The sequence below is a fragment of the Scleropages formosus genome, chromosome 1 (genome assembly GCF_900964775.1).
Source record: "Scleropages formosus chromosome 1, fSclFor1.1, whole genome shotgun sequence".
Lineage (NCBI taxonomy): Eukaryota > Metazoa > Chordata > Actinopteri > Osteoglossiformes > Osteoglossidae > Scleropages > Scleropages formosus.
This window is the reverse complement of record NC_041806.1, coordinates 17,996,400-18,140,578: the sequence shown is the minus strand read 5'-3', so window position 1 is coordinate 18,140,578 and position 144,179 is coordinate 17,996,400. Positions and strand designations below refer to the sequence as shown.

The 144,179-nt window shown below is 41.5% G+C and overlaps 4 protein-coding genes across 5 annotated transcripts; all 4 read left to right on the top strand.

The window, feature by feature from the left end:
• The first annotated feature begins 50,092 nt into the window (after positions 1 to 50,092).
• snw1 (SNW domain containing 1) lies at positions 50,093 to 60,044 on the top strand. Its single transcript, XM_018732290.2, has 14 exons — positions 50,093 to 50,164; positions 51,290 to 51,443; positions 52,247 to 52,408; positions 52,658 to 52,753; positions 54,585 to 54,691; positions 54,963 to 55,067; positions 55,382 to 55,451; positions 55,845 to 55,910; positions 56,024 to 56,140; positions 56,751 to 56,892; positions 58,316 to 58,418; positions 58,856 to 58,973; positions 59,056 to 59,219; positions 59,481 to 60,044. Exons 1-14 carry the CDS (start codon positions 50,151 to 50,153, stop codon positions 59,671 to 59,673), a joined length of 1,611 nt encoding a protein of 536 aa, XP_018587806.1. The 5' UTR covers positions 50,093 to 50,150; the 3' UTR covers positions 59,674 to 60,044.
• Positions 60,045 to 62,572: 2,528 nt separating this feature from the next.
• alkbh1 (alkB homolog 1, histone H2A dioxygenase) lies at positions 62,573 to 75,767 on the top strand. The gene is made up of 6 exons (XM_018732326.2): positions 62,573 to 62,710; positions 70,332 to 70,440; positions 70,695 to 70,857; positions 73,100 to 73,190; positions 73,799 to 73,992; positions 75,285 to 75,767. The coding sequence occupies exons 1-6, from the start codon at positions 62,573 to 62,575 to the stop codon at positions 75,742 to 75,744; spliced, it is 1,155 nt and encodes a 384-aa protein (XP_018587842.1). The 3' UTR covers positions 75,745 to 75,767.
• A 6,878-nt stretch (positions 75,768 to 82,645) lies between these two features.
• On the top strand, positions 82,646 to 109,971 carry sptlc2b (serine palmitoyltransferase, long chain base subunit 2b). The gene is made up of 12 exons (XM_018732408.2): positions 82,646 to 82,959; positions 85,755 to 85,952; positions 86,494 to 86,648; positions 91,864 to 92,012; positions 92,232 to 92,356; positions 93,184 to 93,277; positions 93,771 to 93,876; positions 94,522 to 94,741; positions 97,002 to 97,128; positions 103,385 to 103,520; positions 104,744 to 104,873; positions 108,056 to 109,971. Exons 1-12 carry the CDS (start codon positions 82,813 to 82,815, stop codon positions 108,194 to 108,196), a joined length of 1,728 nt encoding a protein of 575 aa, XP_018587924.1. The 5' UTR covers positions 82,646 to 82,812; the 3' UTR covers positions 108,197 to 109,971.
• Positions 109,972 to 122,605: 12,634 nt separating this feature from the next.
• LOC108922263 (isthmin-2-like) lies at positions 122,606 to 140,771 on the top strand. 2 transcript variants are annotated; one of them, XM_029249864.1, is made up of 6 exons: positions 122,606 to 123,235; positions 126,952 to 127,194; positions 129,783 to 130,050; positions 132,224 to 132,364; positions 132,585 to 132,653; positions 138,828 to 140,771. In XM_029249864.1, exons 1-6 carry the CDS (start codon positions 123,104 to 123,106, stop codon positions 139,343 to 139,345), a joined length of 1,371 nt encoding a protein of 456 aa, XP_029105697.1. In that variant the 5' UTR covers positions 122,606 to 123,103; the 3' UTR covers positions 139,346 to 140,771. The 2 variants fall into 2 exon arrangements, with proteins under 2 accessions (XP_029105697.1, XP_018587822.1); XM_018732306.2 differs by having other exon boundaries at positions 129,753 to 130,050.
• The last annotated feature ends 3,408 nt before the right edge of the window (positions 140,772 to 144,179 follow it).

Below are 144,179 nucleotides of genomic sequence, written 5' to 3'. Positions count from 1 at the left end.
CCATCTTGCCTAGACTCCTGTGGCCTCTTAATATACGCAGTCTCCATAACAGCTAAGCCCCTGAAAGGAAGATCAGCAGCTACCTCTGCAGATGGCTTTGCATGTCTCAGAGTCTCAGTAGCATGGCCCTGTACAAGAGAAGTTACATCCTGCAACTCCCATTCTGAGACCTTCAAGAAGAGTTCCTGGTCCCACGCACAAGAAAAGCGCTCCAGTACAGAGACTCTACGGACCCCAAGGTAGGTGGCTGCAGCTGACATTGAGGTATGAACAAGCCATAGATGGAGGGCAGAGAAAGAGCTGGAGGAAGCAGAGTCGCGTCTGAGGTGGAAGACACTGGTGGGCAACAGGGAGAGCAGACATAGGCCTCTTCCCAAAGACCCAGGTGCGCAAGAACCATGGCAAAGATGCACCAGATGATTCAAGAGGAAGTACAAGCAGGCATGAAGGAAATAAGAGCCAGTAGGATGGTGGGGCTCAAGCAAAGAATAAGTAACTTTGGTGAGGTGTGTCAGCCGATAACACTACATTGAGTTTATTGGAAATCACTGTGGAGAAAAGAATTTGCAAAACAAATGTAAATGTTATGTGAAAGCAAGGACAAAGCGGGAGAGTGCATTACAATGAAAAGTTACCTGGTCAAAAGTCTGGCAGGCTGACACCCACTGAATTAGTTTCCTAGTCCAAGCTGTAAATGACAGCTTATCGAGTGCAGCTAGCCTCCATGTCTAGGGGAAAAGTGAATCACTCTCCTGCCCTCTTTGCACTGGGAGAGGATCCATGGAATGCTTTCTGAGCAGTTGCCCCAAAGCTGTTGGAGAAGGTTGCTACTGGTGGCATTACAACCAGGTGCTAAAGGCATTTGCAGACCGTGTTGCCACAGCCACCAATAAGTGGGGTTGTCATAAACGTACTTTTCACACAGTAGGTCCATAAGTTGGATTGCTGAAGCATGCTTGAAAAAACATTTTAGTCTTACAGGTTGCAGAGCATATAACAAGATAACCTTAACTTCATGCAACTTGACATTTGCTGGTTAACATTCTAGAACAGACATTTAGTGTTATTCATTCAGCTCCTAAACTTGAATTCTTCCAGTAAAATATCAGGTTACATAAATGGAGACAAAAAATGACTATGGGTGAGAAGTGTCATCCAAGCAATAAAGGAATAATGCATTTCTGAAAATTGTAAGCTGTGCCTTTAGACCTATACATTGCCTTAAATTCAGATAAAAGTGGTGTATCTTTGCATGTTCTTGTCAAATTTGTCTTGCAGTCTTCAATCTGTCTCTGCCCTCCATCTATTCCCAGTAGAATGGGAGTTATTTTGAAGGCCCTCTCTCCACATGGTCCTCACCTGAGGCAGAAACAAGCAATCATTATTGAAGAGGACAATTTTTTAAATTGATCTTGAATGGGAAAAGAGCTATCTTGGTGGTTGTCAGGGGTGTTTTCATGGTACTGAACCATGGTGGTGTGTAGTGCTTGTAGGAGTTTAGGGGGATGAAGGTGGGGGGTTAATGACAGTAATCAGTCTTTTCTCCAGGCACCATGTGAGAGAACATGGAAGAGTGCTGTCTGTGGGTACCCAGTAGAAATAGGTGAGGAATTTAAAATCTTAGGGAGAAGAAGGTCTCCCCACACAGTCATCTGCAGTCCTCTGCCAGAAAGTGGCTTATAACAAGCTGTCTCTTTGCTTATAAAAAAAACACAAACTAGAACATTTGCATTCATTCAAGATACACAGGACATGATGTTACACCCCCATGTGTATATTACAATGGCTCTACACAAGGGCCCAGTCCAGCCAACATCACCATGAAGCCAGAGAACATTCAGCCTTGCCAACAAATAAATCTCCATAACTAGAGAACAAGAAGCTTTACTTCCTTCCCTACCCAAGATAACCACAGGGAACCCACATGGGTATTTCACTGAGATTGTCAAGTGGGCACCGTCCTTCATTGGTGTTACGTTGAATTGGGCCCATAACACCTCCAGAAGGCTCAACAGTGTAGTCTGGTGTCCCAGACCCAGACCCAGACCCAGACCCACCCCCCTCCACACGTTAGATGCCCTTCACTCTCAAGTCAAGAGAGGCTTTGTCATGTCAGCCATATACAACAGTACACAGTGAAATGAAACAATGTTCCTCCAGGACCATAAAACAGTTAAAACAAACTACATAAAGTGCGCATGTGCAAGACTTGTGCAAACAGTGCTAGACATTACAACAATTACTAAGACAAGACAATAATTACTAAAACAGGACAATAGTTCCAGCGGTGGGGGGCACGGTGGCACAGTGGGCTTGGCCTCTGCCTGCTCTCTGGCAGGTCTGGGGTTTAAGCCCCGCTTGGGGTGCCTTGCGACAGACCGGCGCCCCGCCCGGGGTGTGTCCCCTCCCCCTCCAGCCCCACATCCTGTGTTGCCGGGTTAGGCTCCAGCTCGTCATGACCCCACCTGGGACAAGAGGTTTCAGTCAATGTGTGTGTGGTTCCAGCGTCAGTCCAGTCCCTGAGTGTTGAGGAGTCTGATGGGTTGGGGGAATAAACTGTTACACACTCTCAACAAATACAGGAGCTCCACAAATTCAATTACCCCAGCTAAACCACAGCTCCATAGATACCTTTAAACACACCACATTCACATGCTCAAACCATCATGGATTATCTCTATATATCTGCCAGCAAAAACTTCAAATGCACCACTCCACAAACTAAAACTAACCTAATTAACAAGGTTACACTTTAATTACCACCAGCTGCCTCCCATTACTAGCCGCCTACCACTAATTTTCCACTACTACTCACCTCACTGTAACCCCAGCTACCCTGCTCTCTTCTCAACCTTAACCACTGGTCTCTAATATCGAACTCCCCAAAACAATGACGTAGATGATTTAGCCACAGACCCCCTAACACCTACCTCTACTGGTCTCACATGAGCCCGCCATCCATGGACTCTTGCCTCTACCACCAGATCTGCATACTTTAACAGTTTCTGCTCATATACCTCCCCAATAGTATCCTCAAATGGCACTGTTAACTCTGAAGTATACGATCCGCTCACATTCCAAATATAACACCGTGTCTGGATGCAATGAAGTAACTGCAATGACCTGTGGTACTTGGAACTGTTTGCCCACATCAGCCAGCAGCTTCCAGTCCCATGTGTTACTCCACCTACCAGGGCACGTCCGCTCTGCAGCAGATTAATATGCCACAAATTTCCATATACCATAGATGTTAAAGGTAATGACAAGATGTCCTGTCAAATTCATTGACTGAAATAAAATGTAAAGAAATTACAATATTACTGATATTTGTGCAGTACTGGTGGTAACTGAATGAGACACGAAACCCTAATGCTAACTATTCTCCTCCATCTCAGATTAAAAAAATTCCAGTGATCCAGTACTGCCAGGGGAATGACAAATGAGGTTCCACTGAATTACAATCTGTCGTTCTTCTATCACCATGGCAGCCCAAAGCATAACGTGACAAGCCAGATTCCCAGTGAGCATGAATCCAATTACATCCTCTGTATCTATGTTAGGCAGGAGACATTATATAAAAAATGGACAACTCTTTGTAGAGACACTAAATAATAATAAAATATATCTTTTAATGAAAATATTGACAAATTGAGTTACTCTACATTAGCGTTTAGACAACAAAATCATTTCATTGACTTAAACAGAAATGTCTTTTAATCAGCCTCTGCAGAAATTTTTATGCTGTGCCAACCCTTGTGTTGCATATATCTTGTCTCTCTCAAATAAGATGATATTAGCTTCTATGCCTCAGATGTCAGTGTACCAAGAGTAATGAATCTAGATGGCTGATGTTTACTGTTTCTTAAGTCTCAACTGAGGTCATGATTGCATTGAGAAGTTCAAGCTCTGAAAAGAGGTACTGTATTTCCCAACTTAGATTTGGCACCCATGGCTGGGAAATTAGTATCTTCAGGATACACTATTTCAAGATGTACAAGATGTGTAATTTATGTGTGAAGTGCACAATTTAGTTATTAACCAGGTACAAGTTCATCTTAAAAAGTCTTATCTATTTAAGCTGCTTTCATGGAAGAAAATGGAATGTCATAAAACATCCATACCAGAGTAGTTTTTGCTGGAAAAACTAAATAATGTTAAAGGAACTTAATCTCCTAAAACCATAATTTGCACCCTTCAGAACAAGTGTTTGTGTCTCAGGTGTGTTGCTTGTTGTTACTGGTGGTCATGTTTTGTTGTCAAATTGGAGGTGGCGATCCAGATGGGTAACAAAGAAAAATACTGTCATTGCATCAACCATTATAATCAGCAAAACACTGAAATTAGCAATCTTGTAATGCAGCTTAGTCCAGTTTTTGATAAAATTGTACATTTTAAGTTTAATTTTGCAGGAGTTTGGGGCTAGAAAACCAAAGTATGTGGCAACTGTCTTCCTACTTCTCACAGGAGCTTCAGAGAGCTTTGAAGGGCTTTAAAGAGCTTCAGATAGTTTCATGAAGCACCCTTAGTGCTGCCATTGAAGTCCTTATGATCTCTAGGACCTCACATGAGCTCAAATCCAACCAACTAACATAGACTAAGATGAAAACAGCAATGTTCCATTATATTAAAACTCATTATCATGTGTGTCCAGTCCTTGCATTTCCACAGAGATGGGATTAACAAGTCTCCCTGGCCAGTGGATCTGCAGGAAGGCTCAGTCCGATTAAGACGATGAAGAGGGAGTCAAAAGGCAATCCAGAAGCAGGCATGAGACAGCTTGAGCCCCTGGCCTGAATTTAATTGCTTGCATTAGGCAACCAAGACACAGTCATCACAAGTTACATTTGCTGGAGCATGAGCATGTGAATAATTCACAAATACAGGACAAGGCATTATTTGACTGCCACGTGAAGTTTTTAAAATATTAAAAAAAACTCACCTACATGCCACAGTATTTTAAATATGACACAAGACTAAATACTAATTATTTGTTCATGCACTGAGAAGTCCTACATGGAGACTTTTGCATTCTTCTTAAAAATATATTCAATAGTCATTCAAAATACTGGCATGAGACGGTCAATGCCAACTACTGCTGATTTGGTGGAACAACAGATTGTACTAAAATGTATCGGTTGAGGACTCTGGTATAGATACCCTGTCCAAGTATCATTCAGCTCTTCTAAATAGCACAGATCTGACACTTCATGTAAGAAATACATACCGAAAAAACCAATCTAAAAAACTAGTGCTGCTGAGAGCAAGACAGAACAGAGGTTGTGAAAAGATAAACCTTTTGTTTTGTAAATTTCAACATACGCTAAGTTCATAAAAGAGCTCTGTGCCAAAAAAATATAAACAATCTGGCTTTGGGCCCAATGGCTTACAGTAGTTTGTAAATGCAAACAATGCATTTTGACACTTTCCCCAGGCAGTATAAAATATATGAAAACTCATGCTTTCTATAATTTTTATCCCCTATATTCATTGTTGCTGAATGGAAATGTATTATAGATGAAAAGGAAGCTTATCAAAAAAACATTGTTTGCACAATGCCAGTTGAGGAAATAATTGCTACTGAAAGACTGTTTAAGTTTTATGTTTATTTTCATCATTTCACTGGTGCTGCACAGGCAGTATTATATTTTTTAGAGTCTGAGAAGTATGTACAGCTTTCCATAATGTTATGCAGAGGAATATATTGACCAAGGCAGTGACCACAAGACTCATTTTGACACATTCACAAGAAAATAAAGCAAAAAAAAATCAATAGATGCTGAGTCCAAACTTTAGCATTAGCTGCATTTTGCTTCTCTTTGCCGTTCTCCTTCAAAAGAAATCAATTACAGTTGTTGTTTTTGCAATGTGAAGTAGGGATTACTGAAGCACATCTGCTTAACGTAAACTATCAACTGTCCAGGAAAAGTTAATTTTTATACTACTAGACTAAAAAATATAAATAAAATACCAATGTTTTCACCAAGAGGGGGGTGCGGTGGCGCAGTGGGTTGAACCACCGTCCTACTCTCCGGTGGGTCTGGGGTTCGAGTCCCGCTTGGGGTGCCTTGCGACGGACTGGCATCCCGTCCTGGGTGTGTCCCCTCCCCCTTCGGCCTTACGCCTTGTGTTGCCGGGTAGGCTCCGGTTCCCCGTGACCCCGTATGGGACAAGCGGTTCTGAAAATGTGTGTGTGTGTTTTCACCAAGTCAGACTCATTGAGCTAAAGTGAAACATTTAATATAGTGTAAAGGTATACAGACCTGATGCATTCCTGAAACCAGTCTGTACACCGAGAGCCTCTAAACAAGAAGTTCCTTTAGCCACTGTTTTAAATGGGGAAAAAAACAGTTATTTAAGATACACAGAACAAGATGTTATACCCCCTGTGTATATTACAAAGGCTGTACACAAAGACCCAGTCCAACTAACAACGACATGAAGCCACAGAGAACAACATACAGTATTACTAACATAGCTACATGACTCGAGACCAAGAAGCTTAACTACCTTACCCAACCAACCACCCAACACAACTACAGGGTACTAACATGAGTGTTTCATTGAAGTTGTCAAGTGGGCACCTCCCTTCATCAGCGTTTCATTGAATTAGGCCCACGACACCTCTGGAAGGCTCAACAGTGCAGTCTAGCATCCCAGAACCCTCCCCAGTCTCTTGCCTCTGCCACCAGATTTGTATACTTTAACAGTTTCCACTTGTATGCCTCCCCAATAGCATCTTCGAACAACACTGTTAACTTGACAAAGTACACAATCTGCTCACACTCCGAATATAACACCAGGTCTGGACGCAATGAAGTAATCGCAATGACCTGCAGAACCTGGAGCTGTTTGCCCACATCAGCCAACAGCTTCCAGTCCCTTGTGTTACCCCACGTACCAGGGTGTACCTGCCCTTGCATAGTGCTACTCTCTCTTGCCTGCACAAAACCAGTTGTTTTAGCTATATTGCAAACAGCCAAAGAATTTACCACTTGCCGCTTGCTTTCAAAAATGCTTGTTAAATATCTAAGAACTTGATTATGGCGCCAAGTATAGTGCCCCTGCCCCAAACTAACCTTACACCCTGACAAAATGTGCTAAGAATCATGACCACCTGCCTGTTGCTTAACATTCTGTGGTGTTGGCAGCACGTCATAAGTTCCTCCAACAATGGTCTTAAGGCGACTCACCCCCACAGCCCACACATCCTGCCAGTGCAACTTCCCCCTCTCCATGCCTTCCCAGTTCACCCACTGACCCTGCTTAACTAATGCGGCCGCCTTTGTACACCTCGCCTCCTCTTCTTGCTCCCGAACCTGCTCAACAACCATATGCATTCCCAGACTTTATGGACATCCCCAGATATTTCCAAAATCACTCTCCAAACACTTAAAAACAGTCTCAGGAAATATTAATGTAAACATTAGGATGATTATGTAAGAAAGAAATTTACAGACTAACTTAGGGCAGACATTTTGTTTTATACTAAACTACCGTACAGTAAGTACACATAAAAATATGAAATACACATGCATATATTTACATTTACATTTATTCATTTAGCAGATGCTTTCCTCTAAAGTGAAGTACATCTCAAAGAGCAAAACAAAAGAGCATTACACCAACAGAAGGAGAAATTTGGATGCAGACATGTGATTTCTGTGTACAGTAAATGTCACATACCACAGCATAAACCAGTGTACTTTACACAAGTAGCTGTATATAAGTTTTTCCATTATTGAAGAAATTGTTACTAAAGATATTAAAAATAACAAACATAAACATGTTTATGAAACACAAGATCAAGGAAGAAGTGAGTAAGAAAGAGATAAGTTTTGAGACCATACTTATATGTAGAGAGGTAAATGAACAAAAGGAATTCAAAAAATACATGGAAAACATTTCACAAAACTGAAAATAAAACAACTTGGAAAAGCAATTTAGAATTAACAAGAGGTTATCACACATTGTTGATAATTCAGTGCTTGATTGGCTCATGACTTCTTTATCATCAAGGGAAAGTATGCACCTCATTGGCTCATGACTTTTATATTATCGGGGGAAAAGTCTCCCCCAAACACCAGAGGAAGGTACACAATACCCTGACCAGTCCATATGCCAAACTCTTGTAGGGCAGTCATACTGAAAGTCTGTAAAGAGGAAGTCCGTAAACCGGGGCATACATGTACACACACACTGTCTGAAACCGCTTGTCCCGAGTAGGGTTGCGGCAAACCAGAGCCTAACCCGGCAGCACAGGGCTGGAGGGGAAGGGGACACACACAAGATGGGACGCCAGTCTGTCGCAAGGCACCGCAACCAGGACTTGAGCCCCAGACCTGCAAGAGTCTGGACCTGGTTAAATCTGCTTCACCACTGTTCCCTCTAGTATACAAGTATCTGTTTAAAATTAAAGAAAGAGTGGATGTTAGGCTCCGGTTCACCGTGACCCCGCTTGAGACAAGTGGTTTCAGACAGTGTGTTTGTGTGTGTGTGTGTGTGTGTGTGTGTGTGACTGAAGGCAAAGAATCTGGATATGTCTGGATCACAGGCAACAAATGAAAGGGATCAAATGCCTGGGATCCATTAACTATTATAGACAAAATCAGAATTAGCATGCAGATTACATACAAGTGAGGAAAACTCTCAGAAACTAGCAATTTACTGAACCAGACATGGCACTATTCAGTTAAAGTAGTCGCTGCCTCCATTTTCTTGTTCACATTCTCTTCCACATTTTAGATCTTGGTTTTGTTTTGACAGCCACCAAAAACATATGCTACTCAGTCAGAAGACCCTCCAGGAAGGTTGATGAGACTGCCATTTTCTCCATCCATTCTCTCCTGCCATCCTAAAATGGTAAGAAAGGTTGTGAACCTGAAGGATTGTGGAATATTCCAGAACCACTGGCACTGTTTTCAGTGGAAAAGGTAGGGTTTCCCTGGGGCTCCCTGGAAGAGCAGTTGTGTAGCTAATGCCTTGAATGACTTTGTCTCAACTTTGGGAAGCCACGGCTGCAGTCGTGCACGATAAGACTAGTGATGATCTTTCACCATAATTCAAACCCACTTTCCCAATTCAATCCAGGAGCCCGATTGAGGCCTCCACAAACACTCCCCTTTGCTCTGCTGCTGGTTTTCTGTGCTGTGGAGCTTTTTATTCTTTTAGATGTAAATGCAAATTGTTCCCTGCAGTCTCTTTGCCCTCAATGGGACCATATGAGAGTCCAAGTAAAAGAGGATGAAAGCGCTTGAAACAGGCCTCATGTGTTTGGTGCTTATGACAACATGCATACAGATACACATAGACTGAACAAAATCCGTTTACCAGACAAAACTAGATTCCACTGTAGTATTCAGTTCTTTTTTATTTTTAGTTAATAAATACAAAAAATATACATGCTCATAAATATTTAACATATGCGTATATTTAGATTTAGAATATTTGTATGTATAAACCTGCACATTTCGAAAGGTGGGAATTTTCTATTTAATTTCAAATAAGAGGGAATTTTAAATTCTAAGAAAAATGTGGGCTCTTGGATTCATTTATTTTGGGGGAAGTTGGAAGTATAGTGGTTAGAGCTGCTGCCTTTGAGCCTACAAGGCTACATGTTTCAATCCCATCTCCAGCTGTAGTCCCATTGAGCAAGGAACTTACCCTAAATTGCTCCTGTAAAATTGCCCAGATGTGTAAAGGGTAAATAATTGTATGTAACAACATTGTAAGTTGCATAGGAGAAAAGCATCAGCTGAGTCAATAAATGTAAATTTCTTCAAGTGAATTTAAAATTTAATCAAAGTATCTTTGACAGCAAAGATCTACACACTTCACACATCACTCACACACCCGCTTGTCCCATACGGGGTTGCAGGGAACCGGAGCCAACCCAGTAGCGCAGGGCGTAAGGCCGGAGGGGGAGGGGACACACCCAGGACGGGACACCAGTCCGTCGCAAGGCACACCAAGCGGGACTCGAACCCCAGACCTACTGGAGAGCAGGGCTGTGGTCCAACCCACTGCGCCACTGCCCCTCCCCCCTTCCCCTTCGCATATCAGTTCAGTAGAATTTTTACACTGCTTACACATTTCTGAAAGCATCATGTATGAAAAACAACTTTTGGGTCTTTCCATAGATTATCCGCAGAGTTCACCTCCATCATGACCGGACCTCTCAAGGACACAATTAAACGCACAATTCCAAAAAATGAATATGAAAATAATGAAAATGAAGCTCCAATGATGTTTAGTCACCAAAAACAAACTTAACTTGATAATAATTACAAATAATACAATTGTAGAAATTTTAGGCATTTTCTTTGTGATGATAGCTTTCATGAAGACTGCAAAGTAGTTGTTTTTCCTTAAGGCCATTTTTGGGTCTTTTGAGACTCAGAGTGAGACAAGTATTTTTCAGTCTCGTGAAGTTTTAAAAGAAGAAAGCAGAAAGGGCCTTCATTTTATTTTAGCCTCATAGTAAGTACAGTACATTGACTTCTGTTGCCTGTCATCCTCTGTCAGCTGTGTTAGTCTAGAAAAATGGTGTAAATCTCTTGTGTGGACATACAACAAGGTTTTTGCCAGAGCATGAAAAATCGTGATGAACAACAGTCAGCTTCTGAGTTGCCCATTTGTGGATTCCACCAAGATTCTGTCAGGAATAGAACATTGGTGTTTAAAGTGGAGCAATGTGTGCATGCAAAGCTGGCTCCCATTTCAGCACACACCACAAAACATAAATTTTTTACTCATTCCATATCATGAGTTCTTGAAAATATCCAGGAAGACCATGTATATCCTGAATAGAGATGCAAGAGCAAGGCCACACCAGGGTGTCATTCCTACAAAAAGCCTTCGTAGCTGGAGCCAGATATGGAGATACAGGAATGCCAAAGCAACTAATTGATTTATTGATTTTTTTTTTTTTTTGTTTTTGCTTTTAAAACACCTGGAGCCCTGTGCCACCCTGCACCAGCTTAATCACATCACAATACATCGCTGCAAAGCAAAGTCATCAAGCCTTTAAAATAAAATTAAATTGAATAATCTTGTTTACTTACTGTGCAATTTGGCACAGAAGATAAATTACATCTCATGTATTGTAGAATCAGCCAAAAAGTTTTTAATGTTTCAAGAGCTTAGGAAACTGATTGTTTATAGACCAACATGTTTAGGTTTCTGAGAGCTTCTGAAAAAGTATTTTTACTTTGGGACCTCAACTGAAATCGATGTTTCTGTCATGTCTGGTTCCGTTTCTTTCCGGAACCAGACTATTTACCTTCGAGGTGCAAACGTCGTTACAGGGAGAATCCAAAAGACAAGGTCGGTACACAGGCAAGAGGTCGATGATCATAAAGAGGTACAGGATCGTGGGAACAAGGGACAGGATCAGGGAAGGCGTTAGGGAACAGGAAGTAGAAGAGCTAGGAGCTAGGGGGTCGCAAACAACAAGGCTGAACAAGGTTCCGCATCAGCTGCTGGTCTGACGCAGCCTTTTATGCCCCAGTCTGTGCCGTGTCCCAGGTGTTCCGTGTCGGCTCGAGGGTTTGCACGTGGCAGTTTCCCTGACTATTTTATGAAGAGGACTCCTCTTTAACTGGACAGAGGTGCCAGTGGCTTGAGTTTCAGTTACAAATAAATTTCTGAAATAACTAAAAAGGGTTTTTTTAATGTTCTTAAATGTTGCCTCGTTGTCTGTGAAACAACCAGTAATTACTATTAATTCATAGTTAACTCATTCCTTTTTTCCAAGCTGAGTTACAGTGTTATATATGCCACAGTAAGCCAAATAAACCATGATCAGACGGAATAAAAACAATTTATAGCCACCTATTTACCTGAAACACGTCTTTGGACCGTGAGAGTCAACCAAAGCATGTGAAGAAAGCCCCTATGAACACAAAGACGACACACAAACTCCAGACAGATTACACCATGTTTAAACATACATCCGAACGTAGAACACATGAGCTGTGAGGCACCGGAGCAACTTGTTGCATTACTGAGCTACTTAATGAATGCAACAGGAAATAACAGCCCTGGGGCAAAAACAAGATTAGGCAAATTTTCAATAGCAATGTGACCTTGTAGCGAAAACTCATTTCAGGTATTCAGGTAATTTATTTCAGGTTGTTTTGCTCTGCTGGTAATGGACAATTCTGGCCCAATTTAGTATCACTTGTGCAACCTTAAGGTTGTCAAAATGGACATAAGTTTATATACAAATGCACAGACACATATATGCAAGATGTATGGTGGTGCAAGACAACATGGGTTCAGTCTGCGCTCAGTCTGTGTGGAGTTTGGATGTTCTCCCTGTGTCTGTATAGGCTTTCCTCCTACAGTCCAGAGACATGCAATTCAGGTGGATTGGTGGATTCACAATAAATTCCCCTTAGTGTGTAAATAAGTGAGTAAGTGTGAGTGGCTAGCCCATCCAGGATCTACTCCCCTCAGACATGCACCCAAAGCTTCCGGGATAGGCTTCGGATTACGGGGTTCTGTACAGGACAAGAAGTCGTTGAGATTGGATGGATATGTATAAATATACATAAAATCACTATATATAGTTACGTGTACTGTCCCGAATCTCAGGTTCCCGCCAGTAATTCATACATATGATTCAGGTGGCATATGTGACTACCCTGCAATGGACTGTAAAGGGTATACCCTGATAAGCCTAGTGCCCTGTGCTGGACTAGGTTACAGTCACTGTGACCCTGACTTAGACAAATGGTTACTTATAGTACTGTGTGAGTACTGTGTACTGTTCTGCTTGTTATTTGCCATTTGCCCTTTTCCCTTTCACTGGGAAAACATATAGATGCTCAAATTCATCTTATAACTTTAATATGAGGAGAGGAAAAGTTTGGAACAAATCTACTGAGATGTCTCCTAATTACTGTAGCTATTAGGACTGTGTGTAGTATTGAACCAGCTGTATTTGTTACAGGTACTTTAATTAAAAATTAAGGTCACAGCACACAATGATAAGAATTCTTCAGTTCTGTTCTCTTACTACATTTTCCTTTGACAAGTTTTAGTTTTTAATAGCATAGAGCATTGTCAGGGATAAAAACACAAGACATATGTTGTTTCTGCAAGGCAGCCTACTGAGTTTTCCCTTAACACATTAAATAATATACTGTTGCTTTGCAGTCCCTGTTGCTCAATGCCAAGAGGTAATACACACACACACACACACACACATTTTCAGAACCGCTCGTCCCATACGGGGTCACGGGGAACCGGAGCCTACCCGGCAACACAGGGCGTAAGGCTGGAGAGAGGGAGGAGACACACCCAGGACGGGACGCCAGTCCGTCGCAAGGCACCCCAAGCGGGACATGAACCCCAGACCCACCGGAGAGCAGGACTGTGGTTCAACCCACTGCGCCACCACACCCCTCCTGCCAAGAGGTAATATCCACTTTTATACACACACACTGACTGAAGCTGCTTGTTCCGAGCAGGGTCGCGGCAAGCCAGAGCCTTACCCAGCAATGCAAGGCTGGAGGGGGAGGGGACACACCCTGGACGGGACACCAGTCTTTTGTAAGGCACCCCAAGAGGGACTCAAACCCCAGGCCCCCCAGAGAGCAGGCACAGGCCAAATCTGCTGCGCCACCCTACCCCACGTTCTGCTTTTATGTACAATAGATATCTAACACTGTAGTGGAAAAATGGTAGCACTCCTGCTTGGGTTCCTCTAAAAGCAAGCTACAGTGAAGTGATTGTAAAAATGGCAGAAATATTTTGTTAAAGGCATTTCAATTAGCCATCTAACCATCCCTTAATGATTGTATGGCAGGTGGCAAAGCAATTTCCTGCTGATTATGAAATGAATAATTTTCCCTAGACAAAGTGCAACTCATTATGTTGGCTCAGTCTTTTTTTGAAGAGTGAGCAGTATTGTACACAGTTTGTATAAATACTGCCAGGAGATGAGTAGCCAAGAGAATATAATCACACATTTGCACGTCTCTCCATGTCTAGTTGCTAGTGTTCCATGAAATATACAGGCCACTGGATAGTAAAATCCCCAAAGTAAACCAAGCAAATTTCATTGTAGACACAGTATATTATTAGGTCTGACCGCTCATATTTTTAAATTATTCTGGAGGATTTGTGCATACCACGTGTCACTGGGATTGGCTTAAGTTAACAGCGCACATTTGTCAGATATCCCACCCCAGCATCCATGTGCAACACAGCAGGGCATATTGAAACTGACCCATAGTGCCACCTGCTGAAAGAGATATCAACTGCAGAAAAACCTTTCTCCACTTACCCACCAGGGACATGGTGGCATAGTGAGTGAAGTCTGACCCTCACAGCTGCTGATTGGGTTAGGGGGCATCAGGTTCAACTCAGGGTGTGTGGACTTTGCATGGTTTGCCCTGTGTTTGCACCCTTCAGACATGCATGAAGGAAGGCTATGGCAAACCAAAAAAATTTCTGTTAAACTTGAGTCCATCCCAGAAATATAGTGCTTGAGAAACAGTACATTCTCAATGAGGATGCAGATGGTTGCAAGACTTAATAAAAGACTGTAATCTTTATTTTATCTGTTATCTTAAAGCAGTGAGCACAGCATGGGTCAGCATCAGGCCACTATGATTTATTAGCTATATAATCTGTTCTAGTGGGTAAATTCTGTGACAGTATTGGATACACACACACACACACACACACACACACACACACACACACACACATTTTCAGAAGTATTGAATATAGCTATAAAAAATTAAAAGTTAAATTAAAAGACATTTTAACATTAATTTCAACATTAAAATCTCTGTTAAAACTACTTTAAGATTGCTGAAAAAAGCACAACTCCACAAAATCCCTGTTAATTGCTGACTGATTTATTTCATTAATGTGAAACATTTGCCATCTTCTTCCTGATTAACCCTAGCGAACACCAAGTACAAACTGTAAATAATTGGACTAGTTGAATTAATACTGTTCTTTCTGGGTGCATTTTGCTGCCAACAAAAAGGATATGGTAATGCAGGTGATGTCTCCTTCGCAATAAAGAAGTTCTTGAAAACAGTTAAATGGAGAAAAATCTAAAACAGATTTTTATATGTAGAAATTTTTGTATTTACATTTACATTTATTCATTTAGCAGATGCTTTTCTCCAAAGTGACGTACATCTCATAGAAAATACAATTTGTGTATTACATTAGGAGAAAGAGAGACATCCTTGCAGATGTGTGATTCTTAAGTACAGTTACTTTCTTTCCACCATATGGACCAATGTTCATTACACAAGCAGCTGCATAAAACTCAGAATATCAACAATTCCTGGTCACCTTCCTACTTTTTTTTGAGATACACAAACATTCACATACATTGCAGGATTAGCTGTGTAAAGGCTTATCCAGACATGATCATCAAGTTATGGTGCATGAACATTTACACCTTACATGAGCTTAAGAGATCATGGGCGAGTCTGGAAGAGGTGAGTTTTCAGACTCTTTTTAAATGTGAACGGAGTGTCAGCAGTTCTGAGGGATGGGGGGGAGGTCATTTCACCACAACGGAGCCAGAACCGAGAACCTCCATGTTTTACCTTTCGTGCATGAGACCACTTAGAGGGCAGATGTGGACAAGTATAGTAGTCTGGTATGGGAGTAGCAGTTGATCAAGTCTTGTGGATAGCTAGGAGTAGCATTTGTAAGCTATAACCAGTGTCTTAAATTTGATGGAAGCCAAAATGTAATGGTAATTTTATCCACTTCAGTTAAGAGCCTAGGAGTAAACGTATTGTATAAAATTATAACACTGCAATTCCTGGCATTCCCTTTCACTCTTTCATTATTGATACCTGCTTACCCCAAGGCAGGGTTGCAGTAGTCTATCCTTTTTGTCTGTCCTGTGTCTTATGCACCTACTTGAACGATGAACCTCGGTGCAGCAAGTGGTAGGGAATAAACTAGGTTTGCTTGAGACTTTCATGTCTGTAGCTATGTCTCCTTCTCTCAATGTAATGCATAAATTGTACTTTTGCTGAGATGTATGTCGCTTTGGACAAAAGCGTCTGCTAAATGAATAAATGTAAATGTAAATGTAATGTCTGGAGTCTATCTCAGAAGCCCAGGGAACTTGCCTGGGCAAGGTGTACCCTGGACAGGATTCATATAGCTAAAACCAATTTCCATCGAAAGAACTGATCAAAGTTGACCAGCTAAAGAGCCAAATTTAAAAACAATAATCACTAACCAGAGAAGGGCATCTGCTACTGTAACATTAATAGGTTTACATAATTTACTTAACTAATGATCTCCAAATTGACAGAAAATTTAGAGAAAACAAAATGAGTTTTGTTGAAGGACTGCTATTCTGTCCAAATACCATTGTTTTTTTGCAAGCAAATGTTACAGGAGTAGCTGCCTACAGAACTGAGTCTGATGGGACAAATAAAGGTGATTGCAACACATGGTGAGATACAAATTTATTGAACTGTTAGGAGATGAGGACAGAAGTGGATGAAAAGAGATATAGTTTTAGACCCTTTTTGAAAGATGAAAAGTATTCAGCAGATTTGAAGCTGAATGGGATCTCATACCATTACACCACAGGCAAAACCTACATTTTCCAATTTGTTGTCCCCCAAGCAGGCAGAAATGGAGGAGCACAGTATTCTAGTAGGAGTATAGCAAGTAATGTCACAGGTTTTGGGGTACAGATTCTTCCATTGTCTTGTAGACAGTAACCATTCTGTTAAACTTGGTGGAGGCAGCCAAAATAAGCCATTGGAGAGAGACAAGGTGTGGAGAAATACATTACAACCCACTGGAAAGTCAAAAATTAACAGTAGTTTTCTGGATCAGCTGGAAAGACTTGATGGGAGAAGCCAAAAAACCAGACAGGAGGGAGCTGCAGTAGTCCAAATGGGACCAGGTGGCGCCGTCCCATACAGAAAAGATTTGTTTTACTTAATCAAATCCACCTTCAATCCCATTATTTTAGGAAATTATAGTTAGTTACCTATGATCCTGTCTTTTCTTGGAGTACCAGTGAGTTTCTTTCTTGGGGAAAGCAGTGTTCAGAAAACGGTCTGAATATAACGTGTAGAGACAGTTCAGTTGAAAGCCCTAAAGCAAATATGCAATTGTAGATTGCAGTGGAAAATTTAGAAGTAGAAGATGTATTTAACAAACACCTGGCTGCTAAACTCCCCCACCCTCCCATAGACCCTGGGATTGTACAATTAACCTTTTGTTGGTTATGATTTCCATTAGGGAAAGGGTTTATCCCTTCTCCCAACCAAATCAGGTGACAGAGGTTTATATATCCAAGGCGCTAGAAGCAGGGATAATTTGCCCATCTACTTTCCCAGCATCCCCTAGCTTTTTGTTTGTAGAGAAGAAAGATGGGGGGCTTGTGGCCTTCTATTGACTATCATGGAATAAATGCCATTACTGTTAAATATCCTAACCCCGCATTACTTCTGCCCTTGAACAGGTCATGGGAGCTAAAATTTTTACTAAGCTTGACCTCAGGATCAAGTACAATTTAGTCCATATTAGAGAAGGGGATAAGTGGAATAAGGCTTTTAGTACCATCCTGCGGCATTATGAGTATAAGGTAATGCCTTCTGGCCCGGTAAATGCATGCTCTGTATTCCAGGTTTTTGTTAACAAGGTACTCTGAGAGATGAATAATTGATCTATGTTGGTATATTTGGACAATATCCTGATTTTTTCTTGGAGTTATGAGGTAAATGCAGCGCAGATGAGGGAGGTTTTATGGACCCTGGCACCACATAAGCTTTATGTGAAGGGGGGAAAGTGCCAATTTCATAAAGATTCTGTGGAGTTTTTGGGATTCATCCTTAGGCCCAGTGGGAAAACCATGGAAGTTTTCCACAGTCATATCCAGGCTGCGTCCAAAGACAGTAAAAGACCTGTAAAGGCTTCTAGGGTTTGCTAATTTCTACATAATGCACTTTAGTTTTATTGCAGCCTCATTGCCGATGTTGTTATAAGGAATACCCAAGCAACTGACCTGGACTCCCAATATCATTCAGGCCTTTGAGGACCTGAAGAAGTATTTTACCACTGCCCCAGTTCTGAAACACCCTGATCCAAAATTGCCGTTTTTGGTTCAGCTCGATTTCTTACCGATTGCAGTTAATTCCCCATAATCAAATGTGCCCCACATTTTATGTCATCCAGCTCAAGCCCTACTGGACTTCCACCCTGCAAAGCCCATCTGTCTCACCTTCACCACCTCTGGATGATGTGTGCTCCCCTACGACCCTCTATATGAAGACCCTCCAGGACCCCAAACAATGCAGAAGCATGATTACTCTCTGGTTGACTTGGAGAGCTATGGCATTTTGTGAGATTTTATTCCCGACCCACATTGTGGACTGTCACAGGGCTCATCTGGACCAACCAGCTTCATGACATAGGGGCTGGCTAACTGCCCCTCCGCTCATGGAGGGGAGGTTGCTGTCATGATTCACAGGGACAATACTCCTGGTGACCAGAGGAGGTGCCACTGAGTGCCACTAGTCCAGATCCTTGCCACAGTTCTGTAATAAAGACACGGACATGTATTTCTGTAACTCCTGGACATGGACATAAATTATGGTGATGTCACATGCAGAGCGTATTTACTGTGGAGACTGCACTGTACAAATTGGGATATGATGAACATGGAACTGAGAGACGCATAGGATATTCGTACAAAAGCAGCAAATGAAAAGGCACGCAACTCGGAGTTGAAGACAGAGGTATGATGAAATATTAGTCTGGAACACAGGACCTGGATAGAAGCACAAAAGAGTAGCGCAGACAAGACAGGAACTCGGGACTGGAACATAAACAACTATGGAATGGGACCAGGGAAACTGTTGAGTAAATAAGAGCTACTAGAAAATCAAAACAAAAGCAGTAGAGAGCTGATCAAAAATTGACACTCTTGCCTCTGTTGTTTGTTGTTTTTATAGCTGATTTATTGTCACATTATGAACAGGTATGTGGGTTTGAGGTATTGAAGCTGGAGTGGCATGTATGGTCACTGGGGGCTCCTATGGGTGACGAGTTCAACTTAAGTTGAATTTCTTCTGTTGGCTGCATGAAGCATGAACAGCATTTAAATACTGTTAAGACAAAAGTTGGGAGATAAAATTCTGCAAAATTTTGGGAGCAATAAAATATATACACTAAACAGGAGGCAGCTCACTAAAGTATAGAGAACCATCACATAAAGGCAAAACATCAGCAAACTAACGCCAAACATTGCAGTGGTGCTAGAAAGTTTGTGAACCATTTTGGATTTTCTCAATTTCTGCAGAAATATGACCTAAAACTAGATAAGCAGAACAAAATTAAGTAAGACACACCATCTGAAGCCGCACATCCCAAGTGGGGTGACAGCAGACCGGAGCCTATCCTGGCAGAACAGGGGGGACACACCCAGGATGGGATGCCAGTCTGTTGCAAGGCACCCCAAGCAGGACTCGAACCCCAGACCCACCAGAGAATGGGACCTGGCTAAGCCCACTGCGCCACTGCGCCACCGCGCCCCCCTTACAACTAAAGAAATTAGACAAAAACATTATAAAAGTGGTCCATGATTTACGATGGTTCATCTTATGATTTGTTCAACTTTATGATGGTGAGCTGGTGATAGACAAGTAGAAACCATACTTTGAATTTCAAATTTAGATTTTTTTTCCCAGGCAAGCGATATGTGGTGCAATATGGTCTCGCAATGCCGGACAGCCGGAGCGATCCGCATCTCCCATTTTGTCACGCAGCGGTATGTATTAGGTGCATTAAATGCATTTTCGACTAAAGATATTTTCAGCTTGCAATGGGTTTTGTGAAACGTAACTCTATTGTAAATCAAGGACCACCAGTACTTATTTATTGAGGAAAATTATCCAGTGTTACATAGCTGTGTGTGGCAAAATATGTGAAACTTTGCTTCCCATAACTAGTGTGACCCTGTTGTACAGCTATAACTGCAACTAAACATTTCTGGTAACTGCTGATCAGTCCTGCACATCAACTTGGAGGAATTTCAGTCCATCCCTTCTCATAGAACAGCTGTGTAAATGTTTTTTGTTCTCTAATTGTCATGCAGAACAGAGGACATGGGAGAGGCTGGACCCAAAGTGCAGGATCGTTTATTCAGTATTAAGGGATCAGACTAGTTTTCATGGTTGAGGATGGGCGAATGGTCGATCAGTGAACAGAACAGAAGTGAGGAGCTGAAGACACGGTCAGAGGAAGGAGGCGAACGGTCGTTTACCAGAGAGACATGGAGCAGGACGTGGGATACGTAATGTGAGGTAAGTTTGAGAGCACAAAGAGGACAGTTGTCTCAAATGAGATGTTACAGTTTGGAAGTGGTTGAGAGGTGGTTTTTATAGCCAAGTGCTCCAACTGAAGTAAGGTGTTTAATTAGAGCCAGGTGCTGCTGGCTGAGGTGTGGGTGTGGTCGTGACACTAATGTTCTCTAGACAACAACCGTTTTGGAAAAAATGTATTATTTCTGCTTATGTACCATGTACTGCCTTATTGTCATTGGGCAGTTAAAGACAGATTTCTGCATTTCAGTTCTGTTTTGTACAGAATGAGTCTTTCATTATTACAGATTTTCATAGCACCAATGAGCTCATACAACTCAACAACTGTCAATAACACCAAGCACCTTTAATGGTTTACCAGAGAAATGGCTAAGTAGTTCATTAGAATGTACATTCTTTTGTCAATCTGCAAACTCTGCTGTAACATTAACAAAATATTCAAAAGTAAAAGGCTCTTTTCACATTTGTTGGAAAAGCCACAGGAGACATTGCTAGTGTACAGACATCAGGGCTGAGGTGTTTGTGTTAACTACCCAAGTAACCGAAGCTGGCTGTTTCGTGTGCTGCCTCTCTCCACTAACAGCTGGGGTTTTCAAAAAGTCATCTCCAGACAGTTTTCCCATGTTCTAAGGACTCTGTACCAGAAGCTGTTTGAAATATCCCCAGTAGATGACTTTCTGTGATGCAAAGCAAAGTTTGCCCTGGTGTTTTATACTTTGTTGACGCATTCCCTCTAATCTAATTCTTAGCTTAGGATGTTTTACATGAACAACATATGGAGTTCAGAAAGAAAGGATTAATGAACACTTGATATCTTTAGGCACCTTTAATATGGTATTTTCTATTTGTAGAATAAACAGCTCATTTAAAAAAATAAGCCAGTCCATAGACAGATGTTTTACAATGATATTTCACAATCAAATGTGAATACACACATTGACTGAAACCGCTCGTCCCGAGCGGGGTCGCGGCGAGCCAGAGCCTAACCCGGCAACACAGGGAGCAAGGCTGGAGGGGGAGGGGACACACCCAGGATGGGACGCCAGTCCATCGCAAGGCACTCCAAGCACACGAAACCCAGACCCACCAGAAAGTGGGACCCAGCCAAGCCCACTGCACCACCGCGCCCCCTACAATGTGAATACAGGAAATTACTTATGTATCTTCCAATTTTTGTTGAAAGAAACAAAAACTGAAATTTTTTTCTGTTTCAAAAATACGAAAGTAACCAATGTTTACTGAAAACAGAACAATACGAAAGTGCAGAACATGAAAACCTTATGACCCCAGGTTATTATTAGTATTACATTCATGTAAAACTGTATATTTCCTGTCCTTGTAATTTCATTTCTCACTAATGTCATTTGTGAGTACATATTGTGCCTGTCAAAAAGCACCGTTAAAATACAGCGTGTGTGTTTTGAAGTCTGTCATGTATCCTGCCTTGAGAAGCATGTCTGTCATTTATACTACTCTCTCCAATGAGCAAGCATTTTAACTGTCCATACCATGTCCTGCTGGGGGGTGACGTTCATAAACCATTCAAAGTGAGTACATTCCCATTATTCTCTAAGCAATAGATGTCAGTTGCATGTAGGTACCAACATTTAATTATTACAGTTGTCCAAAGAGATGGATGAAATTGTTCTTTCCCTTATAAATCAGCAGCAGGCTCCACATTAATTAGAAATGCACAATACAAACAAAGACAGAACAGCACATCTAGTTGTTCACACAATGTTCTCAAAACAACTAATTTGCACATTTAAAAAGCTCTCAGTTAAACTTGTCAGGTGGAAATACCCATCTGGTTGTATAAGAGGTAAAAGAAGTCACTATTTGTCTATCTATCATCAATATCCATTTGTCCAGTGCAGGGTAATCGTGGTCCATGGCCTATATCAGCAGCATAGGGCACAAGACAGTGTAGACCATGGGTGGGATGCAAGTCTATCACAGAGTAATCACACACACACACACACACACACACACACACACACACACACACACACACACACACACACACACACTATAAGCACTACAGGCCTTAGGACTATAAGAGGAACACCTGGTGGTAATCCAGAAAAATACAAGAGCAAACTCTACAGAGACTTTATTTAAGCCCATAGCCTAAGCAGCTTCAAAGCACCAGCACTGTCTGATGGGTCACCTTGCTGTCCATGAAACTATGTGAAAAAGATACAGTATATATGTTAATATGTATATGTTAATATGACATCTACATGTTAAATGTATCGTGCTGAATATAGCAGCACATCTAAAGTCACTGAAAGGATCTGTTTGCTTGAGGATGTTAATCAACATCATGGACTTGACATTAAAAAAATGGTATGGACTGACAGCAGTGTGGTTCAGTAGGAAATCTTAACCATAAACAACTCATGAAATTGCAATACACTGTCCTTATTCAAACCTCCAGAACTGACTTGCTTTGGCCTCATTTTTGATTTCTCCACTGAGTACCTTAGACATACCCTGCCAGCTGTTTCCAAAAGATGACAAATTATCATAATACTCAACAGCCATTTCCAGAGGAACCTCAAAAGAATCTTAAACTGCACTACACAGGGATGTAGCATTTACTAGAAGTGGGGCATAAGATGTTATAACCTCCCACTTTCTCTTTGAAAAAGTTTAATTATTTGTAAGGTTTTTAAGGTACACAAATGAATTCTGTATGAAGAACTTTTGATATGAGATATGAGAGACCTGATGTACTGTATATCCAACATGTGAAACAAAAAACACTTTTGAGAGCTTCCTGTCATGGGGAACACAGGGAACCAGGTGGACGGACTCGAATGCAGATGCTTTATTCATATCACAAAAGAGTCGCAGTCACACGCTGAACAGAGGGTCTTGGAAAGTAGGTGAGGAGAACGTCTCTCAGGTTGAGGTTCCGTAGCCAGATGTTTCAGGGTGGGTGCTTTCGTGCTGCATCTCCAGGGTCATCGGGGGGGGGGGGGGGGGGGGGGGGGGGGGGGGGGGTCACAGTGGTCGTCCAGCATACAGTTGTTAGACGCGCGGTCATCAGGCACATGGTTGTCAGGCACTCCAGTGACACTTCCAGTGCCTTCACTGTGATGACACAAAATTCAAGATCTTGCACAAAATGTGAATACTCTGATAAATCCATCATATGAATAAAACACTCATTTTTTGATGCAAACATGCATGCTCTATTTATGATATTGTGAAAAATTTACATTACATTTTTTCATTTAGCTGATGCTTTTCTCAAAAGCAACTTACATTCATTTACATGTGTATTTCTAGGGGAGCAATTTTAGGGTAATTACCATGCTCAAAGGTACTATAGCCAGAGGTAAGAATCAAACCTGAAATCTTTGGGTCCAAATACAGTAGCGCTAACCACTATGTTACCTGCTGTCCCTAAAAAATCATTTTACCAACAAACAGCACAATCTCTCTCTATACATTTGATTATTTAGCTGACACTTTTCTCCAAACTGTCTTGCACTGTTAATCTACCTACAATTACTTATCCATTTGCACAGCAGACTAATTTTTACTGGAGCAACTTAGGGTAAGTACCTTTCACAAGGATATTACAAGCAGAGATGAAATTCAAACCTGCTACTTTTGGAAGCAAAGGCAGCAACTCTAAGAACTACACTACCAGCTGTCCTACTTTTTTTTTTCTTGCAATGGTTAAATAATTCTGTAGCGCAATATTGCTACTGGTGTCGAATGTTTTGAGGCAAAATACAAACTTGGTGTTTCAAACCCAAAAGTTTTATTGCCTCAAGTGGTAGCAGTTTGGCTCTTTTCTGGCTAAATTTAATATATTAACTTCTAAATTACCCTAAATATAATAAATGTTATCATAAATAAAGTCATAGTTTACTGATGAAATGAAGATAATCTAACATTTGTTTAAAGTGCTACAGAGCACCTCTCATTGCATAGTGCCTTTGTGCTTAGTAGAGCGCAAGACATAAGTAGTGACCTTGTGAAATTAATTTCTTTATATCAATGTGACCCTTCCCTCTTTCTTCACAAAGGTTTAGGCCTATAGCATGTCTTTGGACTGTGGGAGGAAACTGGAGCAAACCCACACAGAACATCCAGGCTCCACACAGACTGAGCAGCACTCAAACCCATGTTCTCCGGCACCATCCAGGGGCTGTGAGACAGCACGGCTACTTGCTGCGTTGCCGTGCCACCGTTTACTGCCCAGTAACTCACCCACTTGAAAAAGCTGAGTAAAATATTCATCACTTCATGAGACACAATATTAGATTACTACTGGAGCACAGCACACTTGTGTGGGATAGGGAATTAATTCACCTCCACGTTGAAAGACATCAGTTCATCAGTTACACTGACCTTGGTGTATTAGAAAGTTACGGAAAATATTACTGAAAACTGAAGTTATTGAAAATAAATTGCTTAGAGTCAGCATATTGTACTGAAAGACTTTATAAATGTATATCTTTGGTGTTCAGAAAACTTGAACTCTAGTGTATATCCTCTAGATATTGATTTTGATCAAATTACATTATAGGGTATACTAATAATTTTTGTCATTCTATCCTCCTTTTGACACTAAATATTCTTTTTAAACATATACACATTTATTTAAATAACATGGTTGTTTTTAAACCCAGTGCTAAGAGCTAGAAACTTTTTTGCTTTAAAAGTGTGCCCTTGCTAAAAATGGAGATAAGAACAAATGACAGAAAATACCCCCTGACCTTCATATTCTCCCCAGCAACTTTAGTCATTAATCAAAATGAGAAATAGTAACAATTCACCACTGCTCTCCTCTTCCAGAGGCGTTCCCTAACTACTTCAAGATCTGAGGGGGAAAAGAGTAATTAATTATGCTCTGTCTGTGATCTACCGCATGACAGAATGGGAAAGGATGGAAAGGAAGTCCTTACATAGTTTTTGTTCAGGGATGAACTAGGTACAGTAAAAAGAGGAAAAGATTGACCAAAATTCAGGTGTTGTTGAAACTGAATAGTCTCCCCCTGCCTTCCCAAGGGAATACATTTAAGTACTTTCCATACTTTTTATGTTTTTTTACATAAATAGAAAATTGGTTTTAAATGATGTTCTTCAAAAATGTGAATTTTCATGAGTTGAATGTTCATACGGGGGGTGCGGTGGCGCAGTGGGTTGGACCACAGTCCTGCTCTCCGGTGGGTCTGGGGTTCGAGTCCCGCTTGGGGTGCCTTGCGACGGACTGGCGTCCCATCCTAGGTGTGTCCCCTCCCCCTCTGGCCTTATGCCCTGTGTTACCGGGTAGGCTCTGGTAGTGTGGGTGTGTTTTTTCATATTTTGGGGACAGCTGTAGATAACATGGAACTGAATGACTGTGGTGTCCCTGCTGTACACACCAAGACCAGTGCCTTTGGTGTGTAACTTTTTACGTGTTTCATCTTTATTCCTGAAACCGGAATCTTGACCTTCTATAGGCTGGATTTGTTAAATTCCCTCACAGGTGTGTTTTCACATATTTTTGTTCATCCGGCTTGGACAATTTATTTAGTAGGCAATTATGTACAGTGGATCCCCAGCTTACAAACTTTGAAGTAATGCACTTTCCCCTGTAAAAACTTTTTTGAGAAATATTTTGGCTGAAGAGAGCCAAAGTTCACCCTCACAGCTTCACTACCTTCTGCAGAGGGACGATAGAGAGCGCTTTGACCAGCTGTCTCACCGTGTGGTACGGGAACTGCACAGCCTCCAACCGCAAGACCCTACAGCGAATTGTGAGAACAGCTGAAAAGATCATTAGAGTCTCTCTACCCACCACCGACACCTCGTACAACAACCGCTGCATCCTCAAAGCCACCAGTATTCCAGACGACCCCCTCGCCCCTCTCACAGACTCTTCACCCTCTTGCAATCTGGCAGAAGGCACAGGAGCATCTGTGCCATCACCAGCAGACTCAGCAACAGATTGCTCAACACCCTGCTGCCTCCCAGTCCTCACCTGGCACAAACAGCTAACCCAGTATGACTCAGTAAACTACAAACTGTTTACAGCCCATGTCATGTGTATTTATTTTCCTGTACTCATCTCACGCTGTTGTGTATTTGCAGTTTATGTTGGCCTGTGTACTGTTCTGTGTTTCACCATGGTCCCTGGAGAAATAAAATTTCATTTCACTGTATGCAAGCTGGGGGTGCAGTGGGTTTGGCCAGGGTCTGCTCTCTGGTGGGTCTGGGGTTCGAGTCCTGCTTGAGGTGCCTTGCAATGGACTGGCGTCCCATCTGGGGTGTGTCCCCTCCCCCTCCAGCCTTGCGCCCTGTGTTGCTGAGTTAGGCTCCAGTTCACCACAGCCCCACTCAGGACAAGAGGTTTCAGACAATGTATGTGTGTGTGCATGCGTACACAAGCTATATAGAGGAATGACAATAAAAACCACTTGAACTTTATTAAGTTCCACAAGGCTGAGAATGCTTCTTTCTAGCTTTAAGTAATTGGAAACATACTTTTGCTGTAACAGAGGAAAAGTTGTAAGTCGGTCAGTCAATCTTTACTTTACTTTCCTTGTGTTTAAATTTCTGAACAGCTGTTGGATTTTTTATTACCTGTTGTAGGGTTATCAAACCCAGCAAGTCACAGCCTCCAAGGTTCAACATTGCTATATAATATATACTATAAACTACATCAGCTATATAATTTCTTTTCTCTCGGTAGGGTTGTTACATGACGCATGCTCTGTACTTTATATAGCACAAATTACTATTTTTTTAGTTTATGGGTAGGCAATAGGCATGATACTAGAGTGGTACCTTTGTTACCTCAGCTCTTGAGGTGCAGGGCCTTATATAGCTTGATGTATGTAACCGCAAGGGGGTGTGGTGGCACAGTGGGTTGGACCGGGTCCTGCTCTCTGGTGGGTCTGGGGTTCGAGTCCCGCTTGGGGTGCCTTGCGGCGGACTGGCGTCCCGTCCTGGGTGTGTCCCCTCCCCCTCTGGCCTTACGCCCTGAGTTGCTGGGTAGGCTCCGGTTCCCCGCGACCCCGTATGGGACAAGCGGTTCAGAAAATGTGTGTGTGTGTGTGTGTGTAACTGCACTTTGGAAAAGACGGGCCTATGTTTTTTGACATTTTTTGTGTTGTAAAGTACATTCAAGGTTTCACCTATTTAAAAGCTTTATGTGCAGTAAAGTGGATACTTTCATCCCTTATATAAAGAGTTCCCAAACAATGAAAAATTTCTTCAATGGCTAATGAATATACACTGTAGACCTGATATAACGATATAAATTTTTATGCCGCGTTATCAGTCACTCCGTTTTGTGACGAGTTTCCGGTTTTGACGAAGGCTGAAGAAAGTTTAACATCAGCTTGCTGCTGAGAGAAGATTAACGTAGATAAAAGCAAGTAAAAGTTTTGTAGCAAGATAGCAATGCTAAATCAAAAGATCGAGGGAAACAAAAGAGTATTTTGCAACTTTGTTGACTTGGCGGTTTTTTGCAAATTAGTATCCCAGCATCTAAGTAATTTAGAGCTGTACTGCTTTGGAGCAAGAGAGCAAAGTTACACCAAAAGATCGTGGAAACATGAGTGACAAAATCAATATAGTTCAACTAGGCATCATTCCAAAGGTTTTTCACAAAATGTCAACATTTTTTACTTTTCACTGTAGGTCTGTGTTGTAGGTAATGCTATATTGCACAACTTTCGGAAATGTATTTGGGGACCACCCTTATTTGAAACACGTAGAAAGGGAATGTTCAAAAACAATTTGGGGTCCAAGTTCTGACCACGTTATATGAAATCCACTTTATATTGGGTCTACAGTGTGCGCTTACACAACTTATGGGTGAACCTGAACAGCATGCTGCCAATAGTGAGAGTGTAAACCAAGTGCCAGAATTCTCCACTGAGCCCCCAATGTGTTTTAAAGTAGATCAAATACAGGAAAAGCATAATCCTTTAAAATAAACTGTCGCCAAAGGGGAGCTATTTAATTACATGGTTATTTATTCAAAGCACATCAGCAGGGTAGAAAGTAAAGGCTCACTTTTGCAGAATAATGTAGCAGGAATAGGGGCCCTGTATACAATTTTGTAGCCTTGTGACTGCTGTTTCATTCCAGCATGTGATTTTTAAAAGATTAATTTATTTCATATACCTATTTTCCAATAATTATATGTGGGTACATATATTCAGGGTGCAATACCAGGCTTCCTTCCAGGATCTGAATTAACAATCTGTCATACACATGTACATTTCCTTTTAGTTTTGCAATGCCCCAAATTCTAAAGGTGAGGATGTAATTTCTGGATGTCAGGTCATTTACTGTCATTGTATTCTAGGAAGGGGAAAAGGCCTACAAATGTGAGTAGTTTTAATACTTGCTTTGCAGTTTTGCTTTGCATTGATACTTTCTTATCCAAGGGTATGGTACCTATTTGATGTTTCCAGAAAAATCAGGAAAAAAAAAATGCTGCTGCTTTACATTTTAACTCTCTTTTTATATTTCATCTTCAACACTAAAGATGGTCACATAGTGTTTGGCCAAATCTCCTGCTGATGAGAAAGAGTTGACCCAGTTCAGAGGTTTGGTTCCTCTGAGCAGTAACCTGGCAAAATAAATCATTTAGACAAGGTAAAGCAGAGCACTGGAAGAATAAGAAGACAGTGTAGGAAGATAAGTTCTCTTAGAACTGCAGTGGTTCAGTTATTTGCTATTTATGCTTTTGCTAAAATAGTAGAATCCAGACAATAATATAATGATATTCAGTTTATTTGTGTAGTGATGGGGAATATACACAGAGACAGACAAAAGTTAATAAAAGTCCAAATTCAAAAATGAATATCATATAATTACTCAGGTATTGGTCCAAATAAATAAAATAATACATAAGATAAATATAAATGTAAGTATAACTTTTGTGTGGCTTTAAAACCTAAAAATACATCAAAGAACATGAAAAATTTCAAGAAAAAGCATGGGTTCCAAAATGATGTACACATGCTAATATACATCATGTGAAACAGTCTATAATACAACAAAAACATCTACACTACACTATTGGTGTGTCTTCAATTCAAAACATTTCAACCCTCTGCCTGTGTAATGACTGAAAATTAGAGTAACATTTCATTGTCACAAAAACTCACTGGATCCTAAGCACACCTTATAAAAACACCTTACTAATCTTTTGTCTAGAAGAATCAAGGGAAATATGAAACTGCCTGCATATAAAACTTTGTGGATGATTTCAGAGTTATGATTGACACAAGGTTGTAGGTTATTCACTGCACAGATATTAAAGTAAATGAGTGTAGGATCTGTGTGTATTGTTATTTTATGGCTTAGTCAAGTATTTTGTCCAAAATTTTAACAATTTGTGACACACACAAGCAGGACACAGGAGGTAAGATCCAAACGTGGGATCTTTTATTAGAATAATGAAGGGGCGAAGAAAGTCTCATGCTAGGGGGAGGCATGGGTCCAGAATCAAGGCGCAAACATTGTACCAAAGGATGATCTGTGGTAGTGGTCAAAGACGCAAGGCGAAGGTCGAAGCATTGGTACACAGGACTCAGTGACAAGGGCTGGGCTGAGTAACAAGTAAGAGACACAAAGAGAAGGTCAGGAAAGGCGAAGAGGATTGTTGAGGATTCAAGGGGGATGATTGTCTTAAACGGATTCCGCAACCAGGGAGCAGTAAAATGGCACGCTTTTTACCATGTCCTGTTGATCACGATCAGGTGCTAGTGTATGGGCTGTGGTCAAACCCCTCTCCTCACATGTGGGTCTAGCTTTTCTGCGACCCCTGGAAGGGGGATGACCTCTGGCCGGTCTGGATGGTCCCGTCCTCATGAAAGTCAGAAATCTATGATGGGTCAAGGATATTGCGTGCCAGAACCCAGCTGCGCTCTTCCGGCCCATACCCTTCCCAGTCCTCTAGGTAGTACAGGCACCTGTGCTGGCGCTTGGAGTCCAGGAGGGAGAAACGGTGTGAGTTGGGGCTCTATTGACCTCCAGCAGAGGGAGTGGTGTTGCCCCTTGAGGAGCATGGAGAAGGGCTTGAGCAAAGACACGTGGAAAGTAGGGACTTATTTGAAAATGTGGGGGCAGTTGCAACCTATACACGACCGGGTTGATTTGCCTGATGATCTTGAAGAGCCCTCTGCACCCGGGAATTCAGGTTTTTGGAAAGCAGTCTTAACCTAATGTCCCGAGTGGACAACCATACCCTCTGCCCACACTGGAAAAACAGGGTGCGACGGTGCTTATCAGCCTGTCATGTGTACTGAAAGGTGCTCTGCCATAGGTGCTCTTGCACTGCCCTCCAGACCTCTTAGCTGTTCTGGAACTAGGTGTTGACAACAGGCACATTACTGGGGCCAGGGTGCCATGGAAACCATGGACCACTGACGCACCCCCATGCCGACTGAAGATGATGACCAACTGCCATGATGGACGAGACATATCATGCTGAGCTGGGAATTCAAGCTACCATACAGCAACAATATCATTATTATTTGTAAACTGGCTTAGAAATGTTACTTAATCTAGAATGTCCAGGAGGGGTGGGCAGCCACTGGCCCTTTGATCCCCAGAGGTTTTTTTCTCCCTTGATTTTCGGTTAGGAGTTTTTGTGGCTGTTCACAGAAGTGACAAACAGGAAACGGCACATTGGGACCCCAAGATACAAGTTCCCCAGTGTTCCAGAAGAAAACTGGGCCATGTTTGGCCAGCCAGGTGTACCCCAGAATGATGGGGTTGTCTGGTGATTTGATTGAGAAGAAAGTGATGTCTTTCTTGTGGCAAGCCCCTACCTGGAGCCTAAGCTGCTTAGTTCAGGATTCCACCGCTCCTGTTCCTATCGGTTGCCCATATCATGTGCACTTACCCATAATGTCACAATCACAGGTATGGATTCCCTGGGCTTCGGCAAAGGCAACATTTATAAAGCTACTAGCTGTCGCAGAATCCACGAACGCCTGTGCTGAAACCTATTTTATTCCCTACGACAAGGTAATAGGAACCATAAGATGCAAGGCTGGCCAGAGGAACTCAGTCACTTTTAATTCAGGTCAGCTGACTCCAGGAGAGGGGGGTGCGGTGGCGCAGTGGGTTGGACCACAGTCCTGCTCTCCGGTGGGTCTGGGGTTCGAGTCCCGCTTGGGGTGCCTTGCGACGGACTGGCGTCCCATCCTGGGTGTGTCCCCTCCCCCTCCGGCCTTGTGCCCTGTGTTACCGGGTAGGCTCCGGTTCCCTGTGACCCCGTATGGGACAAGCAGTTCAGAAAATGTGTGTGTGTGTGTGTGTGTGACTCCAGGAGACGGTTGTTTGGAACAGGTGGTGCAAAAGTGGTCGGGACTGCCGTAGTACAGGCAGAACGCTTCACTGACTTGTTGTCTTTTTTCGGAGGTCAGTTGCCTTCTGCCTTGTTGCATGGGCTCTGGGAGCTCAAAAAACGGTCCAGAGTACAGAGCTTGCCAAAAACGTAGAGTATGCTCCCAACACCAGACTGTCGATCAGAATGGCTTTCTCCGCAACCTGGTGAAACGTGCAGTTTTCGCCTCTGTAGGCAAGCTCTGCTGAATGCGATGATTCAGACTGTTAAAAAAGCTGGCCAGGAGGGTGGCAGGGTTCCACTGGCTTTCTGCCGCCAGCGTGCAGAACTGCAAGGCACAGGCAGCCACTGACCGGTTACCCTGCTGGATGGTCATCAAGAAGTCACCTGCTCTCTTTCCGATGTTTGGGTGGTCAAACACAGCCTGAAATTTCTTTTTGAACTAGGCATAGGTGGTGGTGTGCTTTCTCCAGATCACAGTTGCCCAGTCCAGCACAGGTCCAATCAGCAATGACACCGGGTAAGTCAACTGGCTTTCATCCATATGATAGATATAGAGCAAACTGGAGAACACCAATTTGCACTGGAAAAGAAACCCTTAACGTTTCTCTGGGGAGCCATCATACCTCATGGACCTGGCTAACTATCTATCTATCTAACTATCTGTCGATCGCTGGAAAAGCTGTGGTGGCAACTGGTGATAACGGAGGGGACTGTGTGGCGGCTTCAGCTGCTCCTTCGGGTTCCGGGGTCCTTCCCTGTTATAGAACCTGTAGGATCTCTTGGATGGAGTCGAACATCAGCTGCAGTGTCTGCTTGTGGGAGTCGAGCAGAATTCCCTGTGCCAAGACAGCAGTCTGAAGCCTCTCAACCTCTGCTGGGTCCATGTTAATAGGTGAAAACTTCTGTGACATATGCGGGCAGGACACAGGAGGTAAGACCCAAGAGGCAAGGTGAAGGTTGAAGCTGTGGGACACAGGACTCAGGGATGAGGAGTTCAGCAAGGTAACAAGGAAGGGAGATGCAAGGAGAAGGTCAGGCAAGGCAAACTGGATTGTTGTAAACGTAAGGGGGACGATTGTCTCAAAAAGATTCTGCAACCAGAGAACGGTGGAGTGAGACCCTTTATACCCTGCCCTGCTGATCATTGTCAGGTGCTTGCATCTGGGGTGTGGTTGTGGGCAAGACACCATTTATAATGCTGAAGAATTTTAAAGTACTTTGCTCAAGGAACCTCTGGAGTCAAAAAGTTGGAGTACACAAATACAGCTGAAATAAATTAAAAAAAATGTAAAACTATGTCTCAAAATAAAATCCCATGATTATATAACTAAAACACAGAGCTAAAACAATAAGTATATTCACCAAAACTGAAAATCGGGTATTATCCTACATGAGTTGTATTACAAACTTACTTCACAGCTGGCAGTCAGTCTAAGTACCTTGCTCAAGAGAATTATAACCTGTCTTCTCAAATGCTGCACATCTAAAAAAAGGCATAATAAAGCAGTGAGACATGCTGATGGATCAGAATTCTGTACACATTTAAGCTCAAAAGCTGTTACAGGAGGGGTTTAAATTGTCCTTTGAGAGGCATCTTATTACAAATACAGTAACAGTGAATATAAATCTTTTATGCCATATGTGTTCAGTCATGCTGACAGATGTCCATTCTGTCCTAGGATGCCTTTAAATAAAATCAAATCAATAAAACTGGCTTTCTCTTCTCATCATAATATTGAACAGTAGGAAACTTGACAAACTATCACAACTATATTATATTTAAAAGATATAATGGGAGTGCACCAGTACCTGGACTGCACTGGCTGTATGGAGTTTGTATGTTTTCTCTGTGTTCTCATCGGTTTTTTCTGGTTCCGCTGGTTTCCTTCCACAGTCCAAAAACATGCATTTTAGCTTGTAATATGTATGTATAGTGCATTCAGAAAGTATTCCGATCCCACTTTTTTCACATTTTTATTTTTCAGCCTTAAGCTAAAATCGTTTAAATTATTTTTTTCCCTCATCAATCTACATGCCCCATCAAAACCCCACAGCTAAAGCTAAAACAAGATTTTAGAAATGTTGGCATATTTATTCAAAAAAAAACTAAAATATCACATTGATATTAAGTATTCCGTCCCTCTGCTATGATACATGAAATTTTGCTCACGTGCATCCTTAACCCATTGATCATCTTTAAAATGTTTCTACATCTTGTTTTGAGTCTACCTGTGACAAATTCAATTGATTGGACATGATTTGGAAAGACACACACCAGACTGAACAACTAGGGGGGGAAGGCTCTTGGTAAGAGACGTGAGAAAAAAACTGATGGTTACTCTGGCTGTATAATGACTGAAACTGAATAACTCCTGTAGCTGTTAACCTGGGTCTAACATTGTTGTAAAGGAATTTTAGCCCATTCTGCCATGTACAGATATTTTATCTCTCGGTTATATTTGCAGGTTGTCAAGAATCAACATTTTATGTCTTGCCACAGCATCTTAATGAAATTCAGGTCAAGACTCTTACTAGACCATTCCAAAACTTTTTTTTTCAGTCATTCGTGTGTTAACTTGCTTGTATGTTTGAGATCGTTATCTTGCTGCATGAGCCAGCCATGCTTCACGTTCAGCTCATGGGATGATGGACTGAAATTCTCCTTTAGAATTTTCAGACACAAAGAATTCAAAGGTCCTACAACTACAGTGAGGTACCATGGTCCTTTAGCTGTAAAACAACACCAAACTATCACAAAGTCACATCCAAGCTTGACTTCAGAAATGAAGTTTTAATGTTTAAACATCAAGTGTCAATAACTTTAAGCCAATAAAGGCAATAGTGTTGCTAGCAGCTGATATTTCAGTCTAGTAGCGGTTAAACCAATCTTTGTTTCTGGAGAAAAGGGAAGCTGGGTGTGAGCACAGTGTGTGAGCAGTCCTGCAGAGGTTGTCTAATGTTCATGTTTCCCTCAAAATCCCCAGTACAGTGAATGACATTATCCGCAGTGACGCCTCCTCCAAGTCAGCTTGAGTCATTGTCTTCCACCAGAGAAAAGTGCCAGTGGCGCATAGAGAGGCCACCCACAACATGGCAAGGTTGGCAAGAAAGCAGCCCAGGGAGGTATTCTTCACCATTTGTATCATGATATATTATTAATACAAAATGTATGATTACATATATTGTGTAGTATTCAATTAGTATTACATTATATGACACACACGTTTCCCATGGAAAGGGTGGTCTGAAATAATTGAGTGCATTAAAAATTGCCTCCTTTTCTGACCGTGCTAATGTGACAGATTGCATCAGACGTGTCCTTTTATGCTCTGTCACATAAATGACACAGTACCTTCAGAGAGTGTGACTGTTTGCCAAGGCATTTAAGGTTAGTCAACTCATTCTGTTCAGATACAATTCTTGTAATTTCCATCCATGCTGATACACTGCACACAGATGTGGTCAGGCTTAACAGTGGAATCATAATTTTAGAAATAAAAGTGCTCCATTACTCAGGCAACAGAGATTCGCAACTGACATTCCATTATCCTGGAATTATCTAGATTCATTAATGTATGTTAATTAGTTGAAATCCTTGTAATTTAAGGATAAAAATGTTTTGAAAAGCACAGATAGGGAGCAAACAAGTAGTACAGTTCATATGGTAAACATTGTAATTACACAAGTACACTGAATTTGAAATTGAATATGCAAGGACACCTCTGTGTTGGAATGATGAAGGAAAAGGAAGATGAAGACAGCCCTCAGTCAGATGGATGGACTCAATCAGAGCAACAGTGGATGACCCCCTTTCTACACTAAGGGTAGCCTACAAGTAGAGGACAGAAGTTTCTGGAGGCACTCTGTTTATATGGGTGCCAAAAAGTGACACTGACTGGCAGTTAATTACAATATGCAATGACACTGTGGTCAAAACAATGTAAAAAGTGTTTAAATGCATTCTTTGCCAAGAGGATTCAACAATTGCAAAGAAAATAGTCCACTAACAGCACCTGTGAATCAGCATTTTTGCAGTGGCAACCTCATTAGACTATCTGGTCAGCTTTTTTCAAGTGAATCAAAGTCCTTTTCTATGTCAGCAGCAGTACAATGGTCAAAGAACTGAAATATCCAGGACAGAGTGCCTTTCCTGTTCTATTTGAGAATAAGTGACATAATCCGAACAACGACATGTGCTTTTTTCTACACATGGATGTTTTAAAAAGACTTGCTAGTTCTCACATTCAGCCTCTCTACCACATACGCAATGATACACTACACGCACAAATCACACACACACACATTTTCTGAACTGCTTGTCCCATACGGGATGGCGGGGAACCGGTGCCTACCCAGCAACACAGGGCGTAAGGCAGGAGGGGGAGGGGACACACCCAGGACAGGACACCAGTCCGTCACAGGGCACCCTAAGTGGGACTCGAACCCCAGACCACCACGCCACCACGCCCCCTTCACACACAAATCATTTGAAGGCAAAATTCATTGCACTGGCACATTTTAGGGGCATGAGGAACAGTCCATTCCAAACTGGTACAGCCTAAGTTGAATCCTGAATGGTCAAGTTATGGTTACATGATGATGTTAAGATATGACATTTTCATTTTTGAGGACATGTTTCCAAGTTGGTGGTTAAATTAAAGACTGAGGGAGATCAGCCATGTAGGACACATCACTTGAATCTGTTTTAAACTGTTTATATTAAAGTGTTCATTTCTGTGATGCAAACACAGTAAAATATGTAGCTAAAAGAATCATTTAAACATATATCATCTGAAAAAAATTGAGGACAACAGCAGTATGCATAAAACAGAAAGACGTGATGAAACACCAAGATTAAAAAAAGAACTGAATGAAAATGTGCCAAAGTGCTCCAAAACAACCACACACACACACATTTTCAGAACCGCTCGTCCCATACGGGGTCACGGGGAACCGGAGCCTAACCCGGTAACACAGGGCGTAAGGCCGGAGAGGGAGGGGACACACCCAGGACGGGATGCCAGTCCGTCGCAAGGCACCCCAAGCGGGACTCGAACCCCAGACCCACCGGAGAGCAGGACTGTGGCCCAACCCACTGCGCCACTGCACCCCCCCCCAAAACAACCAATATACATATATATACACACACACTTTCTGAACCGCTTGTCCCATACGGGATCGCGGAGAACCGGAGCCTAACCCAGCAACACAGGGCGTAAGGCCGGAGGGGGAGGGGACACACCCAGGACAGGACGCCAGTCCGTTGAGCAGAACCTGGTCCAACCCACTGCGCCACCGCACCCCCCATTTTCACAACCAATATACACACACACACACACACACACACACACACACACACACACACACACACACACACACACACACACATTTTCAGAACCGCTCGTCCCATACGGGGTCACGGGGAACCGGAGCCTACCCGGTAACACAGGGCGTAAGGCCAGAGGGGGAGGGGACACACCCGGGACAGGACGCCAGTCCGCCGCAAGGCACCCCAAGCGGGACTCGAACCCCAGACCCACCAGAAAGCAGGACTGTGGTCCAACCCACTGCGCCACCGCACCCCCCACAACCAATATATTCAGAGTTAAAAACACATCACTGTAAAATATTATGGCAACTTGGACTCATTGCAGTGAATTGATATGGCTATAGTTGCCCATATAAAATACTTCTATGAATGTTGTAGGCTGGTGGTCATCTGAATAATATGCTAGTTTATTTATTTACACATTTATTTATTTTTGTGGAAAAACAATCCATTTGCAGGGGGGTGCAGCGGCACAGTATGTTTGACCGGGTCCTGCTCTCCAGTGGGTTTGGGGTTCGAGTCCTGCTTAGGGTGTCTTGCAACGCACTGGTGTCCTGTCCTGGGTGTGTCCCCTCCCCCTCCAGCCTTGTGCCCTGTGTTGTTGGGTTAGGCTCCGGCTCCCCGCGACCCCACATGGGACAAGCGGTTTCAGACGGTGTGTGTGAGTGTGAGACAATCCATTTGCAGATTAATAAATTGTGACACGGCAGGTAAATCTTGCGTCTCCTGCAACTCCTTAGTCATTTGCTTGGGTGTAGGTCTGGATCCAGCTCAGAGGTGACAGATATGGAATATTCTCACCAAGCTGGCATGCCAAAGTGGAAGACGATGATGGTAAAACACTTCCATAGCCTCCTTTAGCCAGAAAACTGTGCAGACTCCCTATTATTTCTTTATGCAGCTACCATGGAATGCGCACCATCAAAAATTGTGATACTGGACTAAGTGACTATACTTGGAGAATTGCATATTTGTAACTGCATGTCTGTTTTTCTGTTGGTGAAATGCTTTCTGTGATTCTGAGTTGTATGTTGCTTTGGAGAAAACCATCTGCTATGCCTCGCTATGTGTTGAATTCTACTCCACGGCATTTATTTCAATCCTAAAAGAACCCTTGAAGTCCAATTTTAAAGACAACCATTTCTTAAGATATCATCCTGCACAATAAATGTATACAACAAAGCATAGAATTTCTTGGTACACTGGAGTCACAAAGTCGTGGAACAGTGCACCAATCTCTGTGATGTGATTAGTCAAGGAGTTGATGTGCTTGGAGGAGTTATCAGGGATATGTGCACAGCAGTCAGAGACAATAACAGCACATGTCCCACCATGGGTGGCCAGCAGATGATCCAGGGTGAGGCAATTCGGTATGATTACGGTGCAAAGGGCAACCATCTCCAGATGAACAGCATAAAGGATATCAAAGGTGTCATTGGCAAGCTATTCCAATGCATGGACAAGGTACAGGATGTGCTGACCAGCTTTATCTGCACCATACATAGGGAAAACGATCATGCCGAATAGCTGGCCAACATCAATACTGATGTCCGGTTTGAGCTTGGGGTTTGCTGTCTAGTGCAGCCTAGTGTGAGAGGTCAGTTGAGAACTTGGGTGTCATGGATCAGAGAAAAATTGCTTAATTTGGGGAACCACATAAGACATGTAACAGGAACCTGACCAAACAGGAACCTGGCCTTTAATTTCGATGTATTGCACAGCAGTACAATGACAATAAAGTCTTCAATTCAGTTACAAGAAAGTCATGGATATGCCATTTTGCTACATACACAATACAGTGTATCCTATTAGGGCTTTGTTCTACGTAAGTGTGGGTATAACACCAAGGAAGTTGTGCTTGTTCTTGATAGTGGGCGAATGACACATAGTGATGTCTACCCACTAACAAATTTAAAACTCCATCTGTCATGGCACAGGGAAAAGCGGTAACCTTGAGCCTATGGAGTGTGGAATGTGTGAATATATCCAGCAACTTGAGCTATAAGTAGATGCGGCACATCCTTTAATTAGCGCTAAAAACATATTAATGCTACGTAAGGCTGCTTAGTGTAAATCATCATGTTTCCCCCTAATCAGCGGGTTCAGCAGGACTGACAACAGAGTGTGATTTATGGTATCAATGTAGGTGCCTGTGTCATTGGAAATATGCGAGCTTGTACATTCAAGAATTATCAAGAGTGGAATATGCATAAGCGGTGCAGAATCAGGATCAACATTAATACAGCTATGATCAATTCCTATTTCCACCAGTAAGTTCTGGCAGGGATCCAGGGGTTCCATGGGAATTTTTTTCAAGAGGCTGATGTGGATCTAAGTGTTCCTGCCCAATCATTTCACGGTGGTTTTGGTCACCAGGAAGACTTGGGACGGACTATCTCTCCCCCGTGCTGTCATGGCCTCAGGGAGTGATTCCACCACAGGAGCACAGCAGAAGGTCATCAGAGCTAAATCCATATACATGACAAACATCTGCACCTTTTTAAAAACACCCTATAAAGGAAGACCACCTACTCGCAGTTGTTATGGAATCTCATTGAGAAACCTCGCCTTTCCTGATGCTTAGCATTGTTCCTTATTCCTTGTCAATCATCCTTCAGATAACGACTGTCGCTGTTCGGACCACAACCACAACTCCTCAGACAACGATCCTCGCCTGCAAACCCTAACTCTTCGGATAACGACCTTCGCTCTTCAGACCACAACAACAACACTTCAGACAACGAACTCCGCGCTTGTGTTCAGACCTATATCTCGCTAGAATCACAACACATGCAGAGCTACCGTAACATGGAACAGAGGATGCAGGGAAGGCTGGACCCAAGTGCAGGATCATTTATTTGGAACTGAGAGATCAGGCGAGTTCTTGTTGTCAGGGACAGGCAAAGAATCGGTCGATCGGTGGTCAGAATAGGAACGAAAATCAGTAGACAAAGTCAGGGGGCAAGCCCAATGGTCAGAAGCCAGGGAACGAAGAACAGGAACCAGGGACAAAGGAAAACAGGACATAGGTGCGAAGGAGAACAGTTGTCTCAATGAGATTCCGCAAGTGAGAACAGGCTGGGAAGTGTATTTTGAAGGTGAGCGCTCCGATTGCCACCAGGTGCTTTAATCGGCATCAGGTGCTGCTGTTTGACATGCGGGTGTGGATGTGACAGTACCCCCTTCCTCACGGGCAGCTCTAGCCCGCAAGGAGGGCATCCCAGGGAGGAGGTGCCGGCCTATCCAGATGGTCCTTATGGAAGCTGGCAATAAAGGAAGGGTCAAGGATGTCGCATGCCGGCACCCAGCTGTGTTCTTCTGTGCCATACCCCTCCCAGTTCACGAGGTAGACCAGGCCTCCACGTCATCACTTAGAGTCCAGGAGGTTGAGGATAGCATAGGCCAGTGTCCCATCCACCTCCATGTGAGGGGGCAATGGGTCTCCTCAGGATGCCTGGAGGAGTGAGGTACTGTAGGGCCTGAGAAGAGAGACATGAAAAGTGGAGCAGATGCATAAATGAGGAGGCAACAGTAATCAGTGGGTGACTGGAGTGATACACCAGAGGATCTTGAAGGGCCCAATGTAACAGTGGCTGAGCTTGTTTGAGGGTAGCTTAAGACGGATGTCCTGGGTGGACAGCCACACCCACTGTCTGGGTTGGAAGAGTACGGTGCATCGGTGTCAGTCGGTCTGCTGCTTATAGCAGTAAACATTCTGACACAGATGTTCCCGGACCCCACAGTAAGCTGCCTCACTGTTCTGGAACCAGGTATCTACTGCCTGGACATCAGAGGAAGCAGGATGCCATGGAAACAGGGGAGGTTGATGCCCGAGGATGCAATGGAATGGGGAGAGACCTGTTGAGGAGTGCGAAAGAGAGTTACAGGCGTATTTGGCCCATGGCAGGAATCGTGCCCACTGGTCCTGGTCCCAGCTGCAGTCGCTTCGGAGGAAGCAATCCAGGTCTTGATTCAGCCGTTCCCTCTGTCCATTGACCTGAGGGTAAAACCTGGAGGTGAGGCTGATGGAGACACCAAGTTTCAGAACGTCCTCCACAGTCTGGACACGAACTGCGGTCCTCAGCCGGTCACAGTATCTTCCAGTAACCTGAACAACAAGCAGTTGTTGACATTGACATTAGTCTAACACTATGTTAAGCTCCTGTGACCTTTTTGCATAGCACTTTAAGTCATCCATATATAGGAGGTGGTTAATGAGATGATTTTGACCTTTGATCTTCTATCCATCATTATTATATGAAGCCAGGATTGTAAATAGTGGATTCATTGCAAGGCAAGAAAAGGAGAGGAGACAGGAAGTCTCCTTGAAAAATCACATCTATTGTTATTGACCATATGACCAAATGACCTAATGTTGTTTCAGGCGCTCATTAGAACCTGCCAGTTTTTCATAGCCATCTTCAGGAACTTAATCGTTGTTGGCAAGAATACACACAACTCCAGGGCCATGATTATCCATCTGTGTGGAACTTAGTGGAATGTTTTCTGATAATCAATCCAAGCCATGCTTAGATTTCTATGACCCTTGTAGGCATCGTTTAATATAGCTTTGTCAAGTAAAAGATGGTTTATGCATCCCCAAGAGTCTCTGAGACATCCTCTCTGGGACTGTGACATTTTGTGGTCAGAACAATGATAGTAAAGTTCTTCAGCCTTAATGGAGGTTAGCATCTTGTATGTTGTGAGCAGGCAAGAAATTGGACAACAGTTCTTTTGAGTTGTGACTTTTTCAAGTTAGGGGCTTCTTTCAGTGTCTTTTGCCTACCTTCATCTCTTTGGCCTACACAAGCTTTTGCAGAAAAAAAAAAAAAATCAATGCTATTAGTCTCCTCTGATGGTCTCATTTTTTGGGGGGATAGCGGGTGCTACTGGTTGCGTATCAGATATAATCTCATGGTTATCAATCAAGTGGGCTACTATTTCTTCCAGAGCAGCATCATTTTTACTGGATAGCATTGTTGGGAGGCATCAAATGATTTGAACAGGACCTGAATAGGACTGTGTGACATGGGAGGTCATGTGCAGAAAGTGGGTTGAGAAAGCACCACAGAAACGCAACAGTAAAGTGGGAGAGTAACTCATACCTATGGAAATCAGAAGAAAGTCTTGAGTCCTGGCCTTCAAGTCATAAGTAAGTCAGGTCAATGCACTTGATCAAGCAAATAGAGTCATCATTAGAAATCCATAAGTAGAACTATCATTCCATATTGCCTGTGATTAAACAATGGTACTGTTGTTTTGTTTGATGGTTTGGACTTGCATAAGACAAATTATTCTATACATTTAACTGTGAACAGAATGCAAAGGAGACCATAAAGCTACACACAAGCTACAATTTAAGTTTTATTGTGAAATTACAATTTGCATATATATAATTTCCATATCAAAACAAAGCTAGTTTGGAAAAGGGTAAATTAGACTTTGTAAGTGTTCGTGTACTCTGAATACCCTGTGTATTGTGAGAGCTTGCATTTTGTACAATAGTGCATTATATCTACTATACTGTATTGCATTTACAAAAAATTGGTCATGGTCGGGTCTGAGGGAAGCGGCGGACTCAAGTGCAGAGCGGTAATCGTGGTGGTGTCTTCGGGGAAATCCAAGAGAGGGGGTCAGAGGACGGGCAAAGGGTCTTCGAGGTGCGAACATCGTAACAGGGAGGATCCAAAAGGCGAGGTCAGTACACAGGCAAGAGGTCGATGATCAGAAAGAGGCAGTAGATCGGGGGAACAAGGGACGGGTTCGGGGAAGGCGTTCGGGAACAGGAAATGGCTGGAGAAGGTCACTAACGAGGAGGCAGATCAAGGTTCCGCATCAGCTGGTGGTCTGACGCAGCCTTTTATGCTGTAGTCTGCGTTGCGTCCCAGGTGTTCCGTGTTGGCCCGGAGGTGTGGGCGTGGCAAAATAAAGTCTGATAACATTTTGCCACTTACGTAGTTGAGTGCAGTGCAACTGCATAACCATGTGAAACAGATCTGAACACAAGCTCAACAGGTGCACTGAATGCAGGTGCAGCCAACACACTCACTGGCACATTGAACAAACAATTTCAAAAGGGTCTGCTCATCCAGGCCCAAAAAAGAAAACTGCAGACCGGTTTACTGTTGACCTTCTGCTTTCAAAATCATGGGGATTCTTGGAAGCACACGTCTAGCGGTTCCAACAAAGATTCCTATGCGTTCATTCCTTACCTCTGATCGGATGGTAAGCAGCACCAATGTCAACAAACCAGTTGATAGAGTTCAGTCCAGAGAACCAGGCTTCCAGGAATTCCCTACTTAGTCTGATCTGGACTATTACCAACTATCCATCCATCCATCTTCCTCTGCTTTTATCCGGGGCCGGGTCGCGGGGGCAGCAGTCCGAGCAGAGTCCTCCAGACCTCCCTCTCCCCGCACACCTCCTCCAGTTCCTCTGGGGGAACCCCAAGGCGTTCCCAGGCCAGCCGGGAGACATAGTCTCTCCAACGTGTCCTGGGTCTGCCCCGAGGCCTCCTCCCAGTGGGACAAGCCCGGAACACCTCCCCAGGGAGGCGTCCAGGAGGCATCCGGAACAGATGCCCGAGCCACCTCAACTGGCTCCTCTCGATGCGGAGGAGCAGCGGCTCTACTCCGAGCTCCTCCCGGGTGACTGAGCTCCTCACCCTATCCCTAAGGGTGCTCCCAGCCACTCTGCGGAGGAAACTCATTTCTGCCGCTTGTATCCGCGATCTCATTCTTTCGGTCATGATCCAGAGTTCATGACCATAGGTGAGGGTAGGAACGTAGATCGACCGGTAAATTGAGAGCTTCGCCTTACGACTCAGCTCCCTCTTCACCACAACAGACCGGTACAATGACCGCATTACTGCGGACGCCGCACCGATCCGTCTGTCGACCTGCCGCTCCATTTTTCCCTCACTCGTGAACAAGACCCCGAGATACTTAAACTCCTCCACTTGAGGGAGCAACTCCCCCCTAACCCGGAGGGGGCAATCCACCTTTTTCCGACTGAGAACCATGGCCTCGGATTTGGAGGTGCTGATTCTCATCCCCGCCGCTTCGCACTCGGCTGTAAACCTCCCCAGTGCACGCTGCAAGTCTTGACTTCATGAAGCCAACAGGACCACATTGTCCGCAAAAAGCAGAGACGAGATCTCGTGGCCACCAAAACAGACACCCTCCGTTCCCTGACTGCGCCTAGAAATTCTGTCCATAAAGATAATGAACAGAATCGGTGACAAAGGGCAGCCCTGGCGGAGTCCAACATGAACCGGGAACAGGTCTGACTTACTGCCGGCAATGCAAACCAAGCTCCTACTCCGGTCATACAGGGAACGAACAGCCCGTAGCAACGAGCCCCGAACCCCATAATCCCGAAGTACCCCCCACAGGATGCCACGGGGGACACGGTCGAATGCCTTCTCCAGGTCCACAAAACACATATGGACTGGTTGGGCAAACTCCCATGAACCCTCCAGCACCCTAGTGAGGGTATAGAGCTGGTCCAGTGTTCCACGGCCAGGGCGAAAACCGCATTGCTCCTCCTGAATCCGAGGTTCGACTATCGGTCGGATTCTCCTTTCCAGTACCCTGGCATAGACTTTCCCAGGGAGGCTAAGGAGTGTGATCCCCCTGTAGTTGGAACACAATCTCCGGTCCCCCTTCTTAAAAAGAGGGACCACCACCCCGGTCTGCCAGTCCAGAGGCACCGTTCCCGAACTCCACGCGATGCTGCAGAGGCGTGTCAGCCAAGACAGCCCCACAACATCCAGAGACTTGAGAAACTCGGGGCGGATCTCATCCACCCCCGGAGCCTTGCCACCGAGGAGTTTTTTGACTACTTCAGCAACTTCAGCCAGGGTAATGGACGAGTCCCCCTCCAAGTCCCCAGCCTCAGCTTCCTCTACGGAAGGCGTGTTGGAGGGATTGAGGAGATCCTCAAAGTACTCCTTCCACCGCCCGAGAACATCCTCAGCTGAGGTCAGCAGCGCACCACTTCCACTGTAAACAGTGTTCGTGGAACACCGCTTCCCCCCTCTGAGTCGCCGGACGGTTTGCCAGAATCTCTTTGAGGCTGACCGAAAGTCTTCCTCCATGGCCTCACCGAACTCCTCCCAAGCCCGAGTTTTTGCCGCGGCGACTGCCAGAGCCGCGCTCCGTTTGGCCCGTCGGTACCTGTCAGCTGCTTCAGGAGTCCCATGAGCCAGCCAGGCCCGATAGAACTCCTTCTTCAGCTTGACGGCATCCCTTACTTCCGGTGTCCACCACCGTGTTCGGGGATTGCCGCCGCGACAGGCGCCGGAGACCTTATGGCCGCAGCTCCGAACCGCCGCCCCGACAATGGAGGCGCGGAACATAGTCCATTCAGACTCAATGTCCCCCACCTCCCTCGGGACCTGGTTGAAGCTCTGTCGGAGGTGGGAGTTGAAGACCTCTCTGACAGGGGCCTCCGCCAAACGTTCCCAACAGACCCTCACTATGCGTTTGGGCCTGCCAGGTCTATCCAGCTTTTTCCCCCGCCATCGAATCCAACTCACCACCAGGTGGTGATCAGTTGACAGCTCAGCCCCTCTCTTCACCCGAGTGTCCAAGACATATGGCCGAAGGTCAGAAGAAACGACTACAAAGTCGATCATCAACCTCCGACCTAGGGTGTCCTGGTGCTAAGTGCACTGGTGGACACCCTTATGCATGAACATGGTGTTCGTTATGGATAAACCGCGACTAGCACAGAAATCCAATAACAACTCACCGCTCGGGTTCAGATCAGGGAGGCCGTTCCTCCCAATCACGCCCCTCCAGGTATCACTGTCGCTGCCCACGTGGGCGTTAAAGTCCCCCAGTAGAATGACAGAGTCCCCAGTGGGAGCGCTTTCCAGCACGCCCCCCAGGGACTCTAAAAAGGCCGGGTACTCTACACTGCCGCTAGGCGCATAAGCACAAACGACAGTGAGAGACCGTTCCCTGACCCGAAGGCGTAGGGAGACGACCCTCTCATTCACCGGGGTAGACTCCAACACATGGCGGCTGAACTGGGGGGCTATTAATAAGCCCACACCAGCCCGCCGCCTCTCACCTTGGGCTACGCCAGAATAGTGGAGAGTCCACCCTCGATCGAGTAGAGTGGTTCCAGAACTTAAGCTGTGAGTGGAAGTGAGCCCGACTATATCTAGACGGTATCTCTCGACTTCCCGCACCAGCTCAGGCTCCTTCCCCGCCAGTGAGGTGACATTCCAAGTCCCAAAAACCAGAGTTGGCGCCCGAGGTTTGGGTCGGCCGGGCACTCGGCCCCGACCACCGCCCAAATCACAATGCACCGGCCCCTTACGGTTTCCCCGGCAGGTGGTGAGCCCACCGAAGAGCGGCTCCACGTCATGGCTTCGGGCTGAGCCCGGCCAGGCCCCGTGGGCATAGACCTGGCCACCAGGCGCTCGCATGCGAGCCCCCCCCCCAGGCCTGGCTCCAGGGTGGGGCCCCGGTGACCCCATACCGGGCGGGGTAAACGAAAGCCTTGATTTTTCCCTCATAAGGGGTTTTCGAACCGCGCTTTGTCTCGTCTGTCATCCAGGACCTGTCTGCCATGGGAGACCCTACCAGGGGCATATAGCCCCAGACAACATAGCTCAACAACAAAATATTACCAACTAGTGTTCATGTAATCAAAGTAGCTTTATTGTTATTTCAACCATATATAGCTGGTACAGTATACAGTGAAATGAAAAAATGTTCCTCCAGGACAATGGTGCTACATAAAAAACAACACAAAGCTACCTACACAAACAAAAAACAATATTTATTTTTTATAATAATATTATGTACCTGTGCTGACAGTTTTTATTGGTCTGACCCATGTAGTGACACACTCATTAACCAACCAAACAACCAACGTCAACAACTGCTTGTTCCAAGCAGGGTCGCGGCTAGCTGGAGCCTACCCAGCAACACAGGGTGCAAGGCTGAAAGGGGAGAGAACACACCCAGGACAAGATGTCAGCCTGCTGCAAGGCACCCCAAGCAGGGCTCAAACCCCAGACCCGCCACACAGTGGGCACCGGCCAAGCCACCACACGAACACTTATTAACCAGTGAATTTTATAGATAACATTAATCTTGCCGAGGTCAGTGATGGTTTGCTTCTAGTTCAAGAGTGCAGTCAGCAATGTTATCTGGTTTGTGAGCCACCTGTATCTAATGTGAGTAGAGTAGCCGGCATGTAATTTCTAATGTAAATCAATGTAATCTGTGTCATGTGGTATCCGTTCACATTTACTCATTTAGCTGATGCTTTTCTCCAAAGCAAGAAACAAATTATTTATTTTTTTATACAGCTGGGGATCCCCCCCCCCCCCCAGTGGAGCAATTTAGGGTAAGTAACTTGCTCAAGGGTATGACAACTGGAGGCAGGATTTGAACCAAGTACATCCTGACAGATTTTTCATTGTTGCCAGGGACTTTAACCATGCGAATCTGAAATTAGTGCTGCCAAAATTCCACCAGCATGTTGATTTTGCAACCCGTGGTACAAAGACTTTAGACTTTGTTTACACAAACATTCGTGGTGCTTATAAGGCTGCACCCTGCCCCCACCTAGGCTACTCAGACCACATCACTGTTATGTTAATCCCAGCATACAGACCACTCCTGAAAAGTGCCAAACCAGTCCTGAAACAGGTGAGAACCTGGTTGGAGGGAGCCATCTCAACAATTCAGGACTGCTTTGAACACACAGAGTGGAGTATGTTCAGAAAGGCTGCTACATATCATAACACCACAGACTTGGAGAAATACAAAGAATCAGTGACTGGCTCATCAGCAAGTGTACAGATGACGTGACTTCCTTCAAGAACTTCACCACACGTGCAAACCAGAAACTGCGGATGACTGCGGAGATGCGCTCACTGCTAAAAACCCGAGACACTGCCTTCAGGTCTAGCGACAAGGCAGCCTACCACACAGCAAAGGCCAATCTGTCTCGGGTCTTCAAAGAGGCGAAGCGCAACTACGCAAGAAGAATCCACCATCAGTACCTAGCTCCAGACCACCATGTCAAGTGGCTATTTATAATAAATAAAGACAAATGAGATATGGTGCTTTGATACAATTACAGTACAATGTAGCCAGCAAAAGTAACCAGCAAGTAATAATAAAACATAACAAATCAGTTAATTTCTAAGCAATTTAGAACTAGCTAGCTATTTTTTATTTGTTAAACAAACAAACAATTGGGTGCATTTTGGGGATCTGTGGTTTGAAAAGAGGCATTGAAACAAGTATCAAAACATCACAGTGGCTAACAAACAGTTGTCTGATCTTGAGTTTATGGGTTTTTGAAGCTCAGGAGCCAAAGTAACTGATAATCTGGGGTAACTAAAAGATGCCAGTCAACCCATATAACGTCCTTGAACCAGAGAGTCTACGAGTCCTATAGAAACATGAAATAATGTACAAACTACAACCAACCCGAGAAAGACTCCTACCCAGGATTTTCAGACAATTTGGAAATCATCTGAAATAATATCCTCCTTCTGCATCATAAATCCATTGAACAAGATGGCGTTGTTGGAATAATCAGAACAAGTTTCAGAAATGTTATCAAAAGGTAGTTCACAATCAACATATTAACTGTATATATTCAAAAAACATCATATTATCCCTAACATCTTACAGAAAAGAAGGTATTCCACTGCCAAGTTCTGATTTCTTGATAACGTGACTGCCTGAGCCAAATGAAAATAGCATCAATGTGAGCAACCATTTCTGAACCACGCACTTGATAATCTTATATTAACATTAGCATACAAACTAACTTTAATGTCTTAAATTGTAGTAAGCTCTACAAATATTTTGAAAAAACATGTTACATGATGTTGTTGGTCATCAACAGGCTCCTGGGAGAGTGGTGCCAGGACAATAACCTGTCTCTCAATATCAGTAAAACTAAGGAGCTGATGATTGATTTCAGGAAACAGGATACGGCTCATGCACCCATCTACATAGGAGGGGACATTGTAGAGAGGGTCAACAGCTTCAGATTCCTAGGGGTCACTCTCACCGCCAAACTCACATGGTCTGAGCACACAGCATCAACCATCAAAAAGGCCCATCAACGTCTCCACTTCCTCAGGCGTCTGAAGAAAGCTCGGATGTCTACTACAGTCCTCACCACTTTGTGTGTGCTGTGGAGTTCGTCCTCACAGGGTGTATTACATCCTGGGGTGGCAGCTGCTCCATACAGGACAAGCCCTACACAGGGTGGTCAAAACAGCTCAAGAAATTATCAGCATACAGCTACCAGCAGTCCAGGACACCTACACCACACGCTGCCTCAGAAAGATGATGCGCATCACGAAAGATCACAGTCACCCCGCACGGACACTTTTCTCTTCCCTGCCATCTGCAAAGCGGCTCAGGTCTATTCAAACCCGCACAGCTAGGTACAGGAACAGCTTTTACCCCACTGCTGTAAGAGTATACAACACTAACCAATGTGCCACCTTTAGTAACTAGAGTTGGACTGCTCCTCCCAGGCACATTGGTAAATTATACTGCCACTTTAAGCATTCTCATTCTCTCGTTCTGAGTTCTCTGGCTTTCAACTGGTATTATTGTTATCACTATTACCATTATTTATTGCTATTGCTGTTGCACTACTCACTGTCATTGTCATTGTTCTGTTTGTGCAGTATTTCTATGTCTGTCTTTGTCCATAGTCTGTGGAAAAGCATTCAGTAAGAATTTCATGATACTTGTACGTGGTACTTGTACCTATGACAATAAACTAAACTTGAACTTGAACTAACGCGCGGATCGATCTGGAGAGATGAAATTAATAACTGAACTCAGTAACGGCTGCATTCATGAAATCACAAGATGTCGAATTAATTATCTTCAACTAAAAAGCCTGTTTTGACGTCACTTATTGTATATAACCTTGTATATACTCTGCAACACTTCCCACATACTGTACAAGTAGTTTTCGTGTGTGTGTGTGTGTGTGTGTGTGTGTGTGTGTGTGTGTGTGTGTGTGTGTGTGTTACCGCGGGAAAACATGCTGGGGGGCGCCCGCTCGGAGGAAGTGATGTTACATAGAAACGGTCATTTCCGTACAATTACGGAAATTACGTTGTGACGTCAGATGCCAGAGGACGGAAAGAAGGAAGATGGCGCTCACTAAGTACGTTCGATGTTTATAAATGCCTTTTCTGTGTAAAAGAAAACTAGGTATTAAACGTAAATGTGCGATCCGTTTAATTCCACTGTCTCGTTTGTGCGAGTTAAGTTATAAATACACAGTTTTATTTGCTTTCTTTAGAAAAATAACTGCGCACCCGATCTGGTAGGCGCTCGTGCTTTCGATGCTAATAGCTATCAGTAGCACACGGCTCGTTGGCGTTTTTTTTTTTTCTTTTAAAGCATCGTGCCCCACATAATACAACAAGATTTTTCTAACTAAATAAGGTTCAGCGAACCAGTCTTCTGGATTAGTCACTCTTCGAAGCAACTGACAAAGCAAATGCTTAATATTCGAGGAATATATGTTTTTATATAAAAAAAAAACCCGTGAGTTGCACCTCAGTACGTCTCTTGACGTTGAAAACCATTGCTTACGTTATTATTCGTTTAAGCACGTTAAGAACTGAAGACTTTTAGTTTTAATCTAATTATTATTTATCTTTTTAAGTGATCTTCCTGCTGCTGTTCTGAAGGCTGCCACACAAACTTTCATTCAATTAATCATTCTGCAACAATGACAATGATGAAGTATCTTTTCTTAATTGAAGCCATTGTGGATTTCTTCTCATCTCAAATTATTCCCATATAGACAGAACTGCGTTCCCATTTTAGCTCTTTTTTGTTTTTGTGAAAGCTGTCTTCAATGTTTACAGTGATTTAATCCCTTTAAGAGAGCGGGGGCATATTTCTTTATCAGAAGGAAACGTAACTTGTTCAACATATTATTACAACAGGAGAAATAGCCACCTCATGATGACAAGGCCACAGCCATAAAAACTACATCATTTTCCTCAGTTATAGGACATTTTGCTTTAGGTAATTAGCTTAGTGGTTGAAATGCTTTATGAATCATTGTGGGAACATTTCTTAAGGTGGTATGTCTTTGTACCATTGAGGGAGGAAACCAGAGCACCTGAAGGAAAGCTATGCGAACATGGGGAGAACGTGCGGACTCTGCACAGAATGAGCAGGCGTTGAAATAGTGTCCTCTTGACATCGTCCAGCATCTCTTGTGCTATTGTGTTTGCCAATGTATACGCTTGTCATTGAAATTGCTTTTTTGCAGCTTTCTTCCAGCACCTACGCAGCTCTCTCAGGACCAGCTGGAAGCTGAGGAGAAGGCCCGATCACAGAAGTCCCAGTCTACAGCCCTGGTATCCTCTCGCAGGGAGCCACCCCCTTATGGTTACAGAAAATCTTGGGTTCCCAGGACACTAGAGGTATGGAATTGTGTATTTACTTGTCATATAAGGACAGCTGATGATATAGTGGTTAGAGCTGCTGTGTTTGTACCCAGCTGTATAAATGAATAAATAATTGTATGTAGCTTAACACTGTAAGTCACTTTGGCAAAAAGCATTATTACTAAATGAGTAAATGTTTAAAGTGTCTCTAATGATCTGTTGGATAATTTTTTTTATTATGTGGTCATACAATGTTTTAGTCTACAACAAGTGTCTATGCAAGGGATATTCCAAAAAAACATCCATTGTTCGTGTTAGATTATATAATACATTATATCATACTGTTATATGCTTTCAAGCTTTCACTTAGCTTGCAAACTGAATTGGAACTGGAAATCTGTTCAGAGCTTGTTCATCCACTGTATGACTATCTGTAAAAATATTATAATACTGCTAAATCCCTAATTTATGTACAGGTTAGGTTCATAAAAACTTTTAAAGAAATATTTTTCTAAAATTTTGAAGTAATACTGACCATGTCATTTGCCATTAAGAATACAGTAAAACTGACCAATGCATTATGAAATTGTTGTGAGAAGCAGCCTCTCCTCTTCTGGAGTGCATTTCACTGCTATCTGATGATGGAAAACAGAAGTGTGTGCTATTAAATGCTATTAAAAATAAATACGTTAACTGGAGTGCCATTTCTTTTTTTAAACATGTATCAGCTTTTCATGAAAATAAAAATATGCCATGCAAACACCTAATACCTTCTGAGCTGTGTATATACATCAGTAGACTCATGTGTGATGAAGGAACCCCTCTGTGTTGCTGTTCAGGATTTTGGAGATGGCGGTGCCTTTCCTGAGATCCATGTGGCCCAGTTCCCTCTGGAGATGGGAAGGAAGAAGAAGACTTCCAATGCTCTTGCTGTTCAAGTGGATGCTGAAGGAAAAATTAAATATGACGCCATTGCTCGCCAAGGGCAGTCAAAGGACAAGGTACCAGTGTTTCTGAACTTCTGTTCAAACTGAAAGCACTTCGGTGTGGATCTTGTATGTCTTATGGAGAGTTAATATGAATGTGCGTCTAGGCCAAGTCATGTGAAAGGAAGTCTGTATGGCTGTGTTGAAATTGTTTATGTAAAGGCAGTTTCTAAAGAGAAGTGCATCATTCATGTTTGGATTGGATTTTATTTACGGACAGCATTTGAATCTATTGCCATCTAGTTATGTTAGTAATATTTTCAGGTCATATTCAGCAAGTACACAGACCTCCTTCCAAAGGAAATCCTGAATGATGATGCTCCAGATCTACAGAGGCCAGATGAAGAACTTGTCAAAGAGGTGAGTTTTGTTTACATTTGAACTGCTGCTCTATTTTATTGCACATTTTGTTTTTGCTGTTATTTAGCCTGACTTTTTTACCTGTTACTCCAAGAAGAATCCTCTGTAAAAGTAAATTGAATTGACTAAGTTTTGCACAGATAACAGAATAATAAAAAAAACAGAAGGTGGTATAAAGAACTAACCAAATAAGGCATACTGGAAGCCAGGGAGAATAAAATTTGAAAAAAACAACCAGGAAAAATGGGAGAAAAACAAGCATCTGAGGGTCCAAGTATTAGCGGCTGCCTGTCGCTCCTGGGCATTCTGTTGGGTAACAGAGGATGAGTCTAGGTAGTGTGTATCACTAAAAAGGCCAGCTTGTCAAGCTAACCAATAAGTGGCATCTCCAAAGAAAGTCATAGTCCAGTCTTAAGGCTGCTGGTGTTGTGGGTGTCATAGGGCATTGTTCAGGTCTAAACATGAAGTAGCTTATGTGATGACAGTTGAGCCTGGTGGTCCCAAGGATGCCGTAATACAACAGCAAAAAATTTAAAGAGAGAAGACAACTGTGAATGCAACAGTGGTCGAGGGGACAGTCACATAATGTGTGACATAAAAAAGGGGAAAGGTACGGGATAATACGCTAACCACTTGCTAAATGCCTGAAAGAAATTGGACTTTACACTTGATTTGAAAATGGAACGTACAGTGTTTAACACACTAGTCAGCTTAAATATCAAAAACCATGTCAAAAATTAAATTACACCACAACTTTTGGATAATGATGATATTCAAGTCTTTCATTCACAGACACCAGCAGTTAAGTATGGGTTACTTATGGCTCACTCAGCTCAATGTTCTTGTTTAGGACCTTGAAGAGAAACAAGTTTCACCTCCTTTTCTGTGCCAAGGCTATTCCTAAGTTTTGACTCTTAAGTCTATATGTGCTAAAGAGACACTACGCTTGCAGAGGATCCACTGGCAGAAAGAAACTGGTTGACAGCAGCCATGGATTTTGCATCAGTGACATCAATTTTAACAATTAAAATTTTACAATTCTGGCTGCTGAATTTTGGACCAATTGAAGGGAGGTGATGTAAGCTTGCTGATTCATAGGCATAAGAAAACTTCTGGCTCTCTGATTTGGACTGAAAACACTTTAATGTGGCTGCAGGTACCAGGTCTTCGTAACAAAGTTTAAATGATGGCTCTAGTTGAAAGACAAGAATAAGGTTCGAGTAAGACAGTATACCACTGGGTATTTTAGGTCCCAGAACCAAGATAGCCATTTTTTTTGGATGAAAATTTCAGTGAAATATTTGACCTCTGTCTAGGCCATGATGTCAAGATGAGATAGGTTCTTACTGCAAGCTTGTCTGGTGGTTTCATTGACAGGTAGAGCTGCATGTAATCTCAATAGGATTGGAAACATCTTGTTTTTAATATTGCCTGATGGCAGCATATATAACATGAAGAGCAGCAGACGCAGGACCAAGTTTTGAGGTATTGTGTATTTGACTAGAGGTAGTGAAGGCAGAAAGGAGTTGTCATCTTACATGTGCTGAAGTATAGAAAAAAAACACTTGAGGACAGTATCAGAAAGCCCCAATCACATCTCTAACCTCTGTTAAAGTATTCTATTATTTGTAATGTCAAAGGCTAAATTGAGATCCAGGAGGATGAGAACTGTTAGATGGCCTGTTGTTGGTGACTCTGACCAGTAACCCTTTACATTTCTGTTGACCACTACTGACGCATACTGCTTGTACATTTAATGTAACATGGTACTTTGAGGTCCTTTTAGAAGGTTCGTGCCACACATGCTCAAATGGGGTTGTGTTTTGTGCAGCTTACAGAGAAGACTCGAGCAGCTCTAGACAAACAGGTGTCCCAGAAGATTGCGGCTGCCATGCCTGTGAGAGCAGCAGACAAGCAGGCTCCGGCACAGTACATCAGGTTAAAAGTGTTGCCTTAGTTTAGGCTTTACTCTGCATATTGTTTGTTAATTTGGCTTGTGTTTAAGTCCTCTCTAAATTTTTTTCAAGAAAAATGGCTTGCCACTTTATAATTTTAAATGTCTTCAAAAATACCAAAGTTGGCTTTCTCTTTTTTTTTTTTTTTGTTTTATATTTTTTCTAATGCTCCTTTGGCAAAAAATTTTATATAGCTTTATGGATTTAGCTCTTTTAGGCTTGAAGGTACTGGTTTGAGCTGGTTTTTATTTCAGGTACACCCCATCGCAGCAAGGAGTTGCTTTCAACTCAGGTGCTAAACAGAGGGTTATTCGTATGGTCGAAATGCAGAAGGACCCCATGGAACCGCCACGTTTCAAGTATGTGTATCTGAAATTCCCCTTCCTGTTAATATGCAGGATATTGTTCCTCGTAGTGGAAATATAGCAATTTAAAATGTGGTGATAATTTCTGCAATTTTTTTTGTGTTAAATATTGCTCAGTCTTTGTACGTTATTTCGGCTTATTTTCTTGAACTGCTTGTAATGGTTTGGATTTTAAATGGACAACATTAGTCTTTGTACCTAAGGAAAAACTGTTTTATTTCCTTTAATAATAGCTTGTAGCAGTTGCTGATTTCAGTTAGTTTTTGAAACTGACTGGAATTCTAAATGCATAAATGTTTATCTTATAGGATCAACAAGAAGATTCCACGAGGGCCCCCTTCCCCTCCAGCTCCAGTCATGCATTCCCCCAGCAGGAAGGTACAGCCCTGTATGATTCAAGCGGGGTGCAACAAATTTCTTCTAAGGATTATAAATGTGTAACATGCTGTGCTGCTGGAATTTAATTCATTTGTTTTATCTCATTCAGTGAGTGCTGTCGGTGTGTATTGAGTGATGTAAAGTTATTTTATTCTGCATTGATTTATGGAATATTATCTCTTCGCCCATTGTTAATTGCATTTCCAGTTAACAACTGCAGTCTTCCAGAATCCATCTAGGATTCAGTCCCTAATCAGATGCAATTATAGATTATTGAATGAGTTTAAAACTGTACGGTTTCTTTTTCTCTTGCCAAAAATACGTATTAAGTACAAATATTGTTTAACCAATAGAGAGCCCCAAGTATTACTATCAAAATGCTTTTCTTTTTAGATGACTGTAAAAGAACAGCAGGAATGGAAGATCCCACCATGCATTTCAAACTGGAAAAATGCAAAGGTAAAGACACCTCAAGACTGAAACACTGTCTTTATTAGGATTAAAAGGTTACAATTTACATGAGTTGAAGGAACTGAGCTGAAACAATAACCACTCTTTTTACACTTTTCTAGGGTTACACCATTCCATTAGACAAGCGTTTAGCTGCTGATGGCCGGGGTTTGCAGACGGTTCACATCAATGAGAACTTTGCTAAACTGGCTGAGGCCCTCTACATTGCAGACAGAAAGGTAAATACTAATAGCACGTTTGGCTAGCAGTCTTGCCTACGACAGCTCACAGAACCTTGAGGGTGTTCAGGACGGTTAGGGTGTAGCACAGTGGTACTGCAGACTGTGTCTCTGTCTGGGTGGTGTGAGAGGATGTGGTTTCAGTCTCTGTGGATTGTTCATGTTCTCGCTGTTGTTTGCGCAAGCTTCCTCCGACAGTCCAACAGTGAATTGGTGACTCTAAATTTTCCACAGTGTGTTACATTATTTTGTAGGTGAGTGGCTGACTGTAGGTAGTGTTCTGTGGTGTATCTAGCACTATAAGGCACCTTATGTTAAACTGTGTTAGCTAAATACTGTTACACTGCTTTGGAGAAAAATCTGCTAAATGTAAGATGTGCTAGGTGGTGTGTTAATACTGACACAAAAATACTCATTCACAGAGTACTGCAGGCTTTTGGCTGTATAAATTGTCATAAGGCTGGAATTATTTCCTGTGGAAGTCACTAATTGAATTTTGAACTCAGTGGTGATGGAAAGTTAAGTGCAGTTAAATTTTCAGCCCGATGTTCCAAGGAATTTTCAGAAAGATAATCATTGGACTTCACCCCACATTTTTACCTTTGTGCAGGCCCGCGAAGCGGTAGAGATGCGTGCGCAGGTGGAGAAAAAGATGGCACAGAAGGAGAAGGAGAAGAAGGAGGAGAAGCTCAGAGAGCTGGCCCAGATGGCTCGAGATCGGAGAGCTGGCATCAAAGGTCATGGAGACAAAGGTCAGTCAAACTCAGGTTGTTCTTGCTGTCACTTCGGCTGTTTGCATGTGCAGCATCTCTGCCCAGAGGGTCTTTGTGTGCTAATACATTTAGTTATGGCTGAGCTCCTAATCATAACAATCTTAACAACTGACATGATTTGAGAGATTTTGGTAGATGAGTTCTTTGCTAGAGACTTTAAAATCTTTTTTTTTTTTTTTGCTGTCATAAGGAGACATTGACATGATCTTAATCTGAATCATGTACCATCTAGATCAGTGTTTTGTAATGATTAATCTGGTTGGGGCAGAGAGTAGGTTAAATTTTTATAGTGTGCTTCTTACAGGGAAAGAGCGCTGAACGAAAAATCAAGAGGCAGGACAATAAGTTAGATATACATTAAATTATTACAAAAACTATACTGGATAGTAAAGCTATTTAGTATTTATATGAACTGTGCAAATTTTTGGCCAGAAACAGCTTTTTTTCTGGAGATATGCTTTTTAATTTTCACATTCACAATCTGCAAAAGGACTGGATAAAAATTAAAGAAATTAATTAAAATATTATATTTTTCTGTGTCGATGACACAAACTTGTTTGATAATTGTTCATTCAGTATCTGGGCGTTCATATTATAAAAGCTGTTTATATGATTTTAATCCGGAGTTTCCAGCTATGGGCTGCATCTGGCCTATCTCATGGAATTTAAAATTATTAGTATTAGCATAGCATAATTACACATCTGAGAATAACACAACATAGCACCTTGCATAAATCAAGTAAATAGTATTGGATTTCATGGTAACAGTTATGCCTATTTTAGTTGTGAATTAGGTTCAGTATAATCATTGTTATTGGTTGAGACTGTCACTGTCAGGAAGTAGGAACTATGTTCAGTAGTTTGTTTTTTCACAGAAGAATCAGTGTCCACATTTGCAGATTGAAACACCTAATAAGCAATGAATGAAATACCTGTTTTGAATTAAAATTACCATATTGCCAAAAAGGTTGCCATACTGAATAACAATAAAAGGGTATATATTTTCATAAGCTATTGTAGTGTTTTTTTTGTTTTACTAGACACAGTTACTTGAAGGAAGCGTTTACTGTCCTTCATATTCAAAGTGGCAAAATATCATTCTTGCATTATAAGCTTCTGTCTGCCTGTAACACCCACTAAAAGGGGAGCTATATGGTGCATATTTCTGAGTGGTATTGCTAACACTTTAGCAGCAGGAACCTGAAATCATATTGGTGGTTCATGACCAGACTTAGACCAGGGTGATGATGTCAGGTTTTGCAAGCTGACTAATAGTAATTATGTGAACACTGAGAGTTAACAAAGGCACCTAGTTTCTATTCTCAGCCTCATTTAAGTGGCAGGGGCATCACGGGTTGATGCAGTCTGACACCTCCCCCACCCTGCTTCCGGCTTCTTCCAGGTGCAGAGGATGGAGAGTTGAGGGAGCGTGATGAGATCCGACATGAACGGAGGAAAGAGAGACAGCATGACAGGAACATTTCCCGTGCTGCCCCCGACAAAAGGTACAGGTATTTTTAACAACACTGCCAGTTGATTGTATCCAAAACTAATCTCAGCTGCTACGTAGAGAGTATGTTTGTGTTTTTGTTCTCTAGTCTACCTTCACCCTCAGTTTTTCATAGGGGTAAAACCCTAATCCAAGTGTCTTGCTTGTTTGGGTTGCACAAAAGTATGTATAATCAGTCTGATTGAATTTTCCAAATATTTCATTATTTCTGGCTAATACATCGGCACATATTATACTCACCTTAACAAAATTTGGAATCTGTTAATACTTGCTGTATTGCCTCAACTGTCATATGAAATTGGTTATTTTTTCTGTTTACCATAGTGTGCCACTGTCCTAGTTATGAGTGGCATCACAAGAGCATATTTAGATTTCAGTTTGAGGTTTGTGCACATAAACATAAACCTCACTCTTGTACTTGAACTGATGTAGGTCAAAGCTGCAGCGGGACCAGGATCGAGACATAACTGAACTCATAGCTCTGGGTCAGCCCAATCCACGTCCCTCAAGTGAGGCCCAGTATGACCAGCGCCTCTTCAACCAGAGCAAGGTACAGCAGCCTCTACTGGTTAAAACAGTATAGAAGTTAAATTGGTTAATGGCACATTGACACTGTCTTTGCACATCCACAGGGCATGGATAGTGGCTTTGCTGGCGGGGAGGATGAAATTTACAACGTATATGATCAGCCATTCAGGAGTGGCAGGGACATGGCCCAGAGCATCTATAGACCCAGCAAGAATACAGATAAAGATATGTATGGTGATGATCTGGACACATTAATTCAGAGCACCAGGTAAAGTATTTATAAATGGCCATTTCTGATTTAGCAAGTAGGGTCTCAGTCTTGGTTCTAAAGCCTGTATGTTTCCAAGTATCGTTTTTCTTGCAGTTGAGCTAAAAATCTGAGATGCGTTAAAATGAACAGCTGTTAGTGCAATACTGTTTTAGCTAGGCTACACAATTTTAAATTTATAATGTCAGGGAAATTGTTGCTCTGCCTTATTCCATATGGTTTTTTTTTTTTTTTGGGGGGGTCTTTTCTGTCCTACCTCAGGTTTGTACCCGACCGTGAGTTTTCTGGTGGTGAGCATGGGCCACGCAGGGATGGACCAGTTCAGTTTGAAGAGGATCCTTTCGGACTGGACAAGTTCTTGGAGGAAGCCAAGCAGCATGGAGGGACTAAAAGACCATCCACTAGTGGGCGTTCAAAGGATTATGACCACGATAAGAAGCGGAGGAAGGAATAAGCAGCCCACCCTAAAATGTTCAGATTGTAGTTGGGGCAGATCTTAGGTCCTCCCGTATTGTCTGTAAATAAGACTAGTGATGGATATTAAGGAATTTTTTCATTCAGCTGAACCATATAACATTGATTCAGTGCCCTTTATCTGCAGTCTATGTTCTCTAGTTTTTAAAAAAATTTCCACTTGTTTTCCCATATTTTCCAAACGTGAAGTTTTCTTGTCATATTAATACTTCCTTTGACTAGTAAATTTTGTCTTAATTTTTTTAGTCATTCTCAGATGTGTAGTATTACTGTTCACCTGAAACTAACAAGTGACATCAAGCTTCTGTAAACCTCTTGTACAGATATGCCACTTAATAAAATTCATATGCTGAAGGTTACATTTATGTAATGGATTCTTTATCATAACAGAAGCAGCAGTAGCATAGTCGTTAGGGCCGCTGCTTTGTACTGGAAGACCCAGCTTCAACTCTCCTCCTGCTTGTAGCATTCTTGAGAAGGGTACTTAGCCTCCATTGTTCCAGTAAAAATTGCCCCACTGCATAAATCAAAATTTGGAGTAGTTTACAGTACAAACTTAGCAAATTTTTTCCGAAGTGAAATGAATAAATGAATAATGAATGGATAATTTTGATAGAGGAAAAACAAAGGTCTTAGTGTCTGCTTTCCAAAGTTTGCACATTAAAGATTATAAAGTTTAACTTACGAATACAAAGTTGCATCTACAGCGCAACTAAAATGGGATAATCCTGGACCTTTATTAGTCAAAAATTAAGATTAAAAACATTGTTAATCCCAAAGGAAGTTGCCCTGGGCTACAGGAGTATACATAAACCAAAGTAGTGACAGAAAATACACTGGGTTCTCAACACAATTTGGACCTGAACTCTTGCTTGTAACAATTCATAAAAAAAACCACTCTCAACTAACAAACTAATAATATAGATGTAACTCAAATTATTTTTGAGTTCTATAAATGGCTCAGATGTCTTGCTGTAAGACTGCTTATTCCATTATCATTAACTGCTCTTACTATGCAAGGCTGCTGTGCTCCACTTTGTCTTGGAAACATGGGAAGCTAGGTATAGATGAAATGCCGGTCTTTAACGGACTTTTTTTATTGAAACAACTTTAAACTTATTGGAAATGTCATCTCTACAACCTCCCATTCAGCGTGGACAGATTCATTACATAAGCATGTTTCCATGTTACATAAGCATTTTGCTACCGTGCATTATCTATACAATCAAAAGTACAAAATTTATTAATTGGGCAGGTGCTATAAATATCTCTAATATAGCTATAATAAAAATACACAAAGATTCATAACATCTTTAGCGTAGTCATTAAAATTGATCTCTCAAGCACATGTGTGGTGTAAATGTTCATGCACCATAACTTTATGATCATGTCCAGATATGCCTTTACCCAGTTCCTATTCCTGTATTGTATGTAAATGTTTGTGTACCTTTAAAACAAAATTTTTTTAAAAAATTGTAGGAAGGTGATCAGGAATCATCTACTGAGATTTATGCACCTACTCGTGCGATGAACATCGGTGCATAAAGTGGACAGAAACAAAGTTTAAGAATTGCCTGTCCGCAACTATGTCTCTCTTTCTCCTAATGTAATGCAAACACACGCACCAGCTGAAGCCGCTTGTCCCAAGCAGGGTCACGGCAAGCCGGAGCCTAACCCAGCAACACAGGGCACAAAGCTGGAGGGGGGAGGGGACACACCCAGAATGGGACACCAGCCCGTCACAAGGCACCCCAAGCAGGACTCGAACCCTAGATCCACCAGAGAGCAGGACCCAGCCAAACCCATTGCACCACCGCGCCCCCTAATGTAATGCACAAATTGCATTTCCCTGAGATGTACGTTGCTTTGGAGAAAAAGCATGTGCTAAATGAATAAATGTAAATGTAATTAAAATGTAAAATGACAAAAATAGTCTTTTTATTGGTATTCAGTTACTGTCTATAATATCTTTCATTGTGCTAAGCATGTAGACTCTAAGCATGACGTCACGAACAAAGATTAGGAAGGTAGTATCCATGTCTGTTGCAGGCACGCTGGTAAACTGATGAGGCCAATGTGGGAGACAGGCAGAGTTTGCCACAGCGGCTGCATGGGAAGGACTGGTTTATGGTCGGTGCTGAAGGAATAGGGTTCTTTAGCTTTTTTTCTCCTCGCGCTGCAGTTTATTTTAAACTTTGCAGAGGCCTGCTGGACTGTCAGCCGCCACAAGTCTCTTCTCGGCGGCCTGGGATGTCCACTGATGGGAGATCTATACCGCAGAACACGAGGGACTTCAGAGTGTCCTTGTATCGCTTCCGTGATGCCCCCTTGTTCACGATAACCTGTGGAGAATTCGCCATAGAGTAGAATTTAGGCAGGCGATGGTCATCCATCCTGGAGATACCATTATCATTTATATGTGACGCCTCAATGTTAGTCTAAAATTACGAATTACCCGTCGTTGTAGAGCAATTTTTTGGTAAGTACAAAGGAAAGGCTACGCCGACGGCGATCGAACCTGTAACGTGGGTCCGAAGGCAGTAGCGATAACCACTACGCTACCGATTGTCCCATATAAGTATTAAGTACAGTATCTATATCTTTGGTACAGTATACCGTTGGCGTATGAATCGTTCATGTGAACTTTTATTGTAATGTTTACCCTTAACCTCGCACACGTGACCGACATCCTATTTTTTTCAATGTTCATTAAAAGTACATATTATTAGAACTTTAGTCCAAGTTGTCACGTCGTAAGCAAATATTTTGCACGAATTCTACAAATTTCTAATCACTAATAATTATTATCGTTATTATTTTACTACTATTAATTCAGCGTTAACCCGGGTTGAAGTTCATAGTTCACAGTGCACGTAAAGATGGCAAAGATGGCTGCTTCGGTAGTAGAACATGGACAGGATGCTTTTAAGAATTTGTTTAAATATTACAAACGTAGAAATCCGCCGCCAGATTTCAGCAACGTCATAGACTTTTCTAAAGGTGTGAGCACTGACAAGGTAATTGTAAAAATATATAACGTACGCTCCGCTTTCACTTTATGTTCGTCTAAGTACTAGTCGTGACGTGTTTCTTTCAGCTGCGTTTATATAATATAATACAGTACAGTGTCACATGAATTAACTGTGTCAAAGTCGCCGGGGAAAGGTGGTCGAACGTACACGTGACCGAATAGGTTACGCCTATAGACCGTGCTGTGCGCTGCCTACAAGGTTAGTAGTACCGAAAAATGAAATTAATTGGACAAAAATCAACCAATCCAATGGCTTTGCCTTGGGGAAGCAGGCACGTGTGGCACGTGTTCTTTGAGCAGGAGCTGCCGCAGTGGTTTGCGCTGTTGGCCTGCGGTCACTGTGTGAAGGTTTGTGACTGCAGCTCCACTCATCGTGCTGTAGTGTCCCTGAGCAAGAGACTCGAAATTGTTTAAACACACCGTGCTGAACAAATACTAAATCGGTGGCGTATCAAGCGTTGTTGGTCACCAAAGGAAAGCAAAGGTTAATCACGACCTACCCTACCTACGTATGGTGAAGTATATGGAAGCGCTATCTTGCTGTACAGTATATGTGTTGGAAACAGCAAGTGCAAAAAGTCATAGCAGTGATGTACAACAGAAATATAAAGCTTTTTTTAAAAAACGTAATGAGGCTAGGTACATAGCTTAATGGAACATTTCATTATTTCCCTTAAGTGAAAAGCCTGAAATGGACTAAATTTGGCATTACACATTGTAGGTATGGAAGGGGAGCTACTGATGCACCTGTGAACAAAGAAATATTTACATCTTTTTGGGTAAAATATGAAGGATAGCTTGTTCTTGTGTCACTGAAACAGTATTACTCACACACACACACACACTGTCTGAACCGCTTGTCCCGTACGGGGTTGCAGGGAGCCGGAGCCTAACCCAGCAACGTAGGGCGTAAGGCTGGAGGGGGAGGGGATACACCAAGGACGGGATGTCAGTCCATCGCAAGGCACCCCAAGCAGGACTCGAACCCCAGACCGACCGGAGAGCAAGACCAGGTCCAACCCACTGCACCACTGCACCCCCACAGTATTACTCTGCCACTCCAATTAACATTGACATTAATCTATACTTGTGCAATAAGTGTTGCTTTGAAATATTCAGTAATTATTCTGTAATGTAACCCTCTCTGGAGAAAAATATTATTATATACTTACTTATTCAGAGTCACGGAGGTCTAGAGCATATTATGGAAGCACATCCTGGATGGGATGACATTTTTCAGCGGTTTCCAACACTGTTTCCTAGCAGGCTCTCAATTCTGTAGACATCAGAGGTTGCTAGAGTAGCCCAAAGCAACACTGAAATAAAAATACTGTTACTTAAAAAAATTACTGAAGTAAAAGTAAAACAGTATCTGGATGAAAAAGTTACTCAGACACTTTGATTCAAATGAAGCTTTTTTTAAATGGAAACCACTAGATGCTGTATGTTAACAGGTGCAGTATAAAGTTTTAACTCATGAAAAATTTTACTTTTATATACAGTACTGTGCAAAAATTTAGGAACTTAGTTGATGAAAAAAGCTGTAAAGTGAGAATGCTTCCAAAAATAATGCTTTTAATAAACTTCCTGCAAAGCTTAGTAGCCATCTATCGTCATCAATCACTTGTCCCAAGCGGGGTCGCGGGGGCACGGCCAGATCCCGCTCTCTGGCGGGTTTAGGGGTTGAGTCCTGCTTGGGGTGCCCTGCATTGGACTGGCATCCCATCCTGGGTGTTTCCCCTCCCCCTCCAGCCTTGTGCCCTGTGTTGCCAGGTTAGGCTCCGGTTCGTCGCGACCCCACTCAGGACAAGCGGTCTCAGACAGTGTGTGTGTGTGTGTGTGTGTGTGTGTGTGTGTGTGTGTGTACTTTCTTTCTTTCTTTAACGACACACAAAACCCTTACTGTAATACTGTAACTTTTTGCAAAAGGAATGCTTGGAAATCTTAGATATGCCCTTTCACATTGGCACTAATGCAGAAGACATTAAATAACTGTCTAAAACTAAATTTTTTTGTGAAACATCTTAAGTGCCTAAGACTTTTGCACAGTACTGTACATACATATGTAGTATATATCTAAAAGTACAATTCTTCATGCATTTATGTATTTTATTTATGTTATGTATTTGTGTTTTTCATATTTTATAATATATATTTATATAATTATAATATATTGACTTCTCAGTAAATTGTGGCAAGTGGTTGTTGACAATGGATGCAAATTTGCAGAGTGTTCTGAGCTTTTTCCAGAACCTAACAATTGCATGAGTAGAAGGGCGTCTATTATATAGCTCTTATTGGGTGACAGTAGCAGAAGTGACATACAAACACACTTTCGCTTTCGGTTTACATATATTAATTTAGCTGATGCTTTTTTCCAAAGCAACTTACAATAATTTGTACAAGTGTGTAATTTTTACTGGAGTAATTTAGGGTAAGTACCTTTCTCGAGGGTACCACAGCTGGAGTGAGAATTCAAACCTGTGACCTTTGGGTCCAAAGACAGTAGCTCGTACCACTAAGTTCGGCCAGTGTACAGTGATGATTAGTGGCCTCCACTAATGTCAGAAAGGTAAATAGGGGTTTTAAAGCTAGTCTCTTCTGGACTCAAATAATAATTTGTTGTTAATTAATATTTAAAGAATAGTTTGTCAAAATACTGACATATACAGCACTTTTATTTTTTGTTTCAGGGGAGTTTAAAGAGGACTGCTTACACTGCTCATTATTTTTACTGGGTTCTAGTTAGCGCTGTGATAAGGATAACTTCGAGCTGAAGTACCATTCTTTAACAGGTATCTTTGAAGAATAAATATTTGCTTATTATGCCTCAAATCCAGTTTAGGAACTGTTTGTGTCTAATGTGTGCATTATATTTACATTGGAGGATCTTTGTTGCAGTTCATCGTGGTTGTGTAAGTTTGTTTTAATTCCACTGTAACCTGGCATGCATTTCTCCCGCACGGTAAATCTGCGTATAGATCTAGGTAATTTGTTTTGTAATTGTTAGTTGTCTGTTTGTTGTATTTACGTTTTTGTCAATGAAATCTGATTGTGTCGTCTGCTGCAGACTGCATGTCATTCTGGGGTTTAGAATAATCGTAATTCCCCTTTGCTTTTGTCCTAATCACCGAGTAGTTTCGGTTGGTGGCTCAGTATCGGGGAGTTTACATGCGGGAGTTCACCAAAAGAGTCTATTGCTACTACCTGAGTTCAGTTGTCCACATCATGTTCTGCGAGGGTCATGCACCAAAAATATTTGTTATTAAATTTGTCTGTAGTAACCGGACTAAGCACTATCCTCGTCATCACAGACCCATACACTCCCATTGCTACAGCAACCTGTATCCTCTGTCAAACCCACCATTGTGTTTTGGCCTCTGGAACTGCCAGTCTGCTGTGAGGAAGGCTGACTTCATTCCAGCCTACGCCTCCCGCCTCTCACTGGACCTCCTGGCCCTGACAGGAACTTGGATCGTAGCAAAATGTACATCCATACCTGCAGCCCTCTCCATCACCTACTCCTCCTCCCACACTCCTCGTCCCTCTGGCAGTGGTAGAGGCACAGGCCTGCTCATCTCTCCTTGCTTGGAATATTCTGTTCTCCTTTTCCATCTACTTGATCTGTCCTCCTTTGAATTTCACACTATTTCTATCATTGCCCCAACCACAGTCTTGGTGGTCATTCTGTATCACCCTCTTGGCTCTCCTTTTTGCTTCCCAGATGACCTTGACATTGAGCTCTCTTCCAGTGGACACCACTCTGTTGATTCTCCTGGATGATTTCAACTTGCATGTCAGGGACATTCATGCAAGCAGCCTTCTTTTCATCTTCCGTTTCTTTGACCTCTCTGTGACCCAGTACTCTGCTACTCACAAGGTTGGCAATCTCCATGACCTTGTCTTCTCTCAAAACTGTGGCTGCTCTGTCCTCTCTGTTACTCCAGTGCATGTCTTTGATGATCTCTTCATCTCCTTGCAGCCCTGCATCACCATTACCAACCCCCCTCCTGCTTCTGCACCCTCTGTCACCTTCTGCCGCAACCTAAAATGTCTCTTGCCCTCCTCCCTCTTCTCTGCGGCACTATCTTCTCTCCCTTTTGCCGAACAATCCTAATAGGTGTCCACATACAGTGCTACCAATGTTTTATTCTCAACCCTATCCTTCTCCCTAGATTTTCACTGTCCTCTAACATCCAGACCAGCACGCCCCAGTTCCACCCCATAGTTATCAGATGTACTACATACCAAGAGGACCAAACTCCAAGCTGCAAAATGATGATTCCGGAAATCAAAGATTTTCATAGACCTGGCAGTTTACACAGAACTCCTGGTGATCTTCCTCTGCCATTTCCTCAGCTAAAACCACCTTCTTCCACAACAAACTACAATCTGCAGTCAACAATCCACACGCATTCTTCACCACCTTTTCTATCCTTTTCATCCTCCTTCTTCATGTTTCACCGCTGACTATTTTGTCTTGTTCTTCAGTGACAAAGTCAACTCCATCACAGACAATTTCTCGGCATCCACTAACCCCAATCATGGTGTACCTCCATTTCAACCCCTGTCAGAGACTGGAATCTCCAAACTCCTGCTGTCACACAAAGCCAACACCTGTTCCCACGATTCCATCCCTTGTCTCTTTTATCTTCAAGATCAACTCCTCGCGCTCTTCTGACTGCCTTTCATCTGTCAAAATTGCCTTCATTACACTGCTGGGAAAGAAACCCAGTCTGAATCCAGATTCAGTCAAGAACTACAAACCAGTCTCCCCCCTCACCTTCTTTCAAAAACTCTGAAACAGGCAACCTATTACCAGCTATCTGCATTTCTTATCCGGAATGATCTCCTTGATTATTATTAGCCTAGGCTCAAAGTTGGACATTCCACCGAAATGCCATCCTTGCAATATCAGATGCTTTCCAGTCTCCCTCTCCTCAGTCTGCATCCTTGAGCTGTCTGCAGCATTTAACACTGTCAACCACTGGTTTCTGCTGTCATCTCTTAAGACAGTTTGGCATTAAAGGAACGACACTGAAATTGTTTCAGTCCTACCTATCAGGTAGACCTTAGCATGTGGTCTGGCTTGGCTCCCAGTCATCCCCTTAGCCTCTCTCAACTGGTGTCCTATCAGGTTTGGTACTTGGCCACCTACTCTTTTCCATCTTCACCTCTTCTCTTAGCTCTGTCACCTCCTCCCATGGATTCTCCTATCAGTGCTATTCCAACGATACCCAGTTCTTCCTCTTTTCCCCAGCAGCTACAGATGTTTCCTCAGGCATCACTGCCTGCCTCTTGGACATCTTTATCTGGATGTCTGATCACCACCTAAAACACAACCTCTACAAAACAGATATCCTTCACCTCCCACTAGGTCCATCCTGCTGTTGAGAGCTCTCTATAAAACTCGACAACTTGCTCATTACACTTACTTCATTGGCTAAGAGCCTGGGAGTAATGATCCACTCAAGTTTGTTTTTCTCTCAGCATATCAAAGTTGCATCCTAGTCCTGCAGATACATCCTGCACAACATCCGCAGGATTTGCCTCTTTCTCACAACAAACTCTACACAACTCCTGGTCCAGGCCATGGTCATAGCCTGCAACTGCAACACTCTCCTGTCTAGTCTTCTGACCTCTGCCATCAAACCTCTACAGTTTATATAGAATGCTGCTGCACCAGTTGTGGTTGATCTACCAAACTGTTCCCATGTATCCCCCCTCTTCTTCTGTTTCCATTGGCCTCCTATTCTTGTCTCTCCATTGGCAACTTGAAGTTGAACACCTGCTTAGATCAAATTCAAGACTCTAGTTATGGCCTACAAAACCCTCAATGGATCTTTTTTTTTGATGTCTACAAGACCTGATCACTCACTACACCCCACCAACAATGCTACTCTGTTTCACCTCTGCCCCTTAGGTGAACCCATAAACAAGAGACCTAAAATCAAAATCGCAAAGGTTTTTAGTTTTGGCTTTGATGTGGTAGAGTGACTTCCCCCCTGACTGTGACCTGCTGAATCTCTCTACATTTAAGAAGGGTCTCAAAAGTTACCTCTTTCTGACTCAGTTCTCCCCTGATCCCAATGCTTAATAAACAAGGATGTTATCTGTTTAATAATTTAGAAATCTTATAACTACTCATGTAGCGTGTAATGGTTTGTACAGTGGTGGGTGACTAATTGACTGTACTCAAATGAGAATCATGTGTCTCCATGCAAATCTCTCGTTGTGTTGCTGTCATGTACTTTTTATATTGTTCTCAGCGATGTATGTCACTTTGGAGAAGAATGTCTGCAAAATGAATAAATGTAAATGGCGTCAGTAGTGTTTTGGTCATATAACCTTCCCTTAATTACTTGCTAATTGTAATTTCTGGATTCTAAATGTCCTAGTCTGTAATTTATTTAGCAGTGTGTGCATTAGGCCATATTTTCCTCCTTACAAAACCACATTACTTTTTGTGGTACTGCATTAATTACCATAGCAAATGCATGCTGTGATCATGCAGATTTTTCTCAGGTAAGTATAGTTTTCAAAGTAACAAATTATTTAAAATATTAATGTATACAGGTATTCCATTTGGTGATACAAGTGTCATTTAATTCTGTTTTGAATTCTTGTGAAAACCTTTACTCGGTAATCATACTGTATACTACAACACAGACAGATTAATTGATTTTTTCTTATCTATAACTGAAAATTAACAAAACTATTTTTACTGTGACTGAATTCTTTGACAACCAAAGCGGGTTTATCTAAAAAAAAAAACTGTCTCTACCTTTTATGTATCACTTTTTCTTTTTACTTTATGTATGTTTACGTTACTTCATTTAGCATACACTTTTCTCCAAAGTGACTTCAGATGAAGGTGACTTACACTGCCATACACACTACTTACAATGGGTCACACATCCATACATCACTGAAACACACTCTCTGTCATTCACACACTATGGGTGACTTAGACTGAACAGCATGTCTTTGGACTGTGGAAGGAAACCCACAGAGGCACAGGAAGAACTTGCAAATTCCACACAGACTGAGTGGGGATCAAACTCACATCCTCTCGTACCATCCAGGTGCTGTGAGACACCAGCACGATAATATCGTTGAATTTTATTTGTAAGTTTTGTTAAACACTTAATATAATTATTATGTTTATTAATCTTTAAGGACAACTATATGTCTTTCAGTATGCATCTCTGAAATGCTGGAATGTAAGGTGTTGTATTTTGTTTTATTCTGGTGCACCAGCAGTATCTTCCTATTTACTGGGCACTGTGATAAGGTGTTTAATTTGTCTATGATAAAGTATTTTACAGGCATTAAGGGATATCATTACTTATGATCCATTACTAGTGTCGTTTTCATTGGAGGAAAGGTTTTAAGATTTATATGTTAATGAATATGGGTCCTGTTCCATTAATCTTTGTTGTAAGTGATATATTGTGCAGACTAACAGTTTTATCCAAGTTGTCAAAAACAAATTATTATACTCACAGTGTATTTTTCTTAATCTGCGAATAGGACTCCTGTATAAGGGTTGGAAAAAAGTCTCAGTAGTTGTTTCAATTCTAATGACTGATTGTCTTTTTGCCTAGGTTTACCCTGCCAAACTAAACTTTGCTGCATTCAGTGAAAGGGATGCGCGGATGGTGGGACTTCGGCCAGTCCAAGCCTGGAGGGCCTTTGGTCTTGAAGGTTATCCAGGTGGTTTTCTACAGAGATGTGTATACATTCATGGGGATCATTTTGTTTTGATTGCACTTTTCTAAGAAGAATATGCTCGTGTTCAGTGAAATCACTTACATTTGTCAGGAATCAGAAACCACAGATCTCTTGCAGCATTACTTCAGTTTCATTTTGAACAAAGTGATCAGCTTTTTTCCATAATTTTGAGTGGTCTTGAGCACAGACTTTTACAGTGTACTTCCAGTGCTTTTTAACTCTTGTTCTTCACACAGGTTTCATCTTCATCTCAAACCCATTTCTTCCTGACTCACAGCAGTACTGGGTGAAGCAGTGCCTTAAGGTCTACCCACAAAAACCCAACGTGTGCAACCTGGACATGCACATGCCTGCTGCAGAGACAGCAGACATCTGGGAGAGGAGTGCAGAGCTGATAAGGTGAATCTCTTTCAGACACACATTGAATGTGGTTGCAAAGTTATTCAGTAGTGACTGGCTCATGATGGATGGACGTCATCAGTGGTTCCACTCTGACGCACAACAAGTAGGTGTCGGAATGTGGTGGCTCTACCCGTTACACCACCTGCTGCCCAAATGAGTACCATTGGTGCTTCAGACTGAATCTTAACTGGTCAGGTTATGGTTATGTGGTGATGGTACTGTTTTGGATTTTCATAATATGAGAACATGTTTCTTAGCGGCTAGATGAAGACATGTCAGCCATGTGGGTCTGAGCCTGGAATGCGTCTTTTTTTTGGTTACACTTTGAATCTGTATTGAACAGGTTGTTTAAGGTTGTTTGAGATGTTTCTGCAGGGCGAAAGTGCGCTGTAGCATACAGTGGAAAACCATAATTGAAACATAATATCCAAAAAAAAAAAAACTGTGGATGATGTGAAGATATGTTAAAGTGCTCCTTAATAACCAATATATCTAGCGATATAGAAGGTGAGCTCACTGTGCTAGTTGTGCTGTTCAGGGATGTAGTTGCCAGTAGGAAATAATTTTACCCGTGTTGTGTATGCTAGTGGTCATCTACGCAACATGCCTGTTTGTTTTTTGTGGAGAAAATCCATCTGCCCTTTTCCTCTGTCTTTCTTTTGCTGAAATGCACTTCTGTGACTCTGAGGTATATGTGACTTTGGAGAAAAGTATCTGTTAAATTAATAAATGTTTGTGTAAATGAGTGGTCACTATGTATGGAATTGGATTGCACAGCACTGACCACAACCCTAAAATGACTCTTGAAGTCCAGTTTCCCATAGTCAGCCTATTGACTGAAATATGGTACTGAACAATAAACTGATATAACAAAGCATAGAATACAGTTTCTTGGTAAACTGCTGCCTGAAAGCTGGAGTTTTATCGAATTATAGAGTATTATGGTGTTATGGTGTTATGGAGTGATTGCAGAAAATGATGGAAATTTAGCTATGCACAGTGTTACTGAAAGTGCAAATGGAAATGAGATATGCGGTAATACACACACACACACCCACACATTGTCTGAAACCGCTTGTCCCAAGTGTGCTTGCGGTGAGCTGAAGCCTAACCTGGCAACATAGTGCGCAAGGCTGGGGGGAGGGACACACCCAGGACGGGACGCCAGTCCGTCGCAAGGCGCCCCAACCGGGACTCGTACCCCAGACTCACTGGAGAGCAGGACCCGATCAAACCTGCTGCGCCACCACACCCCCTGCAGTAATACATTAAACCCTTATTACATAATTTCTAAAAAGAATTGCAGTCATTCTCAGATAAGGCAGGTTTTTAATGTAGTAGTAGTATCAGTAATTTTCTACGCAGATCTGTAAAGAACAGAATGAGGACCTCATACCCAGGAATGGTTCAACACATTCATGCTCTTGTCAACAGAGATTCTTATGTGCTTGGACAATCATGAAATAACAAAGAGGGTGACAGAGACCAGCGAGGTGATTGCTGTTTTAATGTGAGTCAGTCTTTGTCGAGATGTTCCTGAGAAACAGTGTGAGCTAAGGTGTGAAGTAAGACTCCACATATATTTTCAAGTTATCAGCAATAAAATGGTTTGTAATGAACTTATTTCTTCTTGGTGTTTTTTTGTTTTATGCATTTCTGTTTAATTTGCCACATGGAGTTGCATGTGAAAGGGGCGTGGTGGTGTGGTGGTGCAGTGGGTTGGACCGGGTCCTGCTCTCTGGTGGGTCTGGGGTTTGAGTCCTGCTTGGGGTGCCTTGCGACAGACTGGCATCCCATCCTGGGTGTGTCCCCTCCCCCTCCAGCCTTGCGCCCTGTGTTGCTGGGTTAGGCTCTGGTTCCCCGCGACCCTGTATGGGACAAGCGGTTTCAGGTGATGTGTGAGTTGCGTGTTTGGTTAATGTATGATCCTATGACAGCTACATTAGTTATAGTGTTTCACTGTTCAGTACTACTAATGGCTGGTGTGCAGTATCTAACTTCTGGGATAAAAGTGAGTCCCATTGTGGTGCGGAACAGTACATGACACTGCTAGCAGTTACGTGACTCGGTATGCAAATTGACGTGCCTTCTGCAAGGGCCCTACTGGGCAGAGTTGTTGAGGTGTTACTTACTGCTGTCTGACTCTGTGGTCTGTTTTTTCTTCATTCTCTGCAAACCCCAAGGGCACATCACCCTTGTAGCTAGTTTATGACTTAACAGTGTTCCGCTTTTGTTCCAGGAAGAAAAATGGTGGAAAATCTGAGCCCAGAACACTACTGGAGAGGCTCAGGTGGGTGACACTGGGCTACCACTACAACTGGGACACTAAGGTAGGCCCTTGTTTGTCCTCTCAACACCACTGCAAATGAAAATGTTTTAATGGATATGCTCTTAATGTGTCTGTTAATCAAAACTTAACTCCTGTCGTAATCCCAACACAGTTGGTTTGCACAGTTTTACCACTGACACTAATGACCAGACATTAAAAATTTTCATGTTTTCCAGGCGTCTGCCAAATGGAATAGAAGCACTGTATTTACATATAGACCTTTGAAACACTTTATCACAAGAGTTCAAATTCACTCATGTTCAAATTAAAGACACAAGTGCTTCCTGAAATACATTCTAAATAAGTAATGTCATTACCAATTCTGTTTTGTTTTGCACACAGCTGTAGGGTTTTTACCTCCTCAGTGTATGGACATGTTTTATGTTCTTTACTGTTAGCAGCTGTGTCTGTTTATTTTTGCTTGATTCTTAAAGAAGAGCTGATTTTAATCTATTTTTAAACCTTCTTTCATATGCTGATTGCTGTGTTCAGCCCTCTGTTGTATGAAATGTGCTGAGCCTTTCTACACTTGATGTACAGACTTCGATTCTTTGCCGATAACTGGCTTTCACTAACAAGGAGATCGCACCCCTGCTGCCTTCTTTTCAGACCTACTCAGCAGAGCACCATAGCTCCTTCCCTGCAGACCTCAGCCGCATGTCCCAGCATGTGGCTGCAGCCTGTGGGTTCCCAGCATTCAGTGCAGAGGCAGGGATCCTCAATTATTACCGCTCTGATTCTTCCCTTGGGATCCATGTGGACGAGTCCGAGCTGGACCACACCATGCCACTTCTGTCTTTTAGGTAAGGACTTGAGCAGGTTTAAACATTACGTACTAAATCTAGCACCACTAACCAGAGATCAGCATTTGGCAAATATACATATTTTTGTCATGTGTACAGTTCTGCTTATAAGTGTGTATTTCTAACAGTAGTACTAAGTAAAAGTTGGAAGATTTTTAAAACACCTGCACAGTTTTGTTTCATATTATAACAGCTGTGGAATTTAGTGAATCGCCTATGAAAGCTGTGCAAGCAAATTTTGTTTTAAATTGATTGTCGTTTTTGTAATGTAAATGTAAATGTTTTTGTCGCTGTATATGATTCAATTTATGATCATTCTTGTAAGAATATTCCCTTTACAGCAGTCATGTTGCAGTATTCTCTTGTTTTGCTTATACAAATTTTCACATTGGTTTTGCCTTAGATTTATCCTATAACATTGCAAGTACTTTCGTGTACAAATCTAAACCTATTTTAACTTAATGACATTTTTTCATTTTTCCTGTTGTTACAGCCCTTTGTCTTTTATATTTCTGCAAATAATACAGAGCCTTCAGTTTTATATGAAAGTATGCCTAGCCAATGCCTATGCCTGTTAACCTACCAATATTAAGATTTCTAAATAAGTCCCCAAGCTATCTGGTATGATATTAGCTGACAGAGAATAGTGTTTCACCTTAGTGGATATAAAGTGGTCAAGTGCTGAAGGCAGGAAATGATTTGCGTTGCACTAATATGACAGCTTGCTTACTCAGTATGCTCCTGGTTGTAGAGTTGTGGTAGGCTCCTGCTTGGGCACACCCCGTCACAAAGACTGACAGTTGACCCTGGAAACAACTAGTTAAGACACAGTGAGGACCAGGGGCAGCGTATCAACGAGCTCTATATAATAAAGTTTGGACTGAGAGAGCCCGAGAGGTTGTGCTGCGAGAGACTGTGCATCCATAGCGATAGTTCTTTGGGTTGCTGCTCTTTTGGTTCACATATTTTTACTTTGTGATTGTTTTGGTTCCTGCTTTTTTGAAAGGTGTCTGAGCAGGCAGACAGTCTGCTTTGGTTAAACATAGGTGGGACATTATTTGATTTGTCAGTTCTGTGATCCTACCAAAGAACAATAAAAAGAGCCAAAAAGCCACCCAGCACCACTGTCTACCTGGTCAGACAATGAACCCGGCATGCCTCAGCACGTGGCAGCAGTTTTCACATTGTATGGCAATGAAGCATTAAATGGGTTGTAAACTTTCAATAAATGTTTTACCAATGTCATCCATGGTACTAAAACAGTCATCCCGGTATTTTTGTCATGATTCTAGTTTTGGACAGTCTGCTGTCTTCCTCCTGGGAGGAGCCAAAAGGGAAGACCCTGCCACCGCAATGTTTACGCACAGCGGTGACATCATGGTGATGTCTGGTGCCAGCCGTCTACTTTATCACGCCGTGCCTCGCATCCTAGCCCCACCCACTGTTGCCCCCACTTCGCCAGGCCTTTTCAAGCAGTCTCACAGACTGCAGCAAGACATCTCAGAGGATTCGCTGGTCCACAACATAGAAGAGGGAGACTGGGAGGTGTGTGAGCATTATCTCCGAACATCCAGGCTCAATGTAACTGTCAGGCAAGTGCTGGGACCTGGCCAGGCTTTTCCTTCACAGACTCTAAACAAGGTGACCTTGTCTTCATCCAGAGGGTCCTACCATCAGGATGAGAGCACAGAGGATGTAAACATAAAAACCAAAAAAATGAGGAATAACACTGATTGTTCTACTGAGTCATAATATTTTCACTATGAAACTCTCTCCCCCAATTGATTTTAATTTTTTTGTGTCATCTAAATAAATTAAAAATATTGCATTTGCCAAGTTGTCCATTACATTTTTTAAGTGTTTTTTTTTTTTTTTTCAGGCATTTAAAAATGCAGTGGTTTCCAGGTTTATCAGTTAGCCATTTAACAATTGGTTAAAATTTGTTGGCCTAAACTTGTGCTAAAGGTGGAAAGGTGGCCCAGTGCCTTGGATGTTTGGGCATAGGTTTGAATCTAGCTCAGTCTGTTTTCCTCATGTCTGTGTGGGTTTCCTTCTGGTGGTGCCAAAGGACAACATCATCTACCAAAAACAGAGGCATCACCTTTCGGCCCCCACACAGAATGCCCTCCTGACCTCGGCAGCACCTTCATATCCTGTCCATGAAAACCACAAACAGGAGTGGGGACAAGGCACAACTTTGGCGGAGCCCAACACCCACACTGAACGGGCTTGACTTAATGCCGAGTACACAGACATAGCTTTTGCTGCGTGTGTACAGAGACTAAGCTAAGTGAATGTCTGAAAGTGAAATTTAGATGATTGCTTGGTCTTTTTCTGCTTCTGCTTCTGTTTCCTTCTTCTTACAGAACTATTGCAGTGTTAAAGGTCTGACATTTTTCCCAGATAAAGCACCTTGCAATTACCAAAAATGAACCTTCACAGAACACAGGCACTGACATATTTATTGATTTGTGACTCCATAGTTTTATATTCTATTCTTTATACTCTGAAGGTTTACAAATATATTTATATATTGGGCTGCACGGTGGCACAGTGAGTAGCGCTGCTGTCTCGCAGTGCCAGGGTGGTGTGAGAGGATGTGAGTTTGATTCCCACTCAGTCTCTGTGGAGTTTGCATGTTCTCCCCATGTCTGTGTGGGTTTTCTCTCACAGTCCAAAGACATGCTGTTCAGGTTCACCCATAGTCTGTGAGTGTGTGTGTTCCACTGATGTAGATGAGTGACCCATTGTAAGTAGTGTCTCTAGCAGTGTAAGTCACTGCGGTGAATAAGGTGTGTGGGCTGATAACACTACGTAGAGTTCATTGGAAGTGGCTTTGGAGAAAAGCGTCTGCTAAATAAATAAATGTAAAATATTCTGATGTGCTGGTTTTCACATTGCACTGCTGTAATCGTATACGCAAACATTTACGAATCCCACACAGTTACAAGTCATTTGCAGCCACAATTCCTCATTAAGAATTTATGGGCATGACAAGTAGCACCTCTCAAACTGGTACAGCTCAGTTTGGATCCTGACTGATCAGCTAATGGTAACATGCGGACGTGTTCCTTTGGAAGAATAGAATACATTACATCAGAAAATATAGTAATAAATACATAATTTATCAATATGAAAAAAGGCAACCTGAATATCTTAGACTTTGCCACCTTCTACGTATAAATTTAAAGTATTACCTGAAATACCCATCCTTTATCTGGACCTTTATGCCGCATCAAATATTTTTACGATCTAGTGACCTTAAATTTCTTTTGTTTTGCAATTATAGCATTGACAAAATCCCATTCAATTATCAGCCTTCCACAAAGAGGTGCTTTTGTCTTGGCCATTAATTTACAAATACAACTTCTCTCCACACACTTGCTTTATTTGGAATAATAACACGCAGCTAAAAACGATAATGAAAGCATATAACCGCCATTTAATTTTGTCTCCTTTCTTATACAATAAAGGATACACAGCAGTTCTCTCACCCCAAAATGTGATGTAAAACTCAACTGGCAGGTTGTCTCACTGAGAAGAAACAAAGAGGTGCTTGTGCTCCTTCAAGTGTCCGCTGGATTTGTCAGGTGAGATTTCCCTGTCCGCCTCTTATCTCTTGCAACCAGATGCAAGCAGAGCTGAAGGCACGGTAATTAGGTGACTGTACGTAATCAGGCCCCAGTCACTTTGGGTGGCTTATCGGTGGCTACTCAACACATTCTCTCTTACTCTCAACCTGAACAATTACTGCAGTCAGCACTGAAGAATCTCAGCAAAGCAGATGAGGAGAAGAAAGATCTGGAAGTCCTTGCAAAAATAACGCTTTGCCGAAACACAAATTTAAAAAATGGTCTATTCTCTACGTTGCTAATCATACTGTGGAGATATAATAGGAGCTACAACAATTATAATGTGGGAAGTTTCACACCAGCAGATATGTATGCTGTAATATATGTGATCTGAATATTCGACTATTAAACAAACCACTTTCATCAATTAATTAGTTCACTATGTGAAAACAAAAAATGTACAGCAAATGACCACAGCAACAACCAATAAGCAAAAAAGAAATATTCCAGATTTTCCACAAAACTGACACTGCTTTTGGAAAAATGGACATGAACAAAAGCTAGAATGTGTTTTATCCATTTAATATGTTTTGCTAATATGATAAAAATACATGTTTTGTACAGATGTCAGTGGGGGTGGGAGTTATGACATAGGTGTGCCCAGTCCATACAGCTTTTTGAGGATCACAAAATTTCTGTCTAAAACATCTCACCAAGTATGTTGTTTTACACTGAACAGGAATGTTAGTGACACACACCAAACCCAAGAATTATCCAGAGTTAATTCATTTCACCAAGAGATGTAATCAATGCCCTCCAAAACACACCGTATATAATGAATGCTAGGGCATATGTATTCATGCTGGGTTAGCAAACAAGTGGTTCTTTACAACTGCCAAGTCAGTGATGAAGTGCCTGTACAGTTACAATAAATTCATGGCCAGATCTAGAAATGCATAGCATGACCAACAGGTAATTTTTTTCAGTTCTATATGAGCCCCTTCCTGTGTGTGAGGATAAGATGCTGAGATATATTCTTATTCAGTGGCATGAATTATCCAGAGGGAACTATTAAATGTGAAAAGCATTTTTAAACAAGTTTGTGCAGGTGCTACAACCATATTTTGGGTTCAGAACAAATTTTATCGACTGAGATTGTTTCAGCCTAACTCATTATACAGAGATGCATATAAAATACAGTTGCCTATATGGTTTGAAAAAATAGCAAAAGGTAACAAGTAAATACACAAAGCCATTAATCAAGAATTATGAACACTCAACAGTGTAAACTGAAAAGTTTTCCTTGGTACTTGGTGTTTGACTCACCACTTGTTTTACTGAGAGGGTGCTGTCTGAAAGTGTTTCTAAAATGTTTTTATACTGTATAAAATTGTTTAAATGAGTTTATCCAAAGGTACAGTTGCATCCATCTTTACAGTGGGTTATTTTACTGATCCAATTCAAATGTATTTCTCAAGCAAAGCTGTAATTAGCAGGCCAGGTCTCAGCATCTGACCCAGTTTTAGACTTGGACTTCACCAGATGAAGCATTTGCAGGGCCACTCAGAAAAGTAGAAAGTGCTGGTGGGAATGTTCACTTGGAGCTGTCAGATGGTTACACACATACTCATACCTGCCACCCAGACGAGATCCAAAACTTCTGGTAATGAAACCCTCTCTGGATCCTAACTCAGTCCAAAACTATAGGCCAGTCTCCCTTCTTTCCTTTCTGTCTAAAACTCTAGAACCAGCAGCCTGTGATCAACTTTCTGAGTTCCTCTGCCAGAACCATCTCCTCGAATGACATCAGTCTGGTTTCAAAGTTGGTCACGCCACGGAGGCAGCGCTCCTGGCAGTGTCTGATGTTCTCCAGTTGGCCAGAGTGGCCTCCCTCTCCTCAGTCCTCATCCTCCTTGACCTTTCTGCAGAATTCAACACTGTCAGTCACCAGATTCTACTCCCTTCTCCTAGTCAGCTTGGGATCAAAGGAAAAGCACTAAGATGGTTTGAGTCCTAGCTATCTGACAGATCCTATAAAGTGGTCTGGCAGGGCTCCTGTTCTTCTCCTCTGCCTCTCTCAACTGGTGTCCCACAGGGCAGATACATCCTGTATAACATCCGCAGGATCCGTCCTTACCTCACAACCAACTCTGCGCAACTACTTGTCCACACCATGGTGACATCCTGTCTGGACTACTGCAACTTTCTCTTGTATGGCCTTCCTGCTACTGCCATCAAACCTCTACAGCTGATACAGAATGCTGCTGCCCGAGTTGTGTTTGACTTGCTGAAGCATTTGCATGTATCTCCTCTACTTGTTTCTCTGCACTGGCTTCCCATAGGTGCCCGGATCAAATTTAAGACCCTGGTTATGGCCTACAAATGCATCAATGGAACTGCTCCCAGCTATCTACAAGACTTGATCATTTGCTACACGCCAGCCAGACTGTCATGCTCTTCCACATCTGCCCGCATGGTGGTCCCACACACAGAGGATCTCGGTTCTGGCTCCATTGTGGCGGAATGACCTCCCCGTCTCGCTCAGAACTGCTGAATCTTTGTCCACATTTAAAAAGGGTCTTAAAACTCATGTCTTCTGGACTCACTTCGCCCATGATCTTGTAAGTTCATGTAAGGTATAAATGTTCATGCACTACAGCTTTAAGATCATGCTGGGATCAATCCTTTACTCAGCTACTCCTGTAATATAATGTAAATGTTTATATGTATCTCAAAAGAAAAATTACTAGGAAGGTGATCAGGAATTGTCGATATTCTGATAAAGTTTTATGCAGCTACTCGTGTGATGAACATTGGTGCATATGGTGAAAGAAACTAACTGTACTTAAGTATCACATGTCTGCAACTATGTCTCTCTTCCTCCTAATGTAATGCACACATTGTATTTTGTATGAGATGTACGTTGGTTTAGAGAAAAGGATCTGCTAAATGAATAAACATAATCACATATTTCTGTTTTATTTAGTAACATGCACAATTTACACTTATTTATTTAGCAGATGCTTTTCCCCAAAGTGACTTCCAATGAATGCTATGTAGTGTTATCAGTCCACACACCTTATTCACCAAGGTGACTTACACTGCTATTACCTGTACACTACTTACAATGGGTCACTCATCCATAGATCAGTGGAACACACTCTTTCAGTCACTCACACAGTATGGGTGAACCTGAACAGCATGTCTTTGGACTGTGGGAAGAAACCAGAGCACATGGAGGAAACCCACAGTCACAGGGTAAACATCCAAACTCCACACAGACCAAGCAGGGATCGAACCCATGTCTTCTCACACCACCCAGATGCTGTGACACAGCAGCACTACTTGCTGTGCCACCCATACCTACAATTATTTACCCATTTATACAGCTAGGCAATTTTAATGGAGCAATTCAGGGTACTACAGCTAGAAGTGGATTTGAACCTGTGGCCTTTCATCCAAATGGCAGCAGCTCTAACCACTTTGCTACAATTGTCATTTTGGGGTTACAAAATTTAGTGTAATTTTATTGTAAAATAGTAGTAAATAACTGATCATGACAACAGTGGTTGTCAAAGTCTTCATTAGTTTAAAATACATTTTCAAAACATTACTAAAAATCTGTATTTCTTTTTTTGTGAATGCACACAGAAAACTAGGATGATCTTGTAGATATAATAGTAATTGTCTTCAAATAATTTTTCTTTGAGCATGTGACAGGAAAATGTGTGAAGTGTCTTAATACTTTTGTAAGGCCTGCAGATGCAGAAAACAAGCGAACTGGTAATTCGTTTAGTGCAACCCACCTGTCTGTCATATTATTGATCTGGAACTGCAGGTGTTATGCAGGTGGAGTAGGAGGTGTTACACTGAACCATTGTATCCTTGCACAAGTAAAAGGGCAGTACAGTATTTCTCCACACGTTTCCTGTGGCCTGCTCCTTCTCGGCTAGAATAGCGCACACCCTATTGCATTTCATTTTGTGAGTGAAACACAGGAGCCAACAGGAAACAGGCATGACAAACTAATGAGCCATTTAAGCTTCTTATTAACCACTCTCTTTGCGAGGAGAACAAAGCAATGTTACAAACATACAACAAAAGTCACGGCGCTAAAGCCTGGCACAGCAGGAACTTGTTCACTTGAGTTGCAAAACTGAAAAAATTATTTCAACCAGATGCATATCCTTAAAATGTATAGAAATGTTTATTCTGGAATGTGGAACTCTTAAAGTGTAGTATTTCATATAACAGAGCTGTGTTTTACTTTCATGCTCATGCCACTAACAAAAACTACAGCACCCATAATGCAGTCAACTTACTGCGCACACGTTTTCGTCCATAGAGATTTACACGGTTTATAGATATTTACAGTATTTCACAATTGGATATTTTCACAGAAGCACTGCAGCTTGTAAAAAGCTTACTCAATGAATGAAAGGGTACAGAACAGAGAAAGTCCCGAAACAGGTTCACCTCACAGTTGTATACTCTTTAACACATTTATCATTTACTTTGGATTACCTCATAGAAAAAAAAAAAAAAAAAAAAACATACGTTTTTTTATTAAAGTATAATCTTTATAGTTGTACCAACAACGCAACAGCAGGCAGAATTTAATTTAGGACTAAATACTGGGGCAGAGATCGTTTGTACTTTATTGACTGTCCTCACATTACCGCACCGTGTCAAAGAATGTCGAAGACTCTTTTCGTTTAATGAAAACGCACTTTTAAAATGACGCGTACAGACTCAGAGAAATTAAATTTCTGCAAGACATTCTACTACCCCCCATTCGGAACACACGGACGGATTCAGGATCTTTCTGCTCTTGAAATATATTCCAGTTATTCCACCTTTTAGAGTACGTTTGAGCAAGAGCACAAGCACGTTCTTCCCTTGACCTTCGGTACGCAGATCGCACGTCGCGGTGCGCGCACCATTCATACGTGAACCCGCGCCCAAGTACAGGAAGGTTACTACAGGTTATTCGGACTCCTCCGCGTTTAATACAGTACTAGTACATTTCGTGCCACGCCCACATTGCCTTTCTTAAAAATTTCATTGGTTGGCCTTCAGTTGCTAAGGGCGATGATTTCCGGTATTCTCAGACGGTTCGATTTTTGGATTTTCCAATGCTCAGCCCAGGAAGGGGGAGACATTTTAACGTCTCCATTCTGTCAAACACGTTACTATAATTTATCTTGATACTTGACGTTTTCTTTTTCTTCCCCTTATATTTGTAAGTATGACCGAGAGCTCAGCGAGCAAGCCGACAAACGGCGACGCCTGTCACGGGGCTGCGAATGGCAGGAGAACAAGGGCAAGGAACGGCTACGTGAAGAAGCAGCACCTCATCCAGCAGCAACAGCACAAGTACTTCCCGAAGGAGAAGGTGAGGCCCTGGCCCGTTGCCGCTATGGTAAACGCTGGGGGCGCGGGCCGTGCTGCGGAGCTCGCAGAGAAACGCTAAGCTAACGTTAGCTTCGCTTAGCTCGCCTGTCTTGTAACGCCCTACACGTTAGCTTCCCGTAGCCTACGTAGGGTAGCCGCCCCTTTCACTGTTTCTTCCGCTCTCTTGGACGCGCTTCACCGCAGCGCTGCTGCTGGGCTCCCGACGACGCGCCTCAAACTCTCAGCTCTCGGCCAGCACAGCAGTGCTGAGCTGCGGGGCAACACGAAGAGCCCTGAGCGAGCGGACTAGCCTAGCGGACTCTCTAGCTCTCTCCCCGGCGAACCGGTTAAACCGGTTCCAGCTTTGCGGCCCCGTTTTAAACGTTTTACTAGAGAGTCAGAAGAGCGCAGGAGCATGATTGTCAAATACAAATCGCCATACATATACTATAGCGGCCTGACCTGTACACCACCACCAGGTCCAGGTGTGTGTTCCGTTCCACTGAGGGACCAGTTTCAATTTTGGAAGAGAAGAAACGACTGTGTTTGTTCCGGACCGGACGCTGAGTCGCTGCTTCTCAAACTAGTATTATTATTTCACTGACACTATTTGATTCAGTTTTTGTTGTCCTTCTTCAGTTCCTTTCTGCTCAGAACTGTGTGTGTGGCATGACGAATTGAAATGACACATGCCGCATGTATTTACAGTGCTGCCCGAAACCTAGGGATGATTAGTTTGGTACAAATGTTAATTAATTATTAAAACTCCAGTAGTAGAACATCGGGCCGGCCCGGCTTCACTTATTTTTGCACATGTGTGACGATCTCAGTGTTTCTGCCCCCCACACACACACGATTTTGCTTGAAAGCAACTCTGACTGCTTCTCATTAAATATCTGTTACTGTTTTGTAGTGAAATGAAGGGACAGGCTTTGCACACTTTTAAAATAGCACTGTATACTAAGTCTGTGTGTGTGTACACAACATACAGCCAGAGTAGTGCCCCAGGGCAGTTGTCTGACATCTGTAGGTTGCTGGTTTGAATCTCTCTCTTGCTGCAGTACCACTGATGAGGGTTCTTGTCCTGAAATGATGATATAAAAATACAGTTAGGGCTGGTGTTTCTTCCTGTTTTGAATTTATTAAATACAAAAAATATATATTTTTTTTTTTACTTAAATCAGATTTGTTGGGTTTTGTTTGTAACTGTGAGCATTCTCCACGACTCTGTGCTTATTTTAATAGCAGTGTCATGAAAATATTTTTCTTGAAAATGTTTAAAATTGTAAAATTTTGATTGTTAAAAGTGATGTTATTGATGCTGAATCCGTGGCTGCTGTCAACCAGCTTCTTTCTGCCAATGCATCCTCTGTAAGCATAGTGTGTGTTTTTAGCACATATGTGTACTTAAGAAGAGCCTTAGCACAGAAAAGGGGGCGAAACTTGTTTGTTTTCAAGGCCCTAAACAAGAACATTGAGCTGGGTGATCCATAAGTAACCCGTATTTAAAACTGTTGATGTCTGTGTATTGAGGACTTCAGTATCATCATTATCATCCAAATTGTTGTGGTGTAATTTAATTTTTGACATGGTTTTTTGTGTGTTATAAGCTGTTTAAAGCTGACTTGTGTAATTAAACACTGGTTTAATTATCCTAGAGTCCTAGTTGGTATTCATTTAATTCATTTTATTCATTAATCTGTTTATTCCTTTAATTTTATAGCTGGTTTCAAGTGCTTCTACATATGTTACCAAATAACCCTTGTAAGATTCGGTGACAAAAAAATATAGGAAAAAAATCTGTGAACTTGATTTAAATCAGTGATATATTTTTTAAACCAACTATTTATACTGGTGTGAATTAAACTGGCTAACCCTGAATATCATGTTGTATATGGGTAAATCATTATAAAGCTGATCATCAAATATTGTAAGTCACCTCAGACAAAGCAATCTGCCACATGAAGAGCAGCTGCTTTGAAGCAGTTTTTTTTTTTCCTGCATTCAAGTCATCAGACTTAAACCGAGGCTATTAGTACTAAATGTATTAGTATTAGTACTAAACAGTATTACTGTCTTACAGAGTCTAGTGATTAAAGCTGTGTTTGACTTGCTAAAGCATTCCCATGTACATGCTCTACTCATTTCTCTGCACTGGCTTCCTATAGCTGCCCGTATCAAATTCAAGACCCTGGTTATTGCCTACAAATGCATCAATAGAACTGCTCCTAGCTATTTGCAAGACTTGGTCAACCGCTACACCCAAACCAGACCCCTTCACTTGTCCACTTCTGCTCGCTTGGTGGTCCTGCGCACAAAAAGTAAAGCACAGAGGTTCTCGGTTCTGGCTCCATTGTGGTGGAATGACCTCCCCCTCTCACTCAGAACTGCTGAAACTCTTTTTACATTCAAGAAGGGTCTGAAAACTCACCTTTTCTGGACTCACTTTGTCCATGATCTCCCCAGCTCATGTATGGTGTAAATGTTCATGCACCGTAACTTTATGATCATCCCCAGATAAGCCTTTATTGTATGTAAATGTTTGTGTACCTTTAAATTGTAGGAAGGTTATCAGAATTCATCTATCCTGTTTTATGCACCTACTCGAGCGATGAACATCGGTGCTTCAAGTAGAAAGGAACAGACTAGGTTTACTTAATCACATGTCTGCAACTATGTCTCTTTGTCCTAATGTAATGCACAAATTTGTATTTTTCTCTGAGATAAACGTCGCTTTGGAGAAAAGCATCTGCTAAATGTAAAGCTGTGGTAAAACTGATGCTATTGCTTTTGCAGATCCAGAACCATGTCACCTGTAATGGGGCATTGTACAACAGGCCATTCAGTGAGTCTTTTGAGGAGACGCCCATGCTGGTCGCTGTCCTGACCTACATGGGCTATGGCATCCTCACCCTCTTCGGGTACCTCCGGGACTTTTTGAGGGAGTGGAAGATCGAGAAGTGTCACGTTGCCCAGGAGAGGGAGGAACAAAGGGTAGGGCAGCCGTGCCTCTTTTGCTGGAGTTGTTACGCATGGGTAATTGTGTAGATTTAACTTTTTGTTAACCTCTTGAAATATATTGCATTCTTTTAGCCTGTGTGACAGCCTTCTTTTGTGAGACATATGTAAGGCAAATAAGACTGTAGTGTGATTGACACTCATGTGAAAATGTGTGTCCTGACATACAATCATTTGACTACCTTGAAAGCAAAGCATGTTAATTCCATCTGTTGTTGATCCAGTTCCAGATGTAAATGTCTTTTGCCCTTTTTCAACTGACTGCTTAACCGGTTTGTAATTTGACTTCTTAAATTAGCAAGTAAAAAGGAATTACGATCTTTTAAGTTTCAGAGAAGGTGGGCTACATTCTTGTATAGCTATGAATAGAACAGTGGCTAGAGCAGCTTTACCTTAAATGAGACAATGGCAGAGTTTAATTTGTGCAGTGTGTGTAATTTTTAACCATTTTTTACTGGATTGTTATGTGCAGCTGGATGGCATCTCTGAAAATGTACCATAATGCCTGTCTCCCCAGGACTTTGTACCTCTGTATCAGGATTTTGAAAACTTCTACACCAGAAACCTGTACATGCGTATTCGGGACAGCTGGAACAGACCCATCTGCAGTGTCCCAGGGGCCAAAATGGACCTGGTGGAGCGTGTATCCCATGACTACAACTGGACTTTTGAGTGAGTCTTCCGTGTCCTAAGGAATCATGGGTAGCTGGGCTGGAGAAATCTGCTGTTTTGTCAGCATTTTTAGCCTCCATGCTGTAAGCCTAATAAGAATGAAATTGAAATGTAACGGGCTCCTATTAACTGACTGGAGTACCCTGTCTGTTACTTCTCAGAAATCAATAATTTGTCCTTTTCTTCTCCTAAAACTGGCAATTGGCATTTGTGTGTACCTGTGTGTTTTATATATGCATAAAAATATATAAATTTTTAACACTGTAGCTATGTTTTAAACATGAAAAAACTATACATTTAATATTTATTATTTATATTTAAGTATTTGGGTGGACACAGATGGCATTTTTTGCTCAGCGCCTGGATAGTGCGAGAGAACACAGTCCCCACCTAATGTGTGAAGTTTTCATGTTCTCACTGTGGTCGCATTGGTCTCCTTTCACAGTCCAATGGCTTGTGTTCGGCAGCATTGTAGTGGCAACCTAAGTGAATTTCCCCTCTGACTTTAATAAAGTATGATCATTATCAGCTTTTATTTATTCGGGTAAAAAATTAGTTTTTTTCCGCCACCTGGGTCATTTCTGAGAAGTGTAAATCTGTGGAGGAAATGTAGGGGTGTGTGTATATACACATATACATACAGTCATGCGCCGCTTAATGACTGACTGCATATATGACGGTGGTCCCATAAGATTATAATGGAACTGAAAAATTGTTGACTAGTGACGTTGTAGCACAACAGCTTATTCGCGTATTTGTGCTGGTGCAAACAAACCTGCTGCGCTGCCAGTCGTATAAAAGTATAGCACATACAATACAGTGATAATGATAATAAGCACCTATGTTACTGCTTTATGTATTTACTATACTTTTTTTGTTATTTAACAGTGTACTCTTTTTACTTAAAAAAAAAAAAAAAAAGTTTCCTGTGAAACACTGTGCTGTGTTACGCCGGCAGAAGCGTGATAAATCTTGTTTACTGCCTTTCTTTACTGCATCGAGGCTATACCATCTGTGCTTGTATAAGTACACTCTGATGTTCATACGACGATGAAATCGCCTAAGAACGCATTTCTCAGAACATATCCCTGTCGAGAAGCAACGCATGTCTGTCATATATATATATGTTATCTATATATACACATACATACATACATACATACAGTCATGGGCCGCTTAACGACATTTAGTTTGACTGACTGTATATACGACGGTGGTCCCATAAGGTTATAGTGGATTTGAAAAATTCTTATCAACTAACGAGTCGTAGCAGTCATAACGTCGTAGTGCAATGTGTTACTCGTCTTCATGGTGGTGCTGCTGTAAACAAACCTACTGCGCCACCAGTCGTATAAAAGTATAGCACAATTATCTACAATACATAATACTTGATAATGACGATATAAACCAGTAACATAGGTGTTTGTATTTACTATACTGTACTTTTTATTGTTGTTTTAGTGTACTTATAAAAAGTTTACTGTAAAACAGTATGCTGTGGTACGCTGGCAACAGCATCATAAATCTCATGTTTACCACATCTCTTGGCTGCATCGAGGCTGTACCATCTAGGTTTGTATAAGTACTCTTTCATGTTCACACGACGAAATTGCTTAACGACGCATTTCTCAGAAAGTATTTCCATACCTGTCACTTGTACAGAGACCGGTTTGTGATGTCGCAGGATCTGAGACAACCAAGCACTTGAATATTCTGTGTTCTGTAATTGATTAGAATTTTACGTTACATTTACATTAATGTATTTATTCAACAGACAGTTTTCTCCAAAGCAACTTCCAGTGAACTCTATGTAGTGTTACCAGCCCACATACCTAATTCACCAAGGTTACTTAAACTGTTACTGATACACTACTTGCAAAGGGTCACTCCTCCATACATCAGTGGAACACACTGTCTCTCACACACTATGGGTGAACTTGAGCAGCATGTCTTTGGACTGCGGGAAGAAATTGGAGCACCTGGAGGAAACTCACACAGACACAGGGAGAACATGCAAACTCCGCACAGATTGAGCGGGGATCAAACCCATGTCCTGTCGTACCACCCAGGCGCTGTCAGGTGGCAGCTCTACTCGCTGTGCCACTGTGCTGCCCGGTAGCTTAGCAGTAGCGATCCGGACTGACAACGGCAGCCAGTTGGTGCTTGTCGTTCTCTTTCCGCCAAAAATGGCTGCAAGAATTTTATGTTGCGAAGATGATGTGTGAGTGAAAGAAATCAGTTGAACTGTTTTTTAAAAAAAAAAACACTGATAGGATTGGTTAGATTGAGGATGAACAAACGAGTGTTACATGTGTTGATGGAAGCGTGTAGCAAATGCTGTCAGTCTTGTACGTACACAAGCAGTAGTGAGCTTGTCCACACACAATGGCTGAGAGTTTTCAATTTTACAAACTTTACATGAACAAATCAGTAAATGTTTGTCTCATCATGGCATGTTCTTGATCCCACCCTCCCTCAGTGAGTACCTGTTGAGATACTGAAAATCCCCAATGTGTGTGTTTGTATGTTTGATTATTATTATAGTAATCTTGTTTTCAGTTTTAGATATAGGTTTCTCTGACCTGTTTCACCTATGCAAACAGTGAACTTAAACAGTCGTGAGTACAATTTCGTGGAAATTTGTCCTAAAAATTCTGAGCGCTTAAGTGCCTAAAATAGCTCCAGATTGTATGTCAGCGCTTCTGAGATTCAAAAGTTTTCTGGGGGGCATGCCCCCGAACCCCCCATAGCACTGCTTCAGCTTTTTTTCATTTTGGTACACACAAACAGAGATGAAAGTGCACATCAATGTACAGTTTTAAATTTAAGCATTTATTTAAAAAATTTTTTTTGAAAGGCGGGTACGGTGGCGCAGCGGGTTTGGCCGGGTCCTGCTCTCTGACGGGTCTGGGTTCGAGTCCTGCTTGGGGTGCCTTGCGATAGAGTGGTGTCCTGCCCTCGGTGTGTGTCCCGGCCCCCTCCAGGCATGCGCCCTGTGTTGCTAGGTTTGACTCCGGCTCCCTGCGACCTCGCTCGGGACAAGCGATTTCAAACAATGTGTGTGGTGTGTGTTTTTATTTAGAAATTAATATATAAAATTTAACAGCTTGTCTTAGTAAGGGTTGCAGAGAATTAGCATTCGGTATTTATTAATTTAATAGTTACGTGTGTGTGTGATCTTGTGCCAAATTAAATTACGATATACTGTAATATTGTAATAAATTAGATTTTCATTGTATGTTTTATGTGAAATAAACTGAATCACATTTTAAATGTGCACTGACATTGTAAAATTTATATATATATAAAACCCATGAAGTGTGATTAAAGGGCGGGAGTGAGGTCAGTTCTGACTTCTGTAATGGATTTCGGAACCTCACGGGCCATATGACATAAGAAGTTTACGATGATCCATTCTTATTATGCTTGGCCCATCAAACTTATTTGCAGAACAGTTTTATTTTCAGAATGTTTCATATGTGATTTCATTCAAGTTTTTACCTTTTTTTGTTAGAATGGTGAGCAAGTTGAAATGAGTTTTCTGGCTGTGCGAAAGAGAAAAATGGAAAGTGAACAGATTTTGAATTAAAAGGAAAAATAGTGCAGCATGAAAATATAGTACTGAACTGTACTTATTCTATATTGGCATTATTACAGAAGAGGAAAACTAACCTAGCCAATATTCAAAGAAACTGAGGAAAAAACCTTGGGGTCCAGTTATCAGTGGCTGCCAATCGCTACTATTAAAATAATTTTAATGGCATTTTTTCTTCTAAAGTATAAATGGGGGTCAGTTTTGGGGCTCTGGAACTCATAAAAAGTTTTACCTTTGAAACGAATGGTAACTCTGTTCAGGTTATGAGAATTCATCTTATGAAGAGTTTGAGGAATGCATTACCTTTGTAAGGTGGGGGGAGCTGTACATGTGTTTAGATGGACTTTTGTAATATAAACATTAATGGGTTTCTCTTGGACATAAACAATTGGTTCTCTTATACCATCTACAGTAGGTTTTTTTTGAGGCAAGTATTTTGTTGGAATGTAATCAAAGTGCTGTTCCTCGTATGGTAAGGGTGTAGTATTGGAGCTATAGTAGCACCAACTACCGAATGAGAACATGTGTTAATAACTGAAGTTGAGGTTGGAAGGTGATTTCTTGAAAGAAGCTTTGTGGATTTCTGTATTCTGTTATTTTTGGTCATTTTGTGCTATCTCTCTGATTTGTTTTGCTTTGTTCATCTGCCAGCTAGAGTGCTTTGCAGAAGTATTCAAGTTCGTTGAAAGAAAGTTAGCTCCGTTTTCTGCATTTCAAAACTTATCGGAAGAAAACGTGTATGTATTTTTCTCATAAACTGAGTGCTCTAACAGTTTAGTTTCAAAGCCAAATTAAATAACTTGTCAAAAGATTTTAAATAATAAAATTGCATACTGGAAAAACACTGCTTGCACGAGTATTAAACCCCCACACATTAATATTTAGTAGAGCCTCCTTTTGCTGCAATAACAGCCTTAATACTGTTGCAGTGAGTCTGAACTAGCTTTGCATGCTGCTCAGGAGAGATTTTATCCCATTCCTCCTGGCAGATTTTCTGCAGATCGTTCAGGTTGGTTGGATGTTGCTTCTGGACTGCAGTTTTCAAAAAGTGCTACAGATTCCCAATGGGGTTGAGATCAGAACTTGGATTTGTACCACTTTCCTCCCTTATGCATCTGGTTCACTTTACCTGTTACTTGTGTGGTTTGTCCTTTACTGTTTTTCACAGTGGCTTCACAGCCTGGCTAATAACCCCTACACAGAGTGATTTCTATATTCAGAAAATGTGACTTTCCATTGCTCAATGGTAGAAACTAATTATTCAATTATGTCCAAATAAGAGGCAAATATGTCTTGTTCGGGAACAATTTTCCACTTTAAGCGTTTGGAGCACAGGGGTTAGAATACTTATGCAAGCAGTACATTTCAGTTTTACATTTTATTTTTAGTATCTAAGGACAAACAACAGTATTTCAAAAGCCAAAGTGAGTTATCGTGAAATAGATCTCATTTAAAACAGTGGTAGGGAGAAAATTTTACTGTATTTTTTGAAATCCAGAAAAGGGTGATAACTTTCCAGGGGCTTGAATACTTTTGCAAGGCATTGTGTATAGAGGAGTGTGTCCATGGTTCACTGGAGATCTTGATTGGTGGCTTTTCTTCCTGTTCTTTTTTGTCTAGATACACAGGCAAAGTGATCAAAGATGTCATTAACATGGGCTCTTATAACTACCTGGGCTTTGCTGAGAACATGGGATATTGTGCTGATGCTGCAGCTGATGTGACAATGAAGTACGGAATTGGAGTGAGCAGCACCAGGCAGGAGATGGGTATGTTGTAAGCCTGTTGACTCTTCCCTATCATATGCCCATAACCACTTCAGTTGTGTGCAAAAGTTAAAGAAAGTTTCTTTATAAAAATCTGTTTGCATTATCATTATAATATGTGCAGTTCCAGTATACCTGAAGAAGAAATGTAGAAGAAACCACTGAAAGTAAATTACTGATGCTCTTTTGTTTCTAATGGATGATCAATGTGGCTTCCCTCAGGAAATTTGGACAAACATGAGGAGCTGGAGATGCTGGTGGCCAAGTTTCTGGGTGTTGAGGCCAGCATGGTCTTTGGCATGGGCTTTGCAACCAACTCCATGAATATTCCAGCACTTACTGGCAAAGTAAAGCCTCTCGTCTGAGTCCCGTCCATTCATCTCGTTCCGCATTGTTGCTCACTTCCTTATCCTGTGCCTTTCTTGCTTTCCTGTAGGATTTCTTCCCTGCTATGTTTCCCCTTGTTTTCCTCTTTGACTTAAAATGTCTGTTTTACAAGGTGTTTCATAAGAAAGCTTTATAAAGCAGTTCACAACTTGTAAAAGTTTGGCATTGGATGAAGTAGCAGTTTTTGAAGTCATGGTTAGACTGTTTTACAAGCTTCTGGGTAGCTCAGTCATATACTAGATGCTTTGGCATACAGAGTCTGAGCAGGAAACACATTTCTTTGTTGCATATCTAGACTTCCTGTTTGGACACACTTTGTGTTTAACTGAAGGAAGGCACAGCTCTCAGTTTGATGGATCTTTCTTCCTGTAAATAAGATATTAGGTGAGATTGCATGAAGATTTCAATGCAGCTTTCAGGAAGAAGGTTGTCTGTCACATATTTGTTGTGACATAGATCAGGCTGTGGCGTTTTCTCAGTGAGAACTAGTACAGTAAAAATATTCTTCCAAGTGTCAGCAGAATTCAACCCCTTCCCTTTTTCCAGAAAATGGCATAAAAATATAAAGCAGATATGTTTTTCATTTTGTCAACCATATTTTGTATTTCCTCCTCAGCTACAAGTTTGAACAGTCAGGCAGTCTTCAGAGGGCTTTTAATTGCAGTGATGTTTGAAAGCAATGTTCCTTGTACTTTTCCACCCAGGTAGTGGTTCCTGCTTTGTTTTCACACTGGGAGCTCATGGGACCAAAGTGACAACCCCACCCTTCTTCCTTACTTCCTCCCAGGGCTGCCTGATCCTGAGTGATGAGCTAAACCATGCCTCCCTGGTCCTTGGGGCCAGGCTGTCTGGGTCCACTATTCGTGTCTTTAAGCACAACAGTGAGGCTTCCTTCCTTGTTTACACAGCACAGTAACACTCGGACACACCCCAGTCCTCTCAGCTCTGGTTGTTTGACATCTGGCCCGATTTGCTGAGTCTAACATCTTATGTAAAGTGGAAGCATGTTTGTTGCTCTCGATCAACAGTCATGGCTTGGTTGACACCTGAGATCAGAGGTCACATGCAAAGGACAAATATAAACAGATTTGACTCCTCTTTTAATCATTTGTATACAGTAATTTGGGGTTTAAAGACATTTCTAGCATATTTTGGACAGAAGCTCGATATATGCACATAGTGCTGGACAACTACTTTATTCTTAATTGTCCATGGGTTTCAGAAAGGATATGTAAGGATATATGAGAGATCTTAGTACTTGTAAGTGTGTAGATTCCCTTATTTGGTAATGTACATGTTTATGTACTTAGGGATACTAGGAACTCTAGGAGGAATTTATGGCTGAAGGCCTGGTTTAACTCTGCTGTGTTGTAGACATGCAGAGCCTTGAGAAACTTTTGCGAGATGCCATTGTCCACGGCCAGCCCAGAACCCACAGACCTTGGAAGAAGATCCTGATAGTTGTAGAGGGGATTTACAGGTATGTTGAATAATAATAAAAATCCAAGTGTTCAGTATGCTTCTGCTGAATGGCAAGTATTCAAGTATAATACTTACTGAAATATGGCTGTTTAAATTCCTTTCATACTAGTGGAGAAGAACCCTAAATTGTATGTGCTCTGCTACATGTGATGTTATGGTGGACATGTATGTCATGTAGATGTAGAACTGGCAAATACTGTCATTGTCACTCTGCTGGAATTTTTTTCCTTGATAAATGTGATTGATTCAACTTGAGTATTGTAATATTGCTATGGATGGGGTTTTTTTTTAAACTCTTTTGACATCTTGTTTAGATGTCTACATTGTGACCATTTACACATGCATGTTGATAAAAATATTTTTAATATGACTCCTAGTGAGCAGCTGATCTCAGTTTTTCCAAAGACAGTCACTGACTCAAAAGGTAACACTTCTTTCTGTAGCACAAGAAGCAATTCAGCTCATCATTTAAATATGAAGCCCTTGAATAGTTTAAATGACTGTCATTGCTGGGCTGCAGCACTCCAGAAAAATCTCCAGCCTTTTCTCATAACCCCACATTCTGCCTGTCTTTTAGTAATTAACTCCTCACTGAAGTGTTACCCATGCTGTCTCTCTTGACACCCCCAACCCCCACACACAGCATGGAGGGCTCTGTGGTTCGACTGCCGGAGGTCATTGCCTTGAAGAAGAAGTACAAGGCCTACCTATACCTGGATGAGGCACACAGCATTGGTGCGCTGGGCCCCAGAGGGAGAGGTGTGCTTGACTACTTCGGCCTTGACCCCGAGGATGTGGATGTCTTGATGGGCACGTTCACCAAGAGCTTTGGTGCAGCTGGAGGGTACATTGGAGGGAAGAAGGTAATGAGGGAGTCAGATTTCAGTAGCCAGATTCAAGTTTTATTTTTTGAACTGCATAAGCTTAATGCAGTTCAAATTGCAAGTCTTCCATTCAGAACAAAAGCTTTTAACACTCAATTTAATTAAAATGCTATGTCCAGAGATTTTTTGCTTTCTTACAAGCAGAGTATGTTTAATTTATTTCTAAATAGATTACTGTTAATCACTATAACCTGAAAACTATAGTGGAATGGTTACTTCTTAGCTGAGGATCTTTTGACTTGGGTGGGATGCTGCTCTGGGTAGTCAGTTAAACCTGTTTTGTCCTACCTGTGAAGCAGTGTATGCTAGTGCTGTGTGATTCAGCACAAAAAAAAAATCAATTTGCCAATGACACAAAGTTGAGTCTGACTGACAGACTGTATCGAGGCATCATTTCTGGTTATGTGGTCAGTGCTGATCAGTGGGCACTGTCACAAAGAAAAACTTATCACGGTCTTTTTCCACTGTTTTTAACTGTTTAATTTTTATAACTTCAGCACTAATTGCCAATAATAAACAGTCCAAGTAGGACTTCTACTGAGTGCTAAGTTTGATAACCGTAAAGGGTCAATATTATGATAATGTCGTTTTATAGCAGTAGTACATGTTCGGCATGCGCCGTTGTTCACTTTGTCCTAGCATAAACAATTGTGCTGCAATTTCTAAATTAAGGACAGTTCATATTGCAGTGAACTGCTCACTTTAAACAGTGCAGTGGGCAGTCATCAGGCTGATGCCTACTAAAGGCTGTATGTTCCATTTCATGTAGACAACATTGTTTGGCTTCAGACATTTATATTATTTAGTTAGCAGATGCTTTTCTCCAAAGCAACTTCTAATTAACTGTATGTAGTGTTATCAACCCACACACCTTATTTACCAAGGTGACTTATACTGCTAGATACACTACTTAGAATGTGTCACACATCCATACATCAGTGAAACACACTCTCTCTGCCATTCACACACTATGGGTGAACCTGAACAGCATGTCTCTGGACTGTGGGAGGATACTGGAGCACCCAGAGGAAACCCATGCAGACATGAGCAGAACATGAAAACTGCATGCAAACAGACTGAGCAGGGATCAAATTCATATTCCCTCGCACTACCCAGGCGCTGCGAGACAGTAGCGCTACTTGCTGTGCCACTGTGCCGCCAACTGCATAGTCATAGGTAGTTAACCTAACAGTGTAGTAGTAACTAGTATTCTTTTGCTAATGATGTGTACGGCAATTCTGATTGTGCCTTGTACAGTAAATGAGCAAGCTGTCTGCTTAGTGTGGCACATAACACTACTAAAGGTAGGGTCAGATGTAGTTTTTTCCCCTTATTTTCTTAAATGCATTTTCATGCATTCTCAGTAGTGCATGTTTGTTTTCTTTTTTTAACAAGCTTTATTCTACAGTACATGTTAATTTTTTTTCTAGCAGTGTTTATGGTTAGTAAATTCAGTGGTCATTGCAGTGATATGTGTACTACAAGGCATAGCATTTTACTCAGATTTCAGATTTATGCTGTTTTCAAAATCAGTTTTAAAGTCACTGCCAGATTAAATTTTTAGCAATGTAAAACTAAATCGGCTATGTCGTTGTTGAGAGAATTTTGTGTTAAAGGCCGTTCGCCAAGGATGGTAGTGAAAGACCTGTCTGAGGCTGCTGAGAAGACGAGTCAGTGGATATGGATGAAAATAGAGCAGGGTAGTTAGGGTTGTAGGTCGAAGAGAGCACTGTAATGGTTCCGTAAAATTGGTAAATAGCAGTGGGAGGCAGGATGTGTGGCTAGTATGTATGAAGGTATGTGGTATTGTTAATTGGGATTGTTTGAGTTTGTGGAGCTGGTGCATTTTGCTGCGAGTGGAGGGTGTCTAATGTGTGTGGAAGGAGGTGGACCTGGGGCGCCAGACTTGAGAGACTGCTGAGCCTTCCTGAGGTGCTGTGGGCGTAATTCAACGAAACACTGACGAAGGGAGGTGCCCACTTCACGACCTCAATGAAATACCCATGTTGGTACTGTGTGGTTGTGTTGGTTAGGGAAGGAGGTTTAGCTTCTTGGTCTTGAGTCATGGAGATATATGGTGTCAATGCTGGATGTTTTTCTCTAAGGCTTCATGGTGAGGTTGGTTGGCCTGCACCTTGCGTATATTATTACACTGGTACACATGGGGTGTAACATCCTTTCTAGTGTATGCTGAATGAATGCTTGTGAAATGAAGTATTCCTTCTTCCTCCAACTCCAGGAGCTGATAGACTACCTCCGTGCACAGTCACACAGTGCAGTTTACGCCACATCAATGTCATCACCTGTGGCAGAGCAAATCATCACTTCTATGAAGTGCATCATGGGCGAAGACGGGACCACGATCGGTGAGTTTTTGCGACAGGACAGAATTACAAAATTGTACAGTGATTTATTACACTTGTAGCACAATTTATGAACATGATTTGGACCGGAAGGCAATTTGTAACTTATAATATTTCATAGTCTACAACTACATCACAAACAATACAGTCTTAATAATTAAGGCTAATCCTTTCAACTTTTTGTGGGTCAAATACTGTTGAAAACACTCACGCAAAACAGCTGCACATCAGGCACCACAGGAGGATCAAACGAAGGAGACGGAGTTGGAGTGTGATGATGGTGATGGAGGATTTTTTTTTTTTTGGAGGGGGGGAGGGACTTTCACTTTTAATGCCTACAGTCTCATAAATTTAAAACTGGCTACAAGGAAGCCACAATGCATTGCATTAATACATTTAACTTTGTGTAAACTTGTTTCTTTCTTACTGTGATTGGTTTGTTCTGTGAATAAATTAGACAATTTACATTCATATTCATCAATTTAGCTAATGCTTCTCTTAGAGGCAGCATGGTGAACCAGCGAGCAGTGCCCAGGTGCTGTGAGAGGGCATGGGTTTGATCCTCGCTCAGTCTGTTTGCATGCAGTTTGCGTATTCTCCCCATGTCTGTGTGGGCGTACTCGAAGTGCTCTGGTTTTCTCCCATGAGTCAAAGAGGTGCTATTCAGGTGGATTGGTGACTTAAAAAAAGAAAAAAACACCCATGGTGTGTGTGAGTGACAGATTGTGTTCCACTGATATATTGATGAGTGACACATTGCAAGTAGTGTAAATCACCTTGGTGAATAAGATGTGTGGACTAGTAACACTACATAGAGTTCATTGGAAGTCTTTTTGGAGAGATGTGTCTGCTAAATAGATTAATGTAAATGTAACAGGCCAGAAGTCTTGCCTGCAGAGCATTTACTGTTATGTCAGTATTTTGCTCACCACGAGGTGGCAATATAGACCTTAGAAGCTTGTGGCATGCCATCATAGTCATTTTCTTTATGCATAATTTTTGTATGGTGCAATAATTATGGTGTAGAATTTCTTTGAAAAATATAACTTGTGAATTTAGGGATTGAGTTGCTGCCCATCCCTTTTCTATAGTATTCTGATATTTGGCCAACATGTACTGCCTGCCTCAAATAATAGGTTCAAGTTATATTCACACTAATCATTTTTACCAGCAGTATTTAAAATGAGGTAAAACATAACAGTAAGTTTGATTCCTTTATAATGTTACCTATTGTCTGCTCTGACAGTGAATTTTTTATTTTTTTTGGATTAAATTAACATCGTGTAGTGGTTAAAGCTTTGGACCCAAAGGTTGTAGGTTCAAATCTCACCTCTAGTTGTAGTATCCTTCAGCAAGGTACTTGTCCTACATAGCTCCATTAAAATTTTCCAGCAGTATAAATGGGTAAATAATTGTAGGTAGATTAATGTTAAGTCACTTTTCTCCAAAGTGTCTGTCAGATAAATGAGTAAATGTCTGTGAATTTTTATTGTGGCAAAAGTATATAAATTACACACTACTGTACTTGAGAACCGGCAGATTTATTTATTATATATAAATGTTGGTCACAAAGATGTCTTAGCAATGAGCCTAGCTTCCTCAAAGTCCCAAACCTGCCAGCCACCACGCTGGCCTTGTGGATTTCATGGGACCACTTTCTCAGACAATTATCCTTATGTGAAGAGCCATTTTGTCACCTAGCTGAGTTTACAACATTCTGCAGTGCTCCCTGGGTGTCAGAGGTCCTTGTGTGGAGTACTGCTGCAGTACTTGCTTATGTGCACATTGGTTTACAGAGTATAAACTTGTAAAGTACTAAAGCTCATTCTCCATTTATGAAAATAAGGGGATACCGGACAGTTAATCTTCTTAATTATTACACTGATACATTATTTATATTAAATAAGCAAATATATACTTTGTGTGCTTTTAAAGTATTTGAAAATGTAACCTTTTTGTTTAACATCCAACTTCTTAATGGGTACACCGCCTTCAAATTTCCTCAGGAAATGTCTCTTAAATACACATCTGAGCTTCTGTTAGCTTTGTTGCTTACCGTCTTTGCATTGAACAATAGGATGACCTGTTGGTCTGCTAAAAGGCCATTGTTTGTGTCACCCTTAGAAAAGGAGCTCTTGGACAGTGGACTCTGGTTTCTCCCTGTACATGTCCAGCTTCTTTTTAGCACAGCACTTCAGTGTCAGACCTCCGGATTCCTTTATGCTTGGAGACCCTTTGACCCTCAGTGTGGTGGTGACATGGTCTGCATGTCTTTGTAATACAACAATGAAGAGCTGAACTAGCCCACATATGGTAGTAATACACAAAGCATTAACTATATTTCATTTGTTCCATATCCCCCCCCCCCCTCCATTTTGGGTTTGGAATTGAGCAGAAAGGCCTTTCACAAATGGGGATGAAAAAAGCATACTCTGAAAAAGTGTGACAAACCTGATTTTGTTTTTGTTAATTCTGTGTTAATTGCATGTGAAATGCGTTCTGGGATGCTAGTGGGAACTAGGTCAAATACAGCAGCTTTGGCTTGTTAGGGGTCACCTTTTTGTATGGGGCAGGGGGCTGTGGAGCAGCAGCTTCACCATGGGCTCATGGAGAGAAGGGACTTCATGTGCATTCCCACAGGGGCTGACACCTTTTCAGGGCCACTCTGATCAAGGGGGTTTCCATTACACTGTCTTGAATGATAATGCTTTTCTCTTGGCTTCACTTCTATGGCACTTTTGGAGATGGTCTTTGAAGGAACACATGTACGTATCTGCTGGCACGAAGTGTGAGTTATCTGTTTTATCTGTGTTTTATCTGTTCTTTTTTCCCCCCTCTGTAATCCATCTTTCATTGTGTTCACACCACATAGTTTTGGTGTTCCACACCATCAGCCAAAAAACCTTTTTTCCAAGAAAGGAGACCAGATATGTTTGAGCCTCCCAGCAGTCCTGCACTAAATATTTTTCTTCTTTTCCATATCAATTTTATTATGAGAAGCTCATTTTCTCTTTGCTCTTCTTGCCCTTTTATGTGATTTATGTCACTTGTTATAATCCATGTGTGTTTATGCCTTTAAAGACGTTTGCATAATGTACCTTTAACAGGCCTCTTTTGAAAGGCCCCTTTCTCATGTAAGAAGAGAATGTCACACAGTCCAATAAGCATGCAAATGTGTCATGAACATAAAATACTGAAAAGATGTACATGGAAGGTTAATGAAGTATTTCATGGTTTATTAATTAAATATGGAAGAGCTGTGTATTTTGGGGAAGGAGGTAGTTGCCCTCTTTTGTATTAGCTGTAAACCTTAACAAGAATTTAAAAAAAAAAAAAAAAAAAAAACTTGAGTTTGACAGTCTGATTTCTGTGCATTTTGAAACCAACATATTGAGGCCAGGAAGCTGTGTAATTGGCTCCACTGTGTCTGTCATTCCCCGCACTGTAGAGGTGTACAGGAGTAAATTTAGTGGGGGGGGTTGCACCATGGGGTGCTGAGCTACCCCACACAACCAAAGGTGTCGTGGTGCTGCGTTGTCGCCCTTCTTTGCTTCTAATAGTGCTCATTCTTGCTTCTACCACCTGCTTTCCAAGCTCTGATGATCGTGCTGGAGTGGGCAAAGCTTCTTTCATTAACACTGTTCTCTGCTTGTGATGGACCATAAATCTGCTCAACCCTCTTCTTTCTCCTCAAGCTCTAATGTTGCTCTTATTTAGCATCCTTGCTTTAAAGTCATATTCCAAAAAATAACTGGTTTCATAACTCACATTTAGAGAGAATTTTATTTCCTTAACTCATATGTATGGAGTTTTTACTTGAGCATTCAGACAATGTATGTGGTGTTTTTTGTTTTGTATTTGGTGAGTTTTTGTTCTTACATAAATATCTTGGAGTGCCAACACGTAGGTGCCAATATTGATAGGTGTAGTAGTATGGACACATCTTCCTTTCCAGTACAGTTGTCACACTTGCTGTAGTAAAGAACTGGGAGAGGTTTCGGGGGAGGAATTCTAGGGTTAGGGTGTTGATGTGGTTCATTTACAGCTGTATCACTGGCGCTCTTTAGCATCCAGCTCCCACAGACATTCTTTACACTTCCTTTGAACATGCGTCAAAAAAGGTGATGGCGATTTGGGATAGGAGGAATCGTTAGAGGAGTCTCAGCTGGGTTACTAAAAGTTACCTCCCCACTTTATTTACCTTTCTCAGTACCCCAGAACGTGGTCCTCTCATCTCCCAGTAGATGAAAAGGAAATGCACAGAGCCATCACCTTGAAAGGGATACATAAGGGGCCTCCCCATCTGGAAATCGTTTCCTCCTCTTCTTTTTCAGTCTCTAGCTGGTGTCTGGAATACTTTAATGGCACAGTATTGTGAAACTAGGTGTGGAGAATACAGCACCCCCCCCCCTGAGGCCACCCTTTGGAACACGAGTGCTGACTGACACACTTAAAGTTGGAGCTTGAATTTGTTTCCTGAACTTCTATTACTTTTGCATCCATTTCAGCATTTTAATGCCTTTCTTTCTTGCAGTTTTACAAAGGGCTTGGAGGGGTTGTGGAGTTTGGATTAACAGCTTTTCAGGTGGTTTATTTTGTTTTCCCTTTCATGAAAAAAATCACAGCACTGTCGCACTTAAGCGGTCAAACCATAAATGTTGAATAGAGTCGACCAGAGTCCTGTAAATGGGATGCATTTTGTCTGACATCTATGGTGCCTCTGATTCTGGTGAAACAAGTGTTTTCGTTAAGCTGATTCTGTGTTCAATGCGTGGATTTCCAGTAGCTGATCTGATTGCCTCCTGTTTTGAAATTGTCAGACATTTGTCAGTGTAATTGCCCAGCTGTTGTCTTCTGGCATCAGAAAATCTGTAGTGGATACACTTCACTGGAGAATCATCCTCTATTTAAAGATGATGCTGAACATTGCAGTCGCACAAATGGTGTGTTAGAGCTTTTTTTCAGTACCTTGCAGGAGATCTTTAACACACAACATCTTTCAGAAGACTTAATGATGGATGGATGGATAGATTGGAAATTTTCTTGGCAAACTTTTCTTGGAATCACAGTGTTCTGGAGGTTCCTTTTCCAAGCCAATTTTTCCACTTACATTTATTTAGCGGACACTTTTCTCCAAGGCGACTTCCAACAAACTCTCTGTAGTGTCATCAGCCCACAAACCTTACTCACCAAGGTGGCTTACACTGCTAGATATACACTACTTGCAATGGGTTACTCGTCCATACATCGAACAGACTTTATCACACTTGAACAGACTTTACCTGACCGGCAGTAACGGTAATTGCTCTCTGCCTCAATTAATTTTGGATTCCCCCCCCCCCCCCCATATTGCAACAGTGAAGAAACATGGTGCAAGGGGTTCTGCATATGAAGGCCCAGCAGTATATATCCCAGTGTTTTAAGTGCTTTTATATATATAAATTTATTTATTTATTTATTGCAGCTTTGTGGTAGTGCATTGCTTTTTGTGTCCCCAAAGAAACTTGGAAGGTGGAACCTATAAACACTGTCTGTTATGAGGCCACTGTCAAACTCTCGGATGGGAAACTCTTTGATCGTCTTCAGCATGCGAGGAATGTTAAACAAGTGAAAGCCAGTCCCTCAAAGTGTAACCTTTTGAATGGATTGCTCAGCAGTAAACCAAACATTCATGAATTATTTCATAAAAAATGTGGAATGGATATTAATTTAGTCCAAGGCTATTCAACTGCTGTCCCACCTTGCCATATCCAGTTGGATTTTTCCAGTTCTCTATTTGCCACCAAACAGAGAAAGTGAGCTTTGTTAAGACAATAAGTATTTAAGATTTAAAAAAAAAAAAAAAAAATTGGATTATGTCATCCAGTGTCCTAGCGTTACATAAGGTGCCTCAGATTCTGTGAAAGTGGTGATGGTTTTTTTAAAATTGCACATTAGATCTGCCTTTGTACAGAAATGTCACCTGTTGAGCACCTTAAACTAAGATGTTTGACTTTCTGTGAGCCATGGAGCACTAACTAGTTAGAGTTATAATGAAGATTGGAAGGAAATGGGTATCATGGAGAATGTGGGATAATGTTAAAATCTTTTTGCAGAAAGATCCAGAAAAGGTGACATTAGTATTATACCTTTTCCTGCAGTTGGCAACAGTAACAAGTTTCACCAGCCCTATTACTCCTGGAATTTCAGTTCTGTGTGATGGAGACATGAACAGCTATGAAAACATCGATTAATCCTTCTGGTTGGCTTTTGTTCTCAGGTAGGGAGCGCATCCAGCAACTCGCAGAGAACACAACGTATTTCCGCAGAAGACTTCGAGAGATGGGCTTCATAATCTATGGGAATAACGATTCTCCAGTGGTACCAGTGATGCTATACATGCCAGCCAAGATTGGGTAGGTGTCTATCCCACTTGACAGTAGTTGGTGCATACTATAATCAATAGAAAGGGACCCTACTGATTTCATTTTGGGTGCGCACTGTAAACAAGCAATTACATATTAATAACTTGTTGATGTTGAAAATTAACCCATTATATGCATACTTTTAATATGTGTGTTATGTCCAACGCTTATACAGTTGAAGGAAAAAGTTTATAACTCCAAAGGATTTATAAACTATCTGAATTTCTTCATGATCATTTGCCATGATATGGCTATGCATATATCCTGCTCCAGGAATGTGGTCTGATCTTCATCCAGGTCTTATAATAGTCTTATTTAGCAAACACCTTTTTTATTTATTTTTTTATTAACATTTGGGCTTTTTTTTTTTTTTTTTTGTTTTATCTTAGCTGATGTCTTTAGCAAGTCTCTAGCATGGTTTTTAGCAAACTTGAGACAAGAAGATTTATTTATTGATTTGAGCAGATGTTTATATGATAACCTGCTGTGAAGACCACTGTTGCTCTGTGTTTTTCGTAAGGTATGCTCATGACATCAGACATCAAGTGTAAGAGATGCCTGCAGATCCTTAGCTGTCACCCTAGGGTTCTTTATTCACTTGTTTGCAGACTCTGGTGTGCCCTTGTGGTCAAACAAACAACTGAAATGACTGACAGACCTGACTCGTTAGTTGGAATACCTGACTCCAGTTACCCTCTTTTCAAGATGTTATCCTGGGTGTCCTTATAGCTTTTTACATTAATGACTTCAATAAAAAAATTTTCAATAAAATTATCAAAATGTAAAGTTTTTTTTTTTTTTTTTTTAATAAAACTATGAGTTTGGAGGAATGCCAGATCCCATTTTAAGGAGCCATTTGTGTAGAAATTCAGGTAATTCTTTGTTCTCATGAGTTCATTAACTGTTGCTGACAACTCTGTGGTTTCAGGTGTAAGACCGCATTTTGCTTCTGTGTTCACATTTGAAATGTAATGTGAATAAATGTGAAATGTATAGTAAAACAGAGTAAATTAAGATCACATGCTTTTACAGGGTGGATGATAAAATAATAAAACATTTTCTTTCACAGATATGCAGTCTTTTTTTAAAAAAAAAGGTTTTTATGATGTACTTCCTTTCACTACCATTGTGTACCCTTGTGAGTTGTTACAAACTAGTGCCCACGAACACAACCGCAGGCTGGCAGCCTTCACCCACATTCTCTCTCTCTCCAGGGCATTTGGAAGGGAGATGTTGAAGAGGAACATTGGGGTGGTGGTGGTGGGCTTCCCTGCCACACCTATCATTGAGTCACGAGCCCGTTTCTGTGTGTCAGCAGCCCACACCAAAGAAATGCTGGATGTGGTGAGTACAACTTTCTTCTGTTATGAAAACATTTAGGGTTGTTTGCATCTGTCAGTGCCAGTTGTGTTTTCAACAATATATTTTACTTTGTCATTTAACCCATGTTTATTTCAGCTGTCAGTTTTACCTCAAATATCTTCCTCAAGGGCATTACAGTTATGTCCCTCCTAGAAGTTGAATTGATAAGCTTCAGGCTATAAGTCTCAGACTTCAAATTCTGCAGTGCTCGTCTCTACAGCAGTTTCTTCTTGACATGTGTTTATATCCTCAGACTTGAGGTAAAAATTCTAAAGCAGTACTGTCTGTTTTTGATTTCAGAGTCAAAACAATTGAACTTTTTTAATTTTCCCACTTTTGAAATTGTAAGTTTAGTAGACACATTCCTGAAAGGCAGTGTTTTACCAAATAAACATAACATTTAAGAGGTCCTTAAGTAACTGAAACCTCTCTGTGATAAATGCATTTTTTTTAAATCCCCAATCTGAGATTCCTGTAGATTGAAAGGGGTTTTTTTTTTTTTTTTTTAAATAATGTTTACTCCGACCTGCAGTTGAGAATGTGATCCTTGTTTTATACTTTGTAAACTGAGAGGGTCATGTGTGACCTGAATGAATTTATTCCTCTGAGTTTTATGTACCCAAGGTTTCCATAGTGGAGTGCTTTTGGCTCAAGATGAAAGAACATCTAATCTGCTTTCCCCAAAGACATTTTGATTCTCCAGTGCCGCAAAGCGTGTTACCATTTCATCCCCAATGACTCAGTTCTGTAACAGAATCAACTTTGTTGGAATGTGCTCCTTCCTACTACCTGTTTTAAATTATTCTTCTTTCATATCTGTCAGTTGATGCTTTAAGGGATGGGACTGGAACGAAGAGCAGATTACTTTACAGTTTGTGCTTGTACCACTTGCAGAAGTATACAATGATGTTGCTTGTGTTAGCTGACCTTTCACCCATCTTCTGTTGGTTACGGTTGGTTTACAGGCTTCCATATGTCCTACCAATCACGGTAGATCCTACTAGTCTCCATCCACTCAGTCTCTTTCAACTGGTGTTCCACAGGGCTCTGTACTGAGCCTCCCCCATTCTCTCAATGTACACCTCTTGTCTTGACCCTGTTGTTGCCTCCCAGAGATTCTTCTATGACTGCTACATTGACAATACCCAGCTCTTCCTCTTCTTGCTGCCTCTGGAGCTACAGACATCTCTGCATCACCGCCTGCCAAAACAGATCCTTGACCTCCTGTCATTCTATCAAACTGGATAACTCACTCATTTCACTGACCTCATCAAGTAAGAGCCTGGAGTATCGCTGAAGTAATGATCAACTTAAGTTTGGCCTTCTCTAAACATATCAAAGCCACAACCCAGTTCTGTAGATATAACCTGCATAACAACAGGGTCCGAACTTCTCTCAGCAAATTCAACGCAGCTCCTGGTCCAGATCATGGTGATATCCTACTTTGACAACTGCGACTCTGTCTGGCCTTCAGCCTCTGCCATCAAATCTCTCCAGTTGATACAGAATGCTGCTTCACAAGTTGCTTTTGGCCTTCCGAAGCATTCCCCCCTCATCATCTCTCTACACTGGCTTCCTCTAGCTGCCCAGATAAAATTCAAGGTTCTGCTTGCAGCCTACAAAAGCATCGGCAGATCTGCTCCCCGATATCTTCCAGACATGCTCGCTCATTACAATCCAATCAGACAGATATGCCCCTCCACCTCTGCCGGCTTGGTGATCCTACGCACAAGACGTTCAAAGGTTTTTGGTTCTGGCTCAATGTGGTGGAATGAACTCCCTCTCTTACTCAGAACTCCTGAATGGCATGCAACAAATTGACTGTACTCAAGAATCACATGTGTGCATCCAAATCTCTATTTTTGTTGATGTAATGCGCTTTTGTTCTCCTAGATGTACTTCACTTTGGAGAAAAGCATCTGCTTAATGAATATGTGTAAATATGGAACATTTCAATTGGCAGTTTATACCATACCTTTATGCCTTCTATCAAAGGCAGCACTTTGCCTGGTGTGCCTATGAGATTGTGATTGAGCCAGCTGAAAAGTTTCCAGGTGCTACACCCTGCAGACATGAGCAATCGACTTGCCGGTATAAATACTCAACCTGTGTACTAGATGCATATGCATATTCACAGCCAAAACTTATCACATAATCAGGTCTGTGAATTCAGGGTAATGAGAAATGGCCCCTCCAAAACTGGTGCAGCCAAAATTAAATTTTGTTTGGTCAGCTAATGATGTTGTGGAAGCTCAGTACCAAATTTTCATATTTTGAGGGCATGTTTCCTAGTTGCTGGCTAAATTAGATGGAGAGATAACAAGCCATGTGGATTTGAGCCTGCAACATGTTCTGTTTATATCTTTGAAACTTGCAATCTGTAATAAACCATTCCAGTTTCTGCAGTTCAAATACATGCTGTTATATGCAGCTAAAGACAATAATTTCAACATATTACATCTGTAAACAAAAAAACTGAGCATGACAACAGCATGAAAAGAATAAAAAGGTAGCGATAAAAGCTGCACATAATAAAATATTTAAAAGGGTATTGCACAATGAATTCATACGACAGAGATATGATGCAGTTTATTAGTATGTGCCTAATTTAAAACTGAAGTATTATGGAGTTATACAGTATAATAGTGTTACAGAATGATTGCAGATTATTACAGAACTGCTTTAGGTATACACAGTGTTATATAATAATAATTCAAGCTTTTCATAATTTCAAAACAGAATTGCAATAAATTTTTCAGATAAGTAAAAGATTTCCCCTTAGCTGTTCCAGTACATTTGGATTAGTGTTGTAGTATTGTTACTATTTTCGACACACAATTATGTGAAGAGTACAAGAAGGACTTTGCACCCATGACCACTTTCATACTCATGTCAACAGAGAAGGAGTTTTTGAAGTCCTTGCACAATGATGGGGTAAAAAAGACGGCAGAGGCCAGTGGACTACTGAGAGGACTACTTATTTTGGGTTTTTTTTTTTTTTTTTTTAAATAAGAGATGGTGTTTGTCAAGATTTTCAAGTGATAAGATGCCATGTGTAATTCCATGATTTTCTTTATGAAGAGCAAAGTGTACATTTTGTTGCTACTGTCTTTTGATGTGTGCTGGTATTCATTGTTTCTAACCCTTTCATACTGATCCTACAGGCATTGAGCGCAATCAGTGAAGTTGGTGACTTGCTGCAGATGAAGTACTCCAAATACCGGGCTCTGCCCTCCCAAGACTGGCCCTCTGATGAGACGTCATATGAAGGGACTGGAAACCAAGGAACTCGTTCCCCCATGTGAACACTGGACATGGGTCGCTTACTTGCAGTACCAGTGGAATGTTCAAGAACCACTCACTGTTATAAACCTCTTCTAACCCCACCCCTTCCTTCTTAAAGAGCTTCCAACAAGACAGGAGCAAGACAAAAATCTGTTTTTCTCATCTTGAAAGTTAAAATCAGTTCTGTTGTTAATGTGGCATTTTCTGTCAAAAGAATTGAAATTCACTTATTTACTTCTCACTTTCTGCTTTAAGCTTTGTTGTGCTGTAGTAATATCTTGGAATCTTCATAGCAAAAAGAAAACCTTCCTGAAAAACCAAGCACTTCAGTTTTTACTGAAATAAGAAATACAAATTACAACAAAAAGTTGTTGTAAAGTTTTAATAAATCACAGCTTGCATTGAAACTTGCAAGAGCTGAAAGGATATTTTTCAGAATATTAGCTATGAGAGAGGCCTTCGTATGTTTCTTGATTACATATTCCAGAAAATTCTGTCTCTTAATTTGCTGTATTTTTTATTATTATTTATGAAGTTTGCTGTATTTAAATACTCTTTTTGGTAAGTGTGATTTTGGCTGATTGTGCTCCTGGTTTTAATGTTCTATTTTTTCCCCAGTTACATTCAAAAAAAGAACTCCAGATTGCCATCTTACCTTACCAAAAAGATGTTGTCCATTTTGGAAGTAATATACATCAGATTTCTATGAGATGAGGTAGTCACAAACATTTCCACATTTACTCACTTGATTATTTTACCAGTGCTTTGCATCTGTACAGAATTACTTTTTCCCCATTTAAGAGATAAGAGGCAGCTTCTAGTGCATTATCAAAATTGCATGCAGTTAAAATCTGTGCATGCTCTCAGTGCACAGTGCAAGTACTACTGACTTTTTTTATGTACTGGCAATTCTTAGTTCATGTAGTCATTTAAGCTGAGTTTTGTCAACGAGGTGCTGAAAAACCATTCTACATGCATTGCTATTTTCACAATGAGTCTTAAAACCCGAAAGCATTCCAGAACTTGCTCTTAATTACCTGTGTGAAGTAAGTTGGGTTATAATGCAAATGTTCCACGCAAACATTTGGTCTTATTGTGAATGCTGTTTGAGAGGGTAAATTAATCTAAATGAGAGATGTTTAAATATCAGACTAATCGTTGTTAGTGGGTGTTTAGATAAGAAAGCAAATGGAATTGATTGTGGAATATATGTAAACAAATATCTATATCTATATTGGTCTATTTGTTTATGAATAATTGTGTAAATATATATATATATACAGTAATATATTCATTCAAATGAGTATGAAATCCAAACATAATGAAATCCTTCAATTTAATGTCTTGGTGGAAAAAGATGGCTATATCTGACATATGAATGATTTCCTCCATTATTGCTAATTTTTGAAAAATTACTGTTCAAATTTTTATGTAAATGACTTATTTTGCATCTAAGTATATTTGCACTCTGAAGGATACCATGCTAATGATACAACACAACTGTTGTCAGAACAGTGAGGAAACTGTAAAGACACTGCAGTGTGATTTCTTGAGGTGTGGACTGCTTTGAAAATATATTTGTTTTAACCTGTAATTGCAACCAGTAATGCAAAGGAGGGCTACTTTGTGTGGAAAAGTACTGGTTAATCTTCTTGTTTGTAATGTTTCATTTCCACAAAATTAAAAGATGACCAAAATGTAAGCTTTTTTTTTTTTTTTTTTTTTCCTTTTAACAGCAGAACAATACTGAGTCACAGCAAATATTCAATGTGATTCCTGGGAAAAATAAATCAAATTAGACCAGATTTTTTACTTTTTTCTTTTCCCAATTTGCTAACAACACCATGCTGAGATTGTGTGGCCAGCTGGGTTCAGATGTGACATTACTACCAGTGGTATGGTCTGTGTCACAAAAATATGCAGTTCAAGCAAACAAGAACTACTCAGTACTGACTTTCTTTAATTTTCTTCAAATAACAATCCTCTGTATATTGTTAAATGTCAAGTTTGATAACCATAATGAGTCCATGATATGTCATTCTATATATGAGGTGTTTACAGTTCTCTGTTAAGTTCACCGCACCATCACTTAAACTACAGTTTCTACATTGAGCATGCTGCACATTACAAGTGGTTACAGCAAATACCTACAATAGAACAATTGTGGGATACAAGCAGACTGGGTTCTTTCTAGTTTTTTTTCAACAGTAACAGGGTTCGTCATTCTCTTTACACTGCAGTTTTACTGCTTCAGTAGTTCTTGCTAACACTTATGTTACGGACAATATCTACAGTACTTTTGCCTCCTACAGTAAACCAAGCTGTCAGTTTTATGTGGCATGGACATGATTAAAGGGTAACACTTAAAGATTTAATTTTTGATGCATTTATATAACCTAAGTCATTCATACATTAGTTTTCCATTTTAAAATGGTTTCTTCTAACACACAATGTGTCAGTTTCAATTTTGGGCTGCCATGGGGCCTAATTTTTGTAACACCATTTATGGTTAAGGACATTACTAACAATTATGTACTGTAAAGGCAAAATTGAAGAAAAAATTACTGATATTTCATATTTATGCAAGTTTCCATATCAGTCTTGAACTAGAAGCTGGTTTACTGAAAATCTGATGACTACAATTTTCTGGAGTATACACAAATTGAAATGGACTGTTTTTCCCAAAACTAATCACTTTGACCTGATTTGTTGAAATCAGACTGGAGAATTGTTTTGAATTGTGCAACATTAGTAGTAATACAGAGGTGAGCAGTGCACAGAGAAACTAAATACATACACATACAGTATGAGCAAAAGTTGGTATAGTGCATTCAGGAAGTATTCAGTCACTTTTGCATTTTTCACATTTTTTATGTTTCAGCCTTATGCTAAAATTGTTTGAATATCTTTTTCCCTTATCTATGCTCAATACCCCATGATGACAAAGTGAAAAAAAAGATTTTAGATATTTTTACAAATTTATTAAACTGAAATATTGCTTAATAAGTATTCAGACCCTTGGCTGTGACACTTGAAATTTAGCTCAGGTGTATCCTATTTCTATTGATCATCTTTGAGATGTTTCTACTCCTTGTTTGGAGTCCCCCTGTGGTAAATTCAATGAATTGGTTATGATTTGGAAAGGCACACCTGTCTATACAAGGTCCCGTAGTTGACAATGTGTATCAGACCAAAAGCCAAGCTATGAGGTTAAAGGAAATGCCTGCAGAGTTACAGAGACAGGATTGTGTTGAGGCACAGATCTGGGGAAGGCTAAAAAAATTTCTACAGCATTGAAGATTCATAAGAGCACAATGGCCTCAAAAATTCTTAAATGGAAGAAGTTTGGAACCAGGAGTCTTCCTGAAGCTGGCTGCCTGGCCAAACTGAACAATCAAAGGAGAAGGGCCTTGGAAAGAGAGCTGACCAAGAACCTAATGGTCACTCTGGCTAAGGTCCAGAGATCCTGTGTGGACATGGAAGAAAATTCCAGAAGGACAACCATCCCTGCAACACTCCACCAATCTGGGTTTTATGGCAGAGTGGCCAGATGGAAGCTTCTTGTCACAAAATCACATGTGAAAGGCCGCCATAAACGATGCTCAGACTGGAAGAAACTAGATTCTTTGGTCTGATGAAACCAATATTGAACTGTTTGGCCTCAGTTCTAATTGTCATGTCTGAAGAAAATCTAACATCTACATAAAATATTACATTTCATATTTATAGAAATCCTTATTACATGGACCAAAGTAATATCTTAGATGGTTGATTAACCCTTTAGATGTCTATACACAGAGCCCAGTTTGTCTTAAATGTTGATAGGAGATCTGGATTAAAGATCGTAGGAGATGGTAATGAGAGTCTAAGGGAGATCCCAAGGTATCTCTTAAAATCTCTCTAATTTGGAGGAAGGTTGAGTACTAGAAAATAATTTTCTGGTAAAGATGGAATCTTATGAAATTTCAAAGTTAAAGGACAACATTAAATTTTATTTTCTGTTTATTTACCAGGTTTAATGATTTTGGGGGGAACAGTCTCCAGTCTACATGCCAGAGTTTTGGTTATGATTTCAATGGGTTGAAAGGAAAGGTATTTTTGGATTTTTGTCTTTCTTGTGACTAATTGATGCCATCTTCTGAGAGTTGTGGATATGACCATCCTGGCTGTTAATCGCTAAAATTACTTTGGGGCTTATTCTGTCTAGAAATTGTTATAAAATTCTACAGGCATTGATATGACAGTTTTTAAAATATCCTCAGGAGTAATTGAGGTATTTAAAATCCTCCTTATAGATAGCTAGACAACAAAGGTTTTGTTTCATGAACACATTTGGGTGTATCTTTTGAATTTTGGGGTGCTGATAATGAAAATCCCATTAAAATGTCCCTGTTATGTACTATTTTGTTGAAGTTGCCCAATTATGTAATTTCCTCTCATTATATAAGTCTCCTGATACAATGTTCACAAATGAAGCTGTTTTGTTTTGTTCAGGCATGCCTAGGCATGCATTCAGTGCAAGTAGCACAACATACAATGGAAATGCTGGAAATTTTCAGGCTTAGACATGCTTGGACATGCTTAGGATGGATACTGGTAGGACAGGGTTTATGAGCAGCTCACATACACAAATTTTATGCATTTTGTTGATATCAGTTTGTATGTATGTTGATGCATATTTTCTACATGCACAGTACAGATGCTCCTCAACTTATGATGGTTCAACTGACTATTTTTAGACTTTACGATGTTGCGCTAGCAACAGACATTCAGTAGAAACGAAACTGAATGTTGAATTTTGTGTTTTTTTTCCCGGGCAAGCGATATGCGATGCGATACTCTCTCGCGATACTGGGCAGCAATCTGCATCTCCCAGTCAGCCACCCAGTCGCTAATGCATACTACCGATACTCTACAGTATTCTGTGTTTCCAGCCTTTTTTTGGATAAGCCCCCCGCCCGTATCTAGGTTGTGTTTTGTGCGTATCATGTCTACAAAATGCCCATCTGTGTCTCCTGCTACTGGTAAGAAGAAGGAGAGGAAGGCAATTACTCTTGAGGGCAAACTCTAATTAGTATATCTATAGTATTTATTATTACCTTGTAATATCTTCTGTTTTTCACTGTTTATTGTTTCTTGTTTAGTAATTACTGTACTGTCTTGTGCAGTTTTGCACACGTCTTGTACACATGCACTTTATGCAGTCCTCTGTAAATAAATTTGTGTTGTATTATGTAGTACCATGGTCCTGGAGAAACGTTTCACTGTATACTGTACCAGCTGTATATGGTTGAAATGACAATAAAGCCGCTTTGACTTTGATAAAGGCGGTAAGCCCATAATGGTCATCACACGTGAACTTGGATTTTCGCAGTCGACAATCTTGACCATTTTAAAGGATAAGAAGTGATGATGTTTGGTACATTATATGTATTAAATGCATTTTTGACTTACGATATGTTCGACTTATGATGGATTTATCAGAACGTAACCCCATCGTAAGTTGGGGACCACCTGTATAGTGTTTGTATAGTGTTAGTATTTATAGAGGACAATTCGTTACAGCAGGGCATCGTTTAGCGTTCCCTCTGGAGTACCTTGCTTAGTTTATGAGGATCTATACATGTTCTAACAGAGCCATCTTTTTTGTGTGTCATAACAAGCTGGCTACACCTTGGGGTGGGTTCAGACAACTTGCAGATGACCATCTTTTCCAGCAGTTCCAGTTCGTATTTAAGTGTGAGCTTGGCATTGACACTTCCATGGTGATCTTCCAATCATTCTAGGATTTGCAAGTGTTTGCACCCTCTGGGTCTGGGTGCCAGGGAGATTGCCACCAGGTTCACCCATGCCGAGCTTGCCATCAAACATATCACAAAATTCTTGTGTACTCACAGATGCTACTATTTCAAACTGTTCCTCCTGCACCTTTATGAAACCCATTTACTGGATCACAACTTCCTCTCTGTCAACATGCAGCGTGCACTTAATCTCTTTTCTTTTTATTTTCTTCCTGGTAGAGACCACATCGACCCACTCACCAGAGCTGCTGTCTTCGGATAACAACTAGCTATGATGTTCAACTTTGTTCACCTCAGACCTGGGTTGTCTTTTTGTCTCTGCAGCATTTTTACGGCACATACTTTCAAGGTGGTTCCTCCTTCTATACCCGTTGTGCTTCTTACCCTATTCAGGGCATTTTTTGTTTTCAAAGATGTGTTTGGTGCCACAATATCTGCATATGCCATTTCTCTTCTTGGCTTTGGTGCTCTTTACTTTGTTGACCGTCTCAATAGTCATAGATGTCTCGTAACTTGTTTCAGCCTCTCCTGCTTTGCATAGGTCTATGCACTGGTTTAGGGTCAGTCTATTTTCCTTCATCAGGTCACCTTTTAGGTCATCATCTCGAATCCCCAGAATCATCTTGTCTCTCATAATTGACTCACAGTTGGCACAGTAGCTACACGTTTTAATTAGAGATTGGTCATAAATTTCCCAAAATCATCCCCTTTCTCTCGTGACCTTTGCCCAAACCTGTACCTCTCTAGGGTCTCATTTACTTGTCCAATGAGAAGCTCTTCAAATGTGTCCATTATTTCCTTCATGGTTTGTTGATTTGACAGTGTATCAAACTTGAAGCCTTCTTGCTCTTTCAAGGCATCATCTCCGAGACAGTTTAAAAGCTGGGTTGTCTGGAATTTAAAGGAGGACTTTAAATTTTTGTCAAGGTTTGTAAAAATTTATCTCAATTGCTATATAACATACAGATGAAATCACCAGGAAGGGACCCAAATCCTTCACATTTATTAATTCAGCTAACACTTTTTTTCAAAGCAATTTGCAATTATTTACCCATTTATACAGCTGGATAATTTTTACTGGAACAATTTAGGGCAAGTACCTTGCTCAAGTGTACTACCACAGTAGGTGGGATCTAAACCTGTATTTTGTGTCAAAAGGCAGCAGTGCTAACCACTACACTAACCCCAGCTCTACCCTCTTGACTGATTGATTAAGTAATTAATTAGGGTGGCACAGTGGCACAGCAAGTAACGCTGCTGTCTCACAACGCCTGGGTGGTGCGAGAGGACATGGGTTCAATCCCTGCTTGGTCTGTGTAGAGTTTGCATGTTCCTCCCGTGTCTGTGTGGGTTTCCTCCCATGGTCCAAAGACATGCTCTTCAAGTTGACCCATAGTGTGTGAGTGACAGAGAGTGTGTTCAATCATGTATGGATGAATGACCCATTGTAAGTTGTGTATCTAGTAGTGTAAGTTACCTTGGTGAATAAGGTATGTGGATTGATAACACTCTAGCTGTATGGCAGCCAGCTGGGGGCTTGTGAGTATCCCCACACCCACCTGGCACCTCTCACCCTGTGCAACTCCTGAGTAGGAGTGAGACCACCCCCTATTGAGGAGTTTGGTTCCAGAGCCAACACTGTGAGTGGAGGTGTGCCCAACTATATCTAGCTGGTATCTCTCAACCTCCTGTACCACTTCTGGCTCCTCCCCCCCAGTGAAGTTACATTCCACATGCCAAGGCCAGTTTATGTTGTGAGGGGCTATGATGCCATATGTCACTCTGCCCTCTCCTGCTGCCTGAAAGGCATCACACCCAACCCCCATGTTGGATATTGCGGGTGGTGGGCCCACATGGTCCCTCCATGTTGCCTTTTCAGGCTGAGCCCAGCCAGGTTACATGGGCTGCCTGGGGTGGGTCTTGCTGACCCTATTCCGGGCAGGTTAAACGCTCTCTTATTCCCATTTACCATATGGTTTAAGGTCACAGAGAGGAAAACTTTGACTGTTGCGTGTGCTTATGCACCAAACAGCAATTAGGAGTATTCGACCTTCTTGGTCTAGGAGAGAGTGGGTGAGGTTCTGGACAGGGCCCCACCTTCAGACTCCATAGTCCTGCTGGGGGACTTCAATGCTTACATTGGCAATCACTGGGAAATCTGGAGTGGAGTGATTGGGAAGAACAGCTTGCTCAATCTAAACCTGAATGGTGAAATGCTATTGGAATTCTGTACTAGCCATAGTTTGTCCATAACAAACACTGTGTTCGAACACAAGGATTGTCATAAGTGTACTTGGTACCGGATCTCCTTGGACCAAAGGTCAATGATCAGCTTTGTAGTCGTTTCATCTGACTTGAGGCCACATGTTCTGGACGCTCAGGGGAAGAGAGCTGCTGAGCTGTCCACTGATCACCATCTGGTGGTGAGCTGGATCAAATGGTGGGGAAAACTGACAGACAGACAGACCCGGTGGACCCAAGCATATAATGAGGGTATGATGGGAATGACTGTCAGAGGACCTTATCCAGAATAATTTTAACTCCCAGCTCCGTGAGAACTTCTCCCATGTCCTGGAGGAGGTAGAGGACATGGAGTCTGAATGGACCCTGTTCAAAACCTCCATTGTGGAAGCAGCCAGGCGCAGCTGTGGCCAAAAGCTTGTTGGTGTCAGTCACGGCAGCAACCCAAGAACCTGCTGGTGGACACTGATGGTGAGGGAAGCCGTCAAACTGAAGGAGGCCTTTAGGGCCTGGTTGGCTCTGGGGACTCCTGACTCAGCAGAAAGGTATCGACAGGGAAAAAAGGCGGCAGCAGCTGCCATTGCAGAAGCAAAACCCAAAGCATGGGTGGAGTTTGGAGAAGCTATGGAAAATTACTTTTGGTCGGCCTCAAACAGCTTCTGGAGAACCACCCGGTGGCTCAGGAGGGGTCGGAGGAGCTTCGCTCAAGCTGTGCTCAGCAAAGGTGGAGAAACTCTGACCTCAAAAGAGGACATTGTCAGGAGGTGGAAGGAGTACTTTGAGGAACTCCTAAATCTGAAAGCTATTCCTCCCTTACAGGAGTCAGGGCCAGAGGCTTCCAGGGTACCAGAATCCATTTCCCTGTTGGAAGTCACTGAGGTAGCTGGAATGCTCCACAGTGGCAAAGTAGCCTCACACCCTGACAAAATGTGCCTCAGTGTCGCCATACCGCTACACAGCTTACAAGAACCATCGCCACCTGCTCATTGCTTAACATTTCTGTGGCGTTGGTAGCACGTCATATGTCGCTCCAACAATAAACTTAAGGCGACTCACCTCCATCGCCCACACACCTTGCCAGCGTAACTTCTTTCTCTCCACACCTTCCCAGTTCACCCACTGACCCTGCTTAACTAATGTGACCGCCTTTGCACGCCTGCTCACTGGTGTGAATGGACCCTACCCCAAGGAGATTATAGAGATCAGTTAATGTGCGTGACATAAACGTTGTGTCTTAATCAGTGAGAATCTCTTTCAGGACCCCCACCCTTGTGAACAACCAGAACAAAGCCTCAGCCACCGTGTGGAATGTTATATTGTGCAGGGGAACCACCTCTGGATATTGTGTAGCATAATCCACTATCACCAATACCCCGAGCACTGCATTCCAAAGGTCCAATAAGGTCCATCTTGATGTAATCAAAAGGGACCTCCATTAACGGGAGAGGATGCAGCAGCACACGATGTACCGCCAGCGGACTGACACGCTGACATTCCAGGCAGGTGGCGCACCACTAGAAGACGTCCCCGAGAATACCCAGCCAATAAAATCGTGGTCTTAAACACCATAGTGTCTTATCCTGTCCAAGGTGCCCTGCCATAGGGCTAGAATAGGCTACCTGAAACAACATGTCACGGCATCCCTGAGGAACTAATAAGCATAACGTCTCTTCCTCCATATCAGGGTTCCAGCACACCCTATAATACTGATCGTTCACTATGCAAAAATACGGGAAGGTAAGTTGCTGCCCGAGGTGCACAAGAACCCATCAGTTTTCACCACCTGCGCAGGAGCATGATGAAGCGTTTCATCTTGTGACTGTTCAAGGGGAAATTCACTTACCTTTTCAAACCTTGTTGTCCGATCCGGCGTACCCAAAAGCCTTCATGGGGCATGCCGTCCCTGTCGGCATGTGCAGAGAGACAGCGGGCACACCTTCCCCCAAGCAGGGCCTGTTCCACTTTAATGTGGGTGAGACATTCGCTAAACCCTCTCCAATCAGTACCCAAAATGCGTAGAAAGGGAGGTCGGGGACGAACCGCCATCATCAGGCTATGCTTTTCGCCCCGAATACGGAAGGCAGTCATTGCAGTCGGATATTCGTGTACATCCCCGTGAACAGACCGAACTGACACCGTGTGGTGAATATGCAATGCCCCCGGCGGAACCAGGCTTTGTTGCTCAATGGTCTGTTAACACCTGAAGTCCAGCAAACCCCAGCATAAACCCCCTTGAAACCTTACCGGTACCTGGTACTTCACTGCCCAGATGAGAGTGGAGGTACTGCAGGAGCGATGGCTCCAACGGTCCATCATAGTACAATCCTGTTGGATGTGACTTTACTCCCCACACTGCCAGCATTCTGGTCCCTGTCCTCTGGTCCCCTGGTGAAGGTCTCCTGGGGTAGTGAATTTCAGAGCTAAGGGAAGAGAAGGAGGGGACTTCTGGGACGGGGCGGGAGAGGAAGTATGGGATGGATTAGAAGGGGAAGGGCGGGATAGGAAGGCAACGAGGCAGGCTGGGGCTTGAGGTACAAAAGGCATCTGGGACTGGGGAGGGACCATTGCGAGCAAAGTGGCAGCTATATGATTTTCAGCCGTCCAGATGGCTTCTGCGAGGGGCTCAGGGCGGTGACACTGTAGCCAATCAGCAGTAGCCAGAGGCATGGTTGTCACAAACTGCTCCAAGGCCGCCAACTCACATTGCCTGAACTGCTTATCCCATACAGGGCCGTGGGGAGCCAGAGACTAACCTGGCAATATAGGGCATAAGGCTGGAGGGGGAGGGGACACAGGCCGCCAACTCCACAGTCTTTTTTGGCTCCTGCCGACTGGATTGTGGCCACCACCGGGCAGAGTCCAAGACCTTCTGTGCGAAGAGGAACGGCTGGCTCGAGCTGTCTCATCCCACTGCACGCCATGCAGACACTGCAGGTGTCCTTCGGGCGTGAGCCCTACATGCTCCGTTACGGCTTCCCAAAGGGCCCCATAGTCGGCCTCCCCCATGAGCAAGGGCATGAGGTGCAGGGCCTACTCATCCGGAGCCCACCAACAAGCCCTGGCTATGTATTCAAACACTTCCAGGAAGGTTTCCGGATCATCCTCCGGGGCTATTTTTGAGAGGTGAACAGGGGGAGGCAGAGGCTGAGCAGGGACAGACGGCAATGATAGCCGACACCTCCACCAATGCCCACCGATCCTCCTGGTGGGCTGTCAGCATGGTATCCAAGGACTCCTGCTGTTGGAGGCACATCTCGTGCAGAAGGCGATCTAGCTGAGCCCCATCCATTGCCACTGAAAGGAGTCCTGGGTTTTGGCACCACTATGGCACAAACACGCAGGATGTGTTCAGTAGGTGAAGATTTGTCTTTCTCTTTACACATGCAGCATGTCAGTGAAGGGGAACTGTGAACACGGTAGGAGTGCTCGCTTGTGTTTCTGCTGTCTTGTGCTCTTGGTGCAGGGCATTGAAACTTCAGGGTCTGAGGTTTGTGTTTCCTCAAGTTCTTGGGTCCGGAGCCTGTCTGGAACTCCCAAGACAGTCTCCCTTGCTGTTTGGGAAAATGGGGTAATATAGGGCCAACTATTACCAACAAGTGGGGTAAAATCACTTCTCCTCACCCCGGGTGTGCCACAGTGAGATATAACCAATGTCTACAACCACTTGTGCCGAACGAGATCGCAGCCAGCTGGAGTCCACATGGCAACACAGGTTGCAAGGCCAAAGGGGGAGGGGACACACCCTGGACGGGACGCCAGTCCACTGCAAGTCACCCCAAGCAGGGTTCGAACCCCAGACCTGGCACACAGCGGACACTGGCCACATCCACCATGCCCTCACAGTGAGGTGTAGTAGAACTTACCCTAAATTAATTAATATATTAAGTTTTTATTGACTGCATTTTAGAGGTAAAAGTGGCTAGGCCCCCATATCCCAAACGTGTTCTTAAACTGTGACATTACCTGTGTATCTTCTTATTAAATGTATTATGCATGTATATTAATTTCTTAAAAGATCACTACACAAGATAGGCCCATTTATTTGTTAGCCTTATGTCAAATATAACAACCTGTGGCACAAAGATGCAGAACGCATCCGACAGGTGAAAAAAACTTTTTAGTCACACTTGCGGTGCGTCAGTGAAGAGGAACTATGAACAGGGAAGGGGTGCTTTCTTTTTGTGGTTGTGCCGTGTTGTGCTCTCGGTGTGGGACATCGAGACTTCAGGGTCTGAGGTTCATGCTTCTTCAATCTTTTGGGTCTGGCATCTGTCTGGAACTCCAAAGTCAGTCTCTCTTACTATTTTGGAAGGTGGAAAAATAGGGCCAATTATTATCAACAGGAGTGGTGAAGTCACTCCTCCTCACCATCTCCCTATTCCACAGCCTGGGCATGCCACACAACCTATTAAAATAAATTTGATCAGTAGCTTATAGAACTAGATGATTATTATTATTATTATTATTATTATTATTATTATTATTATTTATTTATTTATTTATTTAATAGAGTGCTCTTCTCACATAGTGACACAGAGTGCTTTAACACAGGCATACAGCAAGAAAAATTAATACAAACGAAGAAGACAGTCAACTAATGGCTACCATAATGAAGAATTTATTATAGAGCTGTAAGTATACCTACTGGCCACCGGGGAAAGGAACAAAAATTCCCAACTGAAGGTTGAGGGAGAAAAAACCTCTGGGGGTCCACGGGCCAGTGGTTGCCCACCCCTCCTGGGCATTCTAGAAAGTAACAGTTTGTAAGACAGTGTTTAACAAGTAATTGTAATGTTGGTAAATGGTATCTTGGATCCCCAGCTCGGCATGGAACATCCCGATCGTCATGGCAGATGGACATCATCCTCTGTCAGCACGGGATTCGTCTGTCACCACTGGCTGGCCTCCTCAGGTCTTATGTAGTGAGGTAGTGTTCAACGAGAAGATAGGACAGAGTTATTAGAAAAAGTGCTGATATGGATATAACACAGTACTGCATTTTATCATTCACAATATTTCTTCAGAGTAGCACTGCTGTATTACAAGATGTGGGTTCATGTCTGGCTCAGTCTGTGAAGTTTTCATGTTTTTCTCCCCATGTCTGTGTGTTTCCTCCCACAGTCCGAAGACATGAAGTTCTGGTGAATTGGCAACACCTTAATTGCTCTGTGTCTGTGTGTATGAGACTATCCTGCTATGGACTTGTGTACTATCCAGGGTGTACTCCCTTAGCTTTGGACTCAGTGATTCCAGGATGGGATCTGGAGCACCTCGACCCTGATCAGGACAGCTGGTTACTGAAAACGGATGGATGTGTTTTTTTTTTTCTCAAATTTCCTTTCTTCATTATACTGTATAGCTCCTGAATAAGACCTGGTACACACCCCCCTGCCCCCCTTTTTTTTTAATTTCCAGAAAACTGGATGTGTTTTGACAGTTTCCTAACTGTATTGATTTGTGCCCATTTGCTTTAACTGAGAAGAATGTATTAATTCATTGTGAGGGGTAAGGTTTGTGGTTATCTCTGGGATATTGTCCTCCCTGTTGTCAGGACACCCCTTGACTTCTCCAGTCCTTTTGTGTCGCCTTATTTTCTTTCTAACTTCTACTTGTTATATCCACATACATGCACACATACACACACTCTTCATCTTTTCCTGCAGTACTTAACTTATAGTGCGTCCTCAATTTACTATCTTATCTGTAATGGACTTTTTGCTGTTGCCACATTTTTGAGAAGTATTTTAGCACTTTAGGGGGGACGCGGTGGCACAGCGGGTTTGGCCGGGTCATGCTCCCTGGTGGGTCTGGGTTTCAAGTCCCGCCTGGCGACTCTGCTCGGGACAAGCGGTTTCAGTCAGTCTGTGTGTGTGTGTGTGTGTGTGTGTATTTAGCATTTTTTCATAAACACGGCTAACATACCAATAAAAGTGGTGTGCCAAAGCTTCACTGGATGGGCCAAAACATATCTAATCAGGAATCTTTATTGCACTTTTTTAAACAATTAAATAAATAGCCAGTGAGACACTCCTTCATAATGTGACGGTGGTCTGGACGCGATGCGATGGACTGACTGACTCGCTCCTTGCCCTCCATCGCACAAGTCAAGTGCACACAACAACACACCACTGAGGAGGAGAGAAGCCCCGTGACTGGAGGGCTCTTTTGCACCCATATACATATATTTATATATAGCTCATTAGAATATGGGAAGAACTCAAGACGCGCGCGCGAGAAGAAGTTAGAAGACGTCTCGAATGTAAAGTTTGAAATGTCAGTGCGCTTGGATGGAGCAAACTTCTCGGCAACTTGCCGAGTTCACGGCGCTGTGAACTTGCAGTGGCGCGGACATAAATAAACGTGCGCACGCGGGACGCCTACTTGCTCGTGACTCTCTACTTAAGGCAGCCCCGGAAGGTTACGCAGGCACGCGCTGGGGGTTTTAGAGGGTCAGTCACGTCTCACTCTTTGATGCCGAGTGGACGTTTGTCCAGGAAAACAGGAGCACGGAGCTCATCTAGGGAAGGGGGAACATTCGCGCGCACAGCTCACAACCTCGCACGAGTAGGACTGTTCTGTTCATTGGAAGTCTGCAGAACCTAACAGGGCCGTGCTTACAGTTTGCAGAAAGATTAAATGAAGATCTGTATATTTCCGTTCTTTAAACGTTCTCCTTAGTTTTGAAGAATGGTCTAGCGATCCCTCCCCGCTCGCGTTGGGAAAAAATTGAGAAGCCGTGCGCTCATCATTTCAGGGAACAAACTCGAAACGCCACATGATCGTTATTACGCACACAAAGCTTCTCTTCGTTGTCGTGTCCTGAGGCAGAAACACCACTGAATCGAGTCGGTCTTCTTCTTCTTCTTCTTCTTCTTCTCGGAAGAAATGTGCCAAGCGAGAGGGACAGCTTCGGTGCGCTCCTTGCTCCTCACGGCAGTGCTTCTGGGGACGGTCACCATGTTTCCCACGGAGAAAAGGCGGAAGAGCCTCGCGCTCACAACTGGCGCCTTTCTGGAGGTAAGTCTGAGTCTCACACGATCGCATTTTCACTGACTCAGGCATCTTGACTTGCGCAGCTGAGCTCATCATCACGTTCTGTGCGCGCATGTTGGCTGTACAAGTTGCACCTGGAGCTTTGCACGGTGCGGGTGGTATAAAAACAGTGCAGTAGCTAATAGCAAAAGTAAGACTGTTGATGTAAGCACTGAACTGTTGGCTGTGAAGCTACAATTGAATTGTATCTCTGAAGCGCATGAATTGTCCGGATGAACATACAGACGCGCACGCTGCCATCTCGTCACAGTTGCTGAGTTGGCGTTTTCAGGTGCTTTTCCTGTCATTTGTGAGTTAGCAACCCAACAGCAAACAAAGTGGATACAACATTTGTGTTCAGTAGGTGGCAGGAAATTTTACATTTATATTACATTTACATTTATTCACTTAGTAAAATGCTTTTCTCCAAAGCGACTTAGTAGTGTTACCAGCGGCCAGCCCACACACCTTATTCACCGTGGTGACTTACACTGCTAGAAACACTGCTTACAATGGGTCACTCATCCATACATCAGTGAAACACACTCTGTCCGTGTCACTCCCTGGGATCCGTCTCAGTAACCCAACTGAAAGGCCAAAACCCATCCTACATTGTTGTATTACAATGTATGAAATTCCTGAAGGCTCTGCACATCCCACACTGAACTCATTTGGGGACAACTAGTAACATAGTGCTTAACGCTAGTGCCTTTGAATCTGAAGGTCACAGGTTCCATCCCCACATTTGGCTGTAATACCCTTGAGAAAGGTATCTACCCTAAATTGCTTGAGTAAAAAAAAAAAAGAAATACAAGCTGTATAAATGGGTAAATAATTGCAAGCTTGTAGTAATTATAACCTTGACATTGTAAGTCACTTTGGAGGAAAGTGTCAGCTAAATGAATAAATGTAAATTTCAGGTGAATCATTTCAAGATAAATTGGTTGTAGGAATGGATAGATATTGCCTTGGATAAAGTATGTGAAATGTAAATGAACAAGCACTATGCTCCTTGCATGAGATGCATTGGACTACAGGATGTAGCAAGCATTGTCATAATATTATCTCTACTATTCCACCTTGTTTATGAAAGACAGTCATAATTCATACTGTATGTTGCAGAGAATGGTATCATTTCAAAATGGTAAATTCGGAGCAACTGAAATTTACCAGAAGCATCTTTTCAGTTAGAAGATATCAGTCTGTCATGTTAACCATCATGAATCAACTCGCATCACCAGCTACTTAAGAATGGAATGAAATTACTTTGTCTTAGTGGAAGTGTGTCAGTCTAGCAGGAGCAAATACAGCAGAGTATTTTTTGGCTGAGTTAAAACCTTCCCCATAATGCAATACTGCAGATTGCGTTCCCCAGGTTGTAGAGATAAAAGACGCAACCACTATGCTACCTATTAAAGCACAGCATGTATATATTTCTATAAGCGGAGAGCTCTTCAGAATATCCTCTGATCAGACTGAGGATGGCTTGATCTAGTATAGCAAACGTTTTGTAGAGGTGTGTGTGGAAAGTGCGTAAAGTACTCAATTAATACTGAAGATATTTGGGATTTGTATTGTGGACTTGCTCTTTGACTCTGTTTGTCTCCCCAAAATATCATTAGAGATCACAGAATGTATCACCACAAAAACTTTAGGATATGCACTCAGCCAAGTCCTCAGGAAGTGGATTCAGATGAGTATCCACCAGAAAACAAAAGCAAACTGAGCAAACAAAAAAACCATCCATCCATTATTAATTACCATAGGTCTAATTCAGGGTCATGGTGGTCTGGAACCTATTCTGAAAACATGTGAGGATGCATACACCCTGAAAAGAATGTCAATGTGTCACAGAACAGTCACATGCATGCTCATTCGCTCACACTTTCACAAACTATGAGCAATTTAGTGTCACCAATTCTCTTGAAATGCATTCTTTCAACTGTAAGAGAAAACGGGAACACTTGGAGTACCCAAAAGAACACAGGGAGAAGATGCAAACTCTTTCCCCACAAGCAAAATCAAAAAACCCAATTTCCATGTGCAAAAAATCAGCATGTTGCTCTTGTGTCATCTAAACTATATTTTTCTCGGTTTTCACATGCTGCATGATGCTGACCTTTACAAATGTCTCCTGAGAAACTGAAAAAGACCATCAGGCTAGTAAATATTCATGAATTGATGATCAGTGCTTTCCACATTAACTAAAAATAAGTGAAATAGATGGCTTGTGAATGTGTACGTGCACAGTTAAAATGAATAGTTCCCCATTTATCCCACAATGGTGTACTCAAAATGAATGATATTCAAAACGAATTATATTATTTGTAATAAGAAACTGAACAGTCACAGTAAAAACATGAGTACCAGCCATGAAGTGTGTTCATCATCAGCATAGTTGTGACTGCACATTTTTCTGGCCAAATATTGGAGGGCTGAATGAAATCATGTGTATCAAATACAGTAGAACAGAGTATTTACAAGTATCAGGATAGTCAGAACAGTAAAAGTGCTCTGTTTGGGAGTTCACACAAGATCAGATAGTTTTGTCAACAGATCTTTTCCAGGGTATCGTGTAATACTGTGGTCACCAGCTTTGACGGGGAGAGAAGTTTTCATTTCTACTCTTCTTTTACTCCAGTTTCATAGGGTAGAAATGTCTTATATGTTAAATGTGGTTTGTCAAATAAATCAGCTATGAATCATGATATCCTCAGCTCTGTGTGAATTTCTCATTTTGAATATGTGGAGTGTGTCAGATAATAAGATTGACTGAATGTAATAAGTGATTTATTCTGAATATGTCATTTTCACATTCCCAACACACTATATTCTTATGGTTAGAATGGCCTCACCAGAATGCCTTACTTTCCAAAGTACAAACTCTTTTACTGTCATGTTTCTTTTCAAGGGGGTTATGGTGGCGCAGCAGGCTTGGCTGGGTCCTGCTCTCTGGTGGGTCTGGGCTTTGCATCCTGCTTGGGGTGCCTTGCGATGGACTGGCATCCATTCCTAGGTGTGTCTTTCCAGCCTCACGCCCTGTATTTCCGGGTTAAGCTCCGGTTAAGGCTCCGGTTCGCCACGACACTGCTTGGGAAGGGTATTGCATCTAACATCAACCATGTGTTCTCAGGTATGCATCAAAGCCACTGAGTGAAACCACGGTTCTGTTGTGGCTGTGGTCTATCCACAGTTTTGTTGTATATCTGGATTTTCCATGGTGCTATTTAAATACCAACACATTTTTGACCATTGGTTCAGTTTTCGCAACCACCACTGGCGCAGTTGTCAGACCTTGCGTTTCATTCTGCCAGTTTTTAATGACTGGTCAGTTGAATTAAAAACATCTTTCAATATGAACAGAAGCATCTAGAGTCAAATAAAAACTTGGAACTAGGAGAGATAGTGCTTTGCATGCGTGTGGCTGTAGTTCACAACTGGAGTACCCAGGGTTCTGTTTCATTATGTTGAACGTTTGGCACAGTTTTCCTTTATCAAAAGCAATGACCATTTTAGCATTTTAATTATATAATATAGTATCTAGAATAATAATAATACAGAATATGGATGCAGAACAAAATTAAAAACTGTAGTGATAAGTTTTAAATATGCTTGTACACAGAAAAGGCATCATGTCTATGAGTTCAATGCAAACCTGATTGCTCAAGTTTGCAGTGGTCAGTGTTGTTGGTCTTCTACAGGAACAATCCCAGATGCCATCCAGACACAGCATTGATGACCTGGAGGCTATACAGCAACTCAACCAGGTGAACAGTGTGCAACCTGCCCAACGTCGTCAGAAGAGGAGGTGGTCTCGGAATCGTTCTGTAGGGGTCTTGCCCAAACCAGAACCAGAAGAGGAGAAGAAGCCCTTCATCTTGGACTTGAAGAATTTTCCAGACCTTGCAAATGCAGAGCTCAACTCACAGAATCCCAACATTCAGGTAGGATGGTGAACCATAATGTTAAAATAAATTGCTTCTCTGGATGATATTACAGTCTCCCAAATCCTAATTTATTAATCTGGGAGTACTTCTGGGTTCAGAAATGCAGTGTGACTTTCACATTGTGTGTAGCAGGAACCAAATTTGCCAGATTTTTCGACATTTCATGTTTCAGTGCTCCCTACATAGTTCGCTTGCAAACTCTTTCATTGTTCACTACAAGGCACCATCGATGGGGTCACTTTTGACCCCAGTTTAAAATGATATCTTTACGTTAAATTTTGCAAAGCAATGAGTACCCATGGGGTCAAACGGAACCCCACTGCAGTATGTAAATGCCTGTTACATCAGGTTGACAAAATATAAAAATACTGTTAAACACAAGCAAAACCACTGGACATTGATGTCTCTTATAAGATAAACAGGTTACACCTGTATACACGAATAACTGTGAGCAAAACATGTGGAATTACATCAGCAGACATTAAAACTACCGTTTTTGCTATGGGGGCACTTTTGACCCCATTGGTAGTCAGTAGGTTACAAAAAATATGAAATTTTGACCAGGGAACAAGGTTTTTTTAGGGGCATATTGCTAACACTAAGATTCTTTCATATTAGTAAATCTCAAGTATAATGATTACAGTGCAAGAGGAGTTCTTGCACATGTACATCTTCCATCCTTTGAACTTAACTGGAATGATAGACTACTTACAACTGTCAAATAAAAGTTATCATAAATTTACAGCTGAACATTTAGACTGAAATCAAATGAAGAGTATGTTACTCCTAATAAACTCGCTTGATCCCGTAGTCTGTTTAACCTTTCGTTGTGTTGATTTCAGTTAGGAAGGGCTCAAAGTGTGGTATTTTTCTATGATAGCGGCTCTCCTGCTGGCGTCCAGGATGAGTCACCAGACACTAATGGGGTGTGCTTAACCATGAATGCTTTCGCTTGCAGCCGCAGCACCGTGATAGCGGCAGTTTTATTTAAACACGCATCTCATGCTTGGAGGAAACCTCACTGAAGCAGGTAATTGCATGGAGACTCAACATGTTCCAAGCAAGCAGACCCGCAGCACAATTAGGCACTTGTGACTATATTCTGTTCTCCTGCTTTCTGCACGACTTGGCTTCCTAAGAAATGTCCTCTATGAACCTCAAATGTTTTGAAAGTCTCCGCTCAAGACTGTCCATACTTTATCCACATAGATAAAAAAAAAAGCTTTAAATTACCAATTTTAGCCTTTTTAAGAGAAGAGTAGGTTTTATCAACAACTTTTATAGCGCTATTCCTTTAAAATGAAATCCATCTATCTCACAGCAAACACTGTGTATAAAGTTGCATTTGTAAAGGTGGTGCCATCGTTGTTTAGAAAGGTTACAGAGGGAATTTAACTGCAAATTTGCTGTTTATTTTGAGGAAAACTACATTCTGGAGTTTGGAGGGTTCAACATATGTTCCATCTGAATGTAGGACATCGCTGCCTTTTTTCCATCTTTATAAACAAGTGTAGAAGGCATTAAATTGCTATATGTCTAGATAAATAAACAATCACCTTTTTGTTTTGATCTGTGGCATTGATGTCACCCAGTTATCTACGAGTCTTAACAGACATTTCTGGTCTTGCCGCGGTGAGAGTTTGGATTGCCAGAAAAATTAGTATAGACAGCAGAATGAATGCAGAATCTAGAGCAAGATGATAGATGAGTGGATTCAGCTAGCTCATCTCTCAGGCACAAGACTGTGTAAGGTATCAAAATGATATGGGAGTGTTCTCTTCTTACTGACATCGAAATATGACCTGAATTCCCAGGATCGAGTTTCTTTTGGAGACACTTCATCTGTTAGCTTTTTGAATCATTTAAAATATGCTGAGAAGAAACTGTCCTTCAAAATATGCTGAGAAGAAACTCAGTAAGCTTGAATTTGTTACTACTCATTTTGCAATTGTAATTGAAATTTCAAAGGGGCAATGTCAGTACAGTACATTGTCAGTAATTGTGGGAAATAGATTTCTCAAAGTGCAGTACTGAAATACTGATCTAGCAACTGTACTAGCTATTTTACATTGCTTTGACGGTAATCTGTAACTATTAGTTTGTTGATACCAGCACACAACAAAATAAATGCCGAAGTGATTATAACAACCCAACCACTTTCATTAAGATAAACAAGCCTTTCTGGCAGCTCAGAGAACAAACAATCTTCCAATATTAGAACAGAAAATCTGACCTCTAAAGAACGTAAATAGTACAATAACAATATCAGATGATGAGGTTTGGTCTTCAGAGCTTTAAAGCTTTGCATTTATTCTAATGTAATTATAAAATCTTATAAAGATGTAACGTGACAGTATGTTGTAATCACTGATCACTAGAGATGTAATTTTTTTGGAAAAAAATTTGCTGTCTTGATGAAGGGAAATTGAGAAATTACAGCATGAAAGACAAAAATGAACTAGTTTGAAATTATGTAATGCATTTATGTATTATATCATTGTGTTCTTGCAAGCTAATGAGTTACCACAGTATGAGCCACATTCCCACTCTCCCAGGTAACCATTGAAGTCGTTGATAACCCACAGACAGAGATTGAGATCGCCCCGGCTGAGGGGGGCCGCAGTGACTGGGGTGGCTCCTCCGTGGACTGGCTGGGGGACCGGAAATTCTTCTGGCCACTGTTTTGGAGTTACCCTGACTCTGAGGAGGATAGCACAAGCCACCCAGACCTGGATGGCACTACTGAGGACTACTCACCAGAGTATGATGGCAGTGAGGAGCTGGTGCTCAGCGGTGTCGGGGGCGAATGGGATAGCCGATGGAGGAAGGAATGGGACACCAAAGAACTCTATGGTTGGTCAGCATCCATTGTCCATGGTTTTCCACCACTTATCAGTATTGTCCCTTTGACTGGGGCAGCTGGTAGCATACCAGTTAGGGCTACTGCCTTTTAACCCAAAGGTTACAGGTTTGAATCTCACCTTCATATGTAGTACCCTTGAGCAAGGTACTTGCTGTGAAATTGCTCCACTAAAATTACCCAGCTGTATAAATGAATAATAATATTAAGTGTCTTAACATTGTAAGTTGCATTGGAGAAAAGTGTCAGCTAAATGAATAAATGTAAATTATGCTGTTGTTCATGCTTGCATTCTGTATGCTTGCACTTAAGTTTTCCATGGCCTTGTAATGTATTCCCATCTTTACAAAACTTTTTGTCTGTGGAGGAGGACTGGCCCCATGCTAGCAAGAGAGTGCAACTTCTGCACCATCGGGCCATTGTATAGGGCCCTTCCTCCCCCTTACTGAAGCTGACACGAGTCCCTGAGAAGAACTGGCTTTTGAAGGGCCGCCTGTGTGCTCCGCTAATGGACAAATGGCTCATATTTGCATTCAATTAGAGGGGAGATCAGGAGTGTGGGCTGACTGGGACTGACAGCCGAAAGCTCGGTGATTCTTTTCATCCTGCTCTTTCCCTCCACACCCTGGCTTCTCTCTATACTTGATGGCAAGGTCTTTTGAGCCTGGTCAGGAATTTTAGGGGGCTTTTTGAGATGTGCATAAAATTACAGTGTATTTTTTGTTCTCTCTCCTATCTTTCTTCATCGTTCACTGAGGGACAAGATTATTGTGTGTCTTGTGGTTGTACACCACTATTTGAACTGTACAGGAGGTTATGAGTACTGCTTTATGGTAGAAACAATCATAATAGTCTGTAGACTTCCCTTTTTTACTTTTTATGCACAGTATATTTTCTCATTGCTAATTTAGCAAAAAAACATTGGAGTTGGTCTGAGTCCTGATGAGCTCTCACCAAGTCTAGCCTTCCGCTTTCATTTCTCATACAATGAAGGCTCACTACTGAAAAACACATGACACAATAGTAGGTCAGAGGAAGTAAGATCCAAAATGATCACAAAATTCTAAGATGTGTAAGACCTCTAAGAAATAGGAAGACAACACCAATCATTAAATCCACTCCTTTTCATTTGTCATTGTGCTGCAAACATATTAAAATATATTCAAATATTACTAGATATCTATTATTCAAGTTACACTCTATAATTTCAATATGAAGTATTTAGATGCTTTACAAACTGAAATTAAATTATGGAAGGACAGGAATGAATGTCATTTAGTATTAACAACGTGAACACCAGATTTGTTCCATTTTTTGCAGAGATCAAGGTAAAATCTAGATGAAGTCCACCGTTTAACTCAGTGACTGGAGAATGAATATTATTGACTTTTATTAATTTTTCTCTCAACTGAAATAGTGGATCTGTTATGCTGTCCTGAATTCAGGAAAATTTCCATGGATTAAAATTTTAAGGTGTAACACCATTGTTTGATGCCAAAAAAGGTTTCTAGACTTGCTTTCAGGCTCAAGAATTAAGTACCAAAGACACATTTGTATTGACAAACTGCAGCAGTAAATTTACTATACATAGTTACAACAAAAAACAGTGTCTGGGATACTTAACAGGATTTAACTTTCCTGGGACATGTATGACTGTAGCAAGTCCTTTGTGTGTGATGCAAAAATAAAGTTAAAAGGGACTTTTATTGGAACTTTTACATATTATAGGCTTTCTATCAGATTTGGTAATGAATGTTGAAAAGTGAAATGGTGAAGTTTGAACTGAAAGGACTTATGAATCTATAGGAAGTCAAGGAATCCTTTGACCTATTATTAATCCCTCACAGAACAGGCTAGTTTGTTCTGCTGTAGGGGGATCCTGGTCACATTTACCCTGGGAACTGTGTATTGAAAAAGTTCATTTTCATATGGAAAATGCTTTAACCAAATTAATCACTTGGGAGACGTAAAGCCTTTTTTCCAACATTTTTGTGGTATATGGAATTCTCTCACTTCCTGGGTCATGTCTTGAACTTTTTTCTTTCTCCTAAGGAGGTTTTTAATAGATACATATTTATATAGATAGCAACAATTTGTCAGTGTGTAGTTGGACAACCTGCCTCTAATAACCCATTTATGTCTTTTGGTTTTTCCCAACCTCCATAGAGGATGAGGTACAAGAGGAGTGGAGTGCGTGGACACCATGTAGTGTTACTTGTGGCCAAGGTGACCAGAAGCGCACACGATCATGTGGCTTTGCCTGCACAGCAACAGAATCCAGGACATGTGATCTTGAGCACTGTTCAGGTGACGTTTCTCTCCTGTGCCCCTGCTGCCTTCTCAGTTTTACTGCACCCTAATTACTGCTTTCGAAGTATAGCAGGAACAGGTCATCTTTCATTTTTATATGTAATACTTAAGATTATTTTGTTTTACATATCTGTGTTGTCCAGCTGTTGTCTCCATTACATTGCAGTCAAATCTGAGATTCAGTCTGATTATATTATTGTTGTCATTTCCTTTGCAGGAAATGTAAATGCCGTGACAGACCTTGTCCCCTATGAGACAGAGAATGGCACAGAGGTTTTTGGTGCAGGTCAGTGAAAAAGGATTCCTGTGACTTTTAAAGTAAAATATAAAGGGGTTTTCAGGTCTTCCCGAGTGGCATTGTGTATGAACTTTTATGAAATTGGGTATAAAATTTTAAAGAAAGTACAATGAGGATATTGAAAAAGTAAGGATGAGAAAAGGAAAGCCTTAACCTCTTAGTTTAGAAATTGAAGCAATAAAGCTATAGACAAACGAGATTAATATATAATTCTCATGAATGGCAATATCATAAAGAAATACATGGGTTACATTTCTAAAGTAAAGAAATTTTCATTTATTTGACAGTTTTCTGCAAAGTGACTTATAGCTGCTTACAAAGATTTAACCAGTTATATATTATGGGTCATTTTTTTCTGAAGTAATTCAAAGTAACAGTCTTGCTCAAGGGTACTACAGCTGTAGGTAGAATTCAAACCTAGGTGCTTTGAGTACAAGGCAGCAACTTTAACCACTGTGCTACCTCCTGACAATAAATCAGCATTTAAAAATAAAACAATTGAGACACCCGGCATTCCCCAGATCAGAACATGGAAAGAGGGAAAGGCAAAAAGTATAAAATTATATATCAGTGGACTGTATTATCAATAAATTTTCTGCAGTTCTTACATAGTACTTATAGTGTTGCACAGTTGCTTCTTCGTACACAGTATTTTTTTTGTTTTTCCTTCTGGGCCGTAAGCATGGACATTTTTTCTTTCCAACATGTGAGCTTCCAACAAAGTTGTCCATGTGAAAAGCAGGTCCAAGTGCTTGTGGCTGCCTACCCCTAATGGGCATTCTTCATTTAAAAAAAAAAAAAAAAAGACTTTTATGTCAGTTTACAGGGGGGTGCGGTGGCGCAGTGGGTTGGACCGCAGTCCTACTCTCCGGTGGGTCTGGGGTTCGAGTCCCGCTTGGGGTGCCTTGTGACGAACTGGCGTCCCGTCCTGGGTGTGTCCTCTTCCCCCTCTGGCCTTACGCCCTGTGTTGCCGGGTAGGCTCCGGTTCCCTGTGACCCCGTAAGGGACAAGCGGTTCTGAAAATGTGTGTGTGTGTGTGTCAGTTTACATCTGTTTATAACATCGTCGCTAAATACTAATAAGTTGATAATAAATCGAAAGGGTTAGTAACTGAGAAAATAAGATTAGAGAGTTTTATACGGGGAAAAAAACAACACAGCAAACAGGAATTACATTGGTGATGGATACACCATAGTTAAAATATAAATCTTAAACCTGGATTTAAAGGTTGAGACAGATGGGGCATTCCCGACAATAGCAGACTATTTAAAGTTGGAGCATTCTATAGCTAAAGGCACACCCTCCTATTGATGACAGTTTCTTAAAGGTAACCCGCATCCAATGAACGAAGGCAAAATTTTGGAACATAGAAATCGATTTTGCTAAGGTAAGAATATCATTAATGACACGTATGAGGGCTCTTACAGTGCTATGACCTGGGCAGAAACAAGACTGAAATTTTTCAGCTATATGTGATGATAAAGGTATTTTTCAATTTGGTAAGCTACAATCTTTTCTAAAATTTTGTATAAAAATGGCAGATTAGAGGGGGTGCGGTGGCGCAGTGGGTTGAACCACAGTCCTGCTCTCCAGTGGGTCTGGGGTTCGAGTCCCGCTTGGGGTGCCTTGCGACGGACTGGCGTCCCGTCCTGGGTGTGTCCCCTCCCCCTCCGGCCTTACACCCTGTGTTACCGGTTAGGCTCCGGTTCCCCATGACCCCGTATGGGACAAGCGGTTCTGAAAGTGTGTGTGTGTGTGTGTGTGTGTGTGTGTGTGTGTGTGTGTGTGTGTGTGTGTGTGTGTGTGTGTGTGGCAGATTAGAATTAGGCCTATAATTCATTGGATCATTCCAGTCAAGATCTGATTTTTTTTTTAGTAACAGTCTAATGGTGACTTTAAAAGCGTTTGGACCACTGTCGTTAGGTATTAATGATTTAAGAGGGTCTGTAAGAATTAAAATTGTGGCTTTAGGTCTAAAGGTGGTCTAAAGGACAAGTAATAGATTTCATCATGTGAATTAACATGGTAATTTCCTTTATAGTATTCTGATTTTCATAAATTAACTTTGAGAAATATTCTGATCTGGCATTCATTCATTCATTCATTTATTCGGCATATAGAGGATACGTTACACTCAGTGTGCATATAACAATGGCTGTACACAAGGCCCAGTTCAACTGACCTCACCACCTTGCACAAGAAGCCACAGAGAAAACATCTGGCGTTGCCTTCATACAGCTTCAAGACTCAGGAGCAGGTGGCTTAATCTCCCACATCGGTCCACAGGGTGCCAATATAGATATTTCATTGCGGTTGTCAAGTGGGCACCTCTCTTTGTCAGTGTTTAGCTGAGTTAGGCCCACAACACCTTGGTAAACATTTTTGGATCAGTTCCACACTGTATATTTATATACAGTGTGTATAGTTCCACACCCAATAAGGGACATTGTTTGGACCAGCTGCTGAGGATGCCCTTGCCCACAATATCATGCACCTCTCCTTCACCTTGGTGGGCTTATATTCATCAGCCAATTGATCTGCCCTAATAGGGGGATTTCCGTCAGCTCATCATCATGCTCTTCACCCTTTTAACCATTCAGCATCTGCGTTTCCACATTCAACACCTAGGATTCATCCTTACCAAAAAAGGCCTAAAGAACTTAAATGGCTCCCTGAAAAATGCCACTCTGCCCCACTCCTTTTTCCTCCTCTTCCTTCTAAGAGCCTCCACCCTCCTTAAAACAGTCAGTCTAGTTTTTGACCCCACCTGTAATACACTAATACCCTCCCTTATCCATTCTCAACTCACCTTCTAAGCTGCCTTCTCTCCTGAACAAGCCTCTCCATCTCTACCACCTTGACTTCACTATGCCCTGCTGCTCCTTACGCCTCATCTGCATTACTCTTTCCAATCCATAGCTATAAATAACCTCTCCTAATCTGTCCGGTTTGCTCTCCGCTGTCCCCATCATCTTGTTCAGAATGCCCATTAAATAATTATTTATACTACCCCACTCCCCAGATTCTCTATCCCCTGGCCACCTAATCTTTAACTGCTTCTCACTAGACTTTCCTTCCCCTGTTTACTACCCTCCATCTGCACAGCCTCACCTGCCTGTCTTCCACTAGCCCACAGCTTGGTGTCCAGTCCTGTCTCCTTAGTGCCTGAGGTACTGTTATCCTGTGAACTTTGGTGTGAAACCTGCAGCTGGACTTCAACCGACTGACTTGAGCTACTTCTCTACAAGTAGTGATCAGTACGGAGCCCCTGACCTCCCATGTCCAGGCACCTTTTCCTTCCTTAGTGGCATTAAAAAATGCTTTTCTATTTTTTCCGAAACAATCGGACAAGGCTACATAATAAATGGGCATTTTATTTGAATGCCATTTACACTTGATTTATGACATTCTAATGTCATAACAAGAGCTGCCTCACTGAAACACGAGTTTCTTATCGTTTCTTATCAAAATAACTTTAGTATTAAGTGGAGGCACATAGTCTAAGGTGAGTTTTACCATGGAATTATAATCAAGAGCTACTTGATCTATATGCGCATTCATTACAAAATCAGATTTGTTCATGTACTTAATCAATTTCACAGTACTGTTTTCATAAAGACTTTGTACAGTTTTGGTTTCATTATCAACAATACCGGGAGGCTGCAAATCGAAGGTTAACAAGTAATGATGGGATATACTCTTATTTAACGGAATATTTACACTATGAATACTTGCACCCTAAGTTATGATGAGATCAAGTGTACGGTTTTGGGAATGTGTGGGACCATTAAAAACTTGACTAAAACTGACTGAATTTTTAAGAGAGACATAAAACTTCTAGCAAGAGGTATCAAATGACACAATTTTAAAATCACCCATCAAGTTTACTTTGTCATGAGGGCTGAATCAACTATAAAGTTACTAAATTTGTTAAGAGAAGTATGGCACTGTTGCTAAACCTTGTTAAATGCCGTGGTCTTATAATAGACTGTTTTTTAGCTGTGATTACCACTTTCATTTATAGCACTACAGCTCACACTGGACAAGGCACAAAAAACCCCATCGCATAAGAACTTACTACTAGTACCAGAAGGAGTAACAGACCGATCAGCATAAAAACAAACTAAAGGAGATAACCTGTGGCTGAGTCAATCCTGCAGTTTACAGGCCAAATTCTGAGACAGTACAAAAGAATACCTCCAGTTGGCACCTACAACATCATGCCTGAAAAACCCAGGCCTTTCCCAGAAATCATCCCAAATGTCACGAAGGATACGCGATTAGAGTAGCCCCTCGTCTCAAACCACCTGTTAAAGGACACCGATCTACCGTAGATTATGTCCCTCATAAATAGTCTAGGTAAAGGACCAGACACTATTAGATTCGAACACTTCGTTCTGGCTGTACTACACAGAATTAAAGCAGCTCTTTTAATACCCCAAACTAATGTAAACAAATATGATTATTCTCAATGTGACACGTGCACATGTGGGAAGCATGTCACTTTTATACTTCAATTCCCAATTCTATGAACCTGAAAATTCCAAGCTGTTGAGTCACCAACAATCAGTACATAGTTATTATTATTTCCAAAGTCAACAGAAGAACCGCTAAGAGACAAGTAAGTATCTATTTCAGGATTGAGCGGGAAAACTAGAACCAGGAACCCCTGGCTTAACCTTAGCTTTTCTTAGCTTCCTCATCATAGTAACCTAGTTGTCATGAGAGCAGTCTGTGGTACCAGACCTATTGTTAACTGTACTGGGGCCTGTTTGACACCACAGAGACATCGAGACACCAAATTCAACCAGCACTCCATCTCGATAATAGAAATCAAATTGTTTATGCTGCCTTCCGATTCGCAGCCTTTCTACTCCAAGTCATTATTTTCTACACATTTCAGACATATGAAATTATCAGCAATATCAGCAGGTGTAACTAAGCATGACACACAACACATAAGAGCAGAATCTGACGATATGTTCAGGATGGAACGTAATACTAGATGGAGATTCCATCATCCCTTTGAGTTCTGTCAGCCAAGACAGCATCTGCTCGCAGCTGAGGTTCATTGGATGCTCTGCCTCACATAATTTTATAAAAATTAATTATTTTCAGTGTATTAACTTTAAACCCATAATAACTTGTTAGTAAAGTTTTACCCATTTTTTTCTGTTAATTTCTAAACTTTATCATTTTTTACAATTAATTTTTGTTCTTCCATTTGATTTACCTCTACCAAAAATTATTAAGAACTAACTGAGATTACTGATATAAAGATAAAAATATGTTTCTGAAAGCTTCCCAAATGGCTATGTGGGTTAGTATCAGCATTTAAAAATTACAATAACATAACAATAAAACAAAACGAAAAGGGCAATGTTAAATAAAATTATGACAATAAAAAAGAGTCCATTTGTTTAAAATAACCACTTCTGCAATGCAGGTGGCTTTGCCTATTGCCCTGTGCTTCTAGAATAGGCCGCACTCTGCCACAGGCATATATTTACAAGTTGTTAATGATATTGAGTCAATCAATCAGTAGATGCCAAGAGGGAAAGGATAGAGAAAAAACCATGAAAATGTGTGATATATAAGCAATTAACATGTTTTGAATATTGGTTTTAATGTTGTCCAGACAGTTCTGATATTCTTGGTTTTAAATGAGACTTTCTGAGTCTTTAAAAGATAAGGTAGGGATTTAGCATGTTTCATGGAAAAATATAAGAAGCTCAGGAACATTTTAAAATTAAGAGAAAAATAAAGACAAAAAAATAATGAAAACATTCCAAGCGATTTCACATTAACCAAAGAAATTGATATCATTTAGACAGTCGAGAGAAGGGCTATGATTACAAGGGCTTATGGATATCGAGAACTTCGTCACAGATCTTAGAGTGTACACATCTGTTTAGAAAGCCTGTCTCAGTGGAAGTAGTGAAAAATAGATCTGTTACACTTTTAATGACTGAATGGTGTAATTGTGTTGAGTTTCTATGGCTAAAGCCCCAGAATTCCAAACTGCATAGTGTAAGATCTTACCTGTGAAGTTAATACACAAGAAAAAGTCCTCTTTCTTTGGTCCAAACAATGAATTGCAGTGAATAATTAATGATTTTTCTTTGTCCCATATTTCTGTGCATGGTACTCATCTTGGACAGAGATGGACAGCTGTGAAAAGTGGCTTAACTGCAAGAATGCCTTCCTGCAGAAGTACCTCCAGCAGGTGCTGACAGAGCTTCCTAGTTGTCCCTGCACTTATCCCGCTGAGGTTGTCTATAATACAGTGGGCATCTTTGACGAGCAACTGCAGATAATCCACCGGTGGCAAGATGCCAGTGGGCCCAAGGAGCGTTTGGAGATATACAAGCCCACAGCGCAGGCCTGCTTGCGCTCCATGCTTTCTGCCGATAGCACCACATTGGCTGCTCAGCACTGCTGCTATGATGGGCACATGCGGCTCATCACACGGGGCAAGGGTGCTGGTGCACCTGACCTCATTAGCGCTGACTTCTCGCCTGAGCTCCACTTCAAGGTGGATGTACTGCCCTGGATCCTGTGCAAGGGAGACTGGACTCGCTTCCATGCTGTCCGGCCACCTAACAATGGCCTGCGCTGTGCTGAGAACCCACGTGAGGATGTCTTTGTCAATGAACTAGAAGAGGCCCGAGAATATTGAGCTGCCAGGGGTCAGATGACTGAGTCAACGAAATAGGTCTCTCCAGATACTCTTGCCACAGTCCAGCATGGAGTTATATTCATCCCATATGCTATGAAATTGTCTTAATTGTGACTGTATTTGAAAACTGTAGCTTTGTGTTGATGTTTCAGAGCTCTTGTGTCTGGGGCTCAATTATGACTAGCCCCATCTGCCTCTGCAGTCCCTGTGCAGTTTGGTTGTTTGGAAGTGTCTATAGTTGGTATGGGGAAAATGCATTCATTGCTTTATAAGACACCAAGCTTGTCACTAATGGTTAAAAAACACGATGTGTCAGTGGCTGTGTTGCTGATCATGGGAACCACTTAACATTTTCTGGCCTGTGTCCATACTGTCTAGTGAACACATCATACACATTAACATTCACATTTTACTGTTGGCTAGCGATTGCTTTATTCCAGGTATATACTTGGTGGCACTAGCTCTCATGTTTTACATACACACATGCATGCAGTATCATGCACACGTATTCACATGGAATCCATGAAACAGCATTTAGGGAAAACAAAACAGCATTTAAGAACAACTCTGTGACAGGCTGAAAATTTTGGGAAAGTGATTAAGATAGCAGAGCCGGACAGCTCCACCCCTTCTGGATGGTGTCTAATCACTGCTTTCTTTGTGCATCTGTGTGACAATATATGTGTGTGTTTGTGTGCACGTTTAAATGCTGCTATATATAAAATAAGATCTCTCCTATTTCATTGTGTGAAGGAATGGGCATACTTTCACAGATACAGAGCTTGTATTTATTTAATTTATTATGGGCCTTTCTACATTGAATCTGAAATTCATAGTCAATTATCCTGGTAAAGTTTCTGCACCAAAATTCTTCATTGTTTCATTATGTTTCAGTATGGGTTCTGTATTATATGTCTTTTACCCAGCATGTTATTTGTAAATATAGTATACTTTAAAGATTGTTTTTCAAGAAACTTCATATTAACTGCGCTCAAGTGGGTAAGTCAATGAATAGATTGTGCTTTAATATAGATATGGAGTAAGTAGATATTTGTAGAATCTGTGGACAGGATTAGAATTTTACACACACTGTTCACTGCATTTCCTTCATTGTAGGAGAGGAGCGGTGGTTAGGGCAGTGCTGCATGTGTTCCTTGAAAGCAAGAGGTTTAGACGAACTTTCCACTTTGGAGGAAAGAAATAAACTTAGCCTCCCCCACCATATAACATGTTTACATTTACAATTGCTCAGTTTCTCTTGTCACTAGAGAGCCCTCATGCCTTCAAGAGCTGCCAGTATTTCTGACCACCCGAGCACTGACCAAATAGCAAGATGTGTTTATGGTTTTACTCAAGAAATCCCCAGTAACATATAGGTGTCATGCCATGCAAACAGCTTCCTCTTTTGTCATCACTGATATATCAAGTTCCCTGTCAGACATTTATTTTAACATGTAAGTACATTTCAGGTGTTTTGAGCTCAAGTTGTATCTGATACATTATGAAGTCAGTTTTTGTTTTATACTCTGAATTTGGAGTATAATTTTAATATGAAAACCTTAAATATCTATAATTAATATTGGTAGTAGTACAAACCCTTGGGTTCTTAGTTAATGGAGTTAATGGAATGGTATAGAGTCAGATCATGCTGAATGTTCTTGCTGTCATTTTTGGCAAGTAGATGATGCCATGTGTCATTTCCTTTGTCTTAAGTGAAACACTGTATTGTTTTTGATCACGCAGATATAATATTTTTACTTATATGTCAAGCAAAGATTATTTTTCAAAACTTTATCAGGAAAACTTTATCGGGAAAACTTTGAAATGAGTCTGATATATCACTTCCTGAATTCACATTTCTTAAGAAAAGCACTTTATTTAAAGAAATATATAGGTGTGTGTAAATATAAATTGCATCAATGTTTTATAATGTGTGTAAAGGGATCATTTGTAAGAAATGCTGCATTTTCCTGGATAAAAAAAAAAAATTGTATGCACAAATAATATAGCATGATCTTACTGCGCTTAAAACTCATTTTAGATGGATCTTGTACAGTATTTATTGTTGTATGTCTGACCACTGAAGCTTTGAAAGAAAAACTGAATTTATTCTGATACATAATGCACACTATTAAAAAAGAAAACACATCTCAGAAGGGATTTCAGTTATGTCACAACTGAATTCATTTTCATTTCACCATGTCATTTCTGGTACTTCTTCTGGATCTTGAAATATGTTGTGTTAGAATTATGAATATAAACATGACACAAGTATTATAACCAGTAGGTTTCTTTTAAAAAGACTGTTTCAATGTCTTTTACTGATTAAAGTAACCAATTTGCCTGGATTCAGTAAAATACACAGTTTTTAAATGTGTATTTGATTACCACAATAGGCTTTGGATAATTTGTCTTCTAACCATTTTTTCAATGTAATGACTGGGTTGTGAGAAAAAGTCTGTAAACCATTTGAATTTCTTCAAGAATGGCCTTTAAAATGTGATCTGATCTTCATGTAAGTCAATAATATATAAAGACAGACTTATTTAACACACACACACCACATTTTACACTTCCATATCTTTATCAAACCAGGGATGTCAAACTTTTTTTGCGTTTTTTTTTTTGTGAACTGTTTTGAGGACTGCACATTTAAAAATCACAGTGAGTGACTCTTAAATGTCACAGACTAAGAAAAAAATAGTTGTTGTAGAGTGCAATAGTACTAAATACATTACCTGCTTCAACAAATATTTTATAACATATAAATATTATATATTATGTAATGTATATTATGGATGAGTGATTCATTGTAAGGAGTGTATCTAACAGTATAACATTATTCACCTTGGTGAATAAGGTGTGTGGGCTGATAACACTACATAGTTTCCATTGGAAGTCACTTTGGAGAAAAGCGTCTGCTAAATAAATAAATGTAAATGTAAATAACATCATTAAGTTATCCAATTTTTAGATTTATTACAAGTATACATAACCAACACAATTCTTGTAGAAGTCTGACTAAGAGATATTGTTAATTTTTCTTTCAAGTTGGACACACACAGAAAATTAACATAGTAAAATAAAAACACTATTGGACTAGCATCCTGTCCAGGGTGCACTGGCTTAGCCTTGAGCACTACTAGGACAGGCTCCAGACTGCTGTGACCCTGATAAGCAGTTAAGGATAGTGGGCAAGTCTAATAATAATAATAATAATAATAATAATAATAACTTTTCATTTTAAAAGTGTTCTTAACACTAGTGTTTCACTGTTCAATACAGCAAACCATAGACTGTAGCAATAAGCTTCTTTAGCACACTGGGTTTTTTTCTCAGGACATCTTTTCTCTCAGACATCTCTCTGCCTAGATGTCTGATCACCACCTACAAGTCAGCCTATTCAAAATATAGATCCTTTATGTTTCAGCATGTCCATCCTCTAGTCAAAAACTCTGACTGGAGGACTTGATTGTTTCACCTAATTCATCAGCTAAGAGTCTAGGAATAATCAACTCAATTCTGTCTTTCAACATATCGAAGCTATAATGTGATCTTACAGATACATCTCACATAAGACATGAAAAATCTACCCTAACTCTGTGCAAATTCTTGTCCAGGCCATGGTGATATCTCCCTGGACTACTGTAACTCTCTCTTGTCTGGTTTTTCAGCCTGTGCCATGAAACCTCTCCAGTAGATATGTACTAGTTGCTCTTGACCTGCCAAAGCATTTTCATGTTTCCGATGTTGATGTATGGATGAGTGACCCATTGTAAGTAGTGTATCTAGCAGTGTAAGTCACCTTGGTGAATAAGGTGTGTGGGCTGATAACACTACATAGTGTTCATTGGAAGTTGCTTTGGAGAAAAGTGTCTGCTAAATAAATAAATGTAAAAGTAAATGTTTCCCCGCTCCACGTCCTTCTCTATCGGCTTCCTATAGCTCTCCATATCAAGTTCAATACTTTAACTCCCTACAAGACCATCAACCAGTCTGATCCTCAATACCTACAAGACCTGATTTCTCACTATGCTTCCTCAGGACTGTTATGCTATCCTACCTCTGTCAGTGGCAGCGTCACTTGAATTCAGATATGGGTTTAACACATAGGACATTTTGCCAAATCACTGCTAGGCTGAACATGAGGATGGGAGAGCAGCTGTTTATAAGAACAGACAATAATTTTGACATCTACCTTGTACATTAGCTTGCATTGTAGGTGTTGAAGAGTCAGTAGGTTTGCTGGTCAAGGTAATGTTCTTATGGACAATGTGCTGCAGATTCAGTAGGGAGAGATACAGTAAGTTTAAAACTTCTGCAGTATCCCTTTTAATGTTCTTTATTAAACTTTATATGTCTATCATGAAGTATTCAAAATGTATGTAAAATTATAACGGGTATATGTTTCTGCAGTTCAACTTAATAAATTTGATTTATTGAAAGGTGTCAAGATCCTTTGTTTTACAATCTTGTTTTTCCCCTAATTTTTAAGTTTTTGGAGTCAACACTTGGAATCAACTCCTTAAATTCTCAACACTTGGAATCAGAGTCAACTGGCACAGCTGCACAACTAATAGCACTGCTGTCTCACAGTACCAGGGTGGTGTAGGAGTATGTGAGTTTGATCCCTGCTCAGTCTGTGTCGAGTTTGCATGTTCTTTCTGTGTCTGTGTGGGTTTCCTCTGGATGCTCTGGTTTCCTTCCACAGTCCAAAGACATGTTGTTCAGGTTCACCCATAGTGTGTGAGTGAGAAAGAAAGTGTGCTTCACTGATGTATGGATGAGTAAGTCATTGTAAGTAGTGTATATGGCACAGTACATAAACTTAGGT

Excerpts from the sequence above, each read along its gene's own strand:
- snw1 (XM_018732290.2), top strand. Across the intron at positions 55,068-55,381 it reads ATGGAACCGCCACGTTTCAA|GATCAACAAGAAGATTCCAC; the intron begins GTATGTGTATCT and ends TTTATCTTATAG. Across the intron at positions 55,911-56,023 it reads CAAACTGGAAAAATGCAAAG|GGTTACACCATTCCATTAGA; the intron begins GTAAAGACACCT and ends ACACTTTTCTAG.
- sptlc2b (XM_018732408.2), top strand. The coding sequence starts at position 82,813 with ATGACCGAGAGCTCAGCGAGCAAGCCGACAAACGGCGACGCCTGTCAC. Across the intron at positions 92,357-93,183 it reads TTCCAGCACTTACTGGCAAA|GGCTGCCTGATCCTGAGTGA; the intron begins GTAAAGCCTCTC and ends ACTTCCTCCCAG. Across the intron at positions 104,874-108,055 it reads CCAAAGAAATGCTGGATGTG|GCATTGAGCGCAATCAGTGA; the intron begins GTGAGTACAACT and ends CTGATCCTACAG.
- LOC108922263 (XM_018732306.2), top strand. The coding sequence starts at position 123,104 with ATGTGCCAAGCGAGAGGGACAGCTTCGGTGCGCTCCTTGCTCCTCACG. Across the intron at positions 123,236-126,951 it reads CAACTGGCGCCTTTCTGGAG|GAACAATCCCAGATGCCATC; the intron begins GTAAGTCTGAGT and ends GGTCTTCTACAG. Across the intron at positions 132,654-138,827 it reads CACAGAGGTTTTTGGTGCAG|AGATGGACAGCTGTGAAAAG; the intron begins GTCAGTGAAAAA and ends CATCTTGGACAG.
- alkbh1 (XM_018732326.2), top strand. The coding sequence starts at position 62,573 with ATGGCAAAGATGGCTGCTTCGGTAGTAGAACATGGACAGGATGCTTTT. Across the intron at positions 70,441-70,694 it reads TGGTCTTGAAGGTTATCCAG|GTTTCATCTTCATCTCAAAC; the intron begins GTGGTTTTCTAC and ends TTCTTCACACAG. Across the intron at positions 70,858-73,099 it reads AGGAGTGCAGAGCTGATAAG|GAAGAAAAATGGTGGAAAAT; the intron begins GTGAATCTCTTT and ends CTTTTGTTCCAG.